The sequence below is a fragment of the Cherax quadricarinatus genome, chromosome 11, assembly GCF_038502225.1.
Source record: "Cherax quadricarinatus isolate ZL_2023a chromosome 11, ASM3850222v1, whole genome shotgun sequence".
NCBI classification, from domain to species: domain Eukaryota; kingdom Metazoa; phylum Arthropoda; class Malacostraca; order Decapoda; family Parastacidae; genus Cherax; species Cherax quadricarinatus.
This window is the reverse complement of record NC_091302.1, coordinates 5,942,878-6,087,056: the sequence shown is the minus strand read 5'-3', so window position 1 is coordinate 6,087,056 and position 144,179 is coordinate 5,942,878. Positions and strand designations below refer to the sequence as shown.

The window sequence follows — 144,179 nt, the reverse complement described above, 5'->3', positions numbered from 1 at the left end:
GTGTGGACACTGTGTGTGTCATCATGTATCCCAGTGTGTGGACACTGTGTGTGTGTCATCATGTATCCCAGTGTGTGGACACTGTGTGTGTCATCATGTATCCCAGTACGTGGACACTGTGTGTGTATCATCATGTATCCCAGTGTGTGGACACTGTGTGTGTGTCATCATGTATCCCAGTGCGTGGACACTGTGTGTGTGTCATTGTGTATCCCAGTGTGTGAACACTGTATGTGTCATCATGTATCCCAGTGTGTGGACACTGTGTGTGTGTCATCATGTATCCCAGTGAGTGGACACTGTGTGTGTGTCATCATGTATCCCAATGTGTGGTCACTGTGTATGTGTCATCATGTATCTCATTGTGTGGACACTGTGTGTGTGTGTCATGTATCCCAGTGTGTGTGGACACTGGGTGTGTGTCATCATGTATCCCAGTGTGTGGACACTGGGTATGTATCACCATCTATCCCAGTGGGTGGACACTGTGTGTGTGTCATTGTGTATCCCAGTGTGTGGACACTGTGTGTGTGTCATCATGTATCCTAGTGTGTGGACACTGAGTGTGTATCATCATGTATCCCAGTGTGTGGACACTGCGTGTGTGTCATCATGAATCTCAGTGTGTGGACACTGTGTGTGTGTCATCATGTATCCCAGTGTGTGGACGCTGTGTGTGTGTGTCATCATGTAACCCAATGTGTGGACGCTGTGTGTGTGTGTCACCATGTATCCCAGTGTGTGGACACTGTGTGTGTGTCATCACGTATCCCAGTGTGTTGACACTGTATGTGTGTCATCATGCATCCCAGTGTGTGGACACTGTGTATGTGTCATCATGTATCTCATTGTGTGGACACTGTGTGTGTGTGTCATGTATCCCAGTGTGTGTGTGGACACTGGGTGTGTGTCATCATGTATCCCAGTGTGTGGACACTGGGTTTGTATCACCATGTATCCCAGTGTGTGGACACTGGGTGTGTGTCACCATGTATCCCAGCGTGTGGACACTGGGTGTGTGTCACCATGTATCCCAGTGTGTGGACACTGGGTGTGTCATCAAGCATCCCAGTATATGGACACTGTGTGTGTGGGTCACCATGTATCCCAGCGTGTGGACACTGGGTGTGTATCACCATGTATCCCAGTGTGTGGACTCTGGGTGTGTGTCATCATGTAACCCAGTGTGTAGACACTGTGTGTGTGTCATCATGTATCCCAGTGTGTGGACACTGGGTGTGTCATCATGTATCCCAGTGTGTGGACAGTGTGTGTGTCATCATGTATCCCAGTGTGTGGACACTGCGTGTGTGTCATCATGCATCCTAGCGAATGGACACTGGGTGTCTGATATCATGTACCCCAGTGTGTGTATGCTGGGTGTGTCTTCATGTATCCCAGTGTACGGACACTGGGTGTCATCATGTATCCCAGTATTTAGATACTGGGTGTGTGTCATCATGTATACCAGCTTGTGTATACTTGGTGTGTGTCGTCGTGTATCACAGTGTATGGACACTAGGTCTGTGTCATCATATATCATAATGTATGGACACTGGGTGTGTGTCATCATGTATTCAGTGTGTGTATACAGGGTGTGTCGTCGTGTATTCCAGTGTGTATATACTGTGTCAGCATGTATCTCAGTGCGTGGACACTGTGTGTCAGCATGTATGCCAGTGTGTGGACACTGTGTGTCAGCATGTATCCCAGTGAGTGGACACTGTGTGTCAGCATGTATCCCAGTGAGTGGACACTGTGTGCCAGTATGTATGCCAGTGTGTGGACACTGTGTGTCAGCATGCATGCCAGTGTGTGAACACTGTGTGTCAGCATGTATCCCAGTGTGTGGACACTGTGTGTCAGCATGTATCCCAGTGAGTGGACACTGTGTGCCAGTATGCATGCCAGTGTGTGGACACTGTGTGTCAGCATGTATCCCAGTGTGTGAACAAAGTGTGTCAACATGTATCCCAGTGAGTGGACACTGTGTGTCAGCATGTATCCCAGTGAGTGGACACTGTGTGCCAGTATGTATGCCAGTGTGTGGACACTGTGTGTCAGCATGCATGCCAGTGTGTGGACACAGTGTGTCAGCATGTATCCCAGTGAGTGGACACTGTGTGCCAGTATGTATGCCAGTATGTGGACACTGTGTGTCAGCATGCATGCCAGTGTGTGGACACTGTGTGTCAGCATGTATCCCAGTGAGTGGACACTGTGTGCCAGTATGTATCCCAGTGTGTGGACACTGTGTGTCAGCATTCATGCCAGTGTATGGACACTGTGTGTCAGCATGTATCCCAGTGAGTGGACACTGTGTGCCAGTATGTATGTCAGTGTGTGGACACTGTGTGTCAGCATTCATGCCAGTGTATGGACACTGTGTGTCAGCATGCATGCCAGTGTGTGGACACTGTGTGTCAGCATGTATCCCAGTGAGTGGACACTGTGTGCCAGTATGTATGTCAGTGTGTGGACACTGTGTGTCAGCATGTATGCCAGTGTGTGGACACTGTGTGTCAGCATGTATGCCAGTGTGTGGACACTGTGTGTCAGCATGTATGCCAGTGTGTGGACACTGTGTGCCAGTATGTATGCCAGTGTGTGGACACTGTGTGTCAGCATGTATGCCAGTGTGTGGACTCTGTGTGTCAGCATGTATGCCAGTGTGTGGACACTGTGTGTCAGCATGTATGCCAGTGTGTGGACACTGTGTGTCAGCATTCATGCCAGTGTGTGGACACTGTGTGTCAGCATGCATGCCAGTGTGTGGACACTGTGTGTCAGCATGTATGCCAGTGTGTGGACACTGTGTGTCAGCATGTATGCCAGTGTGTGGACACTGTGTGTCAGCATGTATGCCAGTGTGTGGACACTGTGTGTCAGCATGTATGCCAGTGTGTGGACACTGTGTGTCAGCATGTATGCCAGTGTGTGGACACTGTGTGTCAGCATGTATGCCAGTGTGTGGACACTGTGTGTCAGCATGTATGCCAGTGTGTGGACACTGTGTGTCAGCATGTATGCCAGTGTGTGGACACTGTGTGTCAGCATGCATGCCTGTGTGTGGACACTGTGTGTCAGCATGCATGCCAGTGTGTGGACACTGTGTGTCAGCATGCATGCCTGTGTGTGGATACTGTGTGTCAGCATGCATGCCAGTGTGTGGACACTGTGTGTCAGCATGCATGCCAGTGTGTGGACACTGTGTGTCAGCATGTATGCCAGTGTGTGGACACTGTGTGTCAGTATGTATGCCAGTGTGTGGACACTGTGTGTCAGCATGCATGCCAGTGTGTGGACACTGTGTGTCAGTATGTATGCCAGTGTGTGGACACTGTGTGTCAGCATGCATGCCAGTGTGTGGACACTGTGTGTCAGTATGTATGCCAGTGTGTGGACACTGTGTGTCAGCATGTATGCCAGTGTGTGGACACTGTGTGTCAGCATGCATGCCAGTGTGTGGACACTGTGTGCCAGTATGTATGCCAGTGTGTGGACACTGTGTGTCAGCATGTATGCCAGTGTGTGGACACTGGGTCAGGGTCAATACAAACTGAATCCTCCAAACTCGTTCAGAAACCTCGCTGTTGGACCAATATTATCCTGCACCTGGAGAATACCACAATAACATTTACTCTGCATTTATAACTCAGTGGCCACTAACATCGCTCTTATTTCCTTCCTCATGTTTTTTACCTTGGTCAGAGAAGTCAAATTCAACTGTGGATCAGTTTCAGTGAGTTTGAAGACGCATATTAGCATTGTTGATAGGCAACCTATACCTGCCTGGCCAGCGCTTCACTGATTGGTCCATCTTCTACGTCGTTGCTCTCTGATTGGTCCGTCTTCTACGTTGTTGCTCTCTGATTGTGTGTAAATCCTTTGTTGATATCGCACCTGTTAGCTCGTTGCCCCTCTCTCCTCTCAGTGTTTAACAATGTTATTATATCTCTCCTGTCTTCTTAGTATCAAGGTTCTCTTGTCTTCTTATTATCAAGGTTCTCTTGTCTTCTTATTATCAAGGTTCTCTTGTCCTCTCATTATCAAGTCTCTATTGTCTTCTTATTTTCATATATCTCTTTTCTGACATTTGCTGAGGAATTTTTAACCTTTTCTCTCTCATGTGCTTTACATTATCTTTAAATATTACTTTTGAGAATATTAACAAATGTTTATTTATATATATATATATATATATATATATATATATATATATATATATATATATATATATATATATATATATATATATATTATTATTTTTATTATCACACTGGCCGATTCCCACCAAGGCAGGGTGGCCCGAAAAGAAAAACTTTCACCATCATTCACTTCATCACTGTCTTGCCAGAAGGGTGCTTTACACTACAGTTTTTAAACTGCAACATTAACACCCCTCCTTCAGAGTGCAGGCACTGTACTTCCCATCTCCAGGACTCAAGTCCGGCTTGCCGGTTTCCCTGAATCCCTTCATAAATGTTACTTTGCTCACACTCCAACAGCACGTCAAGTATTAAAAACCATTTGTCTCCATTCACTCCTATCAAACACGCTCACGCATGCCTGCTGGAAGTCCAAGCCCCTCGCACACAAAACCTCCTTTACCCCCTCCCTCCAACCTTTCCTAGGCCGACCCCTACCCCGCCTTCCTTCCACTACAGACTGATACACTTTTGAAGTCATTCTGTTTCGCTCCATTCTCTCTACATGTCCGAACCACCTCAACAACCCTTCCTCAGCCCTCTGGACAACAGTTTTGGTAATCCCGCACCTCCTCCTAACTTCCAAACTACGAATTCTCTGCATTATATTCACACCACACATTGCCCTCAAACATGACATCTCCACTGCCTCCAGCCTTCTCCTCGCTGCAACATTCATCACCCATTCTTCACACCCACATAAGAGCGTTGGTAAAACTATACTCTCATACATTCCCCTCTTTGCCTCCAAGGACAAAGTTCTTTGTCTCCACAGACTCCTAAGTGCACCACTCACCCTTTTCCCCTCATCAATTCTATGATTCACCTCATCTTTCATAGACCCATCCGCTGACACGTCCACTCCCAAATATCTGAATACATTCACCCCCTCCATACTCTCTCCCTCCAATCTGATATCCAATCTTTCATCACCTAATCTTTTTGTTATCCTCATAACCTTACTCTTTCCTGTATTCACTTTTAATTTTCTTCTTTTGCATACCCTACCAAATTCATCCACCAATCTCTGCAACTTCTCTTCAGAATCTCCCAAGAGCAGTGTCATCAGCAAAGAGCAACTGTGACAACTCCCACTTTGTGTGTGATTCTTTATCTTTTAACTCCACGCCTCTTGCCAAGACCCTCGCATTTACTTCTCTTACAACCCCATCTATAAATATATTAAACAATCACGGTGACATCACACATCCTTGTCTACGGCCTACTTTTACTGGGAAATAATTTCCCTCTTTCCTACATGCTCTAACTTGAGCCTCACTATCCTCGTAAAAACTCTTCACTGCTTTCAGTAACCTACCTCCTACACCATACACCTGCAACATCTGCCACATTGCCTCCCTATCCACCCTGTCATACGCCTTTTCCAAATCCATAAATGCCACAAAGACCTCTTTAGCCTTATCTAAATACTGTTCATTTATATGTTTCACTGTAAACACCTGCTCCACACACCCCTTACCTTTCCTAAAGCCTCCTTGTTCATCTGCTATCCTATTCTCCGTCTTACTCTTAATTCTTTCAATAACAACTCTACCATACGCTTTACCAGGTATACTCAACAGACTTATCCCCCTATAATTTTTGCACTCTCTTTTGTCCCCTTTGCCTTTATACAAAGGAACTATGCATGCTCTCTGCCAATCCCTAGGTACCTTACCCTCTTCCATACATTTATTAAATAATTGCACCAACAACTCCGAAACTATATCCCCACCTGCTTTTAACATTTCTATCTTTATCCCATCAATCCCGGCTGCCTTACCCCCTTTCATTTTACCTATTGCCTCACGAACTTCCCCCACACTCACAACTGGCTCTTCCTCACTCCTACAAGATGTTATTCCTCCTTGCCCTATACACGAAATCACAGCTTCCCTATCTTCATCAACATTTAACAATTCCTCAAAATATTCCCTCCATCTTCCCAATACCTCTAACTCTCCATTTAATAACTCTCCTCTCCTATTTTTAACTGACAAATCCATTTGTTCTCTAGGCTTCCTTAACTTGTTAATCTCACTCCAAAACTTTTTCTTATTTTCAACAAAATTTGTTGATAACATCTCACCCACTCTCTCATTTGCTCTCTTTTTTCATTGCTTCACCACTCTCTTAACCTCTCTTTTTTCTCCATATACTCTTCCCTCCTTGCATCACTTCTACTTTGTAAAAACTTCTCACGACATTTTTAAACCTACCCCATACCTCTTCGACCCCATTGCCTATGATCTCATTAGCCCATCTATCCTCCAATAGCTGTTTATATCTTACCCTAACTGCCTCCTCTTTTAGTTTATAAACCTTCACCTCTCTCTTCCCTGATGCTTCTATTCTCCTTGTATCCCATCTTCCTTTTACTCTCAGTGTAGCTACAACTAGAAAGTGATCTGATATATCTGTGGCCCCTCTATAAACATGTACATCCTGAAGTCTACTCAACAGTCTTTTATCTACCAATACATAATCCAACAAACTACTGTCATTTCGCCCTACATCATATCTTATTTATACTTATACTTATTTATCCTCTTTTTCTTAAAATATGTATTACCTATAACTAAACCCCTTTCTATACAAAGTTCAATCAAAGGGCTCCCATTATCATTTACACCTGGCACCCCAAACCTACCTACCACACCCTCTCTAAAAGTTTCTCCTACATACATATATATATATATATATATATATATATATATATATATATATATATATATATATATATATATATATATATATATATATATATATATATTATATACATATATATATATACATATATATACATATATATATATATATATATATATATATATATATATATATATATATATATATATATATATATATATATATATATATATATATATATATATATATATATATATATATATATATATATATGTGTGTGTGTGTGTATGTGTGTGAGTGTGTGTGAGTGTGTATGCAAAACAACCACTCTGAAAAACTAATGAAATTCCAAGTGATTTCGTGACTCCTCACATTATCAAGGAACAATAAAAGTAATGCATCAAAAGAAGGCATATAACGGGTCTAGACCACACCTCATCATCACATCCCACAACAAAGCAACACCTGATGCAGAAAAGAGTTGGAAGTCCAGGTTGAGATGGCATCAAGCAGATCAGTGCCAGATGCCACAAAAATTAATGCAAGACATTGAAACAGTAGCAGTAGAAAGCATATAAAAGCCTATCAACAATAAATATTTAGTAATAGCCTATCGACTACAACGTTAGTGACATGTCAAATATCACCAACATGCCGTCAAACTCTATATTGTATCATATATATGTATCTATATTGTATCTGCTCTCAAAAGTACCTGGCATCTATCAGTAATTTAATTCTTCACATAAAAAATGGGTCTAGGGGAAGCAGCAAGAGGGAAACAATCCTGTCTGCAGATGCATCTCATATTCGCAGACACTTTGCCCCTTAGGTAAACACTTGTTTGTCCATAAAAGTGAATGAGAGCAGCAGAGCTTGAGTGCTACTCAATTCATAAGTGTAGAACTGCATTTACGACAGACCAACGAGTTCAGGTTGGAATCCAGCTTCAGGCTGTGTTGCCTCCAATTGTAATTTATCAAATGTGAATATGCCAAAACTGTTATTATTATATAATGATCATTTATCATGTTTTATTACTGCTAATTCTAAAATATTTTTTTCCAGCCAAGAGGAGCAAGGAACCACGACTCTGGCTTCTAAAGAATCTACAGAGTTATTGCAGGTCCTAGTGTGATTGAGAATCACATTTGATTCTTGCATAGTTCGTATTGAATATTGGTGAATGTTGGTGTCCTGACATCTAGATGTTTGCCAGTCTGTCCCTCGTAAGATAAGTTACAGCCATTGCACCCGATCCTGTAGAAACCAGGTGACCCGGTGGCCTGGTGGCTAAAGCTCCCGCTTCACACACGGAGGGCCCGGGTTCGATTCCCTGCGGGTGGAAACATTTCGACACGTTTCCTTACACCTGTTGTCTTGTTCACCTAGCAGCAAATAGGTACCTGGGTGTTAGTCGACTGGTGTGGGTCGCATCCTGGGGGACAAGATTAAGGACCCCAATGGAAATAAGTTAGACAGTCCTCGATGACGCACTGACTTTCTTGGGTTATCCTGGGTGGCTAACCCTCCGGGGTCAAAAATCCGAACGAAATCTTATCTTATCTTACCACCAATACAGTGTTGAGAAGAATTCCTCGTCAAAATGCTCTTATCAGTCCGGAAATTCTTAAAAAATACTTGTAAGTTGAATATTTTTAGGACATTCAACAGAACAAATAAGTTCTCATTGTTTGGGAGGAGCAGTACATTCTTGATTTGAGATGTTATCCTAGAGTCAGCCATATGATAAGTTTTCTTAGATACCAGCAATGCTGATTCTGCAAACTTAGGATACCGCAGTTTCGTGGCAATATCAAATCGCTTGTCTGCGATATTGCACATATGAATATGTATAACAAAATCACCTGTTCTTGCCATCATAACCATCTGTTATTGGCCTCCATAACTACCTGTCGTTGCCTCTGTAGCTACCACAACCGCTCAACCTATCCACCACAGTCATCGCAACCACCACAGTCACCACATCCACCACAACCACCACAACCATCACAACCACCACAACCATCATAACCATCACAACCACCACAACCACCACAACCACGACAACCATCACAACCACCACATCCACCACAACCACCACAACCATCACAACCATCACAACCATCACAACCACCACAACCATCACAACCACCACAACCACCACAACCATCACAACCACCACAACCATCACAACCACCACAACCATCACAACCACCACACCCACCACAACCACCACAACCACCACAACCACCACAACCACCACAACCACCACAACCATCACAACCATCACAACCACCACAACCACCCTCCAGTCACTGGTCAACCTCCATGTAATGAATCCTCTTTCAATCTTTCCCTCTCCGAAGACGAAGTGAATTGAATTTGACCCGGGAGGCCAATTGTGTCCTTCCAGGGGATGCTTCAAGCTTCAGTGACTTCAGAGGTAAGCTGCCTCCTGAGATGCTTCAAGCTTCAGAGGCTTCAGAACTAATGTGTCTCCTGGGAGCCGCTGTTATATCCTCGCTGCCTCTTCCACGCGCCTCTCACATAATGTATTTCAAAGTCATTAGCTCTCTGAATGACCTTCTTCCCGGAAGCATTTTTTCAAATAGTAAAATTTATTTTGGGATCTTCATCTTCAAATATACGAGGTTAATAAGACACATGTGAAACACTGAAGTGTCTTTGGTGAAATGTATAAGACATGAGCAACATTTATGTATCCTTACTGTGCACCAAACTGTAAAGGTGAGAAAGTGAAGATTTTGAGGTGTTTGTCCCTCAGTCTTGATGGAAGGTGTTCAGTGACCTAGCTTGGTCAGTCAGGTTAATAAAGATACAGGATAGATCCATAGCTTGGTCAGTCAGGTTAACCTGGAGGCTGTTCAGAGGGTCAACGCCCCCGCGGCCCGGTCCATGACCAGACCTGATCAACCAGGCTGTTACTGCCGGCAACACGTTATCCAAAATAAGAACCGCAGCCCGGCTGATCGGGTGCTGACTTTAGGTATCTGTGCAGTTACCTCTTGAAAACAGCCAGGGACTAGTCTCTCTAAGATTTTCCAAGTGTATAGTATCATGTATTTTTCTCGCCTGCGTTCCACGGAGTACAGATCAAAGGACTTTATCAGTTTCCAGTAATTTAGGTGCATTATTGTACTCATACGAGCAATGACACTTATCTGTATCTTCTTCAGGTCTGCAATTTAGCCTGCCAGGGGCCGTTAGTGTTTAGCAATATTCCAACCTAGAGAGAACAAGCGATTTGTAGAGAATTATCATGGGCTTAGCATCCCTAGTTTCGAAAGTTTTCATTAACCATTCCATCATTTTCCTGTATAGATCCATAGCTAGGTTAGTCTAGTCAATGAAGTTACTTAGGTTTTGCACAAGTGTGTTGCCTAACCCTAAGAGGTGGTGTAAGGGAAGGAAGGATCCAGTTGTGGTACTACCAACCACAGCGCAGTAATTACGAGTATTGTAGAACAAGCAAATACTGTGATAGCGTTTATTTGTGTGTTTAACTTTATCAAGTCGTGACTTGATAAGCTCTACACAGTGAAACACTACTTGATAAGCTCTACACAGTGGAAGATGCCGTGAAGCTCTACACCGAGTGAAATGTGGGACTACACATGTGCATCTACCTTGGCTGATACCTATCTCCAATACACCAGGGAGGAAGGAGGGGCAGCTGCCAGCTTCAGGGAGTCCAGAAAGTCTAGAAAATATGGAGAACTTGCCCATCATTATATGTTTGTTCCCATAGGCTCAGAGACCCTTGGCTCATGGGAAAAGAGTGCATCTAAGTTCCTTAAGGAGCTAGGCAAGACTCATCAGGGTAACTAGGGATCTCAGGGCAGCTAGTTTTCTGTTCCAGCGACTCAGTGCTGCTGTTCAGAGGGGTAATGCCTGCTGTATTTTGGGCACGCGCCCCAGCTCTGAGGAGCTGGATGAGATTTTCGCATTATAATCAGTGACAAACACGTAACAATATGTACTAGACAAGTATCTTTATGTCAACAATGTATCTCTTAAATTTTTTCTACCATATTATGTAATAAAATATACCTATTGGTAATATATATATATATATATATATATATATATATATATATATATATATGTGTGTATGTTCCTTCATTCTTTAAGTCATTCCACTCACAAAGGTCATCACCTTCTGAAGTTTGCGAGTAAAAACCCGTATTCATTTGCATAATGGCGCACGATCTATTAAGGCGCAGGTTAATGGTTTTGCCAATTGTGGATGATGTTCCCTGCTGAGTAAATGTGTTAATTGTGGGAGTTGATGTGAAGGATGAGTTACCAGTACTGAGATAGATTAGATTAGATTTTGCCACCGAAGTGGCTAGTTTATTGTGCGCCCCATATCCATCCTGCGGACGGTAGCGCAAGAGCATATGGATACACAAAAGGCCTAGGAACTAGGCCCCAAAGGGTTAACAGGAATACATATGGATTTATATCTACATATCTATAGTTCACTTATCTGTTACAAGCAAATTTAGGAAATTTGCTTAGTATATCTGGTATCTTATTTTCATTAATAAGATATCTTGACATGTCACATAGGTTATTATACTGTCTGTCTCTGTATTCCTCAATAAGTGGACAATTAAGCACATAGTGTTCAAGAGAGTGACCATATGCCTGATCACATAATTTACATTTAGTCTGATCATCATCTGTGTGTCTCCCAAACTGCCAGAAGTACTTGTAACCAAGCCTAAGCCTGGCCACTACAACATCAGTCAGTCTGTTCACATTGCAAGTTGCTCCATAAACATACTTATCTACGTTCATGTTATCATAGTGGGTTATAGATCTACTCAGGCTTCTAACTGCATTCCTATAACAATCATTTTCATTATTTACTTCTCTCCTAATATTATTCCTAATGCTAGACACAGCTATACCAAAGTTATATTCTACATTCTCCTTCTGGGTACTCTTCTTGGCTAACATATCAACTTTATCATGGAGGAGTGAGAGTGAGATAAAAGACACGTTAATATGCAGAGTCTATATGATAATTCTCCCATTAAAAACCTTGAAATGCTTTTGTACGCAAAAAAAGGAAAGTTTGTATTTCTCAGGGTATATACAACAGAAGGTTGGTATTTCTAAGGGTATATACAATAGAAGGTTTGTATTTCTCAGGGTATATACAACAGAAGGTTTGTGTTTCTAAAGGTATGTACAATAGAAGGTTTGTATTTCTCAAGGTATATACAACAGGTTTGTGTTTCTCAGGGTATACAATAGAAGGTTTGTATTTCTCGGGGTATATACAACAGAAGGTTGATATTTCTAAGGGTATATACCATAGAAGATTTGTATTTCTCAGGGTATATACAACAGAAGGTTTGTATTTCTAAAGGTATATACAATACAAGGTCTGTATTTCTCAGGGTATATACAACAGGTTTGTGTTTCTCAGGGTGTATACAATAGAAGGTCTGTATTTCTCAAGGTATATACAATAGGCTTGTATTTCTCAGGGTATATACAATAGAAGGTTTGTATTTCTCAGAGTATCAGGGTATATACAATAGAAGGTTTGTATTTCTCAGAGTATCAGGGTATATACAATAGAAGGTTTGTGTTTCTCAGGGTATATACAACAGGTTTGTATTTCTCAGGGTATATACAACAGAAGGTTTGTGTTTCTCAGGGTACACACAATAGGTCTGTATGTCTCAGGGTATATACAATAGAATGTTTGCATCTCTCAGGTCATACATACCAACATACATCTCTCAGGACGTACAGTATGCACTGAAATGTGTGCATATCTTTGTATATAAACCCAAATGTATCATTCACTGTCAATATACATCGAAAGTTGCGTATATCTCGAGTATATACACCGAGAGGTATTTATCTCCTAGTGTACATGTGTGTATATATCAGTGTGTACATTATAAGAGTTTATATTACTTGTGTTAAGTATTAAAGTATTCTTGACTGGTGGTGTACAGGTGACATGCAGCCTTTCTGAACTATCCCAAATATTTTTTAGATTTTTGTGGGCAACAAGACCGACATCTTCCAATATGTCAAAAAAGTTATGAAACTTATTTTTGTTTTAGCATGAAGATAAGGTTTATTTTAGAATTGGTACACATACATTGATGGAATTAGAGGTGTTCTATCAGCAGCAAGTGTCAAAACCACTTTTCCAAGTACCACTGAGTAGGACTCCCCTGCCAAATGCAATTTTTCGTAAATTTTGCATATTTCATTTCCTTTTCGGCCGATATGATTGAAACTTTAGCACAGGATACTCGATATAAGCTTCTGATAGTACACCAAAAATGAACGTAATCGATTGAAAAATAAAGAAGTCGATATGTTACACCTGACCTCCCCCATAATGACCCTCGTGTAGTAGACAGACTTTAAACCTAAAAAGAAAGATAGGATTTTTAAATCAGAGTTGAATACTGTACCACGGAGAACGGCGGTGAACGAGAGAGAACGTTAATTCTGAACGGCGGTGAACGAGAACAAACTGGAACTAGATACGTTCAGCTCTGATTGTTATAATCATCGGGGATCGCTAAACCCGTAGGATTATACAGTGCATGGGAGGGGGGATAATGGAAGGTATTCAGGCAACGTTCAGCTGTGAACGTTGTTGTTCTCTCTGGGTCATTGCGTCGTCCGACGCATCGCGACCATTTTTTTTTCAATTTTCCTTTTCGTGGTTAAATATACGATTTTGTAGGCTTCTGTAATATAGTTGAGCCTAAATATAACCAGGCCTAAAAGAGCCTAAAGAATATTATTTTAACCTGTAAGAAAACAGGATTTATAAAAAGAAAACTTGAAGCGTTAAGAAATTGACGTTAAGCAACACGTCAACAGTTGACGTAAAAGAATTGAGATGTACATAACGCGAGTTGGGGGGCGGAGGGGGCGCCACCCCCGCTGTCTGCACACGTTATCTTTCTAGGGAGGTTATGTCGGTGCTGGTAAAAGGGTTCTTAATTCAAGGAACTGGAGTCACTCACTTCTCAGGTCAAAGATGATCGTCTTCCATTCCTCTAGCGCTAAATGACCCTTGCGGGCTTAGTGCTTTCCCATGATTCCCCCCCCCACAGCCGTACACAATATTGTACGAGGAATATCTAATTAATAACATGTTATAATAAATACAATAAAACATCTGCAACACTTGACGTCACTGTGCAACACTTGACGTCACTGTGCAACACTTGACGTCACTGTGCAACACTTGACGTCACTGTGCAACATCCCAGCAATTCCAGGAACAGCTGTTAAAAATTGACCACTGTCTGGAAAATCTTCCAGCTCCTGCACCCAACATCTTGCTCCTGGGGGATTTCAACTTAAGGCACCTAAAATGGAGGAATATAGCAAATAATATTGTTGCAGAAATAACACCAGGAGGCAGCTTGATGAAAACTCACACTCACACGAGCTTTTAAATCTCTGCACAAAATTCAATTTAAACCAGCAAATAATAGAGCCTACAAGACTGGAGAATACACTAGACCTCATCTTCACTAACAATGATGATCTGATAAGAAATGTCACCATATCAAAAACAATATACTCAGATCACAACATAATTGAGGTTCAGACATGTATGCATGGAGCCCCAGACCGACAAAATGAGACTAGTCATGAGGGAGCATTCACCAAATTCAACTTCAATAACAAAAACATAAAGTGGGACCAAGTAAACCAAGTCCTAACCGATATAAGCTGGGAAGATATACTAAGCAACACAGACCCAAACTTATGCCTAGAACAGATTAACTCGGTGGCACTCGATGTATGCACAAGGCTTATTCCTCTAAGAAAAAGGAGGAGTAGATGTTAAATAGAAAGAGACAGGCGCTCCCTTTACAGGCGACGGAAAAGAATAACAGAGCGGCTAAAAGAGGTCAATATATCTGAAATGCGCAGGGAGACACTGGTCAGAGAAATAGCAAGCATCGAACTTAAGCTAAAAGAATCCTTTAGGAGTCAGGAATCGCGGGAAGAACTAAAAGCCATAAATGAAATCGAAAGAAACCCAAAGTATTTCTTCTCCTATGCCAAATCAAAATCGAGAACAACGTCCAGTATTGGGCCCCTACTTAAACAAGATGGGTCCTACACAGATGACAGCAAGGAAATGAGTGAGCTACTCAAGTCCCAATATGACTCAGTTTTTAGCAAGCCGCTAACCAGACTGAGAGTCGAAGACCAAAATGAATTTTTTATGAGAGAGCCACAAAATTTGACTAACACAAGCCTATCCGATGTTATCCTGAAGCCAAATGACTTCGAACAGGCGATAAATGACATGCCCATGCACTCTGCCCCAGGGCCAGACTCATGGAACTCTGTGTTCATCAAGAACTGCAAGAAGCCCCTATCACGAGCCTTTTCCATCCTATGGAGAGGGAGCATGGACACGGGGGTCGTCCCTCAGTTACTAAAAACAACAGACATAGCCCCACTCCACAAAGGGGGCAGTAAAGCAACAGCAAAGAACTACAGACCAATAGCACTAACATCCCATATCATAAAAATCTTTGAAAGGGTCCTAAGAAGCAAGATCACCACCCATCTAGAAACCCATCAGTTACACAACCCAGGGCAACATGGGTTTAGAACAGGCCGCTCCTGTCTGTCTCAACTACTGGATCACTACGACAAGGTCCTAAATGCACTAGAAGACAAAAAGAATGCAGATGTAATATATACAGACTTTGCAAAAGCCTTCGACAAGTGTGACCATGGCGTAATAGCGCACAAAATGCGCGCTAAAGGAATAACAGGAAAAGTCGGTCGATGGATCTATAATTTCCTCACTAACAGAACACAGAGAGTAGTCGTCAACAGAGTAAAGTCCGAGGCAGCTACGGTGAAAAGCTCTGTCCCACAAGGCACAGTACTAGCTCCCATCTTGTTCCTCATCCTCATATCCGACATAGACAAGGATGTCAGCCACAGCACCGTGTCTTCCTTTGCAGATGACACCCGAATCTGCATGACAGTGTCTTCCATTGCAGACACTGCAAGGCTCCAGGCGGACATCAACCAAATCTTTCAGTGGGCTGCAGAAAACAATATGAAGTTCAACGATGAGAAATTTCAATTACTCAGATATGGTAAACATGAGGAAATTAAATCTTCATCAGAGTACAAAACAAATTCTGGCCACAAAATAGAGCGAAACACCAACGTCAAAGACCTAGGAGTGATTATGTCGGAGGATCTCACCTTCAAGGACCATAACATTGTATCAATCGCATCTGCTAGAAAAATGACAGGATGGATAATGAGAACCTTCAAAACTAGGGAGGCCAAGCCCATGATGACACTCTTCAGGTCACTTGTTCTATCTAGGCTGGAATATTGCTGCACTCTAACAGCACCTTTCAAGGCAGGTGAAATTGCCGACCTAGAAAATGTACAGAGAACTTTCACGGCGCGCATAACGGAGATAAAACACCTCAATTACTGGGAGCGCTTGAGGTTTCTAAACCTGTATTCCCTGGAACGCAGGAGGGAGAGATACATGATTATATACACCTGGAAAATCCTAGAGGGACTAGTACCAAACTTGCACACGAAAATCACTCACTACGAAAGCAAAAGACTTGGCAGACGATGCACCATCCCCCCAATGAAAAGCAGGGGTGTCACTAGCACGTTAAGAGACCATACAATAAGTGTCAGGGGCCCGAGACTGTTCAACTGCCTCCCAGCACACATAAGGGGGATTACCAACAGACCCCTGGCAGTCTTCAAGCTGGCACTGGACAAGCACCTAAAGACAGTTCCTGATCAGCCGGGCTGTGGCTCGTACGTTGGTTTGCGTGCAGCCAGCAGCAACAGCCTGGTTGATCAGGCGCTGATCCACCAGGAGGCCTGGTCACAGACCGGGCCGCGGGGGCGTTGACCCCCGAAACTCTCTCCAGGTAAACTCCAGGTAAACTGTGTAACACTTGGCGTCACTGTGCAATACTTGACGTCACTGTGCAACACTTGGCGTCACTGTGCAATACTTGACGTCACTGTGTAACACTTTGCGTCACTGTGCAACACTTGACGTCACTGTGCAACACTTGACGTCACTGTGCAATACTTGACGTCACTGTGTAACACTTGACGTCACTGTGCAACACTTGACGTCACTGTGCAACACTTGACGTCACTGTGCAATACTTGACGTCACTGTGCAACACTTGACGTCACTGTGCAATACTTGACGTCACTGTGTAACACTTGACGTCACTGTGCAACACTTGACGTCCCTGTGCAACACTTGACGTCACTGTGCAACACTTGGCGTCACTGTGCAACACTTGGCGTCACTGTGCAATACTTGACGTCACTGTGCAATACTTGGCGTCACTGTGCAACACTTGACGTCACTGTGTAACACTTGGCGTCACTGTGCAATACTTGGCGTCACTGTGCAATACTTGGCGTCACTGTGCAATACTTGACGTCACTGTGCAACACTTGGGGTCACTGTGCAACACTTGACGTCACTGTGCAACACTTGACGTCACTGTGCAACACTTGGCGTCATTGTGCAACACTTGACGTCGCTGTGCAACACTTGATGTCACTGTGCAACACTTGACGTCACTGTGCAACACTTGACGTCACTGTGCAACACTTGACGTCACTGTGCAACACTTGATGTCACTGTGCAACACTTGACATCACTGTGCAACACTTGACGTCACTGTGCAACACTTGGCGCCATTGTGCAACACTTGACGTCACTTTGCAACACTTGGCGTCACTGTGCAACACTTGGCGTCACTTTGCAACTCTTGGCGTCACTTTGCAACACTTGACGTCGCTGTGCAACACTTGATGTCACTGTGCAACACTTGGCGTCACTGTACAACACTTGGTGTTATTTTGCAACACTTGGCATCACTGTGCAACACTTGGCATCACTGTGCAACACATGGCGTCATTGTGCAACACTTGGCGTCCATATTAACGAAATGTTTCGCCTGCTCGGAAGGCTTCTTAAGGCGAGTACAGAGGCGAGTTGGTCAGCCCTTAACCTTGAAAAGGTCAGTACCTCAATCTTGATCATGGGAAGCACTAAACCCGTGGGGATTATACAACGCCTGTGGAGGGGGGATATGGAAGGTATTCACGCTTAATTCAGCGAACTGGAGCACAGATCCAATTCCCTGGATCAGGAGGCCTTCACCAGCGTCAAGAAATCTCCCTTGAGGGACCCTTAACCTTGAAAAGGTCAGTCCCTTAACCTTGAAGAATTCGTCAGTCCCTTAGCCTCGAAGAGTCAGTCAGATTAGCACCTGCGTCACAGTCATCGCCTCGTCAGTTTTGGTCACCATTATAAAGAGACACAAACGTTGTGTTCAAACACTTGTGTATTATTTGTGTATTATTCTGGAAACATTTCGCCAGCCAGTTATATTATTATTATTATTATAATCAAGGGGGAGCACTAAACCCGTAGGATTATGCAGCTCCTGTGGGGGGGGGGGGATGTGGAAGGTTTTCAGGCTTAATTCAGGGAACTGGAGCACAGATCTAATTCCCTAGATCAAGAACCCCTCACCAGCATCAAGGAACCTTCTTTGAAGGGTCGCCAGCCAGTAGCTTCTTCAGTCTAATGTAGAGAATGGTGAAAAATGAAGAGGAGTTTGAGGTAATCAGTCCCTCAGCCAATTATTATTATTATAATTAAAAAGAAGCGCTAAGCCACAAGGGGCCCTCAGCAAAGAGTCTATGTGTTCACTCCATCGATCCTGATGGACTGTAGTGTTACAGTAGCGCGAGGTGCAGCTTCAAGAACGATGTAGTAGCATGAGGTGCAGCTCAAGAGCGTTATAGTAGTGAGGTGCAGTTACCGGAGCTTTACAGGTTGAGGTGCAGCAGTGTTACTGGAGGTTGTGAGGTGCAGCAGTGTTACTGGACGTTGAGGTGCAGCAGTGTTACTGGAGGTTGTGAGGTGCAGCAGTGTTACTGGAAGTTGTGAGGTGCAGTAGTGTTACTGGAGGTTGTGAGGTGCAGCAGTGTTACTGGAGGTTGTGAGGTGCAGCAGTGTTACTGGAGGTTGTGAGGTGCAGCAGTGTTACTGGAAGTTGTGAGGTGCAGTAGTGTTACTGGAGGTTGTGAGGTGCAGCAGTGTTACTGGAGGTTGTGAGATGCAGCAGTGTTACTGGAGGTTGTGAGATGAAGCAGTGTTACTGGAGGTTGTGAGGTGCAGCAGTGTTACTGGAGGTTATGAGGTGCAGCAGTGTTACTGGAGGTTGTGAGGTGCAGCAGTGTTACTGGAGGTTGTGAGGTGCAGCAGTGTTACTGGAGGTTGTGAGGCACAAGTGTTACTGGAGGTTGTGAGGCGCAGCAGTGTTACTGGAGGTTGTGATGCGCAGCAGTGTTACTGGAGGTTGTGAGACACAGCAGTTACTGGAGGTTGTGAGGTGCAGCAGTGTTACTGGAGGTTGTGAGGTGCAGCAGTGTTACTGGAGGTTGTGAGGTGCAGCAGTGTTACTGGAGGTTGTGAAGTGCAGCAGTGTTACTGGAGGTTGTGAGGTGCAGCAGTGTTACTGGAGGTTGCGAGGTGCAGCAGTGTTACTGGAGGTTGTGAGGTGCAGAAGTGTTACTGGAGGTTGTGAGGTGCAGCAGTGTTACTGGAGGTTGTGAGGTGCAGCAGTGTTACTGGAGGTTGTGAGGTGCAGCAGTGTTACTGGAGGTTGTGAGGTGCAGCAGTGTTACTGGAGGTTGTGAGGTGCAGCAGTTACTGGAGGTTGTGAGGTGCAGCAGTGTTACTGGAGGTTGTGAGGTGCAGCAGTGTTACTGGAGGTTGTGAGGTGCAGCAGTGTTACTGGAGGTTGTGAGGTGCAGCAGTGTTACTGGAGGTTGTGAGGCACAGCAGTGTTACTGGAGGCTGTGAGGCACAGCAGTGTTACTGGAGGTTGTGAGGCACAGCAGTGTTACTGGAGGTTGAGGTGCAGCAGTGTTACTGGAGGTTGTGAGGTGCAGCAGTGTTACTGGAGGTTGTGAGGTGCAGCAGTTACTGGAGGTTGTGAGGTGCAGCAGTGTTACTGGAGGTTGTGAGGTGCAGCAGTGTTACTGGAGGTTGTGAGGTGCAGCAGTGTTACTGGAGGTTGTGAGGCACAGCAGTGTTACTGGAGGTTGTGAGGTGCAGCAGTGTTACTGGAGGTTGTGAGGTGCAGCAGTGTTACTGGAGGTTGAGGTGCAGCAGTGTTACTGGAGGTTGTGAGGTGCAGCAGTGTTACTGGAGGTTGTGAGGTGCAGCAGTGTTACTGGAGGTTGAGGTGCAGCAGTTACTGGAGGTTGTGAGGTGCAGCAGTGTTACTGGAGGTTGTGAGGTGCAGCAGTGTTACTGGAGGTTGTGAGGTGCAGCAGTGTTACTGGAGGTTGTGAGGTGCAGCAGTGTTACTGGAGGTTGTGAGGCACAGCAGTGTTACTGGAGGTTGTGAGGTGCAGCAGTGTTACTGGAGGTTGAGGTGCAGCAGTTACTGGAGGTTGTGAGGTGCAGCAGTGTTACTGGAGGTTGTGAGGTGCAGCAGTGTTACTGGAGGTTGTGAGGTGCAGCAGTGTTACTGGAGGTTGTGAGGTGCAGCAGTGTTACTGGATTATTATAATCAAAAAGAAGCGCTAAGCCACAAGGACTATACAGCAGTGTTACTGGAGGTTGTGAGGTGCAGCAGTGTTACTGGAGGTTGTGAGGTGCAGCTGTGTTACTGGAGGTTGAGGTGCAGCAGTTACTGGAGGGTGTGAGGTGCAGCAGTGTTACTGGAGGTTGTGAGGTGCAGCAGTTACTGGAGGTTGAGGTGCAGCAGTGTTACTGGAGGTTGTGAGGTGCAGCAGTGTTACTGGAGGTTGAGGTGCAGCAGTGTTACTGGAGGTTGTGAGGTGCAGCAGTGTTACTGGAGGTTGTGAGGTGCAGCAGTGTTACTGGAGGTTGTGAGGTGCAGCAGTTACTGGAGGTTGTGAGGTGCAGCAGTGTTACTGGAGGTTGTGAGGTGCAGCAGTGTTACTGGAGGTTGTGAGGTGCAGCAGTGTTACTGGAGGTTGAGGTGCAGCAGTTACTGGAGGTTGTGAGGTGCAGCAGTGTTACTGGAGGTTGTGAGGTGCAGCAGTGTTACTGGAGGTTGAGGTGCAGCAGTGTTACTGGAGGTTGTGAGGTGCAGCAGTGTTACTGGAGGTTGAGGTGCAGCAGTGTTACTGGAGGAAGGGGTTAGGCTACTCGAAGTAACATTATTATTGATGCTTTAAGTGACTAAGGGAATTTTAGAACTGGTTCATTTCTTGTCCTAGGTCAGCTGTTTCCTCAGATCAAGAGCCCTTCAGCAGCATCAAGTGAGGTGTTGTCAAGAGGCAACACCTCCTGGTCTCTGATCACGAGTCTTTGTTGATGGTCTGACCAATCAGACTCTTGGTATTGTCTGTCTGTATCCCATAACATAGGCACCACATCCTAGCTGTATTTGTGGGGGAAGTGCTAAACCCAGAGAGACTGAGGGAAAAATCAGGTTTGATCCATGGAGTGGGATAGCTCCAATTCCTTGGATCAAGAGCCCTATCACCAGGGTTAGAGTTAGCACAATATTTAAGTGTTCCTTGGTTGTGCCTTCTGGGGCAGGAACCATCTTAAACACCTATCACTTGCAGGTTTCTTAAGGCATTTATATTTCAAAATTAATCCTTGATTGCTTCACACACACTCTGAAACTGATGAATTAGATATTAGCGCAACATCTGGGTACCTTCACTGTACATATTGAGGTTTGGCCATCCAGTAGCTTTATCAGTACAATCTGAAGACTGTAGAAATATATAAATAGACAGTAGATGATGAGGTAATCAGTCCCTCAGCCTAGTAGGTGATGAGCACTGTAGTCTTGAAGAATCTGAAGTACTGGCATGAAGCTTAGTGCTTATATACTGTAGTCGGGTGAGAGGCAGCAGATGAAGCCATGTCACTGGGAGGTGGGAGTAGGTCATGCCCAGTAGGGTGAAGAGTTAGTAAGTAGGCTGTGATGTCCTCTATGGATTATATCCTTGTACTGATAAAGCCACTGGATGGCAAAACATCTGCAAAGTAAAGATACCCAGATGTTGCACATGTTTGGTCTAGCACTTCTTTTTGATTATAATAATAATGCACGTGTTTAATTCATCGGCACTATGTACCATTCATATTCAACTCTGAAACTCTCTCTGCACAGGAAAAATGACAAGGCAGTCGGTATTAAACAAAAAAAAAAAAAAGCTGATAACAAGGAAAGAAACAAGCAAGTAAAGTAATTATCAATATATTATCATCAAACTTTTACAAAAATATTGAGAAGAAATGGCCATCATACAAGTGAGGGATTGCATCATAGAAAGAGGAATGTAGTCACTGATACCTCGTGTGTCAATTTGAAACCATTAAAATAATAGAAGAGTTCAGCAGCACTTGTTGTGAAAGTAATGAGCATGTTTGAGTGAACAAGTGTACACACCTGCTGTCCAAGCAAGCAGCACCTGCTGTCCCAACAATCAATGCCTGATTCAATAAACACCTGCTGCCCCAACAAGCAACATCTGCTGCTTCAACAAGCAACATCTGCTGCTTCAACAAGCAACACCTGCTGCCCAAACGAGCAACACCTGCTGTTTCAGCAAACAACACCTGCTGCCCAAATAAGCAACAACTGTTCCAACAAGCAACACCTGCTGTACAAGCAACACTTGCTGCCCCAGCAAGCAACACCTGCTGTTGTGGGGTTAAAGATTGGCTTGACTTGATTTGCAAGAACCCTGGATCTACTCCTCAAGTTAGCAAATAAACAAGCACAAAGCAAACAAACCAGAGAATGTTGGAGGATGCTGGGTTGGTGTCCACGGGTCTCCACGCTGAACGCAGAATGACACACAATGTCCACCATCTTGGTAAAAGTTAATTCCCTCAGATCCACGTAATCATCACAGTTATGCACACACCACTGGCACCATTTGTTGTGGGGTTCGTACGAGATGTTTGGAGAAATGCGAAACTCACACAGGATGTCTAGAGGCATACATTATAGTCTTGAGAGAGGAGCCCAGGCCGCCTGTGTACCGTTCCATATGCCTAGTCATCGAATCAGAGCGGGGCCTCTGACTACACTCACATGGGGAGTCTCGTGATGTCATGGCTAGCAAGAGAGCCTTGCAATAAAGTGGTTGAAATATTTATATAAGTGTACTAAACAAGTAACACTGTTGACACTGCTGCCCCAATAAGCAATGCCTGCTGCCACTACAAGCAACACCTGCTGCCCCAACAAGCAACACCTACTGCTTCAACAAGCAACAGACAACACCTACAACCCCAACAAGCAACAGACAACACCTGCAACCCCAACAAGCAACAGATAACACCTGCAGCAATGTTTGCATCAGATATTTATATTAAGTATTACATTGAATGCTGTTACTCCGAATAAATTTCAACTTTTTATAACATTAAAATTCAGTAGTACATATTATAGACCACTTCATATAAACAACTGTGTGCTTAAGCAAGGTGTTTACACAAGGCCAGGAACCTACAAAATACAGTAGACTACCTTCAAACATGTGGGAAATAAAAATAAAATATATGAGAAATACAGAAGAACCCTGATTCACAACTGGACTGATTACAGCTTATTGCACTTAAGACATTGGTATTTCTACTACCAAGTAAATCATTCTACCCACATTTTATTAAGTTAAAAAAATTTTTTTACAAATAATTTTTTATGAAATGCATTCCTACTTTATCTATGCTTATTTCATGCAGGTATAAGAGCTCATATTTTAGGGGAAGAGATTGGTCAAGAACTGTAGATTTATTAATGTTGTTGTAGCACATCAGTGGTTGGCAAGCTGGGAAGGTTATGGTTGGTTGGTAAGGCAGAGTGGTGGGTGAGTGGGCTGGTGGGTTGTCTGGGAGGTCAGGAGCAAGGAGGTCCCTGATTCAGACTGGTGCTTTGTCTTTGACAAGTTCAGTCAGTGGGTGAGACACAGGACCTCACAACAACCTACCTTGCCACACTCCACTACCTTCAAACACTACATACTCTCTCTCTCTCTTAATGTGTATACATCATACACATTTGGTTGAAGGTGCAATTGAAACAGCCAGTTTCAAAGGTAAGATATTCAGTAAAAAAATTATGGAAAAGTTAAGTGAAACTAGATTCATAAAATCAGGGCATGGGAACACATTAATTCATCTTTACATTGTTTCCCAGGGAAAAAACAGACTGGGACTGCTGAACAATTGTCTTAGGATGAATTTTGTGGAAGGAATGAATGTCACAAGCTGAAACTGAACTGTAGACAAACTTAAACTGCTTCCTGCTTATAATGACATGGTAGTCAGAACATATACATTGATCAGTTGACTAAGCAATGCATTTACTTTTGTTGAAAAAATATTTACGGGTTAAAGCAATGCATAATTTGGCAGTACACACAATCATTCACACAGCACCAAAGTTCTGAGGATCTCCTAATACTCTTAAAACTTTACAGGGAATATTTCCTACAATGACAGTCATCCACCTTCCTCCCAATGTATTGAAATACTGCTTTCAGTAAAGGTTGGTAGAACATAATAGTTTGATTCATTAGCCATTCCTCCTATGATATGAGGACTAAAAAATCTAAAAATAAATAACAATGATGCACTTGCTAGTGTAAATGGGATGATCCAGTCTAGTGCGACTGGGAAGCCGGGGATGAGTGATGAGTCACGCACCTCTGACGTATATACACGAGCAATCACTTTATTATTAACCCACAAACTGGAGACCAGACTTCATATAATGTTTCAGTCCATCCTGGACTAGTGTCAAGTCATAACTGACATGATTTCACAATGGTCGACAGTCATTATATGACAATGGGCCAGGACGCACCGAAAAGTTGTGTGAAGTCTCTTTTCCAGAGTGTGGGTAATTTTTTTAATTGTTGCAGCCACGGTATTGTGACATTATTCAAACACTGGGATCAAGCAGGCTGGGAAAGCTTAACATATACATCCTCTGCTACTCTCCACACACCTTTGGATTTTACAGCCACTGTTTAATATAAGAATAAACTAAAGCCTAGAAAGAGTTCCATAAACTAAAGGTCTACAAATGAACACAAAATCAGAACTGAAGATGCAGAATAGTAACATAAAACAATAATTATTCATGCTAGAAGGAAAAAATTCCTTTATGTACAAAACTGGGCACTCACGCTGTGCAAATAAACAATACACCTGCAGCCACACTCAAGAACACTATAATGGCCAGAAAACAAGATGATCATTCTTAAAACACACTTCGAATCATTTACACATCTAGGGCAAGGAATTGCTCAATAACTACTAGTCAACAATTTCCTAAGTTATGCAGCAGTTACTATTTTATTACACCAGAGTTCAACAATGATTAACAATCATGATAACTTCAGTTTGTGCAATTCATTGTTGCTCATCTTGCAAACAATGACATCCAGCACACAAGAATCACACAGCAAATGTGTCTTACTCTTGCTACAACAAAATCACTTTTATTGAACCAATTTTCTCAAGATATTAGTAACATCTGAGCATCAATCCTTCACTCAGGTGAGGCAATCAAATATCTACACTGACCTGAAGTCTACAATACTCTTAAACCTTTCAAGAGAAACTGTAACACTTCAATTCAGAAATTTCATCGATATTTAAAATAAAATGATAAATGATTTATTGTAATTCATTTTCATGAACATTTTTGACATAAAAACTTGAAGATTTCAAGAAAAATAAAATTAATTTTATGCCCTCATTTACAGTGATTGATAAATGTAACAACCAAAAAATTTAAAATCTTGAATTAAACAGCATTAGATTAAATAAAACTACATTGGAACCCAAGTGAACAGTGAAACCAACAACACAGTGAGTGTATATCCACTGTGTTGTGTTGGTGCATGACTCGGCAGCAGTTGCTGAGCAAGACTGACACCCTTTGGGAAGCAGTTGCTGAGTAAGACTGATACCCTTCAGGCAGTAGTTGCTGAGCAAGACTAACACCCCATGGACATCAGTTGCAGGGCACAGCTGAAACACTTCAAGCAACAATTTCCTCAGCTTTGCTAACACATCATGAGGATAATAGAGCAATAAAACATTTTTTCACAGTGCCAAGACACAGATAAAACCATAGGTATTATCCCCATTATTACACTCAGGGGAAAGAGCTCAACCAGTGTCTGGGTTTGATCCAAGAAAGGATTGGGTAACTCCTGTTCCTTAAATAAAGAACCATTCACTAGCATCAAGACACCTCCCTAGAAACCTTGGACAGTGTGTTGATTGGCTGCAGTGTAATACTTCAAGTGACCTAGAACTGGGTCTTACAGAACTGGAGTATCATAGCACATCCACTGTCACACACATGTTATTTAGTTATAAATAAATGAAAGTTCTAACACTACCATCCACCACCCTGACCATCATAAACTTAGCTGCCCAAAACTATTTTTTTTTCATTTCCTTTAGGCAGTCTAATACTGATTAAATTTTCACTAATATCTTCAGTAATATGTTCAATGTGACTTACATTAAAATTTAAACAAACGAATTTATGTGGTTATCAAAACTTGAATATCTTTCTTTCAACACACCGGCCGAAAACTTGAATATATCTTATAATATTTTCAGGGATTGTACTTCAAAATAATCTTCACATGAAATGATAATCATAAAAGAATTAGAGAATTTTAAAAATTAATTCTTGGAAGTTAGGTTCACTGGGTAACTAATATCTTTAGATCTTGGTCCATCCCAAGTTAAAGTAATGCATCATAAATGCCCATAACCAACATTATCTTAGACACACACTCAGGGACAAGTGATCAACATTAATCATCAACTTTCTCTGTGGTTTAGTATTGTCACAAGTAGAATATGTTGTCATCTTTCACCTGTACTGCTATGACCAAGGCAGACAGTCTGAAACAAGAGTAATTGACTAATTAATGGCTGTAATATTTACTGAACACACTGACCACATAGATCACTCAGTGCTCATAACCATAAGACATTGAAAATATAACCATAAAACATTGAAAACAAGGATAAAATTAACAAACAATAAAAGCAACAAACATAAACACTCAACACAAATAAATATTCTCATACCAAGCTACAATAACCACTGAAAGCTTCAACTGAAGCTTCAACTGAAGCTTCAACTGAAGCTTTCAACTGAAGCTTTCAGTGTCGAGATTCCTGCTTTCAAACTTGTTTTCAGGGTCGAAGAATTTAGAACAAAAAATTATTTTATCTTAAGAAATGATAGAGAATTTTTTTTATTTGTATTTTTTCATTGCCAGCTCTGCTGCTGGCGTGGTCATCCATGGTAGACGCTCGATATATTGGAATGAAATCCCAGATGACAGGACTAAGTGGAACAGATCAATTCATCACTCCCTTGATATCTGAAGTGAGATTCTGCAAACCAGAAATGACATGAGCTTCTCAACCTACATAAGAGCAGACTACCACCAAGATAAAGAACATATCTTCATTACAACTTAAGAAGACATCTTGGATTAAGAAAAGTCTCCTGTCTCAATATCTCACCTAAACTAATGGTGGCCTTTCTTTATGATATTTAATTAAATACTTTGTAATTTTTACATTATTATTTTTAGAAAGAAAGCTACTTATTATTTTGTTCCATACTTCTGATCAGGAGGAAGGCATATTCCCCTGACACTACTGCAGTAACGTTGATTACTAGCAGGATAACTATGGCATCCCAGCCCCAAATCCCACCCTATGTATTACTGTGTAGTACTTCTTTATTATTATTATTAATATTAACACATTGGCTGTTTCCCACCAAGGCAGGGTGACCTGAAAAAGAAGAAACAATTTTATCATCACTTGCTCCATCACTCTCTTGCCAGAAACATGCCAATACTACAGTTAAAAAACTGCAACATATCTCCATCCCTCCTTCAGAGTGCAGGCACTGTACTTCCCACCTCCAGGACTCGAGCAGTTAACCAGCTTCCCTGAATCTCTTCATCACTGTCACTTTGCTCACACTCAAACAGCATGTCAAGTCATAAAAACCACTGCCTCCACTTGCTCCTAACATGCTCACAAATGCTTGCTGAAGTCCAAGCCCCTTGCACACAAAACCTCCATTATCCCCTTCCTCCAACCTTTCCTAGGATGACGCCTACCCTGACTTCCTTCCACTATAGACTTATACACCCTCCAAGTCATTCTATTTTGTTCCATCCTCTCTAAATGTCTGAACCACCTCAACAACCCCTCCTCAGCCTTCTGGATAATACTTTTAGAAACCCTGTGCCTCCTTTTAATCTCCAAACTACAAATACTCTGCATAATATTCACAATACACAACATCTGAAATGCATTCAGCCCTCTCCTTGTTGCAACATTCACCAACCATGCTTCATCCCCATTTACTAAGAGCATTGGTACTACTCTACTCTCATACATTCCCCTCTGTGCTTCCATGGATAACATTCTTTGTCTCCCAGACTTCTCAGTGCACTACTCACCTTTTTTCCCTAGTCAGTTCTATGATTCAAAGACCCATCTGCTGACAAGTCCACTCCCAAATATCTAAACACATTCACTTCCTCCATACTCCCTCCTTCCAATCTGATATCCATGTTTCATTATCTAAATTTTTTATCCTCATTACCTTGCTCTTTCCTATGTTCACTTTCAATTTCCTTCTTTTAGATACCCTCACAAATTTGTCCAGTAACCTCTGCAACTTCTCTTCATCAGCAAAATGTAACTGACAACTCACACTTTGTGTTAGATTCTTCTTTTAATCCCACACCTCTTCCCAACACCCGAGCATTCACTTCTCTTACAAGCTCATCTATAAATGTACTGAGCAACCATGGTGACATTACACATCCCTGTCTAAAGCCTATTTTTACCTTATTTTTGACAAAGGCAACTTCCTCCATTTCTCTTGCTCCTCCTCTGAAGGAAATTCCTGAGCTGTGGTCTGTTGCTGTTGCTCCTCAAGCTCTTGTAGTTCATCAGTGATTAGCTCTTCATCGTTGTCTTCCACCAACTCTTCCACATCCTCACCACTAACCTCCAATGCCATGAACTTCCCCAATGACACAATATATTCCACAACTGGCATAGGGTTCTCAGGGTTAGCTCCAAATCCTTTAAAATCCCTCTCTTGTACACATTGTGGCCACAATTTTCTCCAAGCAGAGTTCAAAGTCCTGGAAGTCACTCCCTCCCAAGCCTTACCTATAAGGTTTATGTAACTGAGGATACTGAAGTGATCTTTCCAGAACTCTCTTAGGGTCAATTCAGTGTCTGAGGTCACTTCAAAGCACTTTTGAAACACTGCTTTGGTGTACAGTTTTTTGAAATTTGAAATGACCTGCTGGTCCATGGGCTGGAGGAGAGGAGTGGTGTTAGGGGGCAAAAACTTCACTTTGATGAAACTAAACTCTCCCACAATTCGCTCTTCCAAGTCTTGAGGATGAGCAGGAGCATTGCCTAATACCAAGAGGCACTTGAGTTTCAATTTATTTTCCAGGAGGTATCTTTTCACACTGGGGCCAAACATGTCATAGAACCAATCGAGGATAATGCCCCTAGAGACCCATGCCTTACTGTTTGCTCTCCACATCACACACAATTTAGGCTTGACGACACTGTTTTTCTTGAACACTTTGGGAGTTTCAGAGTGATACACAAGTAAAGGCTTCACTTTGTAATCCCCACTAGCATTACTACAAAACATGAGAGTTAGCCTGTCTTTCATAGGTTTATATCCTGGGAGTGCCTTTTCCTCCTGAGTAATGTAGGTCCTGTTTGGCATTTTCTTCTAAAACAGGCCTGTTTCATCATAATTGAACACGTTGGGAATTTTAGCCCTTTGACTGTTTACGCTGTATAAATACGTCTTACGAGCCAATGTTTCTGACGTATTTATACACACAAATTCTAGCGGCTTCAAATCAAGCGGGAAAGGCCTGGTAGGCCTACATGAGAGAGAATGGGTCTCAGTGGTCAGTGTGCACCCTGTGAAAAAAATCTGGGACCCAGCGGTGCATTGTGGGAACGCCATCTTGTTAGTCCATTTTCACCATGCCTCTCGGTAAGAAGTTCCTCACTCCTCGGCGGATTGGAGGTCTATTGTTCCCAAGTGATAGCTCTAACAGCAATGAAAATGTCAGTGACAGTGAATTCCAGGGTTTTGAAGTGAGTGTTACCGGAAAAAGTGCCCAGGATAACGTAATTAGTGATGAAAACCCAGATGACCCACAACCTTCCACCTCTGGTGTTGGGCCGGCTTGTTCACGTTCACGTTCGCCTGTACCAGGACGAAAGAGGAAACTATTTGGTCGTGTACAACACCCAGATGTTAGCAGTGAATGTGATAGTGATAGTGATTTCAAGGTCATTGAAAGCAGTTCTAGTGACAGTGAGGGTGAATATTCCCCAGTGAAGCGGCAGTATGTACGACGTAGCATGCGGTCTGGTAGTGTTTCATATGTTGTTCCAAGGGGAAGGAGAAACTCTGGGAGCACATCCCGTGGCCCTACACCACGACCTGATAGTGAAGATGACGATATTGTTACGATGGGTATGAATGATGTGAGTGAGGGAGCAGGCAGTGGTGGTGATAGTGAGAGTGGCACGGCCCATGTGGCACCATCAGCGGGCCACGCTACTACCCACGCTGCTGACTCTGCACAACAACCAGCCTCACCCGACCCCACACTCCCACAACCTGCACAACCACAACCACGGTACAATATCCAGAACCCACCAGCAGACCGCATCTGGGATTGGCAGGACGGTGACGAGTTTGTTCCCAGTCCCCATGACTTTGATGAAACACAAAGTGGAATAAAGCCATCATGTCCACTTGGGAACAATGCTAGTAAACTGGACTGCTTTGAGTTATTCTTCGATGAACCCCTGATGGACATCATTGTCAGGGAAACAAACACATACCATGATTACACCATGGCATATACAATTCTCTCACTAAAATCATGACTACACAAGTGGAAGGAGACAACTGTGGCAGAAATGTACCTGTTTTTTGCCACAATAATGCTTATGCCAGATGTGTATAAGCACACTGTCACCACATACTGGGCAACAGAATGCCTGATTTCAACTCCAGGTTTTAGTGACATTATAGGTGTCAATCATTTCCTGATACTGTTACATATGCTACACTTTTCAGACAAAACCAGGCCTGACAGAAGCGACAGGTTATATAAAATCAGAAATGTGTTTATGTACCTGAAACAAAAGTGCTGCATGTATTTTTATCCCTTCAGGAAGTTTGTTATTGATGAGTCCTTGATATTATTCAAAGGAAGACTCTCATTCAAGCAATATATACCAAGCAAGAGGAAACGCTTTGGTATAAAGCTATTTGTACTGTGTAATTGCAGAAGTGGTCTAGTTTTGGATATCATTGTGTACACTGGCAGTAATACTTTGAGAGATACCATGAAGTTATTGGGTATCTCTGGTGATGTGGTTCGAACAATGATGGAACCATATCTTGGTAAGGGGCATATGTTATTTACTGATAACTGGTACACAAGCCCCTTACTCAGTGATTTCTTGCGAATGAACTTGACAGACATGTGTGGCACAGTGCGTGGTAATCGTAAACATATGCCAAGGTTCGACGCTGGCACTCGCAGAGGTGAGGTGCAAGCCTTTGCTGCCAATGACATCATGGCATTTCGGTGGCATGACAAACGTGATGTCACATTGTTGACATCAGTTCACCGAAACGAAATGGCACACAGTGGCAATGAACCCATTCTAAAGCCTGCAGCTGTCATGGACTACAACCTCAATATGCGCTTAGTGGACAAATGTGACATGCAGATTGGGTTTGCAGACTGTGTACGCAAGAGTTATAAGTGGTATATAAAACTTTTTTCCATCTTGTTGATATCTTTATGCTAAATGCTTATAACATATACAAGTTGAAGACCAACAAAACACCAAAATATGGTGAATTTTGTTTGTCAGTAATCAGACAAATAATCGCAAAGTACCAAGGAGCAACACCTGCAATAGACCAGCGCCCACGAAATTACCAACACACGTCATCTCGTTTCAGGCCTGGTGATCTCTACCCCATACAACTGCCTCCTACTACTGCCAAGAAAAATGCTCAGAAGAGGTGTTTTGTATGTACACATACCACAAAACGCCCACAAACACGCAGAGACACTCGTTTTATGTGTGAGGAGTGTCAAGTGCCCCTCTGCATATACCCATGTTTCAAAGAGTTCCACAAGCTGCAGCAGTTCTAGGAATGTGTTCAGTGACTGTACATATGTATATATATTATGGAACAATAGTAATAAACATTGTTTTGTATTGTTTGTTTGTGTAAACAAAGTGTATACACAAACTAATAGTGATAAAGTTTGTTCTGTTATTGTGTTGTAAACAATGAGTGTATATTTGAACAATGCACCTTACATTGGTCTCACAGGCCACATAAGTTACTTGGAAAAGAAAAATATTGAAAAATGCAAGAAACCTTTGAATTAGAGTAAATAAAAGAATACTGGGTGGGCGGCAGTCGTCTCTGTTGCCGTACGCACGTCACTTTCTGCAAACTTTGCGGCTCTATATCTCGGTAAGTACTGATGGCAAAAAAATTTTTTTAGGCTTAAAACACTCAGAAAAATATTCCTAACATTTTCATAAGAAAAATAATTTTTTTTTTTTTTGAATATTTGGCGCCATAAAATGACAGTTTCAGAAAGGGGCCTGCGACAGTCAAAGGGTTAATTGTTCAGCCACTTTGTACCCCTTAAAGTCCTGCACATATTTTTCAGCCGCTTTTTTGTCAGAACTGGCAGCTTCATCATGCCTAATCACACTTTGTATGCCACTATGATTCTTAAATCTCTCAAACTAGCCCTTGCTGGCCTTAAATTCATCAATATCAGCACTATTTTGAGGCATTTTCTTGATGAGATCTTCATGCAACTACCTTGCCTTTTCACATATTACTGACTGAGAAATACTATCTCCTGATAATTGTTTCTCGCTGAACCACACCAACAACAGTCTCTCCACATCAAGTACTTGCGATCTCTGTTTTGTAAGCACACTTGCACCTTTTGCAACAATAGCTTCCTTGATTGCCTTTTTGTTGGCCAAGATATTAGTGATGGTTGAATGGGGTTTGTTATATAACCTGGCCAACTCGGAGACACGCACTCCACTTTCGTATTTTGTGATGATCTCTTTCTTGAATTCAATAGTATTTCTCACCCTCTTTACCACAGAACTGACACTAGAAGCTTTCTTTGGGCCCATGGTGGCATATTTAGCAGTTACAAGATATTACAGATATTGGCAGTTTGGAGGGATATATTGTGTATTTTTATACGTATATACTTCTAAACTGTTGTATTCTGGGCACCTCTGCAAAAACAGTGATTATGTATGAGTGAGGTGAAAGTGTTGAATGATGATGAAAGTATTTTCTTTTTGGGGATTCTCTTTTTGTGTCACCCTGCCTCGGTGGGAGACGGCCGACTTGCCGAGACAAAAAAAAAGTACTAAAAACAATGGAATACAAAATACTTCGCATGTACATGTGGAATCGTCCTCACTGGCTTGTAAACAATGGCACACTACATGGAGACGGGCAGCCCAGGCCGTGCGGACACGTTCAGGATGAATGCCCTTAACTGAATTCTTGGGTGTTAGCTGAGCCAATATTTTGAAGCAAAAATGTGGTGCTAACCAATTTTGCCATTAGCCAATGCAGCCGTTAACTGAGGGTCCACTATACAGTAGGGCTCCCGTATCCAAGGGGGATAAGTTGATAAGTTCCAAGACCTTCTGTGGATGCCAGAAACCGCAGATAGTAGTGAACCCTATATTCAAGTAATTTGTTTTTTATATTCATTTTTTTTTTCAACAAGTCGGCCGTCTCCCACCGAGGCAGGGTGACCCAAAAAGAAAGAAAATCCCCAAAAAGAAAATACTTTCACCATCATTCAACACTTTCACCTCACTCACACATAATCACTGTTTTTGCAGAGGTGCCCAGAATACAACAGTTTAGAAGTATATACATATAAAAATAAACAATATATCCATCCAAACTGCCAATATCTCAAACCCCTCCTTTAGAGTGCAGGCATTGTACTTCCCATTTCCAGGACTCAAGTCCGGCTATACAAAATAACCGGTTTCCCTGAATCCCTTCATTAAATATTACCCTGCTCACATTGCAACAGATCGTCAGGTCCCAAATACCATTTGTCTCCATTCACTCCTATCTAACACGCTCACGCACGCTTGCTGGAAGTCCAAACCCCTCGCCCACACCACCACCTTTACCACCTCCCTCCAACCTTTTCGAGGACGACCCCTACCCCGCCTTCCTTCCCCTACAAATTTATACGCTCTCCATGTCATTCTACTTTGATCCATTCTCTCTAAATGACCAAACCACCTCAACAAACCCTCTTCAGCCCTCTGACTAATACTTTTATTAACTCCACACCTCCTAATTTCCACACTCCAAATTTTCTGCATAATATTTACACCACACATTGCCCTAAGACAGGACATCTCCACTGCCTCCAACCACCTCCTCGCTGCAGCATTTACAACCCAAGCTTCACACCCATATAAGAGTGTTGGTACTACTTTACTTTCATACATTCCCTTCTTTGCTTCCATAGATAACATTTTTTGCCTCCACATATACCTCAATGCACCACTCACCTTTTTTCCTTCATCAATTCTATGATTAACCTCATCCTTCATAAATCCATCCGCTGACATGTCAACTCCCAAATATCTGAAAACATTCACTTCTTCCATACTCCTCCTCCCCAATTTAATATCCAATTTTCCTTTATCTAAATCATTTGATACTCTCATCACCTTACTCTTTTCTATGTTCACTTTCAACTTTCTACCTTTATACACACTCCCAAATTCGTCCACTAACCTTTGCAATTTTTCTTTAGAATCTCCCATAAGCACAGCATCATCAGCAAAAAGTAACTGTGTCACTTCCCATTTTGTATTTAATTCCCCATAATTTAATCCCACCCCTCTCCCGAACACCCTAGCATTTACTTCTTTTACAACCCCATCTATAAATATATTAAACAACCATGGTGACATTACACATCCCTGTGTAAGACCTACTTTTACCGGGAAATTGTCTCTCTCTCTTCTACATACCCTAACCTGAGCCTCACTATCCTCATAAAAACTCTTTACAGCATTTAGTAACTTACCACCTATTCCATATACTTACAACATCTGCCACATTGCTTCCCTATCCACTCTATCATATGCCTTTTCTAAATCCATAAAAGCAATAAAAACTTCCCTACCTTTATCTAAATACTGCTCACATATATGCTTCAATGTAAACACTTGATCTACACATCCCCTACCCACTCTAAAACCTCCTTGCTCATCTGCAATTCTACATTCTGTCTTACCTCTAATTCTTTCAATAATAACCCTACCGTACACTTTTCCTGGCATACTCAGTTAACTTATTCCTCTATAATTTTTACAATCTCTTTTGTCCCCCTTCCCTTTATATAAAGGGACTATACATGCTCTCTGCCAATCCCTAGGTACCTTCCCCTCTTTCATACATTTATTAAACAAAAATACCAACCATTCCAGCACTATGTCCCCCTCCCTGCTTTTAACATTTCTGTCATGACCCTGTCAGTTCCAGCTGCTTTACCCCCTTTCATTCTACGTAATGCCTCACGCACCTCCCCCACACTCACTTCCTGCTCTTCTTCACTCCTAAAAGATGGTATACCTCCCTGGCCAGTGCATGAAATTACCGCCTCCCTTTCTTCGTCAACATTTAAAAGTTCCTCAAAATATTCTCGCCATCTACCCATACCTATGATAATGTTTTAATTGATAAATTACGTACAGTAAGTCGAGAACTAGCACTTTTTCAATGATGGGAAGCAGAATTAAGGGCTATTTTCAGGCCAGGGTAAATCGCATTTAACTGAAACTACAGAAATAGGACCCGCAGACACGGCAGTCCTACTGTATATGAAGAGAGTTTGCACTACCTTATGAACGTGAGAAAAGTAATGTGAACACGAGGTACACAGTTTACACTACTTTATGACTATGAGGAAAGTAACGAGGACACAAGGAACACATAAGTTACACCAGTAGAGTGACAATGCAAAAATCAATAACCAGTGTAAGACTGAGTCAACATCAGCAAATTTTACCTACCCTTTCCTTGTCCACCTGCATACTCACCCTTTCCTTGCCCCCCTGCCCTCCCTCCACCTGCATACCCACCCTTTCCTTGCCTACCTATCCTCCCTTCACCTGTATACCCACCCTTTCCTTGCCCACCTGCCCTCCCACCACCTGTATACCCACCCTTCCCTTGCCCACCTATCCTCCCTCCATTTGCATACCCACCCTTTCCTTGCCCACCTGCCCTCCCTGCTGCATACCCACCCTTCCCTTGCCCACCTGCATACCCACCCTTCCCTTGCCCCCCCTGCCTACTCCTTCCTAATTTGCCCATAAACACTGTAATTTTAACGACAAATTAAAGAAACATAAATAAATCCTCATCAATATTATGTGACAAGAATTATAAACTGAAGCCTGGTCGCTCTGGTTGCAGAAATTTTACATGGCAAAATTTCTGCAACCAGAGTGACCAGGCTTCAGTGATCGTCCCTTCCAAACCCCAAATAAAGGAAGGCTTTTAGAAGAACAAAAAGTAATTATAATTTTCACTAATATTTTTACATGAACTACAAAATTACAACAATAATGACTATAATGACTACAAAATAATTACCAATACATAGATACTGGCAAGGTGGCAGCTGGTATCAGTTTAAGACCTACATGATAGTTAACTATATGTCCATAATTATTTCAAGAACTGGCAAAACCTTAATTTTACAATATAAACATTACAATACATGAAGTGACTCACCAGAATGCAGAAGACTTGTTGCAAAAAAGAACTAGGGAGGTATGCACTCTTAATCCACTTTAACAACACTGTAGATCTTGCGCACAAACCAGAAGCAAGCAATGAAACCGATAGTTCCTGAAATAACAAGATAAATCTTCACCTATGTTCCTGAAATACATTAGTCAGGCCCAAACAAATATTTATGGATATGAGAGTACATGTATTATTGATAATAACACCTTCAGTCTCTCACTGAGGTGAAGTGACCCAAGAAAGGAAACATTTACCATCACTCATTCAACAGTTCTCTTGCCACTCTAGCATCCATCCCTCCTTCAGAGTGAAGGCACTGTACATCCCACAACCAGGACTCAAGTCCAGCTATTTGGTTTACCCTGAATCCCTTCATTTTAAATAATACTTTGCTCACACTCCAACAGCACATTAAGCTGTAAAATCACTTGTCTTTATTCACTTGTTCTGACATGCTCACACAAACTTGTTGGATGTTCAAGCCCCTAGAATTTTAAACCTAATTTTTCCCCTCCCTCCAACTCCTCCTGGGATGACTCCTACACTTCCTTCCTTCTACCTTAAATTTATACATCCACTTGGCCACCCTATTCTGCTCCATCCTTTCTATATGCCTAAACCACTTCATCAACCCCACCTCAGTCCTCTGACTTAAACCTTTGGTAACCCCTCTCAAGTCTCTTAATTTCTACACTCCAAATTCTCTACAAAATATTCACACCACACATTACCTCCTAACACAACATCTCCACTGTCTCCAGCCTCCCCCCTCACTGTAGTGTTTAAAACCCATCCAGCATACTCATATAACAGTGTTGATACAACTATACACTGGTACATTCTCCTTTTTGCCTCTAAAGACAAATTTTCTCTCCAAAAATGTCTCAATGAACCATCCACTTATTTCCCCCTCTCGTCAATTCTACGGTTCAAATTATCTTTCACAGACCACCAAATATCTGAACTATTTATTTCCTCCATCCAATCTCTCATTGTTAGGATTTTTTTTGTTGTTACTTAATAGTAGTTTCATATATACAGTGGACCCCCGGTTAACGATATTTTTTCACTCCAGAAGTATGTTCAGGTGCCAGTACTGACCGAATTTGTTCCCATAAGAAATATTGTGAAGTAGATTAGTCCATTTCAGACCCCCAAACATACACGTACAAACGCACTTACATAAATACACTTACATAATTGGTCGCATTCGGAGGTAATCGTTATGCGGGGGTCCACTGTATATTTTTTTTTTAAATCCCACATTTACTATATATGATAGCAAGAATTTTGGGCAGACAAACTTAAGATTCCACTGCAGTACAAGTACAGTACCTCTCAGGTAAAACTATAAACATTAAGAGTTTAATCAAATTTGTGCAATTACAATAATAAGCATCATTTACAATAAATTTTAGTGGTAATTCTGTGTAAAAAAAACAAAGAGATTAGCTATAATAACATTAAGGTTTATCTTAGGGCTATCTTATGACAATTCTGGGGGTTACTGCTCCCACAGACAGGTCCCAGACCAGTATTCTGGCTATAACAGCTTTCACAGGTTACTGTATAGTACATATACATAGCAATAGCATTAATGACCTCTCATCATGCTAATTCAGTACAGAAGTTGCATGAATGGGCAGGTCTTCTATTTTCTTTTCTTTTTTTTTTTAACTTTACGGGATTAGCGTTTATGTCAGATGAATGATGTGTGTGGCCTTCAGAGGTAATGAAGATAATATCTGCATTCTTCACCCTGCTTTTGCTTATTGCACTCATCAACATTGATTCATATGGATCTTTCAGACTTTTTCTCATTTTGTTTCATCATCAATATGAACTTTGTGATTAATGGTCCAAGTCTGCAGGCATTTTTTAACTTGATCCTTTTATCTCTGTAATGTCCCTGCATATACTATCTTTCTTTCGTTGTGATACATTCACGCTTTTAAGCAGTTTAGTAACCCTTTTCCTCCTGTATATTCCTCTATATTCTCTTTTTATATATGATGTTTAAAATTTTCTCAGTGGTACATATTTAATACAGACTGTTTTGTAGCTTTTCCAAGAATTGGAAAGGGTCTAGGGTATTTAAGACTGTTTCATTCAGAGCACAGGCACTGTTCTTCCCATGGGAATACCAGCCAATAATTCTTTCCCTATAAGCCATGCATGTTGTAAAAGGAAATTAGAATGCCTCGAGCAAATAGGCTAGTAATCACTTCTATATTGTTACCAAAAGGCCAAAGACAAGTTTTTAAAGGTACAGTATTATAAGTCAAAGGTAACTTAGGCATATTTTACCACTGTATATAGGTAGTAGGTTGGTAGACAGCAACCACCCAGGGGGGTACTACCATCCTGCCAAGTGAGTGTGAAACGAAAGCCTGTATTGTTTTACATGATGGTAGGATTGCTGGTGTCTTTTGTCTGTCTCATAAATATGCAAGATTAGAGGTATGTCTTGCTACTTCTACTTACACTTAGGTCACATTAAACATACATGTACATGTTTATTTATACACACCCGTCTGGGTTTTCTTCTATTTTCTTTCTAATTCTTGTTCTTGTTTATTTCCTCTTATCTCCATGGGGAAGTGGAACAGAATTCTTCCATTGTAAGCCATGCGTGTTGTAAGAGGCGACTAAAATACCAGGAGCAAGGGGCTAGTAACCCCTTCTCCTGTATATATTACTAAATTTAAAAGGAGAAACTTCAATTTTTTCTTTTGGGCCACCCTGCCTCGGTGGGATACAGCAGGTACGTTGAAAGAAGAAGATCTGAGTTTTCTTTGATTTTATCTTAATAGTTCTTGGTCTTATTACTTTTCCTTTTATATCCATGGGGAAGTGGAATAAGAATCTTTCCTCAGTAAGCCATGCGTGTTGTAAAAGTCAACTAAAATGCTGGGAACAATGGGCTAGTAACCCCTTTTCCTGTAATAATTACTAAAAAGAATAAGAAGAAAATTGTCAAAGTGGGAAGTCTGAATGTGTGTGGATGTTGTGCAAATGGTAAGAAAGAGATGATTGTGGATGTTATGAATGAGAAAAAGCTGGATGTCCTGGCTTTAAGTGAAACAAAGATGAAGTGGGTAGGAGAGCTTCAGTGGAGAGGAATAAATGGGATTAGGTCAGGGGTTTCAAATAGAGTTAGAGCTAAAGGAGGAGTAGCAATAATGTTGAAGGATAAGTTATGGCAGGAAAAGAGGGACTATAAATGAATTAATTCAAGGATTATGTGAAGTAAAAGAAAGGTTGGATGTGAAAAGTGGGTTATAGTAAGCGTATATGCACCTGGAGAAGGAAGAAGTGCAGAGGAGAGAGAGAGATTTTGGAAATGTTCAGTGAATGTATGGGGGGTTTTGAACCAAGTATGAGAGTACTTGTGGTTGGGGATTTCAATGCTAAAGTGGGCAAAAATGTTGTGGAGGGAGTAGTAGGTAAATTTGGGGTGCCAGGGGTAAACAAAAATGGGGAGCCTTTAATTGAGCTATGTGGGGAAAGAGGTTTCGTAATAAGTAATACATATTTTATGAAGAAGAGGATAAATAAATATACAAGGTATGAAATAGCATGTAATGAAAGTAGTTTGTTAGATTATGTATTGGTGGATAAAAGGTTGATGGGTAGGCTCCAGGATGTACACGTTTATAGAGGGGCAACTGATATATCAGATCATTATTTAGTTGTAGCTACAGTTAGAGTAAGAGGTAGATGGGAAAAGAGGAAAATGGCAACAGCAAGCAAGAGGGAGGTGAAAGTGTATAAACTAAGGGAGGAGGAAGTTCGGGTGAGATATAAGCCACTACTGGCAGAAAGGAGGGCTGGTGCAAGTATGAGTAGTGGGGGGGTTGAAGAGGGTTGGAATAGTTTTAAAAATGCAGTATTAGAATGTGGGGCAGAAGTTTGTTGTTATAGGAGGGTGGGTGCAGGAGCAAAGAGGAGTAATTGGTGGAATGATGAAGTAAAGGGTGTGATAAAAGAGAAAAAGTTAGCTTATGAGAGGTTTTTACAAAGCGGAAGTGTTATAAGAAGAGTAGAGTATATGGAGAGTAAAAGAAAGGTGAAGAGAGTGGTGAGAGAGTGCAAAAGGAGAGCAGATGATAGAGTGGGAGAGGCACTGTCAAGAAATTTTAATGAAAATAAGAAAAAATTTTGGAGTTAAACAAGTTAAGAAAGCCTAGAGAACAAATGGATTTGTCAGTTAAAAACAGAGTAGGGGAGTTAGATGGGGAGATGGAGGTTTTGGGTAGATGGCGAAAATATTTTGAGGACCTTTTAAATGTCGACGAAGAAAGGGAAGTGGTAATTTCATGCAATGGCCAGGGAGGTATACCATCTTTTAGGAGTGAAGAAGAACAGGATGTGAGTGTGGGGGAGGTGCGTGAGGCATTACGTAGAATGAAAGGGGGTAAAGCAGCTGTAACTGACGGGATCATGACAGAAATGTTAAAAGCATGGGGGGATATAGTGTTGGAGTGGTTGGTCTTCTTGCTTAATAAATGTATGAAAGAGGGGAAGGTACCTAGGGATTGGCAGAGAGCATGTATAGTCCCTTTATATAAAGGGAAGGGGGACAAAAGAGATTGTAAAAATAATATAAGAATGAGTTTACTGAGCCCTAGGTAGTAGGTTGGTAGACAGCAATTGCCCAGGGAGGTACTACCATCCTGCAAAGTGAGTGTAAAATGAAAGCCTGTAATTGTTTTACATGATGGTAGGATTGCTGGTGTCCATTTTTCTGTCTCGCAAACACGCAAGGTTTCAGGTACGTCTTGCTACTTCTACTTACACTTAGGTCACACTACACATACATGTACAAGCATATATATACACACCCTGCTGGGTTTTTTCTATTTTCTTTCTAGTTCTTATTCTTTTTTATTTCCTCTTATCTCCATGGGGAAGTGGAACAGAATTCTTCCTCCGTAAGCCATGCATGTTGTAAGAGGCAACTAAAATGCCGGGAGCAAGGGGCTAGTGACCTCTTCTCCTGTATATATTACTAAATGCAAAAGGAGAAACTTTCGTTTTTCCTTTTGGGCCACCCTGCCTTGGTGGGATACGGCTGGTGTGTTGAAAGAAAGAAAGAAGTTTACTGAGTATACCAGGAAAAGTGAACGGTAGGGTTATAATTGAAAGAATTAGAGGTAAGACAGAATGTAGGATTGCGGATGAGCAAAGAGGCTTCATAGTGGGTAGGGGCTGTGTAGATCAAGTGTTTACATTAAAGCATATATGTGAACAGTAGTTAGATAAAGGTAGAGAAGTTTTTATTGTAGTTATGGATTTAGAAAAGGCATATGATAGAGTGGATATGGGAGCAATGTGGCAGATGTTGCAAGTATATGGAATAGGTGGTAAGTTACTAATTGCTGTAAAGAGATTTTATGAGGATAGTGAGGCTCAGGTTAGGGTGTGTAGAAGAGAGGGAGACTACCTCCCAGTAAAAGTAGGTCTTAACCCCTTCAGGGTCCAAGGCCCAAATCTGAAGTGGTGCCCCAGTGTCCAAGAATTTTCAAAAAAAAAATTTGTTTTTTTTTCTTATGAAATGGTAGAGAATCTTTTTGTGAAGGTAATAAAACAAAAAGTACAAAATTTGATGGAAAATTGACGAAATTATGCTCTCGCGAATTTTGATGTGTCAGCGATGTTTACGAATCGGCGATTTTGCCGACTTTGACTCCCATTTTAGGCCAATTACATTATTCCAGTCAACCAAATTCTTAGCTATTTCACTAGTATTACTTCTATTCTATCGATTGAGCACAAGAAATTGCCAAGTCAACTGTTTCAACTACAAATTAAAGTCATCAGAAATTGTTAATTTGGCCAATTTAACACAAAGTTCAAAATATTCCAATTTCAAAATAGGGTCCAGAATAAACAATGTAGGTATTCCTGGAACTAAGCTTACATTTCCTCTGTTCATTAGTTATGTTTTGAGGCTTTACAAATAAATTCCATTTTGATTTTTTATTCACATAATGAATTTTTATTCACACCAAAAAATAGAAGATTTACTGTTATGCAATACTGTAATAATTGTATAAATATCATCACCATATTTGTGAATGCATATTAGACCCACCAGCTGGTGTGTATTAGACGTGTGAGGTCGTTTGTTTACTCTTGAATATCGGCAAAAATTTAACATTTCTGCTACTTTGAGCTCAGTTTCAAGCCATTACCAGTGCTAAAACCAATCAAAATCATCTCTATTTCTGTAATATGTCTTCCATTCTATCAAATGAGACCAAGAAATCGCAAATAGAACTATAAAAAACATACGAAAAAACACAGCAAAGTCGCTGTTTTAATCGAAAAATCATGATTTCAGTTTTTTCTCTCATTATACACAGCGTGCTGCAGGATCTGTTTTATGTGGTGCACACATACCACATAGATGTATTCTCTCATATCTAGGCCCAAATGTACCACTCACAGTTTATCAGAGTGAGCTGAGCTCATGACGTAGATCTATGGTTTGGACCCTGAACATAAAGCCGTAGATCTACGGGACGGACTCTCAAAGGGTTAAACAGGAATGTGTAATATCACCACAGTTGTTTAATATATTTATAGATGGGTTGTAAAAGAAGTAAATGCTAGGGTGTTCAGAAGAGGGGTGGGATTAAATTACGGGGAATTAAATACAAAATGGGAATTGACACAGTTGCTTTTTGCTGATGATGCTGTGTTTATGGGAGATTCTAAAGAAAAATTGCAAAGGTTAGTGGATGAGTTTGGGAGTGTGTATAAAGGTAGAAAGTTGAAAGTGAACATAGAAAAGAGTATGGTGATGAGGGTATCAAATGATTTAGATAAAGAAAAATTGGATATTAAATTGGGGAGGAGGAGTATGGAAGAAATGAATGTTTTCAGATATTTGGGAGTTGACATGTCAGCAGATGGATTTATGAAGGATGAGGTTAATCATAGAATTGATGAAGGAAAAAAGGCGAGTGGTGCATTGAGGTATATGTGGAGACAAAAAACGTTATCTATTGAGGCAAAGAAGGGAATGTATGAAAGTATAGTGGTACCAACACTCTTATAAAGGTGTGAAGCTTGGGTTGTGAATGCAGCAGCGAGGAGGCGGTTGGAGGCAGTGGAGATGTCCTGTCTAAGGGCAATGTGTGGTGTAAATATTATGCAGAAAATTCAGAGTGTGGACATTAGGAGAAGGTGTGGAGTTAATAAAAGTATTAGTCAGAGGGCTGAAGAGGGGTTGTTGAGGTGGTTTGGTCATTTAGAGAGAATGGATCAAAGTAGAATGACATGCAAAGCGTATAAATCTGTAGGGGAAGGAAGGCGGGGTAGGGGTCGTCCTCAAAAAGGTTCGAAGGAAAGGGTAAGGGAGGTTTTGTGGGGAAGGGGCTTGGACGTCCAGCAGGCGTGCATGAGCATGTTCGATAGGAGTGAATGGAGACGAATGGTATTTGGGACCTGACGATCTGTTGGAGTGTGAGCAGGGTAATATCTAGTGAAGGGATTCAGGGAAACCGGTTATTTTTGTATAGCCGGACTTGAGTCCTGGAAACGGGAAGTACAATGCCTGCACTCTAAAGGAGGGGTTCGGGATATTGCCAGTTTGGAGGGATATGTTGTGTATCTTTATACGTATATGCTTCTAAACTGTTGTGTTCTGAGCACCTCTGCAAAAAACAGTGATTATGTGTGAGTGAGGTGAAAGTGTTGAACGATGATGAAAGTTTTTCTTTTTGGGGATTTTCTTTCTTTCTGAGTCACCCTGCCTTGGTGGGAGATGGCCGACTTGTTAAAACAAAAAAACAAAAAAATTTGGTGAGGTACATTTTCCTAGCACAAAATAGAAGTACCTGTGAGGAGAAAGAATATGAAGACCATGATGGCAGTGTATCCAAAATACAGCATTCCTAGCACAAAATAGTTGTACCTGTGAGAAGGAAGAATAGGAAGACCATGATGGCAGTGTATCCGAAATACAGCATGGTAGAGATGGCACCCTCTATGCTGAGCTTCGTGATGAAGTAATGAATGCAGTACACAAAGAGGTAGAAAGCTGTGAAGCCGGAGGTCAGGAAGCTGCGCCACCACCAGTGATAATCCTGAAAAAGTAAAACAAGATTCAAGTAAAAAAAAAAAAAGAAAATTCAAGAAGACATGAGCATGAGTCCTTGTAAAGTATCTGGGTTTTAATATCTTTGTCTTGCAAAACTGTAATAATATAATTGTAAGCAACTTTCAGAATGGATGGGATTTCGAGTCCAAGATAAGCCACAACTGGCTTCCTGTGGGTTTAAATGTAGTTCATTTTTTAGCCCTTTCAGGGTTTCAGCCGTACTAGTACGGCTTACGCACCAGAGTTCTTGACGTACTAGTACGCCTAAATTCTAGTGCCCTCAAATCTAGTGAGAGAAAGCTGGTAGGCCTACATATGAAAGAATGGGTCTATGTGGTCAGTGTGTGTGGTATAAAAAAAATCCTGCAGCACACAGTGCGTAATGAGAAAAAAAAAACTTTGACCGTGTTTTTGGATTAAAACAGCGACTTTGCACTGTATTTTCATATGGCATTTATTGTTGTATTCTAGTTTTCCTGGTCTCATTTTATAGAATGGAAGACATATTACAGAAATTGAGATGATTTTGACTGGTTTTACAAAGAAAACTACCTTGAAATTGCACTCAAAGTAGCAGAAATGTTCGATTTTTACCAAAGTTCAAAAGTAAACAAATCATGCTATGCATCCAATACACGTCAATTGGTGAGTCTAATATTCTTTCACAAGTGCGCTGATAATATTTATACCATTTCTACACCAATGCAGTAGTCTGCATAACAGTAAATCTATTTTTTTGTGAGAATAAAAATTCAAAGTGGAAAGCAAAAGAATGTAAGAGGAGCATGGGGACATGACTAATGAACAGAGGAAATGTTATTTTAGTGCCAGGAATGTCTTTCTTGTTTATTCTGGACCCTATTTGGAAATTGGCATCTTTTGAAATTTGTGTGAAATTAGCAAAATTGCTAAATTCTGACCACTGTATTGGATAGTTGAAATCGGTAAATGGGTGGTTTCTTGTACTCATTCGATAGAAAAGATAGAGTTCTAGCGAAATAGTTATTATTTTTGTCGACAAGTACACTGGAATTGGTCGAAAATAGAGCTCAAAGTGGGCAAAATCACCGATGCGTAAACATCGTCGAGACCGCTAACTTCGCGAGAGCATAATTCCCTAAGTTTTCCATCAAATTTCATACTTTTGGTGTCATTATGATCGGGAAAAGATTCTCTATCTTTTCATAAGAAAAAATAATTTTTTTTTTCTTTTGAAATTTGGCCGACCCTGAGAACAAATCTCTGAGAGGGCCTGTCGACCCTGAAAGGGCTAAATAATTTTAATTTAGGGTGCTAATTTTTCAAATACACCAGTCACTGCCCACCACTCCACTAAGGTAAGGTGACCCAAAGGAAAAATGCAAGACTTTGGTAGCCTGTCTAACCTCCCACTAGAGTGACTTAAGAAATCGTAATGACACGATTGCAAACAAACCATACCCCCGGCCGGGATTGAACCCGCGGTCATAGAGTCTCAAAACTCCAGCCCGTCGCGTTAGCCACTAGACCAGCTAGCCACTTATTGTGGCTAGCTGGGTTCAATCCCGGGCGGGGGTATGGTTTCTCCCACTAGAGGTCCATGGCTTGTCCCCAGTTTTAAGTTTCAGTAATGGTAATTGTTGCCCTCTGTTTGTGACCACATAAATTGTGCGAGTCATGCTTTTCTCTCATTAACCCAAGCCAGCCACTTGCTATCAACTCTAGACCTGTGGGCTCCTCCCCCTGGCTTCATCTATCTTGGCACAGGGCACCTACTATATCATGGCCTGTACATATTTGTAAATAAATGGACCCATAAGTAAAATTGAAGCTCCCTAAAACAACATTCACCCCTCCCTCCTTCAACAGCTGACTTGCTAAAAGTGTGGGGACATCAAAATTCAAATGGCCCTCTGTCTTCCAACATCCCTACACATCCTTCAGAGTGTAGGCACTATACTTCACATTTACAGAATTGAAATTAGCTAACCAGTTCTCTGAATCCCTTTACAAATGAAGCCTTTTTCATGCTCCTACATCATGCTAATTACCACATTCACCTCTATGTGGGCAGACAATGGAAAAGCTAGGAATCCTTTTATTGCAAGATTTCACCCAAGGCTGGACATTATTAAGTGCACGGAAAAGGCAAATGTACCATATTATGGGCAAACGAGCACCATGAGCTCAGGTTTGAAGAAAGACATGTCACACGCAAGGTTAATGGAAAAGCATGTTACATGAGTTCATAACTTGTGAGATCAAGTCTGGTGAGGTCAGATATTGGTGGGTGCAAGGGATGGGGGTAAAGTAACAAGTTTATTATGATCATATGAATTATGGATAATGTGAACAACAGGTGCAGTCAACATGTACATTCCAATGTTTTCTTCAGTGGTTATGAGGAGGTGGATCACTAAAGCTTCCAAAATTCTGTGTCTGGCCCTGTTACGGACTGAGAAAGAGCACAGCTGTTACAACATAAGAATGACAGAGTCAGACACACAATTTTGGAAGCATAGGTGATACTGCCAGTTTGGAGGGACTTCTAAACTGTTGTATTTGAACGCCTCTGCAAGGACAGTGATTATATATGAGTGAAGGTGAAAGTGTTGAATGATGATGAAAGTATTTTCTTTCTTTTTGGGTCACCCTGCCTTAATGGGAAACAGCCAATGTGTTAAAAAAAAAGCGATCCACCTCACCAAAACTGCTGAGCAAAACAGTGGAATATACATGTTGGCTGGAAAGTTATTCATTCATGACAGAAGTGACCTCTCATTTAAAATGCAGGCACAGTACTTCCCACCTCCAAGACTCAAGTCCAGCATCCAGCAAGTGCTCCACATTAACTCTTGAGTGTGTCCAAAGTACTAGTACACAGGTTATGGTACTGCATTTGAGGTACTAGTATGAACCATTTTTTGTACCAACAAATCTGCTACCTGCCAATATTTTTTTTTACCTCAGGATAACACTTTGAGTCTTCTTCCATCTATTCACACATTTAAAAAAAATCTAAGGCCAGCAGGGTCCACACAATGTATCATGGTTAACTACTCAGGGGATTACTATATATCCAAAATACAGTGGACCCTGAACCAGCGATATTAATCCGTTCCTGAGAGCTCATCGTTAATCAAAATAATCGTTAGTCAAGTTAATTTTCCCCATAAGAAATAATGGAAATCAAATTAATCCGTGCAAGACACCCCAAAGTATTGAAAAAAAAATTTTTTACCACATGAAATATTAATTTTAATACACACAAACTGAAGAAGACATGCACAGTTACATGACACTTACCTTTATTGAAGATCTGGTGATGATTGATGGGATGGGAGGAGGGGAGACCGTTGATCTTGTTAAGTGTTTAGAAGGGGAATCCCCTTCCATTAGCACTTGAGGCAGCAAGTCTTTTTCTGGGGTTACTTCCCTTGTTCTTTTAATGCAACTAGGACCAGCTTCAGAGTCACTGGACTTCTGTCGCACAACATATCTGTCCATAGAGGCCTGTACCTCTCGTTCCTTTATCCTAAAGTGTTTCACAACATTGCCAGTGTAATAGTCACCAGCATGGCTTGCAATAGCTGTGTGAGGGTGATTTTCATCAAAAAAGGTTTGCACTTTAAGCCACATTGCACACATTTCCTTAATCTTTGAAGTAGGCAACTTCTTCAATTTCTCTCTCCCCTCCTCCGAAGCAGTTTCCTCAGGTGTGGCCTCTTACTGTTGAAGATGATCTAGCAGCTCATCAGTGGTTAGTTCTTCATTGTCCTCCTCCACCAACTCTTCCACATCCTCCCCACTAACCTCACCAATATGAGCACTAGTTCCAGGCATTTTTTCCCTGTTCACCTGGGTGTTAGTCAACTGTTGTGGGTTGCATCCTGGGGGACAAGATTAAGGACCCCCATTGGAAATAAGTTAGACAGTCCTCGATGATGCACTGACTTTCTTGGGTTATCCTGGGTGGCTAACCCTCCGGGGTTAATCGTTTCTCGGTAATTGTTTCACGTTAAGCCACACCAACAACACTCTCTCCACATCTTTGAGTAATACAGCTGATTGTGGTGCAGCAACAACAACAGCTGACTGTGGTGCAGCAGCAGCTGCACCTTTGGCAAGAACAGCTTCCTTGATTGCCGTTTTCTTACCCACAATAGTAACGATGGTTGATTGGGGTTTATTATACAACCTGACCAGCTCAGAGACACGCACTCCACTTTCATACTTAGCAATGATCTCTTTCTTCATCTCCATAGTAATTCTCACCCTTTTTGCTGTAGGGTTGGCACTAGAAGCTTTCTTGGGGCCCATGGTGACTTATTTTGCAGGTGCAATCACTACAAAGGCTGTGATAATATGAAATGTTCCAGTTGTTGTATGTTTGGAAGCGACCGCAGTGGCTGGTTGGCTTGTAAACACTGACACCCAAGGGACAAGTGAGGCGCGCTCAGGCCAAAGTGGATGCGTATGGTACGGAACGAATAGCGCTGGTCAGGTTTTTAAGCGCTAGTCGAGGCAAAATTTTTGCGTTTAAATGTATCTCTAGTCAGATTTATCGTTAATCGATGCCATCGCTGGTTAAGGGTCCACTGTACTAGTATGCCTCTCTAACTAAAGTAAACAAAGGAACAAGGAGCTGTAGTTCTAACACCAGCTTCCATACCAGCAGACAGGGTGTGCAAATGGTTCAAAGATGACTTATTCAGTCCAAATTTATTACAATTTCGTGATACTATCAGTGGAATTCAGCCACAAAACACACTAGGTATATCACCCAGGATAACCCAATAAAGTCAATGTGAATAATTTCCATGTTTTGATGAATATTATACTCTAAAATATTTTAAGTATTCATTAAACACAGCCTTAGAAGACCAAAATATAGTAGAAAAAATATAATAAAATAACAATTATAAAGTGTATATACCATATACAGTGCCAACCAATTTTTTTTTTTTTGTTGCCTGTTATCACTAATCTTCTTAGGCCCATGGTGACTTATTTATACAATATAAAAAAAAACACCAAAAAATGCGAAGAAACACGAAATACCTTACAGCGAAGTTCTGGCAGGTCGTGTTTGTTGGGTCAAGTGCCGAGCAAACAGTCAACTACCGAGTGATTTTTTTTACGGAACAAAGAGCTCAAATACCGAATTGTTCGAGTAGGGAGCTGTTCGAGTACCGAGGTTCCACTGTATATATAACCCAGTAAAGTCAATCAGCATTACTTATTTCCATGTTTTCAGGAATATTACACTATGAAATACAAGTTCAAAATAGTAAAAAAAAAAATTTAATAAAAACTCGTTATACAGTGAACCCCTGCATACCGTCGGCATCACATAACGTTAAATCCGCATACCGATACATTTTATCACTAAGATTTTGCCTCGCATACCGCTAAAAAACCCGCTCAACGCTATTCGTCCGAGACGCGTCTAATGTGCGGCCTGAGCCAGCCTCACATGTTCCGCCGGTGGCACTGTTTACCAGCCAGCCGCCGCGGTAACATCCAAGCATACAATCAGAACATTTCATATTATTACAGTGTTTTTGGTGATTTTATCTGCAAAATAAGTGACCATGGGCCCCAAGAAAGCTTCTAGTGCCAACCCTGTGGTAAAACAGGTGAGAAATATTATCGAAATACTGTGGTACCATGGTCAACTGCTGATGCTGCTGCTGCTGTAGCACTGTCAGCTGCTGCTGCTACTGTAGCACCATCAGCTGCTGCTGCTGCTGTACCACCGTCAGCTGCTGCTGCTGCTGTAGTACCGTCTGCTGCTGCTGTAGCACTGTCTGCTGCTGCTGTAGCACTGTCAGCTGCTGCTGTAGCACTGTCAGCTGCTGCTGCTGCACTGTCAGCTGCTGCTGCTGCTGCTGCTGCTGTAGCACCGTCACCTGCTGCTGCTGCTGCTGCTGCTGTACCACCGTCAGCTGCTGCTGCTGCTGTAGTACCATCTGCTGCTGCTGTAGCACCGTCTGCTGCTGCTGTAGCACTGTCAGCTGCTGCTGCTGCTGCTGTAGCACCGTTGTTGGTGTGGCTTATTGAGAAGACAAAGAAACAATTAACCCCAGAGGGATAGCCACCCAGGATAACCCAAAAAAGTCAGTGTCATTGAAGACTGTCTAACTTATTTCCATTGGGGTCCTTAATCTTGTCTCCCAGGATGCAACCCACACCAGTCAACTAACACCCAGGTGAACAGGGAAAAATGCCTGGAACTAGTGCTCATATTGGTGAATTTAAAGCCAGCAAAGGTTAGTTTGAGAGATTTAAGAATCGTAGTGGCATACACAGTGTGATAAGGCGGTTCTGGAAGAAAGTGCCAAACAGGACCTACAGTACTCAGGAGGAAAAGGCACTCCCAGGACACAGTGTCTCATCAGTCATTGCTGCATCTTCAATAAAGGTAAGTGTCATTTATTCTTCATTTAGTAGAGTAGTACATGCACAATATATATTGTGCATGTATCCTTCTCTTTGTGTGTAGGAAAATGTATATTTCATGTGGTAAAAATTTTTTTTTTCATACTTTTGGGTGTCTTGCACGGATTAATTTGATTTCCATTATTTCTTATAGGGAAAATTTATTCACATAACGATAATTTCGCATAACAATGAGCTCTCAGGAACGGATTAATATCGTTATGCGGGGGTCCACTGTACTGTATACAGTGGACCCCCAGTTTTTGGCCACTGCAGAAATTGTGCAGCTCGGATTTCAAGCACTTTTTCAGTGAAATTTTCCCCGGGGTTTTGTACATCCGCTTGGAAATCGTCGGTATCAGATGCATCCACCTGCCCAGGATGCAGCTTCTCACGTGTACCACACTCAGTCTGCCTGTGCCTCTCGTTGAGTTAGCAATACTCCACGCATTCATCCATTGGTTTTTGTGCTTGTTTATTGATTACGACTGTGAAATAAGCAACCATGGGGCCAAAGAAAGTTCAGAATACCAGCCCTTAGATAGAATTCAAGAAAGAACTCGTAGAATGAGTTGCAAAGTTTTGTGGAGAAATATCACTACCACCCTCTACAAAGGTAAAGTGACTGATAGAGGGTGGTAGTGATGGTGGTAGAGGATGGAAGTGATGATGGTAGTGATAGCAAACAGTCGAAGATGTTGAGAAGTTGTTGTTGGTGTGGATCAACGAAAAACAGTTAGCGAGAGATAGTGTTGTGAAGGCAATAATTTGTGAAAAGGCAAGGCAGTTGCATGCTGACAAGTCTTCAATAAAGGTAAAACTGATTTAAATGTTTATTTATCCATTAAAATTAGTGTTTTATATTTCTCATTGTTTTCTGAATGTAAAACAATAGTTATTCTCTATAAAATATTTTTTTTTTTAATATTTTTGGGTGTCTGGAACGGATTAATTGAATTTACATTAATTCTTATGTGAAATATTACTTCGGTTTTCGTCCATTTCGGATTTCAGCTGACCTTCCGGAATGGATTAAGGCTGGAAACCGGGGGTCCACTGTATACAGCCTCTCCTCACTTAGCGACGTACTCGCTTACCAATGCCTCGGATTTACGACGGACTTTCTGACCAGCATTTATACCTGACTTACTCTATTCTGTTTATTTCAATATACAGTACACTACTGTATAAACATTTTAAAATATACCAGAAATGTTATAAATGGTGCAAAGGTAACATTAAAGCAATATCAGAGATGGTTGACACAAACCCACTATTATAGTATGCTCCTCACTCAGCGATGAATTTGTTTAACAACGCAGTCTTAGGGAACGGAACTTCGTCATTAAGTGAGGAGAGGATGTATATATAGCAATTATTCAAAGTGAAGCAATTTTTGAAGTGCTAAGACACCTTGAAACACATCTAATATTATAAAAAAAAAAGAGTATGTATAAAACATTAAACATTAAAAACAATTAAAAAACAGAAAACAATCATATATTATCATCAATAATTGTAAAATGTAAACATCGCTGGGGCTTTAACACTACTGTTGATGATTAGCAGTCATTTTTTCACAAACTTCAACACATAACAAAGTTATAAGATTTTTATCAGATTTCACTCAGTGTAGTCTTATTCGTTTCAGAAAAACAAACTCTATTGATCAATAACAATTTTTTTTATTATTATTTTTCAAAATCTTCCCCCACACACACACAAATTTTTTTCCAGGGTCTTCCATAGTTAACCCTTTCAGTGTCGGTCCCATTTTACTATGGCTTTGAAGCCAAGGTCATAGAGATGATAAGAGTTGGACAATTGACAACATCAATTCTAGGTATGTCATTACAGTTAACATTAGTGGGGACATTTTCCAAGGATTCCCTAGATGTACTTTTGGTACAGGCATGTCAACAATGCCACCTTCAAGGAACTGGTATAACCAGATCCTCATTGGATGCTCATACACATCAGTGGCTTTTACCATGTAATACAATTATGTCTGCAACTGTTCTGTCAGCAACCTACTCCCATCCACATTAATTCATTAATAGCTAAAACTGTCCAGCAAACTCAGCCTCGAGACCACATGGCACAGGGGCCACACAGACACAAAATCGTCCACTACGCAAGCCTAGTGGGTACTTAAGATTTAGACAGCAACTTTAAGGAATTCTCAGACATCCCACTTAGAGTTGTTTGGTCAACATAACTTTTTGTTTTACTGATAAGGTTACCAAAGTAGACTTTTACTTTGGATATTGAAGTATGCTGGGTGCCTTCCACCCGGTGTACTTTAACGACGTGCACTGTATCAAAAACCCAGATGAATAAATTACCTCAGCACAGAGGTGGAAGTAGCAGAGCAGCACAGTGGTTTCTGAGCAGGTGACAATAAGGATCAAGAACACCAGGAAGAGGAATCCAAACATGTAGTATGTTTGTGACGACCAGATGGAGTTGAGAATGAAAAAGAGCTGGATGAAGATGCAGCCGAAGGGTAACACACCGCCCATGATGATGCCAGGAAGAGGCTGAGTGTATATACTCTGCTCAGGAATCTGCCGGGGAATCTGGTTCGTCCGCACTGGATTCTCCAAGCACTGGAACAAACAATTAGGACATATTTACTAGGAGTACATTGTCAATAGAAAAGATGTATAAGAAGATATTCTCATCCCAAGTACTTGAAGACTAATATAACAACTTATAACAGCTTGGGGTAATTAATGACAACATGAGAATGAGTGCTAAGAGTATTTTAAATTCAAACATTTTTGCATGTTATGCTGGGCCATTTTTCAAGAGTTCCTCTTTTTTTTTTCCATGAACCACTTACATGTATTTTGTTTTCTATGAACCATAACAATTAATACAGCATTTAATTTCCAATATTCTTAAAAAAAAATTCCCTTCACTGGAACATTGACAAAAACTTAAAATTATTTATAAGCACTTCATTAATTAACTGCAAACTGTAAAACAACAACAAAAAAAGGAATAATTTGAATACAATCTCATGTTTGTGTGAGAAACAAACATACATACATACATCTTTTTTTTAGCATGCTACCTGTCTCCCACTGAGGCAGGGTGACCCAAAAAATAAAACACTTTCAGTATCAATCACAATATCACTAGTCTTGAAAGGTATGTGGATACTAAAATTCAAATGACCCTCCAAGCAGCAAATATCCCCACCCTCCCTTCTTAGTGCAGACACTGTACTTTCTACCTCCAGTACTCAAGTCCAGCTAACTTGTTTCTCTGGATCCCTTCACAAAATGTTACACTCATTCCTATCTAACCCACTCATACATGCTTGCTGGATGTCCAAACCCCTTACACACAAAACCTTCTTTAACCCCATCCCTCCAACCTTTCCTAGGATGACCCCTACCTTTCCTTCCTTCCTTGCATTACAGATTTATACACCCTCCAAATCATCCTATTTTGCTCCAACCTCTCTAAATGTCCAAACCACATCAACAATCCTTCCTCAGCCCTCTGGATAATACTTTTAGTAACCCTGCAGCTCCTTCTAATCTCCAAACCATGAATTCTCTGCATAATATTTGCACCACACATTGTCACCCTCAGACATGACACCTCCACTGCCTCTAGCCTTCTCCTTGCTGCATCATTCACAACCCATGTAAGAGTGTGAATACCACTACTCTCATACATTCCCCTTTTTGCCTCCATGGATATTGTTCTGTCTGCACAAAGGCCTAAGTGCACCAACCATATTTTTCCCTTCATCAATTCTATGGTTCACCTCATCTTTCAAAGACCCATCAGATGATAAGTCCATTCCTAAATAGCTGAACACTTTCACTTCCTCTATAATCCCATCCTTCCAATCTACCAGTATATAAATAATCTGACACCCTACTCACCTTGCTCTTTCCTAGGTTCACTTTTATTTCCTTCTTTTACGTACCTTCCTAAATTTATAAATGAAGAAATGGTTTGATGATTTTATGGCAAAGGCTACATACACATTTTTTAACCCCCTCGACAAAAAAAAAAAATCCACTCAATATCAAGCCTGTATAGTTTATATCTTGCTTGTGCCTTGGTAAACACTGTCTATAATGTAGGGTTATATAGAACCTTATATACAATAACTGCATTTCTGGCTACATTCTGAATAATAGCAGAGAAAGTTTGCTCAGAATATACCATTCAAAAGACAGGAGAATTATTTACTTTGTTGTTAGTGATAAAAAGACTAGACCTCTTTAAAAGTATAAATGACAAGAGTTACATGGATTACTGACTTACCCTCTTCCTGTAGCCAAAGAAGGAGCCTACAAAAGTGAGTGGGACAGACACCAGGAACCAGAGTGCCAAGAGTGCCAGCAGTGTGGTGAAGGGAACAGCAGCACTTGACCCCTTGTACCACAGAATCAAGTTCATGATGAAGAACAGAGCGAACACAATACTGAAATATTCAACTTTTATTACTGTTAATTGATGATGAACAACAGAGTAAACAATACTGAAATATTCGACTATTATTACTGTTAGTTGATGATGAACAACAGAGTAAACAATACTGAAATATTCAACTTTTATTACCGAGAGTTGATGATGAACAACAGAGCAAACAAAACTGAAATGTTCAACTTTTATAAACATCCTCAAATCTTCCACTTTCTAAAAATAAAAAAAAAATAGTACTATAATTTTATTTCTATTAAAACAAATTATGAAGGATTTAAAAAAACAATTAGCAAGGAAATGTCAATTAAACATTTTCTCAAAATCATATCAGTGAAACCCCACATTATCCACCACTCATTTTTGCAATAAACTAATTGGAACACCAAGACTTTTTTAAGTACCACTAAGTGTACTAAGAGTTCTCAGTAACAGAGGTGCTAGTTATGTTTTGTATGAAGACTTCTTTGGTTTGCACTAACTTGTTATTACCCTTCAAAAGAATGCACAAAATAATAAAATTTCTGCTAAACGTGGCTATACACTATCATATCAATTACTATGCCAATTCAGCAATAAAATAGCCTTGGGTATATAATAGACTTGGGTATGAAATAGCCTCGGGTATTAAATAACCTCAGGTATAAAAGGTAGTAGGTTGGTAGACAGCAACCGCCCAGGGAGGTACTACCGTCCTGCCAAGTGAGTGTAAAACGAAAGCCTGTAATTGTTTTACATGATGGTAGGATTGCTGGTGTCCATTTTTCTCTGTCTCATAAATATGCAAGATTTCAGGTATGTCTTGCTACTTCTACTTACACTTAGGTCACACTACACATACATTATTATTTTTTTTTATTATCACACCGGCCGATTCCCACCAAGGCAGGGTGGCCCGAAAAGGAAAAACTTTCACCATCATTCACTCCATCACTGTCTTGCCAGAAGGGTGCTTTACACTACAGTTTTTAAACTGCAACATTAACACCCCTCCTACACATACATACATGTACAAGCATATATATACACACCCCTCTGGGTTTTCTAATATTTTCTTACTAGTTCTTGTTCTTGTTGTTTATTTCCTTATCTCCATGGGGAAGTGGAACAGAATTCTTCCTCCGTAAGCCATGCGTGTTGTAGGAGGCAACTAAAATGCTGGGAGCAAGGGGCTAGTAACCTCTTCTCCTGTATATATTACTAAATGTAAAAGGAGAAACTTTCGTTTTTCCTTTTGGGCCACCCCGCCTCGGTGGGATACGGCCGGTGTGTTGAAAAGAAAGAAGATTAAATAACCTCAGTTATAAAAGGTAGTAGGTTGGCAGACAGCAACCGCCCAGGGAGGAACCACCATTCTCCCAAGTGAGTGTAAAACGAAAGCCTGTAATTGTTTTACATGATGGTAGGATTGCTGGTGTCTTTTGTCTGTCTCAAACATGCAAGATTAGAGGTACGTCTTGCTACTTCTACTTACACTTAGGTCACACTAAACATACACATACACATTTATTTATAAACACTCATCTGAGTTTTCTTTGATTTTATCTTAGTTCTTGTTCTAATTACTTTTCCTTTTATATCCATGGGGAAGTGGAATAAGAATCTTTCCTCTGTAAGCCATGCGTGTTGTAAAAGTCAACTAAAATGCCGGGAACAATGGGCTAGTAACCCCTTTTCCTGTAAAAAATACTAAAAAGAATAAGAAGAAGAAAATTGTCAAAGTGGGAAGTTTAAATGTGCATGGATGTTGTGCAAATGATAAGAAAGAGATGATTGTGGATGTTATGAATGAGAAGAAGCTGGATATCCTGGCTTTAAGTGAAACAAAGCTGAAGGGGGTGGGCGAGTTTCAGTGGAGAGGAATAAATGGGATTAGGTCAGGGGTTTCTAATAGAGTTAGAGCTAAAGAAGGAGTAGCAATAATGTTGAAGGATAAGCTATGGCAGGAAAAGAGGGACTATAAATGTATTAATTCAAGGATTATGTGGAGTAAAATAAAGGCTGGATGTGAGAAGTGGGTTATAATAAGCATTTATGCACCTGCAGAAGAGAGAAGTATAGAGGAGAGATAGAGATTTTGGGAAATGTTGAGTAATTGCATGGGGAGTTTTAAACCAAGTGTGAGAGTACTTGTGGTTGGGGATTTTAATGCTAAAGCGGGAAAAATGTTGTGGAGGAGTAATAGGTAAATTTTGGGTGCCAGGGGTAAATGAAAATAGGGAGCCTTTAACTGAGCTATGTGTAGAAAGAGGTTTGGTAATAAGTAATACATATTTTATGAAAAAGAGAATAAATAAATATACAAGGTATGATGTAGAACGTAATGAAAGTAGTTTGTTAAGTTATGTATTGGTGGATAAAAGGTTGATGGGTAGGCTCCAGGATGTACACATTTATAGAGGGGCAACTGATATATCGGATCATTATCTAGTTGTAGCTACAGTTAGAGTAAGAGGTAGATGGGATAAGAGGAAAATGGCAACAAGTAAGAGGGAGGTGAAAGTGTATAAACTAAGGGAGGAGGAAGTTCGGGTGAAATATAAGCAACTCTTTTCAGATAGGTGGGCTGGTGCAGGTATGAGTAGTGGGGGGGGGAGGGTGAAGAGGGCTGGAATAGTTTTAAAAATGCAGTATTAGAATGTGGGGCAGTAGTTTGTGGTTATAGGAGGGTGGGTGCAGGATGAAAGAGGAGTGACTGTTGGAATGATGAGGTAAAGGGTGTGACAAAACAGAAAAAATTAGCTTATGAGAGGTATTTACAAAGCAGAAGTGTTATAAGAAAAGTAGAGTATATGGAGAGTAAAAGAAAGGTGAAGAGAGTGGTGAGAGAGTGCAAAAGGAGAGCAGATGATAGTGGGAGAGGCACTGTCAATGAATTTTAATGAAAATAAGAAAAAATTGTGGAGTGAGTTAAACAAGTTAAGAAAGCCTAGGGAACAAATGGATTTATCAGTTAAAAACAGAGAAGGGGAGTTAGTAGATGGGGAGATGGAGGTTTTGAGTAGATGGCAAGAATATTTTGAGGAACCTTTAAATGTCGATGAAGAAAGGGAGGCGGTAATTTCATGCACTGGCCAGGGAGGTATATCATCTTTTAGGAGTGAAGAAGAGCAGGATGTGAATGTGGGGGAGGTGCGTGACTCATTACGTAGAATGAAAGGGGGTAAAGCAGCTGGAACTGACGGGATCATGACAGAAATGTTAAAAGCAGGGGACGACATAGTGTTGGAGTGGTTTAATGAATGTAAGAGGGGAAGGTACCTAGGGATTGGCAGAGACCATGTATAGTCCCTTTATATAAAGGGAAGGGGACAAAAGAGATTGTAAAAATTAGAGGAATAAGTTTACTGAGTATACCAGGAAAAGTGTACGGTAGGGTTATAATTGAAAGAATTAGAAGTAAGACAGAATGTAGGATTGCGGATGAGCAGGGAGGCTTCAGAGTGGGTAGGGTATGTGTAGATCAAGTGTTTACATTGAAGCATATATGTGAACAGTATTTAGATAAAAGGTAGGGAAGTTTTTATTGCATTTATGGATTTAGAAAAGGCATATGATAGAGTGGATAGAGGAGCAATGTGGCAGATGTTGCAAGTATATGGAATAGGTGGTAAGTTACTAAATGCTGTTAAGAGTTTTTATGAGGATAGTGAGGCTCAGGTTAGGGTGTGTAGAAGAGAGGGAGAATACTTCTCGGTAAAAGTAGGTCTTAGACAGGGATGTGTAATGTCACCATGGTTGTTTAATATATTTATAGATGGGGTTGTAAAAGAAGTAAATGCTAGGGTGTTCGGGAGAGGGGTGGGATTAAATTATGGGAAATCAAATTCAAAATGGGAATTGACACAGTTACTTTTTGCTGATGATACTGTGCTTATGGGAGATTCTAAAGAAAAATTGCAAAGGTTAGTGGACGAGTTTGGGAATGTGTGTAAAGGTAGAAAGTTGAAAGTGAACATAGAAAAGAGTTAGGTGATGAGAGTATCAAATGATTTAGATAAAGAAAAATTGGATATCAAATTGGGGAGGAGGAGTATGGAAGAAGTGAATGTTTTCAGATACTTAGGAGTTGACGTGTCGGCGGATGGATTTATGAAGGATGAGGTTAATCATAGAATTGATGGAGGAAAAAAGGTGAGTGGTGCGTTGATGTATATGTGGAGTCAAAAAACATTATCTATGGAGGCAAAGAAGGGAATGTATGAAAAGTATAGTAGTACCAACACTCTTATATGGATGTGAAGCTTGGGTGGTAAATGCAACAGCGAGGAGACGGTTGGAGGCAGTGGAGATGTCCTGTCTAAGGGCAATGTGTGGTGTAAATATTATGCAGAAAATTCGGAGTGTGGAAATTAGGAGAAGGTGTGGAGTTAATAAAAGCATTAGTCAGAGGGCAGAAGAGGGGTTGTTGAGGTGGTTTGGTCATTTAGAGAGAATAGATCAAAGTAGAATGACATGGAAAGCATATAAATCTATAGGAGAAGGAAGGAGGGGTGGGGGTCGTCCTCGAAAGGGTTGGAGAGAGGGGGTAAAGGAGGTTTTGTGGGCGAGGGGCTTGGACTTCCAGCAAGCGTGCGTGAGCGTGTTATAGGAGTGAATGGAGACGAATGATACTTGGGACCTGACGATCTGTTGGAGTGTGAGCAGGGTAATATTTAGTGAAGGGATTCAGGGAAACTGGTTATTTTCATATAGTCGGACTTGAGTCCTGGAAATGGGAAGTACAATGCCTGCACTTTAAAGGAGGGGTTTGGGATATTGGCAGTTTGGAGGGATATGTTGTGTATCTTTATACGTATATGCTTCTAAACTTTTGTATTCTGAGCACCTCTGCAAAAACAGTGATAATGTGTGTGTGTGGTGAAAGTGTTGAATGATGATGAAAGTATTTTCTTTTTGGGGATTTTCTTTCTTTTTTGGGTCACCCTGCCTTGGTGGGAGACAGCCGACTTGTTGAGAAAAAAAAAAAAATTTCTATGAGTGTAAAACGAAAGCCTGTAATTGTTTTACATGATGGTAGGATTGCTGGTGTCTTTTTATTCTGTTTCATACACATGCAAGATTTCAGGTACATCTTGCTACTTCTATTTACACTTAGGTCACACTTCACATACATGTATACAAGCACATATACACGCACCCCTCTGGGTCTTCTTCTATTTTCTTTCTAGTTCTTGTTCTTGTTTATTTCCTCTTACCTCCATGGGGAAGTGGAACAGAATTCTTCCTCCTTAAGCCATGTGTGTTGCAAGAGGCAACTAAAATGCCACGAGCAAGAGGCTAGTAACCCCTTCTCCTGTATATATTACTAAATGTAAAAGGAGAAACTTTCGTTTTTCCTTTTGGGCCACCCCGCTTCGGTGGGATACGGCCGGTGTGTTGAAAGAAGAAATTCTAGTGGCCTCAAATCAAGTGGGAGAAAGCTGGTAGGCCTGCATGTGAGAAAATGGGTCTGCATGGTGGGTGTGCACACTATGAAAAAAATCAGGGACTCAGTGGTGCATTGTGGGAGCTCCATTCCAGTAGTCCTTGTTCACCATGCCTCGCAGTAAGAAGTACCTCACTCCTCGGCGGACTGGAGATCTTTTGTTCCCAATTGATAGTTCTAACAGTGATGGAAGTGCCAGTGAAAGTGAATTTCATAGTTTTGGAGAGGGTGTGACTGAAAGCAGTGCCCAGGATAGCATAATTAGTGATGAAAATCCAGATGACCCACAACCTTCCATCTCTGGTGCTGGGCTGTCTCATTCAAGTTCACATGTACCAGGACGAATGAGGAAACTATTTCCCCGTGTACAGGACTCGGATGTGTGCAGTGAAAGTGATAGTGATTTCCAAGCTACTGAAAGCAGTTCTAGTTGCAACAGTGAGGGCGAATATTCTCCAGTGAAGCGGCAGTATGTACGATGCAGCATGCATTCTGGTAGTGTGCCATATGCTATTCCAAGGGGAAGGAGCAAATCTCTTGAGTAAATCCCATGGCCCTACACCACGAACTGACAGTGAAGATGACGATATTGTTACAGTGGGGATGAATAATGTGCGTGGGGCAGCAGGCGGTGGTGATCTTGGAGGTGGCATGAGTCATGTGCCACCAGCAGCTGGCCATGCTACTACCCACGTTGCTAACTGAGCACAGCCACAACCACCCCCACACTCCCACAACATCCACAACCACAACCTTCACAACTGCAACTACCTGTAAATATCCAGTATCCACCAGCAGACTGCATCTGGGATTGGCAGCAAGGCGACAATTTTGTTCCCAATCCCCATCACTTTGATGAAATACAAAGTGGAATACGGCCATCATGTATACTCGGGAACAACGCCACTGAACTGTTGTTCTTCAATGAACTCCTGATGGACATTATCGTCAGGGAAAGCAATACATACTTCGAGTACACCATGGCAAACACAATTCTTTCACCAAGATCATTCCTACACCAGTGGAAGGACACAACTGTGGCAGAGATGTATCTGTTCTTTGCCACAATAATGCTTATGCCACATGTGTATAAGAACACTGTCAACACATACTAGTCGACAGACTGCCTGATTTCAACCCTAGCTTTTGGTGACATTATACCAGTGAATCGATTTCTGCTACTGTTACGTATGCTACACTTCTCAGACAAAACAAGGCCTGACAGAAGCAACAGGTTGTATAAGATAAGGAATGTGTTTATGTGCCTGAAACAAAAGTGCTGTATGCATTTTTATCTCTTCAGGAAGCTTGTTATTGATGAATCTTTAATTTTGTTCAAAGGCAGACTGTCATTCAAGCAGTATATACCAAGCAAGACGAAACGCTGTGGTATAAAGTTATTAGTACTGTGTGATTGCAAAAGTGGTCTGGTTTTGGATATAATTGTGTACACTGACAGTAATACATTGCAAGATACCAGGAAGTTACTGGGTATCTCTGGTGACGTGGTTAGAACAATGATGGAGCCATATCTAAGCAAGGGGCACACATTATATACTGATAATTGGTACACAAGCCCCTTACTCAGTGATTTTTTGTGAGTGAACATGACAGACGTGTGTGTGGTACAGTGCGTGGAAATCGTAAACATATGCCTAGATTTGACGCAGGCACTCGTAGAGGTGAGCTGTAGGTGTTTGCTGCCAATGACATCATGGCATTTCAGTGGCATGACAAACATGATGTCACATTGATGACATCAGGTCACCCACACGAAATGGTAGACACTGGCAAGCAGAATAGAGACCAACGAACCCATTGTAAAACCTGCAGCTGTGATGGACCACAACCTCAATATGCACTTAGTGGACAAATGTGACATGCAGATTGGGTTTGCTGATTGTGTTCACAAGAATTATAAGTGGTACATAAAACACTTTTTCCATCTTCTTGACATTTCCATGCTGAATGTTTATAATATGTATAAGTTGAAGAGCAACAACAAACCCAAATATGGTGAATTTTGTTTGTCAGTCATCAGACAAACAATATTCAAGTACCAAGGAACAACACTTGCAATAGACCAGCGTCCACAAAATTATCAACACATGCCCTCTCGTCTGAGGCCTGGTGATCACTACCCCCATACAACTTCCTCCTGCTACTTTCAAGAAAACTGCTCAGAAGAGGTGTTATGTCTGTGCACATACAACAAAACGCCCACAAAAACGCAGAGACACTCGTTTTATGTGTGAGTAGTGTAAAGTACGACTGTGCATATACCCATGTTTCAAGGAATTCCACAAGCTGCAGCAGTTCTAGGAAAGTATCCAGTGATTGTACATTTGTATATATACTATAGAACAACAGCAATAAACAATTTTTTATATTGTTCATTTGTGTAAATAAGTTTTGTAAACATTATAACGATACTAATGTTCGTGCAACTATTGTGTTATATACGAGTGTATATATGTACATTGCACCTTACTTTGGTTTCACAGGCCACATAAGTTTTGTGAAAAAAGAAAATAGTGAAAAAACAAGAAACCTTCAAATGGAAATAAACCAATGTTTACCAGGTGAGCGGCATTTGCCACTGTTGCCATACACAGCTCATTTTCTGCCAACTTTACTCCTCTATGTCTCGGTAAGTACTGAGTGCAAAAAAATTTTTGAGGGCTTAAAACAATCAGAAAATTAATCTTAACATTTTGATAAGAATTTTTTTTTTTTTTTTTTCAAATATTTTTTTTTTTGACATCAGGAGACACTTCAGGATTTGGGGTTGCGACAGTCAAAGCGTTAAACCCAAGGGAATCAAACAGCACCTGTGCAGAAATGAGAGGCTCAGTCTAAGGAAGATGAGGTCAGGTCTAGTTCTTTGGATCAAGAGCCCTTCACTGGCATCAAATAATCTTCCCTTAAGAGAAATAAATTATAATGAAGCAGCAATGTGGCTTACAGATCATTTTTAGGCCTTTGCTGCTTACACTGTTCAATATGCAGACCTCCTACACCACTCACTGTACAGTCCTCCTACACCACTCACTATACAAGCCTCCTACACCACTCACTGTACAGACCTCCTACACCACTCACTGTACAGACCTCCTACACCACTCACTGTACAGTCCTCCTACACCACTCACTATACAAGCCTCCTACACCACTCACTGTACAGACCTCCTACACCACTCACTGTACAGACCTCCTACACCACTCACTGTACAGTCCTCCTACACCACTCACTATACAAGCCTCCTACACCACTCACTGTACAGACCTCCTACACCACTTACTGTACAGGCCTCCTACACCACTCACTATACAAGCCTCCTACACCACTTACTGTACAGACCTCCTACACCACTCACTGTACAGTCCTCCTACACCACTCACTATACAAGCCTCCTACACCACTTACTGTACAGACCTCCTACACCACTCACTGTACAGTCCTCCTACACCACTCACTATACAAGCCTCCTACACCACTCACTGTACAGGCCTCCTACACCACTTACTGTACAGGCCTCCTACACCACTCACTATACAAGCCTCCTACACCACTTACTGTACAGACCTCCTACACCACTTACTGTACAGGCCTCCTACACCACTCACTATACAAGCCTCCTACACCACTTACTGTACAGACCTCCTACACCACTTACTGTACAGGCCTCCTACACCACTTACTGTACAGGCCTCCTACACCACTCACTATACAAGCCTCCTACACCACTTACTGTACAGACCTCCTACACCACTTACTGTACAGTCCTCCTACACCACTTACTGTACAGGCCTCCTACACCACTCACTATACAAGCCTCCTACACCACTTACTGTACAGACCTCCTACACCACTTACTGTACAGGCCTCCTACACCACTTACTGTACAGACCTCCTACACCACTTACTGTACAGGCCTCCTACACCACTTACTGTACAGGCCTCCTACACCACTTACTGTACAGACCTCCTACACCACTTACTGTACAGGCCTCCTACACCACTCACTATACAAGCCTCCTACACCACTTACTGTACAGACCTCCTACACCACTTACTGTACAGGCCTCCTACACCACTTACTGTACAGACCTCCTACACCACTTACTGTACAGGCCTCCTACACCACTCACTATACAAGCCTCCTACACCACTTACTGTACAGACCTCCTACACCACTTACTGTACAGTCCTCCTACACCACTCACTATACAAGCCTCCTACACCACTCACTGTACAGTCCTCCTACACCACTTACTGTACAGGCCTCCTACACCACTCACTATACAAGCCTCCTACACCACTTACTGTACAGACCTCCTACACCACTTACTGTACAGGCCTCCTACACCACTCACTATACAAGCCTCCTACACCACTTACTGTACAGGCCTCCTACACCACTCACTGTACAGGCCTCCTACACCACTCACTATACAAGCCTCCTACACCACTTACTGTACAGACCTCCTACACCACTCACTGTACAGGCCTCCTACACCACTCACTATACAAGCCTCCTACACCACTTACTGTACAGGCCTCCTACACCACTCACTGTACAGGCCTCCTACACCACTCACTATACAAGCCTCCTACACCACTTACTGTACAGACCTCCTACACCACTCACTGTACAGGCCTCCTACACCACTCACTGTACAGGCCTCCTACACCACTCACTGTACAGGCCTCCTACACCACTCACTGTACAGGCCTCCTACACCACTCACTGTACAGGCCTCCTACACCACTCACTGTACAGGCCTCCTACACCACTCACTGTACAGTCTTCCTACACCACTCACTGTACAGGCCTCCTCCACCACTCACTGTACAGGCCTCCTACACCACTCACTGTACAGGCCTCCTACACCACTCACTGAAGTCCTCCTACACCACTCACTGTACAGTCCTCCTCCACCACTCACTGTACAGTACTCCTACACCACTCACTGTACAGTACTCCTACACCACTCACTGTACAGTCCTCCTACACCACTCACTGTACAGTACTCCTACACCACTCACTGTACAGTACTCCTACACCACTCACTGTACAGTCCTCCTACACCACTCACTGTACAGTCCTCCTACACCACTCACTGTACAGTACTCCTACACCACTCACTGTACAGTACTCCTACACCACTCACTGTACAGTACTCCTACACCACTCACTGTACAGTACTCCTACACCACTCACTGTACAGTACTCCTACACCACTCACTGTACAGTACTCCTACACCACTCACTGTACAGTACTCCTACACCACTCACTGTACAGTACTCCTACACCACTCACTGTACAGTCCTCCTACACCACTCACTGTACAGTCCTCCTACACCACTCACTGTACAGTACTCCTACACCACTCACTGTACAGTACTCCTACACTACTCACTGTACAGTACTCCTACACCACTCACTGTACAGTACTCCTACACCACTCACTGTACAGTACTCCTACACCACTCACTGTACAGTCCTCCTACACCACTCACTGTGCAGGCCTCCTACACCACAACTGTCTGTCTTGGTGCAACACACCACTCAACTGTCTGTCTGGGTGCGACACTCCTCTCAACAATAGCGAGACCATTAATCATTCATGTGGACATTCAACAATCTCCATGCTGGTTGAGTGACTGACACTACTTTTGCTTGACACACACCATCTTCAAGAGACATGGCTGATTCAGTATGTGTAACTGAATCTACAGTGAATTTTCAGTGTGTTACCCAAGTCAACAGTGAATTTTAGTAATTTATATTTTTTCTAGCACACTGGCTAGAAGCATACTGACATTACAGTTAAGATGACCTTACCAACTGCAACCTCATCCCTTCTTAGTGCAGATACTGTACTTCCGACCTCCAGGACTCAAGTCCAACTAACCTCACTTAATAAAAACCTTAACCCTTTGAGGGTCCATAGGCTAAATCTCAGTGACAGCCAGGGTCCAAGAATTTAAAAAAAAAAAAAAAAAAAAATTTTCTTTTGAAATGGTAGAGAATCTTTTTCTCAAGGTAATAAAACAAAAAGTATGAAAGTGATGAAAAACTGACGAAATTATGCTCTCATGAATTTTGATGTGTCAGCGATATTTACGCATTGGCAATTTTGCCAACTCTGACTCCTATTTTAGGCCATTTACATTACTCCAGTCGACCAAATTCTTAGCTATTTCGCTAGTATTTTATCAACTGAGCACAAGAAATCACCCAGTCAACTGTTACAACTACCCAATAAAGTGATCGGAAATTGATAATTTGGCCAATTTAACACAAAGTTCAAAATATTCCAATTTCAAAATAGGGTTCAGAATAAACAATGCATGTATTCCTGGCACTATAATTACATTTCCTCTGTTCATTAGTTATATTTTCAGGCTTTACAAATGAATTCCATTTTGATTTCTTATTCACATATTGAATTTTTATTCACACCAAAAAATGAAAGATTTACTGTTAAGCAATATTGTAATAATTGTATAAGTAATATCACCACATTCGTGAAAGTATATCAGACCCATCAGCTGATGTGTATTAGATGCGTGACATCATTTGTTTACTCTTGAACATCAGCAAAAATTGAACATTTTCACTATTTTGAGTTCAGTTTCAAGCCATTTTCATTACTAAAACCAATCAAAATCATCTCTATTTCTGTAAAATATCTTTCATTCTATCAAACAAGATCAAGAAATCGTGAATACAACTGTAAAAAATATTTGAAAAAACACTACAAAATCAATGTTTTAATCCAAAATTATGGTCGCACTGTTTTTTCTCATTATGCACTGTGTGCTGCTGGATTTGTTTTATGTAGTGCACACTTACCACATAGATGTATATTCTCTCATATCTAGGCCAAAATTTACCGCTCACAGCTTATCTGAGTGAACTGAGCTCACAGTGTAGATCTACGGCTTGGACCCTGGCCTCAAAGCTGTAGATCTATGGGATGGACCCTGAAAGGGTTAAATTGTAAATGCTCTTAAACTCTGGTATTCAGCAGCATCTTAATCCACCAGAGCCAAGTATTCAACACTTTTACTGAAGCCTATTTCATGGATAGCTTCAGTTATCTCTTTGTGGTTCTGAAGATTATCCTCCCCATGGCCCAGTCTCAGAGCAGGCCTCTTAAGTTGCTATTAGTGGTTCTGGAGATAATATTCCCTAACAGGTTTGTGTGAGTGGCTCTGATAAAAGTGAGTGGAGGCAAGCGTTTTTTATTGACTTGTGCTATTGGAGTGTGAGCAAGGTAAGATTTATGAAGAAATTCAGGGAAACCTGTTAGCTGGACTTGGCAAGACATGGTTGATTTAAAAAAAATAATGGTCAATAAACATTTCAATAGTTCCTACATGATGAATGTTCTGTCATCCGCAGCTTCACGACTGACGTAACCACCAGAAACCTAACCCTCACAAATTGTGACTCTCAAGTGTAACGTCATCATATTAACTAACCCAGGACATAACATAGAAGTCAGAATGACATTCGTTTTCCACTTTTCTCCACCAAAACTCTTATAGAGGCGAGCAGCAATGTAGCCTGCAGGGAAACCCAGACACACGTAGAGCACCAGGGCACATGTCATCAATGCTCCACGGTTGGCCGGTGACAGGAAGCCCAGGCAGGCAAACACTGTAATATAAACTTCTGTTGTACATATATGCTATTACAAACACGTCATTATTTAAACCACGGTACAGGTGGGGATTGAACTCATGGTGGTCACAGTGGTGCCTATGCTAACCTTCCTATGGTGTATAAATATACCTAGTTGGATGAATCTTATTGTAGCCAGCTGAATAATGCATCGATCTGGAGTTTTACGACGCACTCATCACGAGTTCAATCCTTGACTATACCATGGTTTCTTTGCAATTGTGTCAATACAATTTCTTGAGTCAAGTCATTATTTACATAGTTATTTTGTCAATTCTTAATAATTTATATTTTTTTGATAAACATATTCATTTCGCATACAAACATCCTCGTGTAATATCCAAACATCTTCAATATTCAAACCATCTTCATTTAATATCCATTTAATATTTCATTTAACATCAAAATGTTTTGGAGCATCAACTCCCATCATTTGTAAAGAACAGAAGGTCACAACACCACAACTGGAACAATACACACGCAACTTGCACATCAGAGAATGAAACTCAAAAACAACATATCGCTGGAAACATTGTCATAAATTTCATTCTCCTATGTGCGGGTTATTTATGTATCTCCTTCATCAGTGCTAAAACAATCAATAACTATTATCCAGCAGAATAACTAGTCTATATCAAAATAAAAGCTTCAATACAAATTTTAAAAAAATTAAATATAAAAAATACACAAAAAAGGCTAACATTACTTAATCTAACCACACATTTATACTATAAGGTTATATACTCATAATACATAAAACACATTGTGCATAACAAACAACATTCATTATCATATCTATTTCAAAAAAAAAAAAAGGAAATATAAAATATATATTATGTATACAAAAAAGGTTATTGGAAAGTTGGGTTGCATACATACAGAGTGTGATCAAGGTCATGATGAAGACCTGAGAGCCAGAACCGACCAAGACGGAGAGCAACATGCCGCGGCGAGGTGGACGGAACACGTCTCCGTGGACCAGCTTCCAGCCGTACTCTTCCTGAGCATCCTCTCCTGCATCAATCTACAGTGCAGAGGTGGAAGAGAATAGGATGTAAGGCGATACAATTATCAGATGATGAACTAACACACATGTGCGACACATAGGTATCTCTCTCCAGTTTTAACACAGTGACGCACAAAATAAAGATACCCAAGTAATGTACAAAATAAAGATACCCCGGTGATATACAAAATAAATATACCCCAGTGATGCACAAAATAAAGATACTAAGGTGTTATACTAATTATTCCTGGTTACACTTGCAGGCTTATCATCTGAAAGTGAGTAATAATCAGCACCATGAGCTGAGGGACTGCCCACCTAAAACTTGTTTCTTCCTGAAGGCTGAGGGACTGACTGCCTCATACATATCTCTCCACTATTTGTACTGTCTCCAGTATTTAAGTCATAACTATATTGTAACTGAAAAATCTCTTGGCAATACATATCCAAAGTGTTGGACATGTATCTTACTCATCAACTTGTTGGTATTCTACATCATTTATAAATGATATTACCAAGTACTGACAACCCTTGTTTTGTTAGTATAGAATGTCCCTGTGTAATGTACGTGGTTGTAGCAAACAATGTCTTTGTGTAACGAGCCTGGTTGTAGCAAACAATGTCCTTGTGTAATGTATGTGGTTGTAGCAAACAATGTCCATGTGTAACATACCTGGTTGTAGCGAGCAATGTCCTTGTGAAGTGTACGCAACATGATCATGGCCACCATGCCAGAGAGAAAGAGCACGATCACCAGGGAGTTGAGAATACTGAACCACTGAATGTTGGTGTGAGGCATGGAGTCCAGGATGTAGTCCCAACGAGACGACCAACGGTTGTTCCCGGTGCTCTTCTACAAATGGAACACAACAAATTAAAATCAATGAAATGTTTAAAAAAAAAAAAAAAAGGAATCAGAGGTGATATACAGTATATATAATTAAAACGACTTCGAAGAAGAAGAAGAATTTTATGAATGTAGTTGAGACATGCTTACTGTGGTGAAAAAGACTGTGATTAAGGATACATAAACAAGCAAGTACTTAAGACATATAATACACACACATTTTGGTCCTGAGACTTGGTTCACTTCAAGGTCCCAGTAATATGAACAATCCCTTCTTACTGGAGATACTTAATAACCAGGATCTTGGTATAAAGACACAGATAGCAAGAGGAGACTTATTGGTAGAGCACATAATGTTTCACCTACGTGTGACTCTGTCAAGACTTAACAGTGAAACTTTCTTCTTTCTTCCAACACACCGGCCGTATCCCACCGAGGCGGGGTGGCCCAAAATGAAAAACGAAAGTTTCTCCTGTTACATTTAGTAATATATACAGGAGAAGGGGTTACTAGCCCCTTGCTCCCAGCATTTTAGTGGCCTCTTACGACAAGCATGGCTTACGGAGGAAGAATTTCATTCCACTTCCCCATGGAGATAAGAGGAAATAAACAAGAATTAGTAAGAAAATAGAAGAAAACCCAGAGGGGTGTGTATATATATGCTTGTACAAGCATGTGTAGTGTGACCTAAGTGTGTAAGTGAAACATCATGGTAATACAGGTCTCCTCTGTGTATGTTTCTTTTTACCACCTGCTGACAATGCCATACTTCAAGTGGGATCTTATAATTTTAGGTATAACTTACTATAGGTGGATGAAATACCAAATCCAAATGTTTTATTGAAATGTTTCTAGCTAGAGTTCGTCACGGCCACGCTGGCAGGAGATTCATCTGTAAAAACTTGCATTTGTGGTCACAGTGGTGCCTTTGCTAACCTTCCTATGGTGTAGAAATATACCTAGTTGGATGAATCCTATTGTATCCAGCTGGCATAGTCACTAACGCATTGTTTTACAACTCACTCACCACAAGTTCAATCCCCACCCGTACCGTGGTTTGTTTGCAATCAGATCATTACAATCTCATTTCTGTGCATAGCTGTATTAAGTCATGATTTGATAAAGCTCTATACAGAGCACATCTTTGTCTCAAGCCAGCATTAAGCCAGCAGACTGCTGAACCAGCCAGACTGGGAAACACCCTAAAGCTTATATTTACAAACAATGAGGACCTGGTCCAAGACATAACTGTGTCAAAGACTGTAGTCTCAGACTACATCACAAGAAGAGGTTCAGACCTACATACACGGTGGTCTGGAACAGAAAAACACAAATACTCAAAAGGGCAAATTTAACAAATTCAATTTCAACAAGAACACCAATTAGGACCAAAAAATCATGACCTAAATAAGATGTGCTGAGAAAACAACTTAATAAGATGTAAACGAGTTACAGGAAGATGAGCTCTTTGGCACTCAAAGTATGTGCCAGATACATATCCTACAGCATAGGATTTGAAGATGCAAACTCAAGGGAGAGATGCTCCCTCTACAGGCAATGACAATGAATAACATGTTTTCTGAAAGGCAGCAGGCTCTGTGAAGCACAGAAGGAAACTCTGGCAGATATACAGTAAATAAAGTTTTCCACTGGGCCTCAGATAATATTATAATGATTAACGAGGACAAGTTTCTGTTGTTCTTCTACAGAAGAATGGAGGAAACAGACTGTAAAGGGGTACAGGACAAACTCAAATCATTCAACAGAGTGAGACTTGGCACTAAAGCTCTCAGAAGACATCTCATTCAAAGATCACTATAATGTTGCCACTGCTACTGAAAGGAAAATGATAGGATGGATAATTAGAACTTTCAAGACAAGGGATACTGAACCAATGATGACACTCTTCAAATCACTTGTTCCCCCCAGGCTGGAATACTGCTGTATACACTAACAACTCTCTTTAAGGTTGATGAGACTGCTGAGCTATTAAACATTTACTGCCACAAATAGGTACTCCTCACTTAACAACCAAGTCCGTTCCTAAGAGTAGGTCGGTAAGCAAATTGATCATTAAGCGAGGAGCCGCCCTTACCGATATTTCAACCTTAAAATATTTGTAATCTTAATGTAGGGTGAGAGTTGAGTAGTATTTATTGTAGGAAGAGGAAGAAGAGGAGGAAAGAATGGAAGCTAGTGTGTCCTCAAGTTTGTATTGTGGTAAAAGCTTTACACACGCATCTAAAATAAACCAGCGTGAACCAACCGTAAGTGTAAGGGAATTAATATGCTTTGACTTTGTTTACATTCTCGGCATCTCTCTCTTTTTTTTTTTTTTTTTTTTACACAGGGTTTGACAAGGTTAGGCTAAAGATCTCTAGCTTTATTGACAAGCTATTTACAGGTTAAGGGTTCCCAACTTTATTGACAAGCTAAGAGCTGTTACCTACATCAGCTCATTTGAAAACATTTTTATTGTTATGAAACATACAGGTAGGAAACAGGATGAAGCTGGAGCCATCTGTGGGCCAGCATTTTCATTTGATCAACTGATTTTATCTTGTCAACATCATAATGCTGTACGAATGTGTTCCATACTCAAGTCATCCTGGGGATAAATGATCTCAGATAAAGTGATGTTCTGGAGAAGGTACAGCCAGAGTGAAGTTGCTGCTTTCTGCCCGTTTTGTGGTATAGAAGCTTGCTTCACGCTGTCCTCGAAGTGGATCCAAGTGTGGTCTCTTTCTCATTTCACTCTCTCATTCTCTCTCTCATTTCACTCTCATTTCTCTCTCATTTCTCTCTCTCTCTCTCTCAATTCTCTCTTTCTCATTTCTCTCTCATTTCTCTCTCATTTCTCTCTCATTTCTCTCTCATTTCTCTCTCATTTCTCTCTCATTTCTCTCTCTCTTTTCTCTCTCTCTCTCTCTCATTGACAATGGCAATCTCCAAGACTACATCTGTCATCTAAAAATTTGTACTTTACTGTGCACCCGAGTTGGAAGTGCAGCAGCACTTGGAAGAGGAAGAAGAAGGAAGAATGGAAGAAGTAAATAAGAAATTCACTGTAAAGGGGTTAGCTGTTTTTTGTCTGTGTTTATATTCTCGGCATCTCTTTCGTTTTCTATTTCATTATTAAACTCAGTGAATAAGGTATGTCGATGGTAATACTAATAATTAATAATTAATAATAATAATCCCTCTGGGGTAGGTTTGGCAGCTTGGTGAGCTACCAAACCTACATGAAATATGTGACGTTTAAACCACCCCAGAAAGATTATTAATATTATTAATCATTATTATTACCATTGACATACCTTGTTCACTGAGTTTAATAATTTCTAACACCAACCCTTACAAGAAATTGTAAACGAAAGAGATGCCGAGAATGTAAATACACAAACGAGTGCACAGTGTGTACTTCATCTATTCTTTCCTCTTCTTCCTCTTCCAAATGCTGCTGAATTTCCAACTCTATCTTGTACTATGGGGTACAAAATAAAATACAAATTTTTTTTTATATTTTTATTAACACACTAGCCGATTCCCACCAAGGCAGGGTGGCCCGAAAAAGAAAAACTTTCATCATCATTCACTCCATCACTGTCTTGCCAGAAGGGTGCTTTACACTACAGTTTTTAAACTGCAACATTAACACCCCTCCTTCAGAGTGCAGGCACTGTACTTCCCACCTCCAGGGCTCAAGTCCGGCCTGCCGGTTTCCCTGAATCCCTTCATAAATGTTACTTTGCTCACACTCCAACAGCACGTCAAGTATTAAAAACCATTTGTCTCCATTCACTCCTATCAAACATGCTCACGCATGCCCGCTGGAAGTCCAAGCCCCTCGCACACAAAACCTCCTTTACCCCCTCCCTCCAACCTTTCCTAGGCCGACCCCTACCCCGCCTTCCTTCCACAACAGACTGATACACTCTTGAAGTCATTCTGTTTCGCTCCATTCTCTCTACATGTCCGAACCACCTCAACAACCCTTCCTCAGCCCTCTGGACAACAGTTTTGGTAATCCCGCACCTCCTCCTAACTTCCAAATTACGAATTCTCTGCATTATATTCACACCACACATTGCCTTCAGACATGACATCTCCACTGCCTCCAGCCTTCTCCTCGCTGCAACATTCATCACCCATGCTTCACACCCATACAAGAGCATTGGTAAAACTATACTCTCATACATTCCCCTCTTTACCTCCAAGGACAAAGTTCTTTGTCTCCACAGACTCCTAAGTGCACCGCTTACCCTTTTCCTCTCATCAATTCTATGATTCACCTCATCTTTCATAGACCCATCCACTGACACGTCCACTCCCAAATATCTGAATACATTCACCTCCTCCATACTCTCTCCCTCCAATCTGATATCCAATCTTTCATCACCTAATCTTTTTGTTATCCTCATAACCTTACTCTTTCCTGTATTCACTTTTAATTTTCTTCTTTTGCATACCCTACCAAATTCATCAACCAACATCTGCAACTTCTCTTCAGAATCTTCCAAGAGCACAGTGTCATCAGCAAAAAGCAACTGTGACAACTCCCACTTTATGTGTGATTCTTTATCTTTTAACTCCACGCCTCTTGCCAAGACCCTCGCATTTACTTCTCTTACAACCCCATCTATAAATATATTAAACAACCATGGTGACATCACACATCCTTGTCTAAGGCCTACTTTTACTGGGAAATAATCTCCCTCTTTCCTACATACTCTAACTTGAGCCTCACTATCCTCGTAAAAACTCTTCACTGCTTTCAGTAACCTACCTCCTACACCATACACCTGCAACATCTGCCACATTGCCCCCCTATCCACCCTGTCATACGCCTTTTCCAAATCCATAAATGCCACAAAAACCTCTTTAGCCTTATCTAAATACTGTTCACTTATATGTTTCACTGTAAACACCTGGTCCACACACCCCCTACCTTTCCTAAGGCCTCCTTGTTCATCTGCTATCCTATTCTCCGTCTTACTCTTAATTCTTTCAATAATAACTCTACCATACACTTTGCCAGGTATAGTCAACAGACTTATCTCCCTATAATTTTTGCACTCTCTTTTGTCCCCTTTGCCTTTATACAAAGGAACTATGCATGCTCTCTGCCAATCCCTAGGTACCTTACCCTCTTCCATACATTTATTAAATAATTGCACCAACCACTCCAAAACTATATCCCCACCTGCTTTTAACATTTCTATCTTTATCCCATCAATCCCGGCTGCCTTACCCCCTTTCATTTTACCTACTGCCTCACGAACTTCTCCCACACTCACAACTGGCTCTTCCTCACTCCTAGAAGATGTTATTCCTCCTTGCCCTATACACAAAATCACAGCTTCCCTATCATCATCAACATTTAACAATTCCTCAAAATATTCCCTCCATCTTCCCAATACCTCTAACTCTCCATTTAATAACTCTCCTCTCCTATTTTTAACTGACAAATCCATTTGTCCTCTAGGCTTCCTTAACTTGTTAATCTCACTCCAAAACTTTTTCTTATTTTCAAAAAAATTTGTTGATATCTCACCCACTCTCTCATTTGCTCTCTTTTTACATTGCTTCACCACTCTCTTTCTCCATATACTCTTCCCTCCTTGTATCACTTCTACTTTGTAAAACCTTCTCATATGCTAACTTTTTCTCCCTTACTACTCTCTTTACATCATCATTCCACCAATCGCTCCTCTTCCCTCCAGCACCCACTTTCCTGTAACCACAAACTTCTGCTGAACACTAACACTACATTTTTAAACCTACCCCATACCTCTTCGACCCCATTGCCTATGCTCTCATTAGCCCATCTATCCTCCAATAGCTGTTTATATCTTACCCTAACTGCCTCCTCTTTTAGTTTATAAACCTTTGCCTCTCTCTTCCCTGATGCTTCTATTCTCCTTGTATCCCATCTACCTTTTACTCTCAGTGTAGCTACAACTAAAAAGTGATCTGATATATCTGTGGCCCCTCTATAAACATGTACATCCTGAAGTCTACTCAACAGTCTTTTATCTACCAATACATAATCCAACAAACTACTGTCATTTCGCCCTACATCATATCTTGTATACTTATTTATCCTCTTTTTCTTAAAATATGTATTACCTATAACTAAACCCCTTTCTATACAAAGTTCAATCAAAGGGCTCCCATTATCATTTACACCTGGCACCCCAAACTTACCTACCACACCCTCTCTAAAAGTTTCTCCTACTTAAGCATTCAGGTCCCCTACCACAATTACTCTCTCACTTGGTTCAAAGGTTCCTATACATTCACTTAACATCTCCAAAAATCTCTCTCTCTCCTCTACATTTCTCTCTTCTTCAGGTGCATACACGCTTATTATGACCCACTTTTCGCATCCAACCTTTACTTTAATGCACATAATCCTTGAATTTACACATTCATATTCTCTTTTCTCCTTCTATAACTGATCCTTCACCATTACTGCTACCCGTTCCTTAGCTCTCTCTCAGATACTCCAGATTTAATCCCATTTATTTCCCCCCACCGAAACTCCCCTACCCCCTTCAGCTTTGTTTCGCTTAGGGCCAGGACATCCAACTTCTTTTCATTCATAACATCAGCAATCATCTGTTTCTTGTCATCCGCACTACATCCACGCACATTCAAGCATCCCAGTTTTATAAAGTTTTTCTTCTTCTCTTTTTTAGTAAAAATACAAATAGAAATACAAATTTATAGACAAAATATGTAATTTTGGAGATTGCTCGACACTCAGACACTTCACTGCCATTTCCAAGACAGAAGTTCTTGTACAGCATACAATACCGACTGGTCAGAGAGAACTGGTTGCAAGTCAGAGTGGTTGTTAAACAGGTAGGCTGTTAAGTGAGGAATGCCTGTACATTCAAACATCTGAACTACTGGGAACTCTTAAGTCTCTTCAATTGTATTCCTTGGAATGTAAGTGAGAAAGGAACATCACCATGCAAAATACCTCCAATAAAAAAACAGGGGCACAATAAGTACACTAAGAGAGAATGCAATGAGTGTCAGAGATCCCAAACAATTTAATGCCCTTGAAAAGTTTCTCAGATCAGTTCCTGATCAGCTGGGCTGTGGTATGCACACTGGACAGTGTGTGGCCAGCAGTAACAGCCTGGTTGATCAGATCTTTATCAACCAGGAGACCTGGTCTGGGACTGGGCCATGGAGGCACTGACCTCCAAAAGCATCCATTGGGTATCCTTCAGGTGACAGAAGCTTTTTCTGCATTTGTCTCTGTTTAAAAACTAACTGAAGTTAAACTCTTTATTAATGCATTAATGGGGGGAGGAAATTGGTTGGTAATGGTGATTGGGGGGGATGATGGAAATAAGACAACTCTGCAATCAACGGACTTTGTTATTTCCAAATCAGATGACCCAGCACATTCTGTCCTCTATTTCCAAAGACCATTAAATGGAGGGCTTCTATTAATCTTATGACTTATTGGTAGTTTGTCCAAAGTGATTTGCATCTAACTTTATAAACTCTACATAAAGGGGCCCCTTGTATGCTGTACATGTATTCCACTATTTAAGCATGGGTGACTTGAACCTTGTGGAACTAAAATATTTATTTACTGTTTACTTACTGACATTATTGCTAGCACTCACTGTGAAAGTTACGCTGTAAGAATATTTGATCTCTATTTTGTTCTTGAATTCTGCACTGATGCCCATGACCTCTGCTGTATCACACGAGTCTTCATCTTTACCCCCTGCTATATGTTTAATACTTCTTGGCATGACACGCACAGCTGAAACATTAAGTAAATATGAGGCCAACAAGCAAGCAAACTTTATAAATAGCACCCTTATACTGATGGAACTGGACATGAATGCATTCCGTTATACCGACATTAACTTCCTGTATCTACACCATCTCTTTCAATTGTCCTATAAACTTAAGAAATCCTACCTAACTGAAGATCAATGAATCAGTGTGAAGAATTAATATATACTTAAAACTGTACTACTGTTCACTTAGCTACTTAATAACCCATGTCTAGTTCTTAAGTAGTCTTTATGCAATAGAACTGCAACATATGATAGTGGCTAGGGTGTTCGGGAGAGGGGTGAGATTAAATTTTGGGGAATCAAATTCAAAATGGGAATTGACACAGTTACTTTTTGCTGATGATACTGTGCTTATGGGAGATTCTAAAGAAAAATTGCAAAGGTTAGTGGATGAGTTTGGGAATGTGTGTAAAGGTAGAAAGTTAAAAGTGAACAAAGAAAAGAGTAAGGTGATGAGGGTGTCAAATGATTTAGATAAAGAAAAATTGGATATCAAATTGGGGAGGAGTATGGAAGAAGTGAATGTTTTCAGATACTTGGGAGTTGACGTGTCGGCGGTTGGATTTATGAAGGATGAGGTTAATCATAGAATTGATGAGGGAAAAAAGGTGAGTGGTGCGTTGAGGTATATGTGGAGTCAAAAAACGTTATCTATGGAGGCAAAGAAGGGAATGTATGAAAGTATAGTAGTACCAACACTCTTATATGGGTGTGAAGCTTGGGTGGTAAATGCAGCAGCAAGGAGACGGTTGGAGGCAGTGGAGATGTCCTGTCTAAGGGCAATGTGTGGTGTAAATATTATGCAGAAAATTCGGAGTGTGGAAATTAGGAAAAGGTGTGGAGTTAATAAAAGTATTAGTCAGAGGGCAGAAGAGGGGTTGTTGAGGTGGTTTGGTCATTTAGAGAGAATGGATCAAAGTAGAATGACATGGAAAGCATCATATAAATCTATAGGGGAAGGAAGGCGGGGTAGGGGTCATCCTCAAAAGGGTTGGAGAGAGGGGGTAAAGGAGGTTTTGTGGGCAAGGGGCTTGGACTTCCAGCAAGCGTGCATGAGCGTGTTAGATAGGAGTGAATGGAGACGAATGGTACTTGGGACCTGACGATCTGTTGGAGTGTGAGCAGGGTAATATTTAGTGAAGGGATTCAGGGAAACCGGTTATTTTCATATAGTCGGACTTGAGTCCTGGAAATGGGAAGTACAATGCCTGCACTTTAAAGGAGGGGTTTGGGATATTGGCAGTTTGGAGGGATATGTTGTGTATCTTTATATGTGTATGCTTCTAAACTGTTGTATTCTGAGCACCTCTGCAAAAACAGTGATAATGTGCGAGTGGGGTGAAAGTGTTGAATGATGATGAAAGTATTTTCTTTTTGGGGATTTTCTTTCTTTTTTGGGTCACCCTGCCTCGGTGGGAGACGGCCGACTTGTTGAAAAAAAAAAAAAAAAAAAAACTGCGTTATTTGTATACTGCAGAAAATAAATTTGTACTTGTATTAAGATGTTATGTGCCATGGACCTCATTCACTTCAAGTACATTCAAGGTCCAAGGACAGAACTGTCTTCAGTAAAGGTGTGGAAATTTTTTTAATTTTCCTAAATTCAGCACGTATGAATTTGAATAATATAATAATTAAGTATTAAATGTGATGTTGATTTGACCCTTCGATAAATTTTATGTGAATGAGGGTGCAGCAGCCGCGGAGTAATACACGCGAGATGCCATAATTAATTTATGTGTACACTGCTTTGTGCTAATGGTGAAGTTTAATCCGGCAACATCAAGGCCACAATTGAGAGGATCGGCCTGAACTTGTAACTGGAACCTTTATTAATGACCTCCTGCTGAAGAATAGGAACAGGAACAAGCCTGCGTGGTGCTCCGTGGCCTGGTGGTTAAAGCTCTCGCTTCACACGGTGAGTGTGGGGGTTCAATTCCCAGTGAGGGTAGCACTGGGTGTGTTTCTTTACACTGGTTGTCTATGTTCCCCATCAGTAAAATGGAAACCTGGGTGTTAGTCAACTGGTTTGGTTCACATCCTGGGACAAAACTGACCTGATTTGCCCAAAATGCTCTGCATAACAAGCAGCTTTCTATACAGCAGTATGTCACTGATGTCAGCTAGGCCTGTATACCTTGTACATGTACTTGTTGAAATGAAGATATTATTATTATTGTTATTATTATCATTGTTGTTATTATAACAGGGTGATGAGAATGGAAAATGAATGATCCAGCATCATCGTAGCTCACCCCAGGGAAGTACGCCATTTACTTAACAGTCTACACTGACTGGCCAGTTATTCTATTTGTTATGTAGGCATTAGGGTGTGTTGCACCAGCAATATGCATCTTCCAGTAATTAAATGGTGAGTGTTCAGGTTAAATTTTCCTTTCTTTCTATTGGTATAATTTGCACGAATCAGTAGTTAGATGTTGTGGACCCATCGAACCATTTACAAGTCATAAACCCAATAAAAAGATGTCCTTTTAATTGTCAGCAGTCATTTGCCTTCTTACTACAATCTACATTAAACTCAACAAATTAAATGGTTTGCAATAATGAAGTTTAAAATTCATCTACTACCCGAGGGTTATTAAGACTGCACATAACCTGTTCACTTCCAGTCAAAAATTTACATTAACACCTAAAATAGGGATTAAAGTAAACTCAAGTGTATATACAGAGCATTTACACCTCTTGGCATATATACACAGAGATTTACACTTCTTGGTATATGTACACAGAGCATTACACCTCTTCGTATATATACACAGCATTACACTTCTTGGTATATATAGCATTACACTTCTTGGTATATATACACAGAGCATTACACCTCTTGGTATATATACACAGGCACACACATCTGATATACATACACCTCTTGGTGTATATACACTGAGACACACCTCTCAGCACATATACACTGAGAAACATACACCTCTTGGTGTATATACAGAGATATACACCTCTTGGTGTATATACAGAGATATACACCTCTTGGTGTATATACAGAGATATACACCTCTTGGTGTATATATAGAGATATACACCTCTTGGTGTATATACAGAGATATACACCTCTTGGTGCATATACAGAGATATACACCTCTTGGTGTATATACAGAGATATACACCTCTTGGTGTATATACAGAGATATACACCTCTTGGTGTATATACAGAGATATACACCTCTTGGTGTATATACAGAGATATACACCTCTTGGTGTATATACAGAGATATACACCTCTTGGTGTATATACAGAGATATACACCTCTTGGTGTATATACAGAGATATACACCTCTTGGTGTATATACAGAGATATACACCTCTTGGTGTATATACAGAGATACACACCTCTTGGTGTATATACAGAGATATACACCTCTTGGTGTATATACAGAGATATACACCTCTTGGTGTATATACAGAGATATACACCTCTTGGTGTATATACAGAGATATACACCTCTTGGTGTATATACAGAGATATACACCTCTTGGTGTATATACAGAGATATACACCTCTTGGTGTATATACAGATATATACACCTCTTGGTGTGGGCTTTAATTAAAAGCCCATTTTAGGAGATTTACTCTATTTCTTGGATAATAAAATACGTATAACCAGGAATGATTGGTCATGCTCTACTACCAGTGTTAATGTATCAACACATGGTCTACTACAAGTATTAATGTATCAACACATGGTGTAATATCTATTTTAATGTATAACCATGGATATCCTAGGATACATAATTTACTCTCTATGATAATGCATCACATTATCAGTAATGTTCGACACAATTACTCACAGAGAATGCGTCCTCCGGGACCATTGAGAGAAGCGCCCCAATCTTCATTGTCACCACTATGGTAGGTGATGTTCAGGTCCACGTGGTTGAAAATGTAGTAGGTGCTGGGATCTTTGTAGCGTTTCTGTAGCAAGGAAATGACAACTCTGGTCAACGGTTGATGGTGGGTTTATGGGATTTATGACCTAGCTACTATACAAGGCTTATTAAGGCTACGTGCAACCTTTTCACCACCAGACAAGAATACTTCAATCTCTAAAATAGGAATTAAAGTGAATTCTCAGCATATATACATTGAAATCTTTCACACTTGTTTTGGCAACGTTTCTGATATGTGCTGGTAGCAGGATGAACAGTGTTAAACCATGCATGTTGACAAAATGTTCTCTTATTGTGCCCGTGATTCCCCCCACTTTCACTGAGCCTATTTTACACTTCCATCCATATTTCTCATTTAATACATTGTAATGATAGTGTGAAGATCTGGACTAGGCCCTTAAGTATCTTTCACATAAATATTACATCTTCACTCCTGAGAATACATTTCAAGTGCTTTCAGGCATTCCCACTAGTTTAAATGTTACATTTATTGTTTGTAGGCAGTAAATGACCTCTGTACATTTTGCAGATCTGCTCCCTCTCCTGCCTTGATAAGTAGTGTGAGCCTGTTAGTCTTAATTCTCCTGAAGAAAAAAATGAGAGAACTAAAAATATAGTGAAACAAAAAAAAAAAAATCTTACAAATAAAATGGTAAAAACAAAAGCATTCAGTGCAAAAAAAAATCAATAATAATACAGTAGGGTCCCATATCCAAGGGGGATACATTCCAAGGACCTGCTGTGGATACCAAAACCATGGATAGCAGCAAGTAAGTCTTATTATAAAATTTAATTGATAAAGTATGCACAATAAGTGGAGAATTATCACTTTTTCACCGGTAGGAAGCACTTCACTCCTCCTCTTAGGCTTTGAAGAAACTGCTCTAAGGCCATTATTATATCAAATTATGAGGTATTTTTGGGACACAGTAAACCATGGATAACTGAAACCGCAGATACCGAATCAGTGGATACAAGGGTGTAAATGTTGCAGTTTTTTAACTGTAGTGTTAGTGAACCTCTGGTAAGACAGTGTTGGAGTGAATGATGAAAGTTTTTCTTTTTCGGGTCACCCTACTTGGTGGGAGACAGCCGATGTGTTAAAAGAAAAAAAAACAAAAAAAAAACGATAATTTTTTTATTAATACATCGGACATTTCCCACCAAGGCAAGGTAACCCGAAAAAGAAGAAACACTTTCATGATCATTCACTCCATTACTGTCTTGCCAGATGTGTGCCTACACTAAAGTTAAAAAACGGCAATATATCAACACCCGTCCTTCAGAGAGCAGGCACTGTACTTCGCACTTCCCAGACTCAAGTCCGGTTAACCAGTTTCCCTGAACCCCTGAACTGTGTCACGCTCCAACAACACATCAAGTCATAAAAGCCATCTGTCTCTACTCACTCCTATCTAACACACTCATGCACGTTTGCTGGAAGTCCAATCCCCTCACACACAAAACCTTCTTTACCCTTCCATCCAACCATTCCTCCTTACCCTGTCTTCCTTCCACTTTAGATTTATATGCCCTCCAAGTCATTCTATTTTGTTAAATCCTTTCTAAATGTACAAACCACCTCAACAAACCCTCCTCAGTCCTTAGAATAATATTTCTGTAAATCCCACATTCCCTTCTGATCTCCAAGCTATGGATTCTCTGCATTATATTCACACTGCGCATTGCCCTCAGACACAACATCTCTGCCTCCAGCCTTCTCCTTGCTGCAACATTCACCAACAATGCTTCACACCCATATAAGAGCATTGGTACCACTATACTTTCATGCATTTCCCTCTTTGTTTCCATGGATAACGTTCTTCATCTCTCCAGACTCCTTAGTGCTCCACTCACCCTTTTCCCTTCATTTATTCTAATAATAATAATAGCCAGAGGGCTGAGGAGATTTTGAGGTGGTCTGGATATCTAGAGAGGAAGGAACAAAACAGGATGACTTGGAGGGTGTATAAATCTGTGGTGGAGGAAAGGCAGGATAGGGGTTGTCCTAGGAAAGGTTGGAAGGAGGGGGCAAAGAAAGCTTAATGTGCAGGAGCTTAGATATCCAACAGGCATTGGCAAATATGTTAGATAGGACTAAGAGAAGGCAAGTGGTTTTTATGATTTAACATGCTGTTGGAGTGTGAGCAAGGAAACATTTATTATGGGATCTACAAAAAATGGTTAGCACGACTCGAGTCCTGGAGGTGGGAACTACAGTGCCTTAACTTAGAAAGAGGGGTGGAGATACTGCAATTCTGGAGGGGCATCTAGACTACAGTATCAGCATGCCTATGGCAAGACAGTAGTGGGGTGAGTGATGGTGAAAGTGTTCCTTCTTTTCTGGGTCACCCTACCTCAGTGGGAGATGGCAGGTGTAAAAAAAAACAAAAGTTAATAAAAATTACACTGCAGACTTACATCCATGACACAGGCATCCTTGGGCCGCTTGACATTGTCAACAAAACATCCAACAGGAAAGCCGGTGGCACAGAACACACTGCCACCTTCCACTAAGTAACACCAGGTCACAGGCATGTTGTCTGCAAGACACAAAAATTAAGTAGTTTCACCTTGTTGATCCAGTGGCATAGCTAGGATTTTTTGGTACCTAGGGTAAATCATCCCACTGCCATCCCTCTAACCTAAACTTCCCATGTGATGGATATCAACCTTGCACGTGAAAATCTGTTAGTACAGTATTTGGAAACATTTATTTATTCTCGGTAATACATAATATAAATTTCTGATTTTTCGTAGAGGCGTAAAAAAAATATGTGCTTCCATGCAAACAAACTACAGTATATAACTTTTGCTACAGTATGTATTAATTACCATTTATAATTTGCAGCTTATAATTATACCCACGTAAGTGCTTTGTAAATTTATATACATGTACTGTACCTGTTTAGATTTTGTGAGCAAAAGTTATAATATGTTGAGTATTAAGAACATCAAGAAAGAAGGAACATTGCAGCAGCCTTACTGGCACATGCAAGGCAGGTCCAATTCTTCTACCAGCTTAAGCCAATGCCCTACCCTAGTCAGGTCAGGTCACACTCACTTAAGGAAGGAGCACGGCATCTGACCTAGTAGCACAAGCTAGTCAGGTCAAACTCACACCCACTCACACCCACTCATGTATTTATCTAATCTATTTTTAAAACTACACAACGTCTTAGTTTCTATGACGGTACTCGGGAGCTTGTTCCATTCATCCACAACTCTTACCAAACCAGTGCTTTCCTTTATCCTTCCTGAATCTGAATTTTTCAAACTTGAAACCATTGCTGCGAGTCCTGTCTTGGCTAGATATTTTTAGCACGCTATTTACATCCTCTTTATTTATTCCTGTTTTCCATTTATACACCTCAATTATATCCCCCCTAATTCTACGTCTTTCTAGAGAGTGCAGATTCAGGGCCCTCAGTATTAGTCACAATATGTTGTATATTAGTCACAAGACATATGTCTTGCATTAGTCACAATATCTTGTGTATTGGTCACAATATCTTGTGTATTAGTCATAATATGTTGTGTATTCCTAGGTAGTAGGTTGGTAGACAGCAACCGCCCAGGGAGGTACTACCGTCCTGCCAAGTGTAAAACGGAAATCTGTAATTGTTTTACATGATGGTAGGATTGCTGGTGTCTTTTTTCTGTCTCACAGACATGCAAGATTTCAGGTACGTCTTGCTACTTCTTCTTACACTTAGGTCACACTACACATACATGTACAAGCATATATATACATACCCCTCTGGGTTTTCTTCTATTTTCTTTCTAGTTCTTGTTCTCGTCTATTTCCTCTTATCTCCATGGGGAAGTGGAACAGAATTCTTCCTTCGTAAGCCATGCGTGTCGTAAGAGGCGACTAAAATGCCGGGAGCAAGGGGCTAGTAACCCCTTCTCCTGTATAAATTAATAAATTTAAAAAGAGAAACTTTCGTTTTTCTTTTTGAGCCACCCCGCCTCTGTGGGATACAGCCAGTTTGTTGAAAAAACAAAAATGTTGTGTATTAGTCACAAATAAAGCGTTGTTATATTTTCATAATAATTTATCAGTGTTAAGAAATTTGATCAAATTATGAAGAAAATAATAGCTATTAACTTTCAAATTTTCAGACTGTCCTGTCTTTTCAAGTATAAATCATACACAAATGTTTCCATTTAATATTTCTCTTTGCTTTAACCCTTTGAGGGTCGACAGGCCCTCTCCGAGACTCGTTCTTAGGGTCGGCCAAATTTAAAAAAAAAAAAATTCTTATGAAAAGATAGAGAATCTTTTCCCGATCATAATGACACCAAAAGTATGAAATTTGATGGAAAACTTACGGAATTATGCTCTTGCGAAGTTAGCGGTCTCGGCGATGTTTACGCATCGGCGATTTTGACCAGTTTGAGCCCCATTTTCGGCCAATTCCACTGTACTAGTTGACAAAACAAAAAACATGAATATTTCGCTAGAACTCCATTTTTTCTATCAAATGAGTGCAAGAAACCACCCATTTACCGATTTCAACTGTCCAATACAGTGGTCAGAATTTAGCAATTTTGCCAATTTCACACAAATTTCAAAAGATGCCAATTTCCGAACAGGGTCCAGAATAAACAAGAAAGACATTCCTGGCACGAAAATGACATTTCCTCTGTTCATTAGTCACGTCTCAAGGCCCCTCTTACATTCTTTTGCTTTCCACTTTGAATTTTTATTCTCACAAAAAATAGAAGATTTACCGTTATGCAGACTACTGCATTAGTGTAAAAAATTATATTAATAATATTGGCGCACTTGCGAAAGAATATTAGACTCACCAGTTAACGTGTATTGGACGCTTGGCATGATTTGTTTACTTTTGAACTTCGGTAAAAATCGAACATTTCTGCTGCTTTGAGCTCAATTTCAAGGTACTTTTCGTTGTAAAACCAGTCAAAATCATCTCAATTTCTGTAATATGTCTTCCATTCTATAAAATGAGACCAAGAAAACTAGAATACAGCAATAAATACCATACGAAAATACAGTGCAAAGTCGCTGTTTTAGTCCCAAAAAACGGTCAAAGTTTTTTTTTCCTCATTATGCACTGTGTGCTGCAGGATTTTTTTATACTGTGCACACTGACCACATAGACCCATTCTTTCATATGTAGGCCTATCAGCTTTCTCCCACTAGATTTGAGGGCGCTAGAATTTAGGCATACTAGTACATCAAAAACCCTGGGTCGTAAGCCGTACTAGTACGGCCGAAACCCTCAAAGGGTTAAACTACTAAACTATAATTGCAACAGTTAGCTCATGCATGTATAATACTCTCAATGTGGCTTGATACTGTTGGTATCCAAGTACCATTATTGCACTGGAAGTAAAAGAAATTTAAAATAGACATTATTTCTCTACATTTGTTTAGTTGGTCACAAATTACTCTTCTTAAACAGTTTCACCAATATTCGAAACTGACAGTTTTTTTACTATATGGCTGCAAACTCTTTGATATTATTAGCAGGAGCATCAAGCAACTTTTTTCAGGGGATCCATCACTTTTCTGATCTTTCTTATAGTGGCAGCCGTCTTAGAGCTCCATTTGTTATCAGACATGAACACCAACGAAAGTGAGTGCTTGTCACAGGGGACAAAACCTGCCATTAGGTTCAGATCTAAAATTAACTTCTGAACACCCAAATCAACACCAGCCACTGATGATTGATTATCATATGACTGACCTCTAGTCTTCTAAATTTGCAATAACTAATAATGAAGGAACACTGTTGCAGCCCTATTGGCCCATATTTACCAGGTCCTTTACAAATCCAGCCATTCCCTCGTGTGTACTTGTCCAGCCTATTCCTATAGTTACCCAAGAAGCTAGCTTCAGTAAACCTAATAACCAATCTTAGGCTGCTCCCAGTCAAATACAATCCTTCTCACTTACCATATATATATGTCTAACCTAACCTATTTTTTAAAGATTTATCTAGCTCTAGTTTGTTTGGTAATTCCTCTTTAACTGCCTTCACAACAAAGATACCCAAGTGTTGTATGTGGGTCTTTTTCATCTACCTTTTGGTTTTGTAAGCAATTAAAATATGAAATGGTCAATGCCAGTTAAGTCCTTAAACTAAACTAATCTGCACACTGCCATAACAACAGACTGGAGTGAGAGATATGAGAGGAATGTAAAATAAACCCAGTGAGGAGCAGGGGTGTGGTAAGGACAATAAGGGAACACTATATAAACATCCAGGGTCCCAGACTATTCAACATCTTACCAGGAGATATCAGAAACATGGCTCAAACAAGTGTAGAAGCTTTCAAGAAGAAACTGGACAAGTATCTTCACCAGGTACCAGATCAACCAGGCTGTGATGGATATGCGAGGCAGTGGGCCTCCAGCAGCAAAAGCCTGGTTGACCAGGCAAGCGCCAGACAAGCCTGGTCCATGGCCGGGCTCCAAGAGTAGCGAAACTCTCGAAATGTATATTAAAGGAAAGCTACATAACCACCTGCAGGTTATGTAGTTCAACTAAGCTACATAACCACCTGTAGGTTATGTAGTCCAACTAAGCTATGTAACCACCTGCAGGGTGTGTGTAGTTCAACTAAGCTATGTAACCACCTGCAGGATGTGTAGCTCAACTAAGCTACTTAACTATCTGCAAGTTATGTAGTCCAACTAAGCAGGATTGTTTGTTTTGTTAGCTAATGCCACTCATGCATTTCACTATACAATTTTCCCGTAACTGTCATTAAGGAAGAATTTTATTGTGCCTTAAATTCCTTGTCCTCTTGGTTGTTGACATAGAAACATTTGAAGATGGTTATGCATCTAATGAGCAGAAGATAGCTCTGAGTTGCCTGCTTATGTTTTATCAGCTGATGAATGTGGGTTGTCTCTTGAGGTTAATAAGAGCCACTACAGCATATGCTGTATTGAGCCATAGTCAGCAACCAGCTTTCCTTAGACTGTGGTACTCTCCGAACAGTAATGTTTCAAAAATAGTTTTTACAATGCACACATTGTCAAAAACAGCATAATAATATTTACTGAAAAAAAATGTTAGCAATGCTCAACTGAAAATGTGCTATCAAAGCATGTGCTGAGATAATTTACTGAATATACTGCCCATCACACCCGGTTGGTATGCCAGACATACATTTACAACTAGATACAGCAGTAGAAAATATAATTATAACAACATACCAACTATCCAGTGGTGGTAATAGTTGAGGTTCATGGCTTTCTTAAGGTCACTAAGGTAATGCACTTGATCTTTATTGGAGGGGTCATAATTCTTGGTGCACACTGATACACACTTCTGAGAGTTCAAGAATTCAATCTGGAAAAAGAAAATAGAGATGTGGAATTCTGAATCCGACACTGAGACAAAAATACCAATGAGGATATACATAAACAGCAGCTAATATTGTTTGTAGAGCTAATTTATTACACCCATCACTTTTTTTTTTAACACACTGACCATCCTCCATTGAGTAGGGTGACCTGAATAACAGAAAATATATTCACCATCATTCATTCAATCACTGTCTTGCCAGAAGAGTGCTGAAATCACAGTTCAGGTGACCCTAAGAACTACAACCTTCCCCCTCCTCCAGAGAACAGGCAATGTACTTCCCACCTCCACCCATCTTTCAGAGCACAGGCACTGTACTTCCCACCACCATCCATCCTTCAGAGCATAGGCACTGTACTTCCCACCACCATCCATCCTTCAGAGCACAGGCACTGTACTTCCCACCACCATCCATCCTTCAGAGCACAGGCACTGTACTTCCCACCACCATCCATCCTTCAGAGCACAGGCACTGTACTTCCCACCTGCAGGACTCAAGTCTGGATAACCAGTTACCCTGAATCCCTGTGAAAACAGTTACCTGCTCATACTCCAACAGCACATTAAAACCATTTGTCTCCATGCACTCCTATCTAACTTATTCACACATGACTGTTGGGTTGTCTGAATAAATTGCTGTAATGCAGATAAGAAAGAATTATTAAAATTATACATAAAGAGGGAAGTACTGGCACTAAGCAAAATTAAAGGTGGAAGAATTGCAGTAGTGTGTGTAAATGAGGTTATATCAGCTAAATAAGGGGTAGGAGTAATACAAAATAATCAACTACGGAAGAAGAAAAGGGGGGAATAGGTGATGTGAGCGCACTTCTGGCAAGACAGTGATTGAATGAATGGTGAATGTGTTTTCCTCTTAGCATCCCCTGGCCTTGGCAGATGGATGTTGAGGTACAAAAAAAAAAAAAAATAGAAGCACAAATATTAGAAGATGGTGAGGGGTTACAAAATGTATAATCAAAGGGTAGAGGAGAAGGGTGTTGAGGTGGTTTGTGCACTTAGAAAGGTTGGAGCTAGGGAGGAGAGAATTCATACAGGTCATCCAACTGAAGGGTTGGAAGGAGAGAATAAAGAAGGTTTTGAGTGCTAAGGGCTTGAACATCTGACAGGCATGAGTAAGCATGTTAAATCAGAGTAAAGACAGGGGATTCTTAGGGTTCAACATGCTGTTAGAGTGCAAACAAGGTAACAGTTTAACGCTAAATTAGCAGTCACACAGAGCTAAGTCAGTAGAATCAGTGTTGGTCCCACAGACCTACACAATACATAGTATGTAATGTAGAGCTACTGAGCCATACAATGTGTGTGGTATGATATAATGTAAAAAATTCATGTACACTGCTTCAACATTCTCAGTGGCAGATACCATATAAACAAGATTTGGAATACATTCAAAAAACTTTTATACCCGATATGAACATGTATATTTTGCACACATTACTCCATGGCACAGACTCCTAAATTATACATTATTAATGTATTCTAATTAACCGTTTACCTGTTTATAAATGATGTACAACAGAGTACAGTACAATAAAGTACAGAACAAAGTGCAGCACAATGAAGTACAGTACAATAAAGTACATTAGGGCCCCTACTTAGAAACACATGAGCTATACCAATCTAAACATACAAACAAGGTCCAGAAGGTACTCTAATGAGTCACACTTTAGAGAAGAAACTTACGACAATGTTCTGATCTGTGTTGGATCATGACCAAGTCACAACTGTTGCCACTTGACAATCGTCCAGGAGAGACCAAAACATCATCAGGAGTTTAAGTTTAAGTGAGTTTTAGTACCGTGACTTTACTTTTTAAATTTTTTATTATTATCACACTGGCCGATTCCCACCAAGGCAGGGTGGCCCGAAAAAGAAAAACTTTCACCATCATTCACTCCATCACTGTCTTGCCAGAAGGGTGCTTTACACTACAGTTTTTAAACTGCAACATTAACAACCCTCCTTCAGAGTGCAGGCACTGTACTTCCCATCTCCAGGACTCAAGTCCGGCCTGCCGGTTTCCCTGAATCCCTTCATAAATGTTACTTTGCTCACACTCCAACAGCACGTCAAGTATTAAAAACCATTTGTCTCCATTCACTCCTATCAAACACGCTCATGCATGCCTGCTGGAAGTCCAAGCCCCTCGCACACAAAACCTCCTTTACCCCCTCCCTCCAACCTTTCCTAGGCCGACCCCTACCCCGCCTTCCTTCCACTACAGACTGATACACTCTTGAAGTCATTCTGTTTCGCTCCATTCTCTCTACATGTCCGAACCACCTCAACAACCCTTCCTCAGCCCTCTGGACAACAGTTTTGGTAATCCCGCACCTCCTCCTAACTTCCAAACTACGAATTCTCTGCATTATATTCACACCACACATTGCCCTCAGACATGACATCTCCACTGCCTCCAGCCTTCTCCTCGGTGCAACATTCATCACCCACGCTTCACACCCATATAAGAGTGTTGGTAAAACTATACTCTCATACATTCCCCTCTTTGCCTCCAAGGACTTTTTAAATTGTACAAAAAAAAAAATAACTGCTTTATGAATGCTAATCTGCAGTTAAAAACACATGTAACAATCATCCTCTGAACTATCATTAGGATAAATAGTTCAGTTATAAATACAGTGGAACCTCGAGTTTCGGCTGTCCTGATTATTGGCCGCTTCGAGTTTCGACCACTTTTTTCGGCTAAATATTGTCCGAGTTTCGGCCTGTGCCCTGTGATTCGGCCGGTGTACCAGACCTGTCCGCCTGCCCGCGCAGGCATCGTGAGCCAGTCTAGCTTTATTTATCCTTGAGTGAACATTACCCTGCACACTCATCCAAACATTTCACAATAAATTCATTGTGTTTAGTGCTTGTTTACTGATTGTGACTGTGAAATAAGCCACTATGGGCTCAAAGAAACTTCATAGTGGTAAAGAAAGTGTGAAATTCAATGGAAATGAAGGAAGAATTTGTAACAAAGTACCAATCATTGAATTGCCTTCAGCAATTCAATGATTTGTATGATACTAAAGCAGCACGAGTTGATAAAAGCTATAGCACCAGCCAGCAATAAAGTGTAGTATTAACAGTGTAGCAAGTAAGTTAAGCGATTAAGCGATAGAAAAATGACAACACAAAACTTAACTCCTTCATTGTTGTTCGAGGTATGTCGGAAGACTGAAAAGACCGCTGCCTGTCCTGCCTCTGCTGCTGCTTATGCTTATGCTCTCAGTAGCCCTTATACACCCAACAACAACACAACACCAGTCGTGACATGCGTAATGTATCTTATTCATTCTAGAGTAATATATCATGTTTCTATGTTATTAATATTGTTTATTATGTCATATTAGATTAATTGTGATAGATAAATAAGCCATAGTGTTGATATTAGTGTCATACTGAAAGACTATTTTGTCCTGCCTCCAAACAAACTCTCCTGCCTCTCTCATATGCCAAGAAGTATCTTCAATAAAGGTAAAACTGATTTAAATGTTAATTTATCCATTAAAATTAGTGCTTTATATTTATTTCTCATTGTTTTCTGTTTGTAAATCTATAGAATTTATTCTTTAAAAAAATTAATTATTTGTTAATCCATTCCACCCAAAAATATTTTTGGGTGGAATGGATTAACTGGATTTATATTATTTCTTATAGGAAATATTGCTTCGACTTCAGGCAGTTTTAACTTTGGGCCTAGCTCTTGGAACGGATTACGGCCGAAACTCAGGGTTCCACTAAGATCTACGCGAAGTGAAACACTGGAAATGCAATGTGTCCATGAGTTAAGAGCCTTACTGAACAGGGAAAAACATTATTAATCGTTCATTTATAAACCAAGGTTACTAGCAATGTTATATTTAAAGGTATTTTACACCAAGACTGCACAAAGTCATACATACGGTGCAACACTGTACATGAGGTACTCACCTTACAGGGAGAGGGTTGAATGTACTCTCCAATTATACACAAGGGACTCACCTTGTAGGGAGAGGGTTGAATGCGCTCTCCAAACATCACCTGTCCCAGGTTCTCAACAACTGTCTCACTGTTCTCCTCTGCTTTACAGAAGTCAAAACTGAGTAAGACAAAAATTAAACATTAACAATTGCAGTAGAATAGTATATATAGTACATGTAGGATAAAAATATCATAATGAGAGAGAGAGAGAGGGGGGGGGGACAGGAGGTGGTGCATTTCCTTCTTAAATCGCTTGACCAAGAGAAGGCTGTGGGCCCAGACAAGTTGAGCCCAAGATTGTTGAGAAGATGTGCAGACCAGCTAGCAGCACCTCTAACTCGCATCTTTCAGCACTGCCTAGTACAGTGTAAATGGCCCTCTCTATGGAAAGAGGCAAATGTAGTCCCTGCTCACAAAAAGAAGAGCAGAGCAGAAATCAGTAGCTACAGACCAGTGTCACTCTTGTCAATCACTGGTAAGATCCTTGAGACAATAATCTCAAGACAAATGACAGAGTTTTTTGACTACCACTCACTACTTTGTGATCGTCAATATGGCTTCAGGAAAGGTTACTCTGCTGCTGATCTGTTGTTAAACCTCTCCACTAAGTGGCACCAGTCACTGGATGAATCCAAAGTCAGCTGTGTGGTAGCACTGGACATTGCTGGTGCTTTCGACCGGGTGTGGCACCATGGCCTCTTAGCAAAACTTCAAGCACTGAGAATTGCAGGCTCTACGCTATGTCTCCTCAGTGATTACCTTCATGGTAGATCTCTAAGTGTAGTTCTCAATGGAATGGAATCAGCAAGACATCCTACTGGGGCAAGTGTTCCACAAGGAAGCGTGCTGGGTCCATTGTTATGGAATGTCTACTTCAACGACCTTCTTCATCTCATCCCAGAATCACATGCATACGCAGACGACTGTACACTGACATTCACTTATCCAAGAGAAGAAATGCCAGCTGCTCTAAGCTACATCAATCACCAGCTGAGAGCTATATCAGCTTGGGGAAATAGATGGCAAGTAACATTTGCACCTGAGAAAACGCAAATGATGATCGTCTATAGGCACCATGATGGTAATGCTGGTGCAGTAGTAAGGATGAATGGGAGGATGTTGGCACCTGGAGAAGAAGTTGATATCCTTGGGGTGAAATTTGACTCCAAACTAACCATGAAGAACCATGTTGTAAATCTTGCAAACAAGGCAGCCAGGAAGCTTACAGCACTTCGCCGTATCTCCCATCTGCTTGACAGTAGGGGTTGCAAGATCCTGTACGAGGCACAAGTACGCTCACACCTTGAGTATGCTCCACTTTCTTGGTTTGCCTGGGAATCCTTAACCTATAAATAGCTTGTCAATAAAGCTAGGGATCCTTAACCTTGTCAAACCCTGTGTGAAAAAAAAAGAGAAAGAGAAAGAAAGAGAGAGAGAGAGAAAGAGAAGGAGAGAAAGAGAGAGAAAGAGAGAGAGAGAGAGAGAGAGTCTGGAACACATTCGTACAGCATAATGATGTCAATGAAATAAAGTCAGTTGATCAAATGAAAATGCTGGCCCACAGATGGCTCCAACTTCATCCTGTTCCCTACTTGTATGTCTCATAACAATAAAAATGCTTTCAAATGAGCTGATGTAGGTAACAGCTCTTAGCTTGACAATAAAGTTAGGAATCCTTAACCTGTAAATAGCTTGTCAACAAAGCTAGGGATCCTTAACCTTGTCAAACCCTGTGTAAAAAAAAAAAAGACAGGTATGTATAATGTCACCATGGTTGTTTAATATATTTATAGATGGGGTTGTAAAAGAAGTAAATGCTAGTGTGTTGGGGAGAGGGGTGGGATTAAATTATGGGGAATCAAATACAAATGAGAATTGACACAGTTACTTTTTGTTGAGGAGGACAATGGAAGAAGTGAATGTTTTCAGATATGTGGGAGTTGACGTGTCAGTGGATGGATGTATGAAGGATGAGGTTAACCATAGAATTGATGAAGGAAAAAGGTGAGTGGTGCATTGAGGTATATGTGGAGACAAAAAACATTATCTATGGAGGAAAAGAAGGGAATGTACGAAAGTATAGTGGTACCAACACTATATGAGTGTGAAGCTTGAGTTGTAAATGCTGCAGCAAGGAGGCAGTTGGAGGTGGTAGAGATGTCCTGTCTAAGGGCAATGTGTGGTGTAAATATTATGCAGAGAATTCAGAGTGTGGAAATTAGAAGGTGTGGAGGTAATAAAAGTATTAGTCAGAGGGCAGAAGAGGGGTTGTTGAGGTGGTTTGGTCATTTAGAGAGTATGGATGAAAGTAGATTGACATGGAGAGTGTATAAATTTGTAGGGGAAGGAAGGTGGGGTAAGGGTCATCATCAAAAAGGTTGGAGGGAGGGGGTAAAGTAGGTTTTGTGGGCAAGGGGCTTGGACTACCAGCAAGCATGCGTGAGTGTGTTAGATAGGAGTGAATGGAGACATGGTATTTGGGACCTGACAAGTTGTTGGAGTGTGAGCAGGGTAATATTTAGTGAAGGGATTCAAGGAAACCGGTTATTTTTATATAGCTGGACTTGAGTACTGGAAATGGGAAGTACAATGCCTGCACTTTAAAGGAGGGGTTTGGGATAGTGGCAGTTCGGAGGGATATGTTATATACCTTTATATATGCCTCTAAACTGTTGTATTCTGAGCATCTCTGAAAAAAACGGTGATTGTGTGTGAGTGAGGTGAGTGTTGAATGATGATGAAAGTATTTTCTTCTTGGGTATTTTCTTTCTTTTTGGGTCACCCTGCCTCGGTGGGAGACGGCCGACTTGTTAACCCTTTCAGGGTCCAAGGCCCAAATCTGGAGTCACGCACCAGTGTCCAAGAATTTTCAAAAAAAAAATTTGTTATTTTTTCTTATGAAATCGTAGAGAATCTTTTTGTGAAGGTAATAAAACAAAAAGTACGAAATTTGGTGGAAAATTGACGAAATTATGCTCTCGCGAATTTTGAAGTGTCAGCGATATTTACGAATCGGCGATTTTGCCGACTTTGACTCCCATTTTAGGCCAATTACATTATTCCAATCAACCAAATTCTTAGCTATTTCACTAGTATTACTTCTATTCTATCGATTGAGCACAAGAAATCGCCAAGTCAACTGTTTCAACTACAAAATAAAGTGATCAGAAATTGTTAATTTGGCCAATTTAACACAAAGTTCAAAATATTCCAATTTCAAAATAGGGTCCAGAATGAACAATGTAGGCATTCCTGGCACTAAACTAACATTTCCTCTCTTCATTAGTTATGTTTTGAGGCTTTACAAATAAATTCCATTTTGATTTTTTATTCACATAATGAATTTTTATTCACACCAAAAAATAGAAGATTTACCGTTTTGCAATACTGTAATAATTGAATATCATCACCATATTTGTGAATGTATATTAGACCCACCAGCTGACGTGTATTAGACGTGTGAGGTCGTTTGTTTACTCTTGAATATCGGCAAAAATTTAACATTTCCGCTACTTTGAGCTCAGTTTCAAGCCATTTCCAGTGCTAAAACCAATCAAAATCATCTCTATTTCTGTAATATGTCTTCCATTCTATCAAATGAGACCAAGAAATCGCAAATACAGCTATAAAAAACATACGAAAAAACACTGCAAAGTTGCTATTTTAATCGAAAAATCATGATTTCATTTTTTTTCTCTCATTATACACAGTGTGCTGCAGGATCTGTTTTATGTGGTGCACACATACCACATAGATGTATTCTCTCATATCTAGGCCCAAATGTACCACTCACAGTTTATCAGAGTGAGCTGAGCTCATGGCGTAGATCTACGGTTTGGACCCTGAACGTAAAGCCGTAGATCTACGGGACGGACCCTGAAAGGGTTAAAAAAAATTATATATACATGTATATATATATATATATATATATATATATATATATATATATATATATATATATATATATATATATATATATGTTAATGCAAGATTTCAGGTACGTCTTGCTACTTCTACTTACACTTAGGTCACACTACACATACATGTACAAGCACATATATACACACCCCTCTGGGTTTTCTTCTATTTTCTTTCTAGTTCTTATTCTTGTTTATTTCCTCTTATCTCCATGGGGAAGTGGAACAGAATTCTTCCTCCGTAAGCCATGCGTGTTGTAAGAGGCGACTAAAATGCCGGGAGCAAGGGGCTAGTAACCTCTTCTCCTGTATATATTACTAAATGTAAAAGGAGAAACTTTCGTTTTTCCTTTTGGGCCACCCCGCCTTGGTGGGATACAGCCGGTGTGTTGAAAGGAAAAAATATATATGTTAAAAGCAGGTGGGGATATAGTTTTGGAGTGGTTGGTGCAATTATTTAATAAATGTATGGAAGAGGGTAAGGTACCTAGGGATTGGCAGAGAGCATGCATAGTTCCTTTGTATAAAGGCAAAGGGGATAAAAGAGAGTGCAAAAATTATAGGGGGATAAGTCTGCTGAGTATACCTGGTAAAGTGTATGGTAGAGTTATTATTGAAAGAATTAAGAGTAAGATGGAGAATAGGATAGCAGATGAACAAGGAGGCTTTAGGAAAGGTAGGGGGTGTGTGGACCAGGTGTTTACAGTGAAACATATAAGTGAACAGTATTTAGATAAGGCTAAAGAGGTCTTTGTGGCATTTATGGATTTGGAAAAGGCGTATGACAGGGTGGATAGGGGGGCAATGTGGCAGATGTTGCAAGTGTATGGTGTAGGAGGTAGGTTACTGAAATCAGTGAAGAGTTTTTATGAGGATAGTGAGGCTCAAGTTAGAGTATGTAGGAAAGAGGGAAATTATTTCCCAGTAAAAGTAGGCCTTAGACAAGGATGTGTGATGTCACCGTGGTTGTTTAATATATTTATAGATGGGGTTGTAAGAGAAGTAAATGCGAGGGTCTTGGCAAGAGGCCTGGAGTTAAAAGATAAAGAATCACACACAAAGTGGGAGTTGTCACAGCTGCTCTTTGCTGATGACACTGTGCTCTTGGGAGATTCTGAAGAGAAGTTGCAGAGATTGGTGGATGAATTTGGTAGGGTGTGCAAAAGAAGAAAATTAAAGGTGAATACAGGAAAGAGTAAGGTTATGAGGATAACAAAAAGATTAGGTGATGAAAGATTGAATATCAGATTGGAGGGAGAGAGTATGGAGGAGGTGAATGTATTCAGATATTTGGGAGTGGACGTGCCAGTGGATGGGTCTATGAAAGATGAGGTGAATCATAGAATTGATGAGGGGAAAAGAGTGAGTGGTGCACTTAGGAATCTGTGGAGACAAAGAACTTTGTCCTTGGAGGCAAAGAGGGGAATGTATGAGAGTATAGTTTTACCAACGCTCTTATATGGGTGTGAAGCATGGGTGATGAATGTTGCAGCGAGGAGAAGGCTGGAGGCAGTGGAGATGTCATGTCTGAGAGCAATGTGTGGTGTGAATATAATGCAGAGAATTCGTAGTTTGGAAGTTAGGAGGAGGTGCGGGATTACCAAAACTGTTGTCCAGAGGGCTGAGGAAGGGTTGTTGAGGTGGTTCGGACATGTAGAGAGAATGGAGCGAAACAGAATGACTTCAAGAGTGTATCAGTCTGTAATGGAAGGAAGACGGGGTAGGGGTCAGCCTAGGAAAGGTTGGAGAGAGGGGGTAAAGGAGGTTTTGTGTGCGAGGGGCTTGGACTTCCAGCAGGCATGCGTGAGCGTGTTTGATAGGAGTGAATGGAGACAAATGGTTTTTAATACTTGACGTGCTGTTGGAGTGTGAGCAAAGTAACATTTATGAAGGGGTTCAGGGAAACCAGCAGGCCGGACTTGAGTCCTGGAGATGGGAGGTACAGTGCCTGCACTCTGAAGGAGGGGTGTTAATGTTGCAGTTTAAAAACTGTAGTGTAAAGCACCCTTCTGGCAAGACAGTGATGGAGTGAATGATGGTGAAAGTTTTTCTTTTTCGGGCCACCCTGCCTTGGTGGGAATCGGCCAGTGTGATAACAAAAAAAAAATATAGATATATATATACATATATATATATATATACATATATATATACATATATATATATATACATATATATATATATACATATATATATTGATTGATTGATTGGGAGATGTTTAGTGAGTGTTTAGGAAGTTTTGCACCAAGTGAGATAGTAAGTGTGCTAGGGAACCTGAATGCCAAAGTGGTAGGCAAGTTTGGGGTGCTAGGGGTAAATGATAATAGGGGGGCCTTTGAACTTTGTACAGAAAGAGGTTTGGTAATAGATAATACATATTTCAAGAAAAAACAGGATAAATATGTATAAAAGATATGACAGAGGGTATAATGGCAGTAGTTTGTTAGACTATTTATAAGTAGATAAAAGGTTGATGGGTAGACTTCAGGATGTGCATATTTACTAAGGGGCAACTTGTATATCATTTTTTAGTTGTTGCTACAATAAGACTAAAATGTAGATTGGGTACAAGGAGAATGGTAATCAGAAATTAAGAGAGGTTTTTATAAACTAAAGGAGGATGTGATTAGGGTAGATATAAGTAACTATTGGTAGAAAGACAGGCTAGTGAGAGTATAGGCAATGAGGTTGAAGAGGTATGGGGCAGATTTAAGAATGCAGTGTTAGAATGTTCAGCAGAAGTTTGTGGATATAGGAGAGTGGGTACAGGAGGAAAGAGGAGCGATTGGTGGAGAGAGTAAGAGAGTAGTAAGAGAAAGAAAGTATGATTATGAGAGGTTTTTTCGAAGTAGAAGTGATATAAGGAGGGAGGAGTATATGGAGAGAAAAAGAGAGGTTAAGAGAGTAGTGAAGGAGAGCAAATGAGTGGGTGAAATGCTGTCAACAAATTTTGCCAAGAACAAAAAGTTGAAGAGAATATTGCTAACAACATATTATTTAGGTAGAAGTCACCCTATGTACTTGCACGCTGACAGGGCTGCTGGTGTGATGATTTAATGTAAATCAGATATCAAAGATGGCTCTCATCTTAAAACAGTGGTTACAAGCACTGAGATACTCTTACATTAGTCAAGGGCAGGAAAGTGAATCAGACAACATTTAAATATCATTAAACATAAAACAGGCTTGTGTGAGCATGTTAAATAGGGGTGAGTAGAAGCAAATGCTTTTTATAATTTGACATCAGTGTGTGAGCAAGGCAACATCTATGAAGGGATTCAGGGAAGTAACTAGCTAGCCAAACTTGAGGCATGGAGGTGCTAGTACAATGCATGCATTCTAAAAGGGGGTAGGGATGTGGCATTTTGGAGGTTAGGTTAAGTTGGTGATCCCTAGCTACTTACATATTTTGCATAGCAACAAGAGTAGACTATTATATAAGAAAATAAAAACTGCCTCTGGGAGAACATACATTGTATAAACGATGCACTGTACTTACTGGTCATACTCATAAGGAATGACTGACTCTTCGGAGTTAAGACGATTAACGTAAAGTGGCACATTTGACTGAAAAGAAAGATGTAATACTGTAGTATAATACATTATAGTTATTATATATCAGATATTATCTGCACAAATATTGTGCTTGAAACATGCAAACTGCATTGTTATGTAACAGTTTTCCTTTCTGCTTTATTTCCTAGTAATGCTGTATCTACTCTACAGAACCATAATTAAAAATGCCTGTGCAAATTCACCCTTCACTGTCTTTGATGACGAGCTACATTATTGAAGCCGGTGTCACTGAAATAAATCTACTTGTAAAGTCTAGCAACTTCAAATTCGGCACACATGGTTTGGTAGGTCAAGGCATGAGAACAGGTTGGTGCAATCAGTGTGCACTAATACAAAAAAATTATGGCTGCTGAAATTCATCATGGGAATGCTATATTAGTTTACTACTGACCTCCATGCCATGCTGATGAAATAATCTCACTCCTTGGCTAGTTACACTCCTATATTTCGAATATTATATTATGAATATAACTAATACTGTATGCCATAAAATTTTTACAATGATTCATTCATTAGTTTATAGTCTAGGCTATCATAAAGCAATCGTATCGATTACACTAAGCTGCCATAAAGCAATCATGCTGTAGCTTCATTATCAATGCATGAACCATTATATACCTGTAAATAAATATGAATTTCTTTTTCACATTATCTTTTCATTTTTGATGTCTAGTATTAGTAATACATATAACATTTACAGCATTTTATATAAGACAGTGATTCCCAAAGTGGGCAGTACTGGCCTTCCTGGGGGCAGTGGAAAGATCTGTGGAAGAATTTGCAGTCAGCCTAATACCAAGAAAGAGGTGTGTTTGTAAGTGTGTGTGGGGGGGGGGGGAGGTTGCTAGGGATGTGGTCAGGGAGCCAAGGGGAAGGTAGCCTGAAAAAGTTTGATAACCACTGATATAAGACAATATTGATGTAGGTACTGACAAACAGATGATTCATCTTGTAAACAGATCATGTAAACTTGCATCATTTGTTTACAAGATGAAAATACATTTAGAGTACATCACTGTAAATGTATTTTCTCTTCCATATGATTTTCTTAATATTTTCTTTTCTCTAGCTTACCTAAGTGTAAGAATAGAGAATATAATACATATTACACAAAATATGTACAGTATTATATAGGTAGTAGGCTGGTAGACAGCAACCGCCAAGGGAGGTACTACCATCCTGCCAAGTGAGTGTAAAACAAAAGCCTGCAATTGTTTTACATGATGGTAGGATTGCTGGTGTCCTTTTTTCTGTCTTATGAACATGCAAGATTTCAGGTATGTCTTGCTACTTCTACTTACACTTAGGTCACACTACACATACATGTACAGTGGACCCCCGCATAACGATTACCTCCGAATGCGACCAATTATGTAAGTGTATTTGTGTAAGTGCGTTTGTACGTGTATGTTTGGGGGTCTGAAATGGACTAATCTACTTCACAATATTCCTTATGGGAATAAATTCGGTCAGTACTGGCACCTGAACATACTTATGGAGTGAAAAAATATCGTTAACCGGGGGTCAACTGTACAAGCACATATATACACACCCCTCTGGGTTTTCTTCTATTTTCTTTCTGGTTCTTATTCTTGTTTATTTCCTCTTATCTCCATGGAAAGTGGAACAGAATTCTTCCTCCGTAAGCCATGCGTGTTGTAAGAGGCGACTAAAATGCTGGGAGCAAGGGGCTAGTAACCTCTTCTCCTGTATATATTACTAAATATAAAAAGAGAAAGTTTCGTTTTTCCTTTTGGGCCACCACGCTTCAGTGGGATACGGCCGGTGTGTTGAAAGAAAGAATGTACAGTATTAATCAATTGTTTATGTTATTGGTAAAGCTTCAGCCCAACAGTAAGTAACATATCAGCAGTTAAATTTTTAGGGAGTCAAAAGTTGTATGCAGATTTTTGACTGTGCAGGAGGTCAGCGCCCTTAATCCCTGTGTTGTTCAAGGGTCCACTGTACATATATATGTATGTTTATGAAGCAACATTAAGTGAAATGTATGGAGTACCCCATACATCAATGGCAGCTCAGCAGTTGTTTGACAGTGTCTCAGACTGTAACATCATAGATACCGACATATTGTAGATAAACAAAATTTAATGGACCCAGATTTAATGAACAAAGTCTGTGCCCAGACAATATTCAGAAGCAACAGATGAAGTCTGATAAATCCAGAATTATCCAATATTCTTACAGTTCACTCAATACCTGTTCATTCTGCTGGCTGAATTCATTTCAGATTTAACAGACTAAGTCCTTTAAGTCTATAAATTGTCTGCTATTGTTAGGATCATGGACAATCTCATAATTCAGATTTAATGAACAATCAGGTTTAAAGGACACCCCCTTCTTCTCCACTATTAGTTTGTGAAATATAGGGTTCACTATAGTAGTGCACAAATTGGGAACATTATTTAAACATTGTTTTGCCTGAACAAGGCTCAACCCAGGGCAGGTTGAGACTCAGGGGTGTCCCCCGTCACACCTGGGGGTGTCCCCCATCACACCCGGGGTGCCCCCCGTCACACCCGAGTGTTTCCCCCGTCACACCCAGGGTGTCCCCCATCACACCCGGGTGTGTCCCCCGTCACACCCAGGTGTGTCCCCTGCCACACCCAGGTGTGTCCTCTGCCACACCCAGGTGTGTCCCCCATCACACCCAGGTGTGTCCCCTGTCATACCCAGGTGTGTCCCCCGTCACACCCAGGTGTGTCCCCCGTCACACCCAGGTGTGTCCCCCGTCACACCCAGGTGTGTCCCCCGTCACACCCAGGTGTGTCCCCCGTCACACCCAGGTGTGTCCCCCGTCATACCCAGGCGTGTTTCCCAAGACTTTCTGCCACATAATACGTGCCTTGAGGCTCAGTGGTTGCACCTTAGGCTCACAACCAAGGAACCCAGGTACAACCCAGGGTCGAGTGGAAAAGCTTGGAGTATTTACTTACATCAATTCCTACACAAGAGGTGCCTTGCTGCAGAGAATTAAAACTACCCTCCCTTTCCTTGAATCAAACCCAATCGTCTTGTATTCCCCTGGAAAAGGTGACTGATTGCTACCAACATAGGGACCTCAACATGAATGTAATAAAAATAATTAAATAATCAACTGAGAAATTATTAATGAGGATTAATTGAACTCTAAGAAACTATAGTGTAGAAAGAATAAGATGGCACAATACCATGAGTAAAACAATACACAAATAACCCACACATAGACAAATTTATATGTAATAACGTTTTGATCAAAAACATTATTGCAAGTTTCAGTCTTGTATGTGCTTTTTATTAGTGTATTATTTGGATTATCCTAGGTTAATAGTCCTCCAAGTTAATAACCCTTCAGGGTAATAACCCTCCAGGTTATTATGAATATTAAGGCTTTATAATGCATAAATTCCTATAAAATATACCCATGGTGCCAGACCATCAACCCTGATGCCACACCACCAACCTTGGTGCCACACTATCAACCCTGATGCCACAACAACCCTGATGCCACAACAACCCTGATGCCACAACAACCCTAGTGCCACACCAACCCTGGTGCCACACCATCAACCCTAGTGCCACACCATCAACCCTAGTGCCACACCATCAACCCTAGTGCCACACCAACAATGGTGCCACACTATCAACCCTAGTGCCACACCAACAATGGTGCCACACCATCAACCCTAGTACCACACCATCAACCCTGGTGCCACACCATCAACCCTGGTGCCACACCATCAACCCTGGTGCCACACCATCAACCCTGGTGCCACACCATCAACCCCGGTGCCACACCAACCCTAGTGCCACACCATCAACCCTGGTGCCACACCATCAACCCTGGTGCCACACCATCAACCCTGGTGCCACACCATCAACCCTGGTGCCACACCATCAACCCTAGTGCCACACCATCAACCCTAGTGCCACACCAACCCTAGTGCCACACCATCAACCCTGGTGCCACACCATCAACCCTAGTGCCACACCATCAACCCTAGTGCCACACCATCAACCCTAGTGCCACACCATCAACCCTGGTGCCACACCAACCCTAGTGCCACACCATCAACCCTAGTGCCACACCAACCCTAGTACCACACCATCAACCCTGGTGCCACACCATCAACCCTGGTACCACACCATCAACCCTAGTGCCACACCATCAACCCTAGTGCCACACCATCAACCCTAGTGCCACACCATCAATCCTAGTGCCACACCATCAACCCTAGTGCCACACCATCAACCCTAGTACCACACCATCAACCCTGGTGCCACACCATCAACCTTAGTACCACACCATCAACCCTGGTACCACACCATCAACCATGGGGCCACACCATCAACCCTGGTGCCACACCATCAACCCTGGTGCCACACCATCAACCCTAGTGCCACACCATCAACCCTAGTGCCACACCAACCCTAGTGCCACACCATCAACCCTAGTACCACACCATCAACCCTGGTGCCACACCATCAACCCTAGTGCCACACCATCAACCCTAGTGCCACACCATCAACCCTAGTGCCACACCATCAGCCCTAGTGCCACACCATCAACCCTAGTACCACACCATCAACCCTAGTGCCACACCATCAACCCTAGTGCCACACCATCAACCCTAGTACCACACCATCAACCCTAGTGCCACACCATCAACCCTAGTGCCACACCATCAACCCTGGTGCCACACCATCAACCCTGGTGCCACACCATCAACCCTAGTGCCACACCATCAACCCTAGTGCCACACCATCAACCCTAGTACCACACCATCAACCCTAGTGCCACACCATCAACCCTAGTGCCACACCATCAGCCCTAGTGCCACACCATCAACCCTAGTGCCACACCATCAACCCTAGTGCCACATCATCAACCCTAGTACCACACCATCAACCCTAGTGCCACACCAACAACCCTAGTACCACACCATCAACCCTAGTACCACACCATCAACCCTGGTGCCACACCATCAACCCTAGTGCCACACCATCAACCCTGGTGCCACACCATCAACCCTAGTACCACACCATCAACCCTAGTGCCACACCATCAACCCTAGTGCCACACCATCAACCCTGGTGCCACACCATCAACCCTGGTGCCACACCATCAACTCTTGTGCCACACCAACAATGGTGCCACACTCAACCCTAGTGCTACACCAACCCTAGTGCCACACCATCAACCCTAGTACCACACCATCAACCCTGGTACCTGCTGCACCCCCAGACCTCCTCTACAGCTTGGCACTAACCTGGCACTTAGCCTCCTCGTCGTTGCCCTTCTTACAGTAGTTGACTGGTGCCAGGCCGGGCAGGTAGAAGCACTGCACCACAACCACCACTAAACACAAGAGTGTCGCCCTCAGCATGTCTCTAGTGCTGCTGGTACCTCTAGAGTGCCTCACTCCACGATGGTAGTGCCTCACAGGGTGTGTGAGAGAGCCAGGGCAGCTAGAGGGTCAGTAATAAGAGAGAGACAGTGTTGTGTTATCACTGACACGTCCACTGAGGCAGCCTGGGTAACAGTGTTGCCACAACCACACCTTACCGCAACACTCTTATTTACACCTCTCATCTCATTAAAAAAAATACAAGTGCATTGATCTCCTCCCTTCATCCTCTGTGTCAAAGTCTTTTTCACTACTTGCCATGTGTGTATATTTTTTTTACCCTCTAAAACTGGCAAAAACAATGTTTGTTCAATATCAACAAGTTTGGCAATACTACGAGGAAAGCATATACGCAACGTAGACTGTTTGTTCGTATGACTCGTTGATGGTTTTGTCTTCATCCTTAATTTTCAGCTAACTCTATGCACTTCTATAACAATCCAATACACTTATAATTAAAATTGAGCCTTATATATTTTTATACAATTCAAAAATCTTGCTACCGTTGCCAAAACTCGCTAATATATCGTCTGCAACATTCCAGGTCGTAGGTTTAGAACACTCTACACGTTAACAACTTGGCCTAGGAAGAGTCAGGCGATCCTCTCTCGCTCTTTTCCCTTACTTCGGCTCTTGATCCAGTGGACTGGAGCTACTCTCCTCTTCCTCGGATCATGCATAATTACCTCATTCTCCAGGCGTTATATAACCCTGTTAGTTTAATGCTTCCCAGTAAAAAGAAAAAAATGTCTCGCTCTTTCTATTACAATGTATGTGTCAGACTGTTGCTTAATAATATATCTGACAGCAACTTCATAATATATCTAACATCAACTCGGTGTCCCATGGCCTGGTAGGCAAAGCTCTTGCCTACCGGCAAGGGCGAAAACATCGGTCGTGTTTCCTTACCCTGGTTGTCCCGTTCACCCAGCAAGCAGGTTTAGGTACCTGGGTGTTAGTCGACTGGTGTGGGTCGCATCCTGGGGTACAAGATTTAAAAAGACCACAAAGTCACACTAACAAAAAGGAAAACTCGAGGAAATAAAAACTGGATTGGAGTATAAAACAAATTCTAACCACACACAATAGAGCGAAAATCTAATGTAAAGGACCTGGGAGTGATAATGTCAGGGAATCTCACTTTCAACGATCACAATTTCTCAACCACAGGAACCCCACAGGGAGGTGTGCTCAGTCCCACACTGTTCAATATTCTAATTAATGCATTACTTAATGCTATGCCTAGTCAGCCCCATAATTATGTGATTAGTTTTGCTGATGATATAATGATTCACACCACCGGATTCTCCAACACCCAAAACATTCTTAATCATGTACTAGCCTCGTGTCAGGACCTGGGGTTGATAATCTCTACTGATAAAACAAAGATACTCAATAGGCGTCCTCCTCGACAGAGAGGCACAGTTCGTCAGATCCAATTGCATGATGGGTCTCTTCTAGAATATGTAAGCAGATACAGGTATCTAGGCTTTGAGGTTCCACTACTTGGACCTGTTGTAACAAGACTTTGTCGCCAATACAAAGAACGACTAAGAGCACTTAGAGTTGTGGCAGGGCTTCACCCCAGGTATGGTGCTAATGTTAAAATTGTGAAAATGATGTATCTTGCTTATATTAGATCATTGGTTGATTATGCTGCGCCACTACTTGCTCTTGTGTCTGACTGGAAGCTTGGAGGGCTGGAAAAACTGCAGAACGAAGCAATGAGGATCATCCTAGGATGCCCTCGTACTGCCAAAATTTTAAATATGCAAAAAGAACTTGATATTCCAAGCATCAGAGATCGTGTTACTGAAAGAAATATCCTAATTGGGGTTAATATGCTCAGGCAAGCTCATTCAAACCCCTGCACAGAAGCCCTCCAAACTTTCCTCAGCACTGGTGAACACTCCTCCAGATGGATCGAAAAGACTGGAACCGACCTCCGCATGAATCAGATACATGATCTATGTCAAGTAAGGCAACAGCGGCACTTCTCCGCTCCATGGAATATTACCCCATTCCAAACTACCATTCCTCCATTTCCCCCCAAACTACTTCTTAAATCACAACCAAAACTTCGCCTTGAAGCCAAACATGAGGCCTTAAGCTGTATTGATAACTTAGTCACACAGCACACACTCTCGCAAATTATTTACGTTGATGGTTCTGTTCACCAATCCACTGGTGCAGCTGGTAGTGCTGCTGTTGTCGTACAGAGTGATGGCTCTCTTAAAGAAATTGGAGCACGCATCAATAATTGGGCCTCTACCCTTCAGACAGAACTGTTTGCCATACTCCTTGCACTGAAATGCATCTATGTATCAAAGATTGACAGTTTAATTGTAACTGATTCTCTGTCATCCATAAATGCTCTCAACTCATTAAGCATAAATTGTGGCATGCTTGTGTCAGAAGCCAGACACAGGTATGGTAGGATTGTGGACAGTGGAGTCAGAGTGCACATGCTGTGGATTCCATCTCACATTGGTCTTCAGATGCATGATAGAACTGATAAATTGGCTAAGCTGTATGCTTTCAAAGAGGGAGTAGATTACAATCTTGGCTTGTCAGGTAGTAGTTTGAGAACAATAATACGAAAAGAACTTCAGCTGAATTTTATGGACTTAAGGCTCAGGGAGATTGACACCAGTGAGTCCATCTATCATCATTCTATCATGCAGGAGGAGCCACATGTCTATGGTGCATCCAACAAAATAAGCAGACTCTTGGATGTCACTACCGCCCGGCTCCGGCTGGGTTACAAGTATCTTTGGCAGGTTAAATCACCACCACCAGATGTAGACCAAACGAAATGTAAACTTTGCCAGATGGATTATTGTCACACCCTGCGTCATTATGTACTGGAGTGCGATAAAATTAATGAATTTAGAAACAACTCACTCAGAAGTGTTCAAGAAATGGCTAAGTATTTTATCCACAGTGGTATATTACAGACCATTCTGGAGAAATACCCTGACTTTGCTAGCTGTAAATAAAGCATTACCACATGTGTGCATGTGTGTGTGTGTGTGTGTGTGTGTGTGTGTGTGTGTGTGTGTGTGTGTGTGTGTGTGAGTATGAGTGTGTGTGTGTATGAGTGTGAGTGTGTGTATGAGTGTGTGTGAGTATGAGTGTGTGTGCGTGTGTGTATGAGTTTGTGTGTGTGTGTGTGTGTGTGTGTGTTTATGTGTGTGTGTGTATGAATTTGTATGTGTGTGTGTGTGTGTGTGTGTGTGTGTGAGAGAGAGAGAGACTCAGCAATCAACATTTGCACCAATAACTCACTACAGTTGTGACCGGGTGTGGAAGTGTGAATTGCTCATTACTCTAAAATTTGTTCATGATTGCAGCCATGTATAAACGTAAGTAACCATTCTTACAGTATTCATTACCTTTGTAACTTGTGAGTTCATTACCTTTGTAACTTGTGAGTTCATTACCTTGTACCTAGTTCAGCCATCAAAACTTTGGAGCCCGGTCCCTGGACCCATTGTGTACCTCTGTAATCTGTAAATACCTTTGTAACTTGTAATGATTGTGACTAGACCTACCTGGAGTTCATTACCTTTGTAAATTGTGAGTTCATTACCTTTGTAAATTGTGAGTTCATTGCCTCTGTAGCTTGCTCAGCTATCAAAACTTTGAGGCCCAGTCCCTGGACCCATTATGTACCTCTGTAATCTTTTGACTACCGCCCACAGGATGGGTATGGGGTGCATAATAAACATATTAAACTAACTAACTAAACATCTGCTAAGAAATGATAACTTGGATAGTGAGAACCTTCAAAACTAGGGATGCCAAACCATTGATAATTCTCTTCAAACCGCTTGTTCTCTTCATGCTGGAATATTGCTGAACACTAACAAGGCAGGCGAAATTGCAGACCTGGAGAATATAGAGAGAACTTTCACTGCACGTATAAGTACAATACAGCACCTAAATTACTGGGAATGGTTGAAGTCTCGTAAACTGTACCCCTTGGAACGCAGGCGATAAAGATACATGATACCTGGAAAATCCTAGAGGAACTAGTCCCAAATCTGCACACGGAATCACTCTCTTCGAAAGGCGGTGAAACATCATCCAGTGAAACGCAGGGGCGCCATTACTACGCTAAGAGACAACACGGCTGTCTTCAAGAGGGAGCCGGACAGGCACCTAAAGTCAGTTCTCGGCCAACCAGGCTGTGGTTCGTGTGTCGGTTTTCGTGAGGCCGGCAGGAACAGCCTGGTTGATCAGTCCCTAATCCACCGCGAGGCCTGGTCATGGACCGAGCCGCAGGGGCGTTGATCCCCGGCTCCGTTCCTGAGGCTTCTGTATATTCCAAGCATTCAGAAGCCCTAGGAACGGATCCGACACTCTTACTGTCAAACAATAAGGAGTCACAATATCGTGAATGGAATAATACACAAATAACCCGACTTGAACCATTAACTAGCCACACTAATTGTGCCACTAGATAACGTCCCAAGTCTGACCGAAACGTCGTCAAAAATTTCAGTCTCCTATGTGCAGGTTATTTGTGTACTGCTGTCTCGCTTTCACAGCAGACACAACCCAGTCAAAGTTTCCCGTCATAGGTCACAGACCGGGCCGCGGGGGCGTTGACCCCCGGAACTCTCTCCAGGTAAACTCCAGGTAATAGTTGCAATATGAAGCCAAACTGAGTTTTAAAATCACTTTAGCAGAAGACACAGAAAAAACTGCATATAGATATTAAGGAAGTGTTTCAGTAGGCAAGACTGTCATCCTCACCAACAGTACGGTGGCTAATGATACAGTTCCTTCTGTAAAGTTATTTGGCAATAAAAGACGTAAGCACGTGTTAGAAACAGTGAATAATGAAACGTTTCGACACTAGAAGGTCGTCAGTTTTAATACAGTCGGCAAGAAAAATTTAGAAAATATATAATGCTATTACTTAGGTAAATAAGGACGTACACTGAATAATGAATATCAAAATGGCATACAGTACCGACAGGATGATAGGTAAGACACATGGGCAACTGCTGTCCATGTGTCTTACCTGCCATCCTGTCGGTATTGTATACCATTTTGATATTCACTCTGTCAGACACTGCAACACAATGGTATCTTGGTACAGAAAATACCTTGGACAACTTTTTCAAGTGAGAACTGTTGGATCCGAGAAGGGCGTGCCCTCTCAGTGACTACATTCTCTCTTCTACAACCCTGCACCTCTCCTTCCGACAGTATATAAGTCTCCACACTGTCTCTTGTAAGTAAGTAAGTAAGTAAGTAAGTAAATTTATTCAGGTATACACAATATAGTTACATAGAATTATCATACATAGCAGCATATGTGTAGAGAACCTAGGATAATCCAAAAAAAGTCAGACAGAGTGACTTATTTCCATTGGGGTCCTTACTTATTTCCATTGGGGTCCTTACTTATTTCCATTGGGGTCCTTACTTATTTCCATTGGGGTCTCTTCAGACTGCTTCAAACTATGGAACAAAACTCTTCTCCAGGCTGAGGGACTGACAATTTCAAATCTACGACTTTAAGGGTGATGGACTGATTATATCGTCTTCACATCTCTACTGCTCCTGCCTATTTCCTGTACTCGACTGAAGAAGCCTACTGTGTAGGGAAAACGTTTCGGAATAAAGTTGCCTAACTGTTGTCCATGTGTCTTACCTATCACACTGAATAATACATGAAATGAGCCAGTTGTAGTGCCTTTAAAATTAGTTAACTACTGCCTCAAGCAGCTTCTCTTATAATGCTTCAATTTTTCCATTGCTCACCCGGTTCCTTGTACTATAACTCGACTCACGAAATCGTAATGACACGATTGCAAACAAACCATACCACGGGCGGGGATAGAGCCCCGCCCGTGGTATGGTTTGCCTTGTACTATATATATTAGTTGTTCCAGCTGATCGTGAAACAGGATCGAAGAAGTCACGCATGGAGAAATGTTTACTTGTCTTGCTGTGTACACAGGTATCTCTTGTTACCATATCAGCTGAACCACTCTCAGAGTAGCTGTTATTACCACCACTATCACCATCAAGGTGGATGCAAAAAAATATATATGGGAGAGGCAACTGGAGACATACACGGCCGTGCCGTGTACGTATATATATTCCTGTTGTGCTGACAAGAATACACACGACCGCCTGATGAAGTGGTACCATCAAGGAATTGTTTAGAATCTTGTGTCATTCAGTCTCATGCTGAACGCCGTCAGGACACTGCTCTTAAGTGGTCATAAATAATTTTGATGAACCTCACCTACGCTACAACTGACCTCCACTGATATTTGTGTGTTAAGTTGTCTTGAAGGTTAAACATATCCAGTTGACTGGGATCTATGATCAATATGTCATCAACAGAGGTAATGTAAGCTACGATCAATGATGATGTTTCAACATTCCGTATTCACTGGTTCATTGAAGACATTGGTCAGTGGGATGGTGCACCCTTCTTAGTTGTGTCGTATGTTTGTAATAAATATCCTCGTATGTAAAGTAGTTGAAGCTGATGAACAAGTCAACTCAGAGAAACTGGTGCCACGAAGATAAATCTTGGTCGTTGTTGATTATCTGTGTGAAACATCAATGACCTGTTCACAGCTGCTAGTGTAGTGGATAAGTAAACAATGTTAATGATGGATAATTTCAAGATGGATATGCTGGCATGTTAAGGCGTGATAGTAGATCCCTGAATGTTCAAGTGTGACTTACTGATTGTACCTATAAGTTTTGATAGGTGTTAAGCCAGTGGGTTTGTCTAGGCCACTACCAAAACCTGAAGTGATGGGTCGCAACGAGTTTGTGAAATTTGGGCAAATCCTGCATGTTGTCAGGTTGTGGGTTGGTTGGGCCCAAATGGAGGTGCTGTCCTGGGAGACAGTAATGGTGAAGCTGGAGATTTTGTCCAGGTAGTCGGGAATTATACGCAGGAAGGAATACATATAAATGACCTCATAGGGGACAGGAGCCGTAGTGGGGAAACAAGTGTAGTCAAAGATAAGATAAAACCAATATTGCAAACTAGAAATACCACAGGAAATAGCAAACAAGAGGACTCCACTAGCAATAGTGAAGATATATTACCAAAAACAACTGGTGGGAGCTCCATTGTTGGTGCTAGGGAGGATAGGAATAAGACAGGGAAACATGCACCAACAGGGAATACAGTCACAGAAACCCAAGGCAAACGGAAACCAAGCCTGTGCACATATTTCCACTTGGTATCTGCAGGCATGGTAAATCTGGAAAAACAGACGGGACATGCAACTATGACCACCCTAGAAAATGCCATGCCCATATGACAACAGGAAAATGCAAACTCCCTTCCTGTAAGCTTTTTCACCCTGAAATGTGTATCTCTTCAGTACAGGAAAGACTGTGCTATAAATTAAATTGCCAGGCACACTATCTAAAGGGGACAAAAAGATACAAAACATCCAGGCCATGGGAAAACCTGGGTAGCCACAGCCACTCAAGAGGGAGAGGTTTTTTAGTGCCAGGAAGGAAAAAAAACTGGCAGGAAATGGCAGAAATCGTACACCAAATCCAGTCATTCCTGGAGTGGAACCACAGTCGATGGCCTCCACTCCAAATCAACAGATACAGATACTAATGCCGGAAAAAAAATATCCCCCCAGTACCAACAATACCACCAGTCCGATGACATTCTTCTTTGCAAATATACAGGGTCTAAAGCCAGCAACAAACAACAAAATACCTTTCATCCGTGGACTGCTTGCACTGCTTTCACTGAGACCCACGTAAAGGATCACTTGGACAACGAAATATGGATCCCAGGTTACAACCTATACAGATGTGACAGAGTGAACAGGCAAAAGGGGGGAGGGGTTGGCCTGTACATTGCAGAGTCACTTGTTTGCACAGAACTGCTTAATGCCTCAAATGATGTAGTGGAAGTTTTAGCAGTAAAGGTCGAGAACCAAAACCTAGTCATTGTGGTAGTCTACAAGCCTCTGGATGCAACATCCCAGCAATTCCAGGAACAGGTGTTAAAAATTGACCACTGTCTGGAAAATCTTCCAGCTCCTGCACCCAACATCTTGCTCCTGGGGGATTTCAACTTAAGGCACCTAAAATGGAGGAATATAGCAAATAATATTGTTGCAGTAATAACACCAGGAGGCAGCTCTGATGAAAACTCACACTCACACGAGCTTTTAAATCTCTGCACAAAATTCAATTTAAACCAACAAATAATAGAGCCTACTAGACTGGAGAATACACTAGACCTCATCTTCACTAACAATGATGATCTGATAAGAAATGTCACCATATCAAAAACAATATACTCAGATCACAACATAATTGAGGTTCAGACATGTATGCGTGGAGCCCCAGACCGACATAATGAGACTAGTCACGAGGGAGCATTCACCAAATTCAACTTCAATAACAAAAACATAAAGTGGGACCAAGTAAACCAAGTCCTAACCGATATAAGCTGGGAAGATATACTAAGCAACACAGACCCCAACTTATGCCTAGAACAGATTAACTTGGTGGCACTCGATGTATGCACAAGGCTTATTCCTCTAAGAAAAAGGAGGAGTAGATGTAAAATAGAAAGAGACAGGCGCTCCCTTTACAGGCGACGGAAAAGAATAACAGAGCGGCTAAAAGAGGTCAATATATCTGAAATGCGTAGGGAGACACTGGTCAGAGAAATAGCAAGCATCGAACTTAAGCTAAAGGAATCTTATAGGAGTCAGGAATCGCGGGAAGAACTAAAAGCCATAAATGAAATCGAAAGAAACCCAAAGTATTTCTTCTCCTATGCCAAATCAAAGTCGAGAACAACGTCCAGTATTGGGCCCCTACTTAAACAAGATGAGTCCTACATAGATGACAGCAAGGAAATGAGTGGGCTACTCAAGTCCCAATATGACTCAGTTTTTAGCAAGCCGCTAACCAGGTGAGTACATAAAAATTAATTTTTTATGAGAGAGCCACAGAATTTGGTTAACACAAGCCTATCCGATGTTATCCTGACGCCAAATGACTTCGAACAGGCGATAAATGACATGCCCATGCACTCTGCCCCAGGACCAGACTCATGGAACTCTGTGTTCATCAAGAACTGCAAGAAGCCCCTATCACGAGCCTTTTCCATCCTATGGAGAGGGAGCATGGACACGGGGGTCGTCCCACAGTTACTAAAAACAACAGACATAACCCCACTCCACAAAGGGGGCAGTAAAGCAACAGCAAAGAACTACAGATCGATAGCACTAACATCCCATATCATAAAAATCTTTGAAAGGGTCCTAAGAAGCAAGATCACCACCCATCTAGAAACCCATCAGTTACACAACCCAGGACAACATGGGTTTAGAACAGGTCGCTCCTGTCTGTCTCAACTATTGGATCACTACGACAAGGTCCTAAATGCACTAGAAGACAAAAAGAATGCAGATGTAATATCTACAGACTTTGCAAAAGCCTTCGACAAGTGTGACCATGGCGTAATAGCGCACAAAATGCGTGCTAAAGGAATAACAGGAAAAGTCGGTCGATGGATCTATAATTTCCTCACTAACAGAACACAGAGAGTAGTCGTCAACAGAGTAAAGTCCGAGGCAGCTACGGTGAAAAACTCTGTTCCACAAGGCACAGTACTCGCTCCCATCTTGTTCCTCATCCTCATATCCGACATAGACAAGGATGTCAGCCACAGCACCGTGTCTTCCTCTGCAGATGACACCCGAATTTGCATGACAGTGTCTTCCATTGCAGACACTGCAAGGCTCCAGGCGGACATCAACCAAATCTTTCAGTGGGCTGCAGAAAACAATATGAAGTTCAACGATGAGAAATTTCAATTACTCAGATATGGTAAACACTAGGAAATTAAATCTTCATCAGAGTACAAAACAAATTCTGGCCACAAAATAGAGCGAAACACCAACGTCAAAGACCTGGGAGTGATCATGTCGGAGGATCTCACCTTCAAGGACCATAACATTGTATCAATCGCATCTGCTAGAAAAATGACAGGATGGATAATGAGAACCTTCAAAACTAGGGAGGCCAAGCCCATGATGACACTCTTCAGGTCACTTGTTCTATCTAGGCTGGAATATTGCTGCACACTAACAGCACCTTTCAAGGCAGGTGAAATTGCTGACCTAGAAAATGTACAGAGAACCTTCACGGCGCGCATAACGGAGATAAAACACCTCAATTACTGGGAGCGCTTGAGGTTCCTAAACCTGTATTCCCTGGAACGCAGGCGGGAGAGATACATGATTATATACACCTGGAAAATCCTAGAGGGACTAGTACCGAACTTGCACACGAAAATCACTCACTACGAAAGCAAAAGACTTGGCAGACGATGCAACATCCCCCCAATGAAAAGCAGGGGTGTCACTAGCACGTTAAGAAACCATACAATAAGTGTCAGGGGCCCGAGACTGTTCAACTGCCTCCCAGCATACATAAGGGGGATTACCAACAGACCCCTGGCAGTCTTCAAGCTGGCACTGGACAAGCACCTAAAGTCGGTTCCTGACCAGCCGGGCTGTGGCTCGTACGTTGGTTTGCGTGCAGCCAGCAGCAACAGCCTGGTTGATCAGGCTCTGATCCACCAGGAGGCCTGGTCACAGACCAGGCCGCGGGGGCGTTGTCCCCCGGAACTCTCTCCAGGTAAACTCCAGGTAATAATAATAATAATAATAATAATAATAATAATAATAATAAATCTTTATTTCTATAAGTATATGATACAACATACAGAGCCCTAGCTAACATCAGTGGCATTATGGCTAAAACTCTCGCTTCACACGGCAAGGGTTCGGGTTCGATTCCAGGCGAGGGTAGAAACATTGGGAGTGTTTCTTTACAACGGTTATCTATGTTCCCCATCAGTAAAATGGGTACCTGGTGTGGGTCGCAGCCGGAACAGGGTCGGCAAGTGTCGTAATGAAAAGCCCAATATTTCCCTTCGTATCGGGGATCGAACCACGAACCTCAATGTGAGAGCTGAATGTGCCAGACTTTGTATATAAAATTATTGGTAAAACTGGAGTTATACAAAGCTAGACGAAGAATTATGCATACAGAACAAGAACACTAATCACCATTTACGGAACATGCTGCCAAGCAGAGTCATTGAAATTAATACCTCATGTACCTTTAAAAATACGTGAGATAGGCTGGGTACGAGCAGGACTAGGCAAGTGTAGGCCTACAGGAACGATAATTCTAACTTTGTAATGGATGCCTAGGTCAACGTGAGGCCAAAGAGCCAATGTTGCTTCCAGAAATAACACTAGACATATGTTTACACCGTAGGTTAGGTTAGGTAAGGTTCGTCAGGAAACAAGGCAAGTATTTCCTGACGTTGCTCTTAGATGATGACCCGCCATTGGAACTTTTGGTCATCTGACCGAGGCCTTCCGCTGGCTTACCGGTCCACCCCTTTAAAACTTATGGTCATAGTGATAACCATTACTTCTTACATTGTACTAAAGTATGGATGAAGAACAGTAAATACACCATATGTGAACTATGTAAGTGGTGCACAAAAGATGTATTGTGACGTTAATGGTGTCAAATATCAATTTGTTTGCAGCAAATGAACTTTACCTCCATTACTCTTTAGTAGTGGTGATCTTGATTTATCTAACTTCTCTACTACAAAAGAATCCTTGCCATATACTGATGATTATGACTGTTTCAAGAGAGTAGGTCTTCACTTTATTCATGTCAGTGCTAAGTCAGTTTTACCCAAAATGTCAGAGATTAGGATTTTAGCAAAGAAGACTAAGGCAGCAGTTATATCCATCTCTGAATCCTGGTTAGATGACACGATAACTGACGACGAAGTTAAAATAGAAGGTTAGAATATAAAACGCTTGGAAAGAAATAGACAAGTTGGTGGAGTATGTGCTTATGTAAGAAATAACTAAACCTACAACCCAAGACCCGATTTGTATGACAATAAACTGGAGATTCTATGGTTTGAGGTGTTGCTTCCCAAGACCAAATCCATCCTAGTAGGAACAAGTAACCTCTCCCCCTCCCTCACCCATGACCAATTCCTGGTAAACTTGTCAATAGTCTTGTCCAGAATTAAGCACAATTGTGAGACAATAATACTGGGAAACTTCAATATATGTTATCAACAGCAAATTAACGAGCTATGTAACAAGTATAAGCAAATACTAGGATTAAATAGCTACACTCAATTAAAGCACCAACCCGATCACACAGTCCTCGAGCACACACTCTGTAACTGCCCTGATACATTAGTTAATCAAGAGTCATTTCAGTAGGTCTTAGTGATCATTTCATCATTTTATTGCAGCAGGAAAATAATTAGGAAATTGATAGACCTACACAGGACAATAAAAATTAAGTCAACTAGAAGCTAAAGTAAAAAAAAAAACACTAGTAAATATGGTACACAATTGTGATTGGAGAGTAATAGCAAGTTAGACGGAGGTAAATGATGTCTGAGAAACATTCGGAAGTATGTTCACTGCCATCCTTGATAATATTGAACCAGTTAAAGAGGTTAGGATTAAATGAACTTAATCTTGGATGACTGCTGAGATATTAAATAATACCAAATTCAGGGATCAGTTATTAAAAAGATTAAGGCAGACAGGATATTGCAGCTCCAAATGAATTCCAAAGGCGAGGAACAGAGTGCAGAGGCTTATAAAAGAAGTTAGTTAGTTAGTTTAATATGTTTATTATGCACCCCATACCCATCCTGTGGGCGGTAGTCAAAAGATTACAGAGGTACATAATTGGTCCAGGGACTGGACTCCAAAGTTTTGATAGCTGAGCAAGTTACAGAGGTAATGAACTCACAATTTACAAAGGTAATGAACTCACAATTTACAAAGGTAATGAACTCACAATTTACAAAGGTAATGAACTCCAGGTAAGTCTGGTCACAATCATGACAAGTTACAAAGGTATTTACAGAAGCAAAGGCAAGTTAATATTGCTGAAAAACTCGACGAGCACAAGAATAACCCCAGAGAACTCTGGCAACAACTAAAACAGTTGGGGTATAGCCATAAACCCGTAGATAGATCTAACATAGCACTAAATATCAATAACGAGGTATGCCACAAAACAACTAAAGTGGAAAATTGTTTATATTCATTCTACACAACTGTTGTATCAATATTGGTGAGAAAACTGCCGGTTGCATCGAGTACCTTTAACATAGACTCCAATAAGTTTAAAACTTACTACAGTAATAAAGGCGTCACCCCAAACAGTTGCCAACTAGTTGGTGTATCCTATAACTTCGTGAGAAAAGAATTAAGCAAGTTAAACCAGCTAAAAGCACCTGTCCAGATAACATCCTGTCTAAGTTCCTGAACGATGGTTCCTCTGAACTGTCAGTCCCCATTGCTCACATAATAAATTTGTCCATCAGCACTAACACCGTCCCGGAGGGGTTCAAGGAGGCCAGAGTTACTCCTATCTTCAAGAAAAATATTAGGTCTGATGTCAGCAACTATAGGCCTGTTAGTACACTCAGTGTGTTGTCTAAAATTCTCGAGTGGGCGGTGTACTGGTAGATAAGTTATCATAGTTATCAATCAGATTTCAGGAGATCTTACTCGACCGACAGCCATAACAGAAGTACACCTGGATGGGGGTTCGGGGTCAACCCCCCCAGCCCCCCCCCCCCCGCGGCCCGGTCCGTGACCAAGCCTCGTGGTGGATCAGGGCCAGATCAACAAGTCTGTTACTACTGGCCGGCTGGTCAGGTCCAACTCCTTAAAGACACCAGGGATCTATTGGTAATCTCCCTTATGTATGCTGGGAGGCAGTTGAACAGTCTTGAGCTTCTGACACATATTGTATTGTCTCTTAGTGTACTCGTGGCGCCCCTGCTTTTCAATGGAGGGATGCTGCATCTCCTGCCAAGTCTTTTGCTTTCGTAGGAAGGGATTTTCGTGTGCAGATTTGGGACTAGTCCCTCTTAAGATTTTCCAAGTGTATATTATCATGTATCTTTCGCGCCTGCGTTTCAAGAAGTACAACTCAAGAGAATTCAACTGTTTCCAGTAAATTAGGTGTTTTATCGTACTTATACGTGCCGAGAAAGTTCTCTGTATATTCTCAAGGTCTGCAGTATCTTCTGCCTTGAAAGGGGCCGTTAGTGCACAGTAATATTCCAGCCTAGAGAGAACAAACGATTTGAAGATAATCATCATAAGCTTGGCATCTCTAGCTTTGAAGGTTCTCATTATCCATTCAATCATTTTCCTAGGAGATGTGGTAAATACATTGTTGTGATCTTTGAAAGTGAGATCCTCTGACATTATCACTCGCAGGTCCTTCACATTAGTTTTTCGCTTTATTGTGTAGTTGGAATTTGTTTTATACTCCGATACAGTTTTTATTTCATCGAGTTTTCCATAGGGGAGTAATTGAAATTTGTCTTCATCGAATTTCACATTGTTTTCTGCAGCCCCTTCGAAGATTTATTTGATGTTCGCTGTCATGAATGACACTCATGCAGATTCAGGTGTCATCCGCAAAGGAGGACACGGTGCTGTGGCTTGCATCTCTATGTCAGTTATGGGGATGAGGGATAGGATGGGAGCGAGTATTGCGCCTTGTGGAACAGGCGTTTTCACTGTAGCCGCCTCTGTAGAGGTAGATCCATCTACCCACTTTTCCTGTTATTCTTTTATCATGCATTTTGTGTGCTGTTACACCATGATCGCACTTGTTGAAGGCTTTCACAAAGTCTGTGTATACTACATCTGCATTTTGCGTTTCCTGCAGAGCATCCAAGACCATGCCATAGTGATTCAGTATTCGGGACAGACAGGAATGACCTGCCGTAAACCCATGTTGCCCTGGGTTGCGCAATTGATAGGTATCTAAGTGGGTGGCGATCTTGCTTCTTAGAACCTTTCAAAATTTTTTATGACGCGGGACGTTAGTGCCATCGATCCGTAATTCTTTGAAATTTCTTTACTGCCACCTTTGAAGAGTGGGGCTATGTCTGCTGTTTTAAGTAACTGTGGGATGACCCCCGTGTACATTCTACCTAATTAATCTGATGGGCTACCTGAGAATTCAAATGTCGCTAGGGAATCTAATTTCCTCATGTTTACCATATCTGAGTAATTGAAATTTCTCATCGTTGAACTTAATTAATCTGATGGGCTACCTGAGAATTCAAATGTCGCTAGGGAATCTCATAGGTATGGTGACCTTAGACTCGCAAAAGGCCTTCGATACGGTCAACCATAATATACTATGTAAGAAACTACAAGCTACTGGAATAGGTTCTGTAGACTGGTTTAAGTCCTACCTAAGCAACCGGATACAAATTGTCAAGATCAACAACACAGAATCAGAATACTTGCCGATAGCATCTGGGGTTTCCCAAGATAGTACTTCGGGTCCCTTACCGTTCGTATGTTATGTGATTGACATTCCCATCAGTATCAAGTGTAAGCGTCTGCTGTATGCAGACGACAGTACTCTGTTAGTGTCACATAAAGACCCACAATATATAGTTAATGTACTATCACTTAACAAGAGTCCTGCAGCAAATGGTTAGTAGACAACAAATTATCGATACACCTCGGAAAACGGAAGCCATACTTTTTGGCACGAAAAATAAACTGAGAAAGGTAAATAATTTTAATGTCTTGTGTAATGGGGAACAAATCACTTGAGTTTCCTCACTGAAATATCTGGGAATCTCCTTTGATCCATGTATTTCAGGAGAACTGATAGGGAAGAGTGTAGTAAAGAAAGCGAATGTCAGATTAAAGTTCCTTTATAGACAAGGATAGTGTCTACCTACTGAGGGTCACAGTGGCCTATGTTTAGCTCTTATACAATGCCATATAGATTACTCTTGCTCTTCATGGTACTCTGCCTTAAAAAAATGATAGACTATAAATCGCCCAGAACAAAACGGTGAGATTCATCCTGGACCTGAGTCCACGAGACCGTGTAGGCCAGGATAAATTACAACAACAAGATATGCTGAATGTTGAAGACAGAGTACAACAACTGAAGTTAGATCACGTTTATAATTTTTTTCAAAAGCAGTGTCCAGAATATCTTGCTGCCAAGTTTGTCAAGGCTGGCAACCAAAACAAACATAATACTAGGAGAAAAGAACACAACTTTGTAGCACCCACAGTAAGTGGTTAGGCTTCAAACATCTTTTATTCTACAGTATTAAAGGAGTGAGAGGTATTACCTGCACATGTCAAAGCCAGTCATAACATGAGCCAGTTCAGAAAGAAAGCTAAAAGGTACTTAATGCGTAAATCTACAGAAAGGGAGGAGAGTGATTTATTATATAGTAAATATACATGTACCTATTACTGTAATATACATGTACCTATTACTGTAACGTTCATGAACCTATTACTGTAACATTCATGTACCTATTAATGTGATCTGATCCTCTCTTTAATGTTATTGTCAATAACAGTTATTCCTAGTACATCTCCTGCCATTGTAACTGACTTTCACACAGTTGAGTTATTTAGCTCTTTTAACTATTAAGATTTAAATAATAAGTTATTACTAAGACCTCAATGGAAATAAGTCACTCAGACTTTTGGGTTTTCGTGGGCGTCTACACATATACTACTATGTATAATAATTTATGTAACTGTATTTATGTATACCTGTACCCGAATAAGCTTACTTACTTAGTCTTATGTGGAACGATACAGTTGGGTCACAGTTGGTGGCCGCTACTACCACTATGTTCCAAAATTATTAATACAGTCATGGGGAAGCGCAAAACCTGTAGGATTATACAGCACCTGTGGGAGGGGGATGGAAGGTACTCAGGCTTAATTCAGGGAGCTGGAGCACAGATCCAATTACCTAGATCAAGAGCCCCTCACCAGAGTCAAGGAACCTCCCTTGAGGGGTATGTTCTAGAATGCTGATTGTAAGAAGATCCTGTCTGGAACTCTGCTGGATGAGTGGTCACAGTACTTGACCTGCTACTCTGGAACCCTGGTGGGTGAGTGGTCACAGTACTTGACCTGCTACTCTGGAACCCTGGTGGGTGAGTGGTCACAGTACTTGACCTGCTACTCTGGAACCCTGGTGGCTGAGTGGTCACAGTACTTGACCTGCTACTCTGGAACCCTGGTGGCTGAGTGGTCACAGTACTTGACCTGCTACTCTGGAACCCTGGTGGGTGAGTGGTCACAGTACTTGACCTGCTACTCTGGAACCCTGGTGGGTGAGTGGTCACAGTACTTGACCTGCTACTCTGGAACCCTGGTGGGTGAGTGGTCACAGTACTTGACCTGCTACTCTGGAACCCTGGTGGGTGAGTGGTCACAGTACTTGACCTGCTACTCTGGAACCCTGGTGGTTGAGTGGTCACAGTACTTGACCTGCTACTCTGGAATCCTGGTGACTGAGTGGTCACAGTACTTGACCTGCTACTCTGGAACTCTGCTGGATGAGTGGTCACAGTACTTGACCTGCTACTCTGGAACCCTGGTGGCTAAGTGGTCACAGTACTTGACCTGCTACTCTGGAACCCTGGTGGCTGAGTGGTCACAGTACTTGACCTGCTACTCTGGAACCCTGGTGGGTGAGTGGTCACAGTACTTGACCTGCTACTCTGGAACCCTGGTGGCTGAGTGGTCACAGTACTTGACCTGCTACTCTGGAACCCTGGTGACTGAGTGGTCACAGTACTTGACCTGCTACTCTGGAACTCTGCTGGATGAGTGGTCACAGTACTTGACCTGCTACTCTGGAACCCTGGTGGGTGAGTGGTCACAGTACTTGACCTGCTACTCTGGAACCCTGGTGGGTGAGTGGTCACAGTACTTGACCTGCTACTCTGGAACCCTGGTGGGTGAGTGGTCACAGTACTTGACCTGCTACTCTGGAACCCTGGTGGATGAGTGGTCACAGTACTTGACCTGCTACTCTGGAACCCTGCTGGATGAGTGGTCACAGTACTTGACCTGCTACTCTGGAACCCTGGTGGGTGAGTGGTCATAGTACTTGACCTGCTACTCTGGAACCCTGGTGGGTGAGTGGTCATAGTACTTGACCTGCTACTCTGGAACCCTGGTGGGTGAGTGGTCACAGTACTTGACCTGCTACTCTGGAACCCTGGTGGGTGAGTGGTCACAGTACCTGACCTGCTACTCTGAAACCCTGGTGGCTGACTGGTCACAGTACTTGACCTGCTACTCTGGAACCCTGGTGGCTAAGTGGTCACAGTACTTGACCTGCTACTCTGGAACCCTGGTGTCTGAGTGGTCACAGTACTTGACCTGCTACTCTGGAACCCTGGTGGGTGAGTGGTCACAGTACTTGACCTGCTACTCTGGAACCCTGGTGGCTAAGTGGTCACAGTACTCGACCTGCTACTCTGGAACCCTGGTGGCTGAGTGGTCACAGTACTTGACCTGCTACTCTGGAACCCTGGTGGGTGAGTGGTCACAGTACTTGACCTGCTACTCTGGAACCCTGGTGGGTGAGTGGTCACAGTACTTGACCTACTACTCTGGAACCCTGGTGGCTGTGTGGCCACAGTACTTGACCTGCTACTCTGGAACCCTGGTGGGTGAGTGATCACAGTACTTGACCTGCTACTCTGGAACCCTGGTGGCTGAGTGGTCACAGTACTCGACCTGCTACTCTGGAACTCTGGTGGCTGAGTGGTCAGAGTATTTGACCTGCTACTCTGGAACCCTGGTGGCTGAGTGGTCACAGTACTTGACGTGCTGCTCTGGAACCCTGGTGGGTGAGTGGTCACAGTACTTGACCTGCTACTCTGGAACCCTGGTGGCTGAGTGGTAACAGTACTTGACCTGCTACTCTGGAACCCTGGTGGCTGAGTGGTCACAGTACTTGACCTGCTGCTCTGGAACCCTGGTGGCTGAGTGGTCACAGTACTTGACCTGCTACTCTGGAACCCTGGTGGGTGAGTGGTCACAGTACTTGACCTGCTACTCTGGAACCCTGGTGGCTGAGTGGTCACAGTACTTGACCTGCTACTCTGGAACCCTGCTGGATGAGTGGTCACAGTACTTGACCTGCTACTCTGGAACCCTGGTGGGTGAGTGGTCACAGTACTTGACCTGCTACTCTGGAACCCTGGTGGGTGAGTGGTCATAGTACTTGACCTGCTACTCTGGAACCCTGGTGGGTGAGTGGTCACAGTACTTGACCTGCTACTCTGGAACCCTGGTGGGTGAGTGGTCACAGTACCTGACCTGCTACTCTGAAACCCTGGTGGCTGACTGGTCACAGTACTTGACCTGCTACTCTGGAACCCTGGTGGCTAAGTGGTCACAGTACTTGACCTGCTACTCTGGAACCCTGGTGGCTGAGTGGTCACAGTACTTGACCTGCTACTCTGGAACCCTGGTGGCTGAGTGGTCACAGTACTTGACCTGCTACTCTGGAACCCTGGTGGGTGAGTGGTCACAGTACTTGACCTGCTACTCTGGAACCCTGGTGGCTGAGTGGTCACAGTACTTGACCTGCTACTCTGGAACCCTGCTGGATGAGTGGTCACAGTACTTGACCTGCTACTCTGGAACCCTGGTGGGTGAGTGGTCACAGTACTTGACCTGCTACTCTGGAACCCTGGTGGGTGAGTGGTCATAGTACTTGACCTGCTACTCTGGAACCCTGGTGGGTGAGTGGTCACAGTACTTGACCTGCTACTCTGGAACCCTGGTGGGTGAGTGGTCACAGTACCTGACCTGCTACTCTGAAACCCTGGTGGCTGACTGGTCACAGTACTTGACCTGCTACTCTGGAACCCTGGTGGCTAAGTGGTCACAGTACTTGACCTGCTACTCTGGAACCCTGGTGGCTGAGTGGTCACAGTACTTGACCTGCTACTCTGAAACCCTGGTGGCTGAGTGGTCACAGTACTTGACCTGCTACTCTGTAACCCTGGTGGGTGAGTGGTCACAGTACTTGACCTGCTACTCTGGAACCCTGGTGGGTGAGTGGTCACAGTACTTGACCTACTACTCTGGAACCCTGGTGGCTGAGTGGCCACAGTACTTGACCTGCTACTCTGGAACCCTGGTGGGTGAGTGATCACAGTACTTGACCTGCTACTCTGGAACCCTGGTGGCTGAGTGGTCACAGTACTCGACCTGCTACTCTGGAACCCTGGTGGCTGAGTGGTCAGAGTATTTGACCTGCTACTCTGGAACCCTGGTGGCTGAGTGGTCACAGTACTTGACGTGCTGCTCTGGAACCCTGGTGGGTGAGTGGTCACAGTACTTGACCTGCTACTCTGGAACCCTGGTGGCTGAGTGGTAACAGTACTTGACCTGCTACTCTGGAACCCTGGTGGCTGAGTGGTCACAGTACTTGACCTGCTGCTCTGGAACCCTGGTGGCTGAGTGGTCACAGTACTTGACCTGCTACTCTGGAACCCTGGTGGGTGAGTGGTCACAGTACTTGACCTGCTACTCTGTAACCCTGGTGGCTAAGTGGTCACAGTACTTGACCTGCTGCTCTGGAACCCTGGTGGCCGAGTGGTCACAGTACTTGACGTGCTGCTCTGGAACCCTGGTGGGTGAGTGGTCACAGTACTTGACCTGCTACTCTGGAACCCTGGTGGGTGAGTGGTTACAGTACTTGACCTGCTACTCTGGAACCCTGGTGGCTGAGTGGTAACAGTACTTGACCTGCTACTCTGGAACCCTGGTGGCTGAGTGGTCACAGTACTTGACCTGCTGCTCTGGAACCCTGGTGGCTGAGTGGTCACAGTACTTGACCTGCTACTCTGGAACCCTGGTGGGTGAGTGGTCACAGTACTTGACCTGCTACTCTGTAACCCTGGTGGCTAAGTGGTCACACTACTTGACCTGCTACTCTGGAACCCTGGTGGGTGAGTGGTCACAGTACTTGACCTGCTACTCTGGAACCCTGGTGGGTGAGTGGTCACAGTACTTGACCTGATTCTCTGGAACCCTGGTGGGTGAATGGTCACAGTACTTGACCTGCTACTCTGGAACCCTGGTGGGTGAATGGTCACAATACTTGACCTGCTGCTCTGGAACCCTTGTAGGTGAATGGTCACAATACTTGACCTGCTGCTCTGGAACCCTGGTGGCTGAGTGGTCACAATACTTGACCTGCTACTCTGGAACCCTGGTGGCTGAGTGGTCACAGTACTTGACCTGCTACTCTGGAACCCTGGTGGGTGAGTTGTCACAGTACTTGACCTGCTACTCTGGAACCCTGGTGGCTGAGTGGTCACAGTACTTGACCTGCTACTCTGGAACCCTGGTGGGTGAATGGTCACAATACTTGACCTGCTGCTCTGGAACCCTGGTGGGTGAGTGGTCACAGTACTTGACTTGCTACTCTGGAACCCTGGTGGCTGAGTGGTCACAGTACTTGACCTGCTACTCTGGAACCCTGGTGGCTGAGTGGTCACAGTACTTGACCTGCTACTCTGGAACCTTGGTGGGTGAGTGGTCACAGTACTTGACCTGCTACTCTGGAACCCTGGTGGGTGAGTGGTCACAGTACTTGACCTGCTACTCTGGAACCCTGGTGGGTGAGTGGTCACAGTACTTGACCTGCTACTCTGGAACCCTGGTAGGTGAGTGGTCACAGTACTTGACCTGCTACTCTGGAACCCTGGTGGGTGAGTGGTCACAGTACTTGACCTGCTACTCTGGAACCCTGGTGGGTGAGTGGTCACAGTACTTGACCTGCTACTCTGGAACCCTGGTGGCTGAGTGGTCACAGTACTTGACCTGCTACTCTGGAACCCTGGTGGGTGAGTGGTCACAGTACTTGACCTGCTACTCTGGAACCCTGGTGGGTGAGTGGTCACAGTACTTGACCTGCTACTCTGGAACCCTGGTGGGTGAGTGGTCACAGTACTTGACCTGCTACTCTGGAACCCTGGTGGCTGAGTGGTCACAGTACTTGACCTGCTACTCTGGAACCCTGGTGGCTGAGTGGTCACAGTACTTGACCTGCTACTCTGGAACCCTGGTGGGTGAGTGGTCACAGTACTTGACCTGCTACTCTGGAACCCTGGTGGCTGAGTGGTCACAGTACTTGACCTGCTACTCTGGAACCCTGGTGGGTGAGTGGTCACAGTACTTGACCTGCTACTCTGGAACCTTGGTGGGTGAGTGGTCACAGTACTTAACCTGCTACTCTGGAACCCTGGTGGCTGAGTGGTCACAGTACTTGACCTGCTACTCTGGAACCCTGGTGGCTGAGTGGTCACAGTACTCGACCTGCTACTCAGATGGACCACGATTTGAGTCCCAGGCCATTTCCCCGCCTTTTTTTTTATTTACAATTTATTTTGATTTCTTGCTGAAGATCAACATTATTTAGTCTTCAACAGCATATGCAGTCAGTGAGTTAACTGAAGTACACATGTGCTGACTCCAGCACACCTTAGACACGTTGAATTACGTCATTTCACCTGTGTTGCTACACCTGTGTTGCTACTCCTGTGTTGCTACACCTGTTGTAGCCACGAACACCTGTGAGACAGCGTGTACACTGTAAGCAGCAGCACAGCTGGTGGTGGTGGTGGTGCTCCTGGCCGTGCTGATTGTGGTGGTTCTACTGCTGGCGGTGATGATTGTGGTGGTGGTGCTGCTGGCGGAGCTGACTTTGCTACTGGTTCTACCGGTGGTGGTGCTTCTCCAGACTAAGGGACTGACCACCTCAAATTTACTTCTCCAGACTAAGGGACTGACCACCTCAAATTTACTTCTCCAGACTAAGGGACTGACCACCTCAAATTTACTTCTCCAGACTAAGGGACTGACCACCTCAAATTTACTTCTCCAGACTAAGGGACTGACCACCTCATAGCTAATTCTCTACAGTTTCTGTTCTCTCTATATTTTAACTGAAGAAACAGACTGCTGACAGCCAGACTCCTAAACAAAATAATTATTTAAATGTTTTACTAACCTATTCAGCGGCTGATGCAGTCAAGTAGCAGTAAGCAGGTACTTGGGTTTAGTTACCTTAAACCTGCTGTCACTGTTCATGTAGCAGTAAGTAGGTACCTGGGTCTCAGTCACTATACACCTGCTGCTACAGTTCACCTAGCAGCAAATAAGTATCTGGGTGTTAGTCACCTTACATCTGGTACCACTGTTCACCTAGCAGTAAGTAGGTATTTGTGTGTTTAGTTACCTAACACCAACTGCCACTTTTCACCTAGCAATATATGTGGATGTTAGTTACCTTACACCTGCTACCACTGTTCACCTAACAGTAAATAGGTACCTGGGTGTTAGTCACCTTACACCTGCTACCACTGTTCACCTAGTAGTAAGTGGGCACCTGGGTGTTAGTTACCTTGCACCTGTTGCTTGTGGTGTAAGAAGATTAACACCCAGGTACCTACTTACTGACAGGTGAACAGTGACAGCAGGTGTAAGGTAACTAACACCCAGGTACCTACTTACTGTAAGGTGAAAAATGGCAACAGGTGTAAGGTAACTAACGCCTATTCACCTACTTACTGCTAGGAGAACAGTGGCAGCGGGTGTCAAGTGACTAACATCTAGGCACCTACTTACTGCTAGAACAACAGCTGCAGCATGTGTAAGGTGACTAGTACCCGGGTGCTTATCTACTGCTAGGTGAATAGTAGCAGTTGGTGTAAGGTGAGTATAACCCAAATACCTACTTGCTGCTAGGTGAACAACTGCAGGTGTAAGGTGATAAACACCCAAGTGCCTAACTGCTACTAGGAGAACAGTGGTAATAGGTGTAAGCGACTAAGACCAAGGTACCTACTTACTGCTAGGTGAACAGTGGCAAGAGATGTCAGGTTACTAACACACATGTACTGTGGACACTGTTTTATAATCTTCCTAAATTCAGCATGTGTAAATATGAATAATATAATAATTGTGTATTAAAATGTGACGCTGATTTGACCCTTCAAGAAATTTTGTGTGAAGGAGGGTGTGCAGCGGCCTCGGAGTGATACAGGGGGTGGAGGACGCCATCTTGAATTAATGTTTACCTGGAGTTTACCTGGAGAGAGTTCCGGGGGTCAATGCCCCCGCGGCCCGGTCTGTGACCAGGCCTCCTGGTGGATCAGAACCTGATCAACCAGGCTGTTGGTGGTGGCTGCACGCAAACCAACGTACGAGCCACAGCCCGGCTGGTCAGGAACCGACTTTAGGTGCTTGTCCAGTGCCAGCTTGAAGACTGCCAGGGGTCTATTGGTAATCCCCCTTATGTATGCTGGGAGGCAGTTGAACAGTCTCGGGCCCCTGACACTTATTGTATGGTCTCTTAACGTGCTAGTGACACCTCTGCTTTTCATTGGGGGGATGTTGCATCGTCTGCCAAGTCTTTTGCTTTCGTAGTGAGTGATTTTCGTGTGCAAGTTCGATACTAGTCCCTCTAGGATTTTCCAGGTGTATATAATCATGTATCTCTCCCGCCTGCGTTCCAGGGAATACAGGTTTAGGAACCTCAAGCGCTCCCAGTAATTGATGTGTTTTATCTCCGTTATGCGCGCCGTGAAGGTTCTCTGTACATTTTCTAGGTCAGCAATTTCACCTGCCTTGAAAGGTGCTGTTAGTGTGCAGCAATATTCCAGCCTAGATAGAACAAGTGACCTGAAGAGTGTCATCATGGGCTTGGCCTCCCTAGTTTTGAAGGTTCTCATTATCCATCCTGTCATTTTTCTAGCAGATGTGATTGATACAATGTTATGGTCCTTGAAGGTGAGATCCTCCGACATGATCACTCCCAGGTCTTTGACGTTGGTGTTTCGCTCTATTTTGTGGCCAGAATTTGTTTTGTACTCTGATGAAGATTTAATTTCCTCGTGTTTACCATATCTGAGTAATTGTATGAGCGTTGGTTGTGGAGAAATCGTCTAGTAATCTGGCGTCATCGACGTCATAATTGAATGGATCGGCCTCAAACTATAATATGTACTGGAATATCCCCTGTTGAAGAAGAGAGAGAGAGAATTGTGGAGCGTCCAGAATTAGGTGGTAATAGTGGAAATAATGAGGCGTCACCACACAACACATCTAGTATGTACACCATTAGTCCATTCATTTAGATTTCTCGCTGGCCGGTGGGATTCTATTTTGTTAGGTAGGTGTTGTGGGGTGATCCAGCTTCAATATAAATGGCAGCTGGTAATATAAATTTCTTAATTATCTAACTTACGGTACATATGTGCCTGGTGTCAGTTAGAAAATTCCTACCCTGTCTGTGTGTATTAGTGTTCCTATTAATCCTTTCTGGAGATCGTTTTCTTTAATTTTCATACTGTCAACACTGTTTTATAATTTACCATTATTGGTATTAATGTTTCATATTGTAATTATTAATTTAATATCAGGTCAAGCTTTTTTTTTTTTGAGAGTGGTGAAAGTGGGCATCGAGGGAATTACAGTTCTGTGACCTACTGTGTCTAAGTCCCACTTACCTCACCCAAATTGCTTGTAATAATTCAGGTCTACCCTGTAAACCTCATGCAGGTAATTTCTCACATGTACCTACTTACTGTTTGGTGAACAGTAGCAGGAGGTGTCTGGTGACTAACACACATGTACCTACTTACTGTTAGGTGAACAGTAGCAGCAGGTGTAAGGCGACACTTGGGTACCTACTTTGTGATAGGTGAACAGTGGCTGAGGGTAAGATAAGATTTCGTTCGGATTTTTAAACCCTGAGGGTTAGCCACCCAGGATAACCCAAGAAAGTCAGTGCGTCATCGAGTACTGTCTGTCTTATTTCCATTGTGGTCCTCAATCTTGTCCCCCAGGATGCGGCCCACACCAGTCGATTAACGCCCAGGTACCTACTTGCTACTAGGTGAACAGGGCAACAGGTGTACGGAAACGCGTCGTAATGTTTCTACCCCGCCGGGGATCAAACCTGGGACCTCCGTGTGTGAAGCGAGAGCTTTGCCAGCCAGGGTATAAGATAATTATCACCCAGATACATACTTACTGCTAGGTGAACAGTAACAGCTGGTGTAAGGTGTCACCCAAGCACCTACTTACTGCTAGGTGAACAGTGACAGCTGGAGTAAGGTGTCACCCAAGCACCTACTTACTGCTAGGTGAACAGTGACAGCTGGTGTAAGGTGTCACCCAAGCACCTACTTACTGCTAGGTGAACAGTGACAGCTGGTGGAAGGTGTCAGCCTTGGTGGCCCGGTGGCCTGGTGGCTAAAGCTCCCGCTTCACACACGGAGGGCCCGGGTTCGATTCCCTGCGGGTGGAAACATTTCGACAAGTTTCCTTACACCTGTTGTCCTGTTCACCTAGCAGCAAATAGGTACCTGGGTGTTAGTCGACTGGTGTGGGTCGCATCCTGGGGGACAAGATTAAGGACCCCAATGGAAATAAGTTAGACAGTCCTCGATGACGCACTGACTTTCTTGGGTTATCCTGGGTGGCTAACCCTCCGGGGTTAAAAATCCGAACGAAATCTTATCTTATCTTATCTTTGTCACCCAAGCACCTACTTACTGCTAGGTGAACAGTGACAGCTGGTGGAAGGTGTCACCCAAGCACCTACTTACTGCTAGGTGAACAGTGACAGCTGGTGGAAGGTGTCACCCAAGCACCTACTTACTGCTAGGTGAACAACAGCAGGTGTACGGTGACTAACACCCAGGTACCTATTTACTGCTATGTGAACACTGGCAGCAGGTACAAGGAAACATGGTAAATGTTACACGTGCCGGATACTGATCCCAGACCCTCAGTGTTTAAACTCAGTACCCCACCAACCAAGTCAAGCTTATTTAATTAAGCCGCTCGTAGTTACTCTTACAATGTTCTCCGTTTTCTATGTAAGCTCTGAATCTTAACTCACAGAAAACAACATAGATATTGTAGGCTTCACAGCTTGTAGGCTTCACAGCTTGTAGGCTTCACAGCTTGTAGGCTTCACAGCTTGTAGGCTTCACAGCTTGTAGGCTTCACAGCTTGTAAATTTCACAGCTTGTAGGCTTCACAGCTTGTAGGCTTCACATCCTGTAAGCTTCACAGCTTGTAGGCTTCACATCCTATAAGCTTCAGAGCTTGTAGGCTTCACAGCTTGTTGGATTCACAGCTTGTAAGCTTCTCAGCTTGTAAGCTTCACAGCCTGTAGGCTTCACAGCTTGTAGGCTTCACAGCTTGTAGGCTTCACATCCTGTAAGCTTCACAGCTTGTAGGCTTCACATCCTGTAAGCTTCACAGCTTGTAGGCTTCACAGCCTGTAAGGTTCACAGCTTGTAGGCTTCACAGCTTGTAGGCTTCACAGCTTGTAAACTTCACAGCTTGTAGGCTTCAGAGCTTGTAGGCTTAACAGCTTGTAGGCTTCACAGCTTGTAAACTTCACAGCTTGTAGGCTTCACAGCTTATAGGCTTCACAGCTTGTAAACTTCACAGCTTGTAGGCTTCACAGCTTGTAAACTTCACAGCTTGTAGGCTTCACAGCTTGTAGGCTTCACAGCTTGTAGGCTTCACATCCTGTAAGCTTCACAGCTTGTAGGCTTCACATCCTGTAAGCTTCACAGCTTGTAGGCTTCACAGCCTGTAAGGTTCACAGCTTGTAGGCTTCACAGCTTGTAGGCTTCACAGCCTGGAAGCTTCACAGCTTGTAAACTTCACAGCATGTAGGCTTCACAGCCTGTAAACTTCACAGCATGTAGGATCCACAGCCTGTAAACTTCACAGCTTGTAGGCTTCACAGCTTGTAAACTTCACAGCTTGTAGGCTTCACAGCTTGTAGGCTTCACAGCTTGTAGGCTTCACATCCTGTAAGCTTCACAGCTTGTAGGCTTCACATCCTGTAAGCTTCACAGCTTGTAGGCTTCACAGCCTGTAAGGTTCACAGCTTGTAGGCTTCACAGCTTGTAGGCTTCACAGCCTGGAAGCTTCACAGCTTGTAAACTTCACAGCATGTAGGCTTCACAGCCTGTAAACTTCACAGCATGTAGGATCCACAGCCTGTAAACTTCACAGCTTGTATTCAAATTCAAATTCAAAGTTTATTCTCTATAAGGATTACAATGCTGAGTTTACAGAAATTTGGTTATTGTTTGGTTTACATGTAGTAAATTGTGATTACAGAGTGTACCACTAGAACGCTTAGCATGGCTAGGCATTTCGGGCATACTTAGTTTTATTCTTAAATGTAAAATATTACAAAATATTACAAATTATGAGGTAAGTTGGTATTATGGCTAAGTGACTAAATACTAGTTTGTGTGTATAGCAATGTGAATGCTTTTGTTTTGGCACAGTAGGCTTCACAGCTTGTAAAAAGCTGTGAAAAGTAAATTAAAAACGTAGTTCTTTCCCAGGTAGAAGACTTAGTTGGGCTTATTAAACCGGGGGAGCGTTAGTAACCCAGGGTAACCCAGTGGAGAGCGTTAGTAACCCAGGGTAACCCGGGGGAGAGCGTTAGTAACCCAGGGTAACCCAGTGGAGAGCGTTAGTAACCCAGGGTAACCCAGTGGGGAGCGTTAGTAACCCAGGGTAACCCAGTGGAGAGCGTTAGTAACCCAGGGTAACCCAGTGGGGAGCGTTAGTAACCCAGGGTAACCCAGTGGAGAGCGTTAGTAACCCAGGGTAACCCAGTGGGGAGCGTTAGTAACCCAGGGTAACCCAGTGGAGAGCGTTAGTAACCCAGGGTAACCCAGTGGGGAGCGTTAGTAACCCAGGGTAACCCAGTGGAGAGCGTTAGTAACCCAGGGTAACCCAGTGGAGAGCGTTAGTAACCCAGGGTAACCCAGTGGAGAGCGTTAGTAACCCAGGGTAACCCAGTGGGGAGCGTTAGTAGCCCAGGGTAACCCAGTGGAGAGCGTTAGTAACCCAGGGTAACCCAGTGGAGAGCGTTAGTAACCCAGGGTAACCCAGTGGAGAGCGTTAGTAACCCAGGGTAACCCAGTGGAGAGCGTTAGTAACCCAGGGTAACCCAGTGGAGAGCGTTAGTAACCCAGGGTAACCCAGTGGAGAGCGTTAGTAACCCAGGGTAACCCAGTGGGGAGCGTTAGTAACCCAGGGTAACCCAGTGGGGAGCGTTAGTAACCCAGGGTAACCCAGTGGAGAGCGTTAGTAACCCAGGGTAACCCAGTGGGGAGCGTTAGTAACCCAGGGTAACCCAGTGGAGAGCGTTAGTAACCCAGGGTAACCCAGTGGGGAGCGTTAGTAACCCAGGGTAACCCAGTGGGGAGCGTTAGTAACCCAGGGTAACCCAGTGGAGAGCGTTAGTAACCCAGGGTAACCCAGTGGGGAGCGTTAGTAACCCAGGGTAACCCAGTGGAGAGCGTTAGTAACCCAGGGTAACCCAGTGGGGAGCGTTAGTAACCCAGGGTAACCCAGTGGAGAGCGTTAGTAACCCAGGGTAACCCAGTGGGGAGCGTTAGTAACCCAGGGTAACCCAGTGGAGAGCGTTAGTAACCCAGGGTAACCCAGTGGGGAGCGTTAGTAACCCAGGGTAACCCAGTGGGGAGCGTTAGTAACCCAGGGTAACCCAGTGGAGAGCGTTAGTAACCCAGGGTAACCCAGTGGGGAGCGTTAGTAACCCAGGGTAACCCAGTGGAGAGCGTTAGTAACCCAGGGTAACCCAGTGGGGAGCGTTAGTAACCCAGGGTAACCCAGTGGAGAGCGTTAGTAACCCAGGGTAACCCAGTGGGGAGCGTTAGTAACCCAGGGTAACCCAGGGTAACCCAGTGGGGAGCGTTAGTAACCCAGGGTAACCCAGTGGGGAGCGTTAGTAACCCAGGGTAACCCAGTGGGGAGCGTTAGTAACCCAGGGTAACCCAGAGAAGAGCGTTAGTAACCCAGGGTAACCCAGTGGAGAGCGTTAGTAACCCAGGGTAACCCAGTGGAGAGCGTTAGTAACCCAGGGTAACCCAGTGGGGAGCGTTAGTAACCCAGGGTAACCCAGTGGAGAGCGTTAGTAACCCAGGGTAACCCAGTGGAGAGCGTTAGTAACCCAGGGTAACCCAGTGGAGAGCGTTAGTAACCCAGGGTAACCCAGTGGAGAGCGTTAGTAACCCAGGGTAACCCAGTGGAGAGCGTTAGTAACCCAGGGTAACCCAGTGGAGAGCGTTAGTAACCCAGGGTAACCCAGTGGAGAGCAGTAACCCAGGGTAACCCAGTGGAGAGCGTTAGTAACCCAGGGTAACCCAGTGGAGAGCGTTAGTAACCCAGGGTAACCCAGTGGAGAGCGTTAGTAACCCAGGGTAACCCAGTGGAGAGCGTTAGTAACCCAGGGTAACCCAGTGGAGAGCGTTAGTAACCCAGGGTAACCCAGTGGAGAGCGTTAGTAACCCAGGGTAACCCAGTGGGGAGCGTTAGTAACCCAGGGTAACCCAGTGGAGAGCGTTAGTAACCCAGGGTAACCCAGTGGAGAGCGTTAGTAACCCAGGGTAACCCAGTGGAGAGCGTTAGTAACCCAGGGTAACCCAGTGGGGAGCGTTAGTAACCCAGGGTAACCCAGTGGAGAGCGTTAGTAACCCAGGGTAACCCAGTGGGGAGCGTTAGTAACCCAGGGTAACCCAGTGGAGAGCGTTAGTAACCCAGGGTAACCCAGTGGAGAGCGTTAGTAACCCAGGGTAACCCAGTGGGGAGCGTTAGTAACCCAGGGTAACCCAGTGGAGAGCGTTAGTAACCCAGGGTAACCCAGTGGGGAGCGTTAGTAACCCAGGGTAACCCAGTGGAGAGCGTTAGTAACCCAGGGTAACCCAGTGGGGAGCGTTAGTAACCCAGGGTAACCCAGTGGAGAGCGTTAGTAACCCAGGGTAACCCAGTGGAGAGCGTTAGTAACCCAGGGTAACCCAGTGGGAGAGCGTTAGTAACCCAGGGTAACCCAGTGGAGAGCGTTAGTAACCCAGGGTAACCCAGAGGAGAGCGTTAGTAACCCAGGGTAACCCAGTGGAGAGCGTTAGTAACCCAGGGTAACCCAGTGGAGAGCGTTAGTAACCCAGGGTAACCCAGTGGAGAGCGTTAGTAACCCAGGGTAACCCAGTGGAGAGCGTTAGTAACCCAGGGTAACCCAGTGGAGAGCGTTAGTAACCCAGGGTAACCCAGTGGGGAGCGTTAGTAACCCAGGGTAACCCAGTGGAGAGCGTTAGTAACCCAGGGTAACCCAGTGGAGAGCGTTAGTAACCCAGGGTAACCCAGTGGAGAGCGTTAGTAACCCAGGGTAACCCAGTGGGGAGCGTTAGTAACCCAGGGTAACCCAGTGGAGAGCGTTAGTAACCCAGGGTAACCCAGTGGGGAGCGTTAGAAACCCAGGGTAACCCAGTGGAGAGCGTTAGTAACCCAGGGTAACCCAGAGGAGATCTCTAATAAGACTGGGTTGTTTCCACCAGAGTTCGTTGTTCAACATTCGTTAATAATAATAATAATAATAATAATAATAATAATAATAATAATAATAATAATAATAATAATAATAATAATAATAATAATAATAATAATAATAGTAATAATAATAATAATAATAATAATAATAATAATAGTAATATTAATAATAATAATAATAATAATAATAATAATAATAATAATAATAATAATAATAATAATAATAGTAATAATAATAATAATAATAATAATAATAATAATAATAATAATAATAATAGTAATAATAATAATAATAATAATAATAATAATAATAATAATAATAATAATAAAAAAAACAAATAAGGAGATTTCTATTTGGTCGCTTGTGAGGTGCCCATTCTGGTAGTCACTGACGACACAGGTAACTCCAGGACTCCGAGGTTCCAGACTCACAAGTGACCATTAGGAGACATTTCCTTGTGAGAATTAATCTAATTTGCAGGGAATTCTTAACTGCATGCACAAACTAGAACTGACTTTCTTGGTTGTAGATACTATGCTAACTAGAAATCCTCTTATTCTACCCAAACAATCCAGACTTCTAGGACCTCTCTCTCTCTCACTTCAAGATGCCACGTGCACAGGCCTGATTTATGCAAATATTCAGATGGTATTATCATCCCCAGCCTGCACCATGACGGTCCCTGAATTCAATGGATATTCCATAATCAATATTTATGCAGACAGTGGGACACTAAGCTTCTGGATTGATATTAAGGGCAGTTACACTGCAATCTAACTCACTGTGTTGGTTTTACACCCTCATCGTACCCCAAAGCTCATATTCTCTATGATAATAATAATAATAATAATAATAATAATAATAATAATAATAATAATAATAATAATAATAATAATAATAATAATAATAATAATAATAATAATAATATGATGATAATGTAATCAGCCTATCAACCTTGGAGAGGGACTGACCACCTCAAATACTTTTTCTCCAAAGTTGTTGGATTGATTACATCTTTATTTCGTTACTACTGTTGCCTCTGTATTTGACTGAAGAAGCCTACTGTGTAAGCAAAACGTTTTATCAATAAAGATATCTCACTGTTGCACATGTCTCTATCTTCATACCCGACATCCACTTATATACTTCAATTATATCTCCTCTCATTCTTCGTCTCTTTAGAGAGTGAAGATTCAGTGCTTTAAGTCTGTCTTCATATGGGAGATTCCTTATACAGTGAATCATCTTTATCATCCTTCTCTGTATGTCCTCCAGTGAATTTATATTCATTCTGTAGTAAGGAGACCAAAAAGGAGCAGCATGGTCTAAGTGAGGCCTCACTAGTGATGGATAGAGTTGTAAAATAACTTTTGGGCTGGTTTAGAAAGACACGTAGGCAAACACTTGGACATATTTACTAGAAAACGTTTCGGTCTTAGAACCTTGATAAAGGTCCCAGGACCGAAACGATTTTTAACAAATATATCATAGTATTTGCTTACGTGTCTTTCTAAACCAACTTGTCGGTATTTATTACACATAATTGCGATAAGACACCTCAGTTACTGGGAACTCTTAAAGTTCCTCAACTTGTGCTCCTTAGAACGCAGGCGAGAGAGAGATACATGATAATATACACTTGGAAAATCCTAGAGGGATTAGTACCAAACATACACACGAAAATCACTCCCTATGAAAGCAAAAGACTCGACAGACGATGCAACATCCCCCCAATGAAATGCAGGGGTGCCACCGGCACGATAAGAGACAACACAGTAAATGTCAGAGGCCCAAGACTATTCAACTGCCTCACAGCATACATAAGGGGATTACCAATGGACCTCCTGGTTGTCTTCAAGAAGGCGCTGGACAGGCACCTAAAGTCAGTATCTGATCAACCTGGCTGTGGTTCGTACGTCGGGTTGCATGCGGCCATCAGTAACAGCCTACAGGACCCAGATTCCCGACTAGGCTACCAGGCAGCAGACGACAAGCTGGAGTCTCTCTCATCATGCTTACCATATATTAGCCATATTACAGTTCTACAGTTAGGTTAGGTTAGGTAAGGTTTGTCAGGAAACAGGACAAGTGTTTCCTGACACGAGTCTTAGTCATATGGTGACCCACTGTTGGAGCTTTTGGTCATCTGACCAAGGCCTTCTGCTGGCTTACCAGTCCACACACTTTGAAAATTAATGGTTATTATAACCAATTCTTGATGGTACTATACTGTTTCTTTACAATGATCACTCCATCTGGACCCCATCGTACAGACACATTTTCTTGACGCATTTCCTTGACAACGTTTCCTTGATACATTTCTTTGACACTTTTCCTTGACTCGTTTTGGCTTTTTACCAATTTTTCAGGGTTTAGCGCTTTTTTGGACTAAACAATGTAATCTATAAGAAGAAAGATTAGATTCAAACTTTCACTGATCCAAAAAGGAGTTTTTTTTAGTGCTTCAATCTATTAGTATACATGAAATTTGTTCCCACTGTTTTTCGTCTTTTGAGCACACCTAAAAACATTTCTCTGTTTAAATATCAGTGCTGGTAAACTGGTGAATATTTGCCCATGGTCTATGGGCCAATTTATGGTAGACATAACATTCTACCTTATTATACATAAATATAACCCACACATAGGAGAAAGTAGCTTACGACATTTCGATCCCGCTTGGACTATTTACCAAGTCACTTTGTAAATGGTCCAAGTCTGACCAAAACGTCGTCGTAAGCTCCTCTCTCCTATGTGCTGCTTATTTGTGTATTGTTCCAGTCACGGTATTGTGCCTTGGAACATTGTCACAGTGTACACAGGGTTTTCATGTTGATATTCTTAAATTGCTAGAATGGGCAAAACAGGCTTAAGCAGTGCTCTGAACATAACAAGTGGGGGCCTGTCCAGGAGCTAGTCCGACTAGATCTTCCTAATGGAAACTCATGTACAGCAACTGGTTAATGAATTGACTCTGGATAAATTAAAGTCATTGAAACTGCAGATATGCTGGCAGATAGCGAAGCATCTGGGGGTGACATATAACAACTGTTATACCATGGAGACCATCCGGTCAATTATAAGGAATGTCTTATTCCCTATACCTCTTGAAGTTTCCAAATAGCCTGAATCAGAGATAGAAAGTCGAATACCCCAGCTGGATCACATGTCTAGCAGAAGACCTAGAGAGGTCAGTTGAAACCAACAAACCAGCCCATGGGAGACCTACAGCCTCCTTATTTGCTGGTAGTATATCAACACCGGGAGCCAAGGATATGTCTAGTGACTGGGTTACCCCGGAAAGGGGAAATGAAACAAGGGCTCCTAATAGTCAATTGCCGAACTGTGATCCTGTGCATCGACGAGGAAAGGGAGCTCGGCCCAATGATACGACCAGAGAGACTCCTTCCCCCGCCTCCACCGATGCCTTTTGCGGCCATCTCTCAGGACCAGTTTAAGAGAATGGAGCATCTTATCACTCTGCAAACGGCTCAATTAGAAGCGCAGCGACAACTGAACAAGGAAGAATTTGAGAGGGAGAGCATTCGCTGTGAGAGGTAGTAACAAGCGGAGATAGGCGTGAGACCTGCGGTCTCCACGAACCTGTCCTTCGATTTGCATAAGGCAGCATCTCTAGTGCCCCAGGTCAGTGAGACTGACCTTGACACCTATTTTGACACCTTAAAGAACCAGGCACGGAAGATGCAATGACCTCAGAAATATTGGGGCACCCTACTGCACACAACTTTAACTAGGAAGGCTCGAAAGTGTACAGCTACCCTGCTTAAGAGACTAAGTTTGTGTTCTATACCTGCTGAAGTCTCGTGATAGTCTCTAGCCAGTTCTAACTGTAGTGAATTTGTGTATATAACCTCATTGTCTGTGTCAGAGATCCCAGTGATATATTGTGTTTGTTGATTATGGAACTATATATATAAGTGTTAAAGGAGAGGTATACCTGTATTGTTCATATCCCACCTAGAAATAAGATATTTTTATCAATTATTTAATTTAATAAGCAAATCTAGAAGTTTAGTATTACACTAAATAAAAACTGGCCTGGCCTGGTGGGGTGGCCCGGTGGCCTGGTGGCTAAAGCTCCCGCTTCACACATGGAGGGCCCGGGTTCGATTCCCGGCGGGTGGAAACATTCGACACGTTTCCTTACACCTGTTGTCCTGTTCACCTAGCAGCAAATAGGTACCTGGGTGTTAGTCGACTGGTGTGGGTCGCATCCTGGGGGACAAGATTAAGGACCCCAATGGAAATAAGTTAGACAGTCCTCGATGACGCACTGACTTTCTTGGGTTATCCTGGGTGGCTAACCCTCCGGGGTTAAAAATCCGAACGAAATCTTATCTTATCTCTTATCTTAACTTATTCGCCTTTTATATACCTAAAAAAGAGAAAGAAGACCTGGGATGGTCTTCTCCTGTTGTTACTATTGGGTCTCCGATCTCAAAAGAGGGACTCAGTACGTAACATATCTGGTTCCTCCCTTGGAACATTGTTACAGTACACACAGGGTTTTCATGTTGATATTTTTTCAAGTGCAGGATAAATAATGATTTATAGTTGACAAGACACATGTGCAACATTTAGGTAACTATATTCCGAAGCGTTACCCCTACACAACAGGCTTCTTCAGTCCAGTACAGACGAGGCAACAGAGATGTAATGAGTCCATCACCCTTGAAGACATAGTTGTGAGGTGGTCAGTCCCTCAGTCTGGAGAAGAGTATTGCTCCATAGTCTGGAACATTGGTATAGTATACCTTTATTATATAGTTTCACTGTCTCGAACATCAACTTCTGGTTCACTTGACAGATCTCCTAGGTAGACTAGGTGGTGTAAAAATTTAATAAAAATGTATTTTGATGCAAAAAAAGAAAAAAAATCTAGGAAAAGTATTTGAGTTGGGAGTTGAGTGACCTGGTGATTGCTGGCAAGTTTCATTAGTTGCTTCCAGTGTAATAACCAGAGAATGCTTCTTCCGATCGTCTTCAAACTTCTGGCGAGAATGCTTGATACTCAGAGCAGCACTATGAGATGCTGACTCACCTTCCTGACACTCAGAGCAGTACTGTGAGGTGCTGGCACTCACGTTCCTGACACTAGGAACAACACTGTGAGGTGCTGATACTCACCTTCCTGACACTAGGAACAACACTGTGAGGTGCTGATACTCACCTTCCTGACACTAGGAACAACAATGTGAGGTGCTGATACTCACCTTCCTGACACTAGGAACAACAATGTGAGGTGCTGATACTCACCTTCCTGACAATCAGAGCAGCAATGTGAGGCGCTGACACTCATCTCCTGACACTCAGAGCAGCACTATGAGACGCTGACACTCAGATGCGCTGTGAGGTGCTGACACTCAGAGCAGCTTTGTGAGGTGGTGACAATCAGAGCAGCTTTGTGAGGTGCTGACACTCAGAGCAACATTGTGAGGTGCTGACACTCAGAGCAGCACTGTGAGGTACTGACAATCACCTTCCTGACACTCAGAGCAGCACTGTGAGGTGCTGACACTCACCTTCCTGACACTCAGAGCAGCACTGTGAGGTGCTGACACTCACCTTCCTGACACTCAGAGCAGCACTGTGAGGTGCTGACACTCACCTTCCTGACACTCAGAGCAGCACTGTGAGGTGCTGACACTCACCTTCCTGACACTCAGAGCAGCACTGTGAGGTTCTGACACTCACCTTCCTCACACTCAGAGCAGCACTGTGAGGTACTGACACTCACCTTCCTGACACTCAGAGCAGCACTGTGAGGTGCTGACACTCACCTTCCTGACACTCAGAGCAGCACTGTGAGGTGCTGACACTCACCTTCCTGACACTCAGAGCAGCACTGTGAGGTGCTGACACTCACCTTCCTGACACTCAGAGCAGCACTGTGAGGTGCTGACACTCACCTTCCTGACA

General features: G+C 42.1%; 1 protein-coding gene across 1 annotated transcript; it reads right to left on the bottom strand.

Moving 5' to 3' along the window:
- Window positions 1-26,474: 26,474 nt before the first annotated feature.
- TM9SF2 (transmembrane 9 superfamily protein member 2) lies at window positions 26,475-107,020 on the bottom strand. Its single transcript, XM_070083940.1, has 15 exons — window positions 106,761-107,020; window positions 101,417-101,484; window positions 94,022-94,118; window positions 89,863-89,998; window positions 85,086-85,207; window positions 82,566-82,689; window positions 78,557-78,699; window positions 70,734-70,913; window positions 69,934-70,078; window positions 68,853-69,030; window positions 55,770-55,929; window positions 53,822-54,085; window positions 44,871-45,042; window positions 36,932-37,048; window positions 26,475-26,877 (listed from the first exon to the last, which is right to left on the bottom strand). The coding sequence occupies exons 1-14, from the start codon at window positions 106,875-106,877 to the stop codon at window positions 36,981-36,983; spliced, it is 1,974 nt and encodes a 657-aa protein (XP_069940041.1). The 5' UTR covers window positions 106,878-107,020; the 3' UTR covers window positions 26,475-26,877; window positions 36,932-36,980.
- Window positions 107,021-144,179: the final 37,159 nt, after the last annotated feature.

What these genes read in the sequence shown, in the direction of transcription:
- TM9SF2 (XM_070083940.1), bottom strand. Translation starts at nt 106,877, where the DNA reads ATGCTGAGGGCGACACTCTTGTGTTTAGTGGTGGTTGTGGTGCAGTGC. An exon ending in ACGAGGAGGCTAAGTGCCAG is followed by an intron (nt 101,485 to 106,760) that starts GTTAGTGCCAAG and finishes CTTTCTTTTCAG; the next exon opens with TCAAATGTGCCACTTTACGT. An exon ending in TTCAACCCTCTCCCTACAAG is followed by an intron (nt 89,999 to 94,021) that starts GTGAGTCCCTTG and finishes TTCTTTTTCCAG; the next exon opens with ATTGAATTCTTGAACTCTCA.